At 44.4% G+C, this 143,070-nt stretch overlaps 2 protein-coding genes across 5 annotated transcripts, besides 15 other annotated features; one reads left to right on the top strand and one right to left on the bottom strand.

Moving 5' to 3' along the window:
• Window positions 47,814-126,961, bottom strand: TSHZ1 (teashirt zinc finger homeobox 1). Of its 2 annotated transcripts, none has more exons than NM_001308210.2 (2): window positions 125,842-126,961; window positions 47,814-52,310 (listed from the first exon to the last, which is right to left on the bottom strand). In NM_001308210.2, the coding sequence occupies exons 1-2, from the start codon at window positions 125,879-125,881 to the stop codon at window positions 49,117-49,119; spliced, it is 3,234 nt and encodes a 1,077-aa protein (NP_001295139.1). In that variant the 5' UTR covers window positions 125,882-126,961; the 3' UTR covers window positions 47,814-49,116. The 2 variants fall into 2 exon arrangements, with proteins under 2 accessions (NP_001295139.1, NP_005777.3); NM_005786.6 differs by having other exon boundaries at window positions 126,515-126,961.
• Window positions 50,770-51,064: a silencer, noted in NCBI's record as "tiled region #9768; HepG2 Repressive non-DNase unmatched - State 15:Elon". NCBI's record gives its function as "represses a minimal TATA promoter and a strong SV40 promoter by Sharpr-MPRA in HepG2 cells {active_cell/tissue: HepG2}" and the evidence as "EXISTENCE:reporter gene assay evidence [ECO:0000049][PMID:27701403]".
• Window positions 58,227-58,728: an enhancer, noted in NCBI's record as "H3K4me1 hESC enhancer chr18:72990985-72991486 (GRCh37/hg19 assembly coordinates)". NCBI's record gives its function as "activates a minimal SCP1, AML or CMV promoter by ChIP-STARR-seq in primed H9 embryonic stem cells {active_cell/tissue: H9 hESC(primed)}" and the evidence as "EXISTENCE:reporter gene assay evidence [ECO:0000049][PMID:30033119]".
• Window positions 63,209-63,708: an enhancer, noted in NCBI's record as "H3K4me1 hESC enhancer chr18:72986005-72986504 (GRCh37/hg19 assembly coordinates)". NCBI's record gives its function as "activates a minimal SCP1, AML or CMV promoter by ChIP-STARR-seq in primed H9 embryonic stem cells {active_cell/tissue: H9 hESC(primed)}" and the evidence as "EXISTENCE:reporter gene assay evidence [ECO:0000049][PMID:30033119]".
• Window positions 63,709-64,210: an enhancer, noted in NCBI's record as "H3K4me1 hESC enhancer chr18:72985503-72986004 (GRCh37/hg19 assembly coordinates)". NCBI's record gives its function as "activates a minimal SCP1, AML or CMV promoter by ChIP-STARR-seq in primed H9 embryonic stem cells {active_cell/tissue: H9 hESC(primed)}" and the evidence as "EXISTENCE:reporter gene assay evidence [ECO:0000049][PMID:30033119]".
• Window positions 75,608-75,657: an enhancer, noted in NCBI's record as "active region_13506". NCBI's record gives its function as "activates an Ori minimal core promoter by ATAC-STARR-seq in GM12878 lymphoblastoid cells {active_cell/tissue: GM12878}" and the evidence as "EXISTENCE:reporter gene assay evidence [ECO:0000049][PMID:35858748]".
• Window positions 101,223-102,422: an enhancer, noted in NCBI's record as "BRD4-independent group 4 enhancer chr18:72947291-72948490 (GRCh37/hg19 assembly coordinates)". NCBI's record gives its function as "activates an origin of replication core promoter dependent on BRD2, P300/CBP, MED14 and CDK7 cofactors, and independent of BRD4, by STARR-seq in HCT116 cells {active_cell/tissue: HCT116}" and the evidence as "EXISTENCE:reporter gene assay evidence [ECO:0000049][PMID:35650434]".
• Window positions 125,648-125,967: a silencer, noted in NCBI's record as "silent region_9549". NCBI's record gives its function as "represses an Ori minimal core promoter by ATAC-STARR-seq in GM12878 lymphoblastoid cells {active_cell/tissue: GM12878}" and the evidence as "EXISTENCE:reporter gene assay evidence [ECO:0000049][PMID:35858748]".
• Window positions 126,850-127,144: an enhancer, noted in NCBI's record as "tiled region #3936; K562 Activating DNase matched - State 1:Tss". NCBI's record gives its function as "activates a minimal TATA promoter and a strong SV40 promoter by Sharpr-MPRA in K562 cells {active_cell/tissue: K562}" and the evidence as "EXISTENCE:reporter gene assay evidence [ECO:0000049][PMID:27701403]".
• Window positions 127,905-128,944: a silencer, noted in NCBI's record as "silent region_9548". NCBI's record gives its function as "represses an Ori minimal core promoter by ATAC-STARR-seq in GM12878 lymphoblastoid cells {active_cell/tissue: GM12878}" and the evidence as "EXISTENCE:reporter gene assay evidence [ECO:0000049][PMID:35858748]".
• Window positions 127,905-129,145: a biological region, named in NCBI's record as "H3K27ac-H3K4me1 hESC enhancer GRCh37_chr18:72920599-72921529".
• Window positions 128,184-129,114: an enhancer, noted in NCBI's record as "H3K27ac-H3K4me1 hESC enhancer chr18:72920599-72921529 (GRCh37/hg19 assembly coordinates)". NCBI's record gives its function as "activates a minimal SCP1, AML or CMV promoter by ChIP-STARR-seq in naive H9 embryonic stem cells {active_cell/tissue: H9 hESC(naive)}" and the evidence as "EXISTENCE:reporter gene assay evidence [ECO:0000049][PMID:30033119]".
• On the top strand, window positions 128,619-142,650 carry PTGR3 (prostaglandin reductase 3). 3 transcript variants are annotated; one of them, NM_175907.6, is made up of 2 exons: window positions 128,619-128,908; window positions 135,418-142,645. In NM_175907.6, the coding sequence occupies exons 1-2, from the start codon at window positions 128,700-128,702 to the stop codon at window positions 136,340-136,342; spliced, it is 1,134 nt and encodes a 377-aa protein (NP_787103.1). In that variant the 5' UTR covers window positions 128,619-128,699; the 3' UTR covers window positions 136,343-142,645. The 3 variants fall into 3 exon arrangements, with proteins under 3 accessions (NP_787103.1, XP_024306934.1, NP_001293022.1); XM_024451166.2 differs by lacking the exon at window positions 128,619-128,908 and adding an exon at window positions 129,241-129,338 and having other exon boundaries at window positions 135,418-142,650; NM_001306093.1 differs by lacking the exon at window positions 128,619-128,908 and adding an exon at window positions 132,245-132,565 and having other exon boundaries at window positions 135,418-142,650.
• Window positions 128,970-129,145: a silencer, noted in NCBI's record as "fragment chr18:72920568-72920743 (GRCh37/hg19 assembly coordinates)". NCBI's record gives its function as "represses an EF-1alpha promoter that drives an FKBP-Casp9 reporter gene in an ReSE screen in K562 erythroleukemia cells {active_cell/tissue: K562}" and the evidence as "EXISTENCE:reporter gene assay evidence [ECO:0000049][PMID:32094911]".
• Window positions 132,137-133,130: an enhancer, noted in NCBI's record as "H3K27ac-H3K4me1 hESC enhancer chr18:72916583-72917576 (GRCh37/hg19 assembly coordinates)". NCBI's record gives its function as "activates a minimal SCP1, AML or CMV promoter by ChIP-STARR-seq in primed H9 embryonic stem cells {active_cell/tissue: H9 hESC(primed)}" and the evidence as "EXISTENCE:reporter gene assay evidence [ECO:0000049][PMID:30033119]".
• Window positions 132,723-132,822: a silencer, noted in NCBI's record as "silent region_9547". NCBI's record gives its function as "represses an Ori minimal core promoter by ATAC-STARR-seq in GM12878 lymphoblastoid cells {active_cell/tissue: GM12878}" and the evidence as "EXISTENCE:reporter gene assay evidence [ECO:0000049][PMID:35858748]".
• Window positions 132,903-133,072: a silencer, noted in NCBI's record as "silent region_9546". NCBI's record gives its function as "represses an Ori minimal core promoter by ATAC-STARR-seq in GM12878 lymphoblastoid cells {active_cell/tissue: GM12878}" and the evidence as "EXISTENCE:reporter gene assay evidence [ECO:0000049][PMID:35858748]".
• Window positions 142,651-143,070: the final 420 nt, after the last annotated feature.

Genomic DNA, 143,070 nt, shown 5'->3' with positions numbered 1-143,070 from the left:
CCTCACAGGACAACGTGGATCCCACAGCTTTATGATCTTGTTAAAGTAAGTGACCAACAAAACAGTCTTGAGACTGAAACTGGAAGACAGCCTCTTGCACTTTATGAGCACTCTTTGTCGCCTTAATTCCATCGTCCTCTTCCCGCCTGCCTTGGCCCCACCTGCAGCCCCATGTTGGGTTAACCTGGCTCTGACCTCCACCGTTCTCTCATCTTCCCAGCAGCAGGCTGGACCCTGGTTGGTTTTCTTTTAGACATCATGACAGACGCTTTAGGTCACCCACTCATTAGCCATCCCTGTGCCCCTCGGCCCCCACCCTTTTTCCTTCCTAACAGAAGAATTTTGTCCTCTCTCCTGCCAGTGGCCCCATCCTTCAGGGGTGAGTAACATTCCCCATCCCAAAGGGGGATTGTAATTATCCAAAGCTGAGTGACTGGCGTAGGTCTGGACCTGCAGCATAATTCTGGCCAATAAGACCTGGAGGAGAAAGGAGAGTTCGGGGAAAGTTTTTCTCATTCTGAAAAAGGACACAAGACCCTTACTGGGATGTGCAATGGCTAGACGTCTGGCTGGCAGGATTCAGGGCAAAAAGAATCTGCCTCCAAGCTTGGAGTCAGGCTGCATCCAGATGTCCTGTGACTTGCACCTGAATGAAGCAGACACTCAACCCTCCAGCTGTCTGGGGCCTCCAGCCCTCACTGTTTATGCACCAGCAACCCTGCTGGGGACTGTCCCATCAGAGAGGGCAACTAGAGCACCCTCAGCCCCCAAGCCATTCCCAGGCCTGGCCCGGCCCCAGGGCACGGCCAGAGGAGTTCAGTCTGGAGAGCACATATTCCCTCTAGTTCAATGTCCTGATGCCCGTCCGTGCTGGCAAGTGACCCTCTAAAATCACCCGAATCGATGATCAGGGGTAAAGGGGAATAGCTCTAAACACAACTGGGGAAAGACATTGGTTCAGTTATGTGACCTCAAAAGGAATATTCAATAATAAAGTTTTGAATTCCATTACTGAGTCACTGAATAATATGGTTACCATTAAACAAAATTTTATTGTCTGCATGTTTGTTCCGTAAAATACATATATATTTTATCTAATCCAAATTGCATCCGACAGCTATAATTTGTGAGAGGTGTTGAAGTGCTTTTCTCGCCATTATTTTTAATGTGCTTTCCTAGATAATGAACTCAGGCTTAGAATCACAGAAAGTAGAGATTGAAGGGTGCTCCCGGGTCAGCGGACACCAGGCTGCCAGACTCCGGATGGGCAGGCACCCCCCAGGGGACAGGCCGCAGAAGCAGGACGCCAGGAAGGGGGCAGGGAGAAGACTTTAATTGGCCATTTCTGGTTTGATAGCTCCAAGTTGCGGGTGCATCTCCTAGAGAAAGCTGTATTTTGCAACCCCTTCTCCACAAAATGAAGATCTTTATTGTTATTCTCAGATACAGTCTTCTTTTTATTTGGGGGTGAAGGACAGGAAGGATAAAACCCAAGTGCTCTAGCTCAGTCATCTGTGCGCGGGTAAGTCACTACAAATTACAGTAAAATGACGAAAAGGCATCCCTCTCCCCTGTGTAACAAGTCACACCCATGCTTCAAAACCCATTGTTCTTTTTTTTTTTTTTTTGAGAAAATAGAGCCTTTTATTTCATTTCTTAATTAAATAAATATTTATAATACAAAACATAACCTTACATGGGTGCAAATAGTAGGTAACACGTATTTTCTCGGAAGGTCTTGAGAAAAGAGCATGAGCTCAGAGGAGGATAAATAGCACAAAAGGATAAAGCTGTGCACGCTCCACACACTTCACAACTGGATGGAGCAACACGTCCGGAACGTGTAGACCCACAGCCCACTTAATGCCACCTCTGTGGCCATCCATGAAGACTCCGGTGCCTTCAGAGCAAGGCCCTCCCTGCCATCAGTGCAGTGAGTGGGCAGTGGGAGAGGACACGGGGTCACAGGGAAAGGTGCACATGAGTGCTCATACACACACTCGAGCACATAACAATGAGTGCATGCAAGGACATTACACACGTGAGTACACGTGCAAGACTGCACACACGACAACACACACACAAGTGCATATATACAAGTGCACACACAATTACACAACACATACACACACACAAGTAAACAACATACATGCACAGAAATGAGTGCACACATATGGGTACACACATGAGCACACAGCACACACAGATACACATGTGCAAGTGCATACATGAACACACAACACACATGCACACACAAGTATACGTGAGTACACATGTGTGAGTGCACACACAATTACACAATGCACACAGTCGACATTCCAGTGGTGGGTCCGCTTTTGTCTCACCTCCTCACCTGGGAGTCACACATCTCAGGAGCTGGCGGGAATCCCAGGGCAGAATCCATCGCCTGGAGATGTGGCAGAGCCTCCTGGAACCACGGGAGAGGGAAATGTGGGAATGTGGCCTGAGGTCGATGGCATCAGGGAGGCGAGTGGGAGGAGGAGAAGCTCCAAGGAGATTGTTGTGACAGGGACGTCCCTCACAGGAGCCCCTGCCCAGCACCTGCACCATTGGCATGACTGCAGGAGCCTGGGGCTGCTGGGCCCGTGGTCATGAAGGGCGCCAGCTGTGGGCAGACCCTCTGCAGGGTGCTGGCAGGGTGAGAGGCCATGTTAGCAGCTACTCCTTGAAGAGGCTGAAACAGGATGTCACCCTGGCCACACTGTACACCCCGTAACCTCCAGGACATGGGAGGGTGAGGCTCCTGGGGCCTGAAAGGCAGGGTGGTCTCTGCTCCCCTGGCCTGGGGCTGTGGTAATTTTGGCGTCAGGAGCATCTGTGGTGAATAATGACACAAATGTCACCTCAGCAGGAGGGAGTGAGAGAGGCAATGACTGTGAGTATCAGGTGGCCCCCAAGAAATTTTTCTGGAATCTTCTACCACAGTGGGTCTCAAGCATTTGGGTCTCAGCAGTCTTTTACATCTAACTATGGAGCTTCAGTTTGTCTGGTTATAACTACTGATAGGCCAGGCGCAGTGACTCACGCCTGTAATTCCAGCACTTTGGGAGGCTGAGGTGAGCAGATCACAAGGTCAGAAGTTCAAGACCAGCCTGGCCAATATGGTGAAATGCCATCTCTACTAAAAATACAAAAAAATTAGTCAGGCGTGGTGGCACATGCCTGTAATCCCAGCTACTCAGGAGGCTGAGGCAGCAGAATTGCTTGAAGCCAGGAGGTGGAGGTTGCAGTGAGCCAAGATAGCACCACTGCACTCCAGCCTGGGAGAGACAGCAAGACTCCATCTCAAAAAAATAAATAAATAAAACTGAGAAATGTATTAATTCATTGAAAATTAACAATAGAAAACTCATTACACATTACCTTGTTTTTAATTCAAAATAACTGTTTTTCCAAAATAAAAACAAACAGTGAGAAGAGTGGCATTGCTTCAGCTTTGTGCAGGTCTTTTTAAAGCCTGGCTTCAGAGAAGACAGCGGATCATCAGTCTCTCCTTCCACATTTGGCCTGTTGTCATAGCACACATCATGTTACCTCTAGAATTCATTTGTGAGAGAAAGGGAGAAGAACATCTCAATTTTATTATTAAAACAATTTAATAATAATATTGTTATTAAAGCAATTTAATAACAACAATATTATTATTAAAACAAAGTGCCTGTAATCTCAGCACTTTGGTAGGCCCAGGAGGGCAGATCACCTGAGGTCAGGAGTTCGAGACCAGCCTGACCAACATGGTGAAACCCTGTCTCTAGTAAAAATACAAAAATTAGCCAGGTATGGTGGCGCATGACTGTAATCCCAGCTACTTGGGAGGCTGAGGCAGGAGAATCACTTGAACCCAGGAGGCAGAGGCTGTAGTGAGCCAAGATCGCGCCACTGCACTCCAGCCTGGGTGACAGAGCGAGACTCCATCTCAAAAAACAAAATAAATAAAATAAAAAATAAAACAATTTTGATCTTACAGATCCCCTAAATATCCCCTGGGGACCCCCAGAGACCCTGGTCTACCCTGTCCAGTAGAATCGGGTTATTGCTAATCGGTTAACCTGTGTGATCAGGAAAATGTTACATGGGTGACATTTGCACAAGTTCTGTGTTGACCTTTGAGCTGGGTTTGGAACAGTTAATGAAGAGGGATCTTGGAGGTAGTGGTGTAGAGATCCTGTTTTCCTGATCCCAAGAGGTGAGATCCCAAATGCCCTCCAACAGCCATGGCGAAGAGCTGTCACTGTCTCCTTGAGGCACAGCAGCGTCCCCCGCGGCACCCACTTGCACAGTCTCAGGTGGGGTGGGAACTAGTATTTACTGAGCACTTGCTAACCATCAATTGTTTCAAATATGTATGTAATCCCTCAAACAGCTCTAAGGTAGAATCTAAATAAAGGAACTAAGAGTTAGAAAGACCAAGTGCATAAGAAGAGTGCTGGCAGCCATGTTTTCAGGGTGGCAAAGGATTGCGCCCATTCTCTCCAATACCTGCCGCATGTCAGCTCTCTGCCAGAAGCTCCTCTGGGCTGGGATTCAGCAGAGACGTGGTCCTCGCCCTGTGTCTTGAGAGAGGTCACGTTCAGATGACGGCCGTGGAACCAGGGAAGAGAATTGGTTAAATGAGGTCACTAGAGAGTGTGTGGGGCAGACGGCACTGGATGCTGGGAGGAGACTGCCGCGGTCCTGTCTTCAAGGAGCCCTGGGAGGTGGACATCCAACCCCATCCCAGACAGGGTTACACAGCCAAGAGGAACAGAAGTGCCTCCCCCAGCTGGCTGGCCCACTCCCAGGCCCCCACATAGCACATCAGGAAGGCACGCTAGGGTCCGAGTGGCTCCCCAACCCCTGTTACTACATTTCATCTCCAAGGAAAAGTCAGCACCATTCCCTAGGATGTGAAGCTTGATAAAAATAAATGCCCACACCAGCTTTCCTGGGAGACAGGAAGAACACTGAGCCCCTTCTTTGCAGAGCACCCTCTGGCATTCCACCCTACAAGAAGTCCTGAGCTTGTGCAAACCACGGGAGAAAAGCGTGGCCCAACGTTGAACAGAGAAGTGCCCTTGGGGATCCCTGCTGCCTTTTTGCATGTCTCATCTAAGGGCAGATAACCAGGGTGGGGAGGTTCCTGAACACAAGGCCACGCCATTGTCATGGTGAGGAGGGGCCTGCACTGTCTCCCAGCACCTGATCAACAGAAGCAAACCACAGAGCTGGCCCAGCCATTGGATGGAGCCATTCAGATGCAAGCATCATGAAGGTAGAGGACCCGTCTCTAGAATCAGACACACCCAGCGCTTCCTCCAGCCTCTGCACCTTCTTAGAATTTCAACCTCTCAGCATCTCAGGTTCATCTACCATGAAGCAGGAAAAATAAAGCTACTCCCCAGTTGTTGGGAAGAGCCAAAGAAATGATTTTCATGAAACACTACCTAAATACTGTGATGGTAACCAGCTGTTGGCTTCAACCGACAGCTCATTCTGTCAGACTCTCTGGTGACTTCCACCTGGACAGCCCAAGTAGTCCATGTGTTGGTAAAAAGACACAGATGACACCAAAATACATTTTCTGCCACACTTTAAAAAATACCCTTTGAGTTTGGGTCTAGTACATAATTGTGCAAAATTTCTTCATTCCTGTAACTTGGGCTTGATTTAGAAACACACACTTGCCTTCTCTTTGTCCTGTAAGTACATGGCCCGGCACACACATGTGCCAATATTCTAAAATAAAGAAAGCTTTCATGGCCCAGGGCCGTCAGATATTAAGGAAACTATATAACTTCCCTCTGATTTCTTTTTTTCTTCTTTCCTTTCCTTTTTTTTTTTTTTTTTTTTTGACGTCACAAGAGTGATATTTGTCAGGTGCTAGGTAGAGAATAATGACACTGTATAAAAGAAATAGCCTGGGTGACCTGTTCCTTCCTCGAGATGTGGATGGGTGCTTTTGAATTACAGAAAAACCTCTGCTTTTTGAACTACTGAGTAAAAAGGGAAAAAATAACCACAACCCAGAGCTTTTACATTTCACATATGCTCTCTGGGTATGCAGTGCAGGGTGCCATGAATGAGCGCAGGATTTGGTATAAATCTTTTCCTATTTTGTGTTTCAGAAGGTATGCAATAGAAAACCCATTCTAACAATAAATGCTAGTCACCTGAGGTCTATAGCTTGTTTTGTAGCTAAGAAAATAAAGCCTCTGCTCACCCTTGGCCAACTAAGTTACATTTTACGCTATTATTAATGCATTGCAAGGCTTTTTTCCATATCAATTTGAAATTATACATCTGGGAAATCCCAGTACAACAGCAGTCAACGCTTTGTTTCTCTGTGTGGCCCCCTGCAATTACTAGAATGTGCAGCTATAATTTAGCTCAGGTAAAATTCAATCAGTCACCCCAAGCACAATGAATTCTCCATCTACAGAAAAAAGAAAGAGGAGGAGGAGGAAGAGAAGGGAAGGGAAAGAGGGGGAGAAGGAGAGAAAGAAGAAGATGAAGAAGTAGAAGGGGAAAAACCAGGAGGCAGAGGAGAAATAAAAGGAAAAACTGATGAGGTTTTTCCTGCAAATGGCCCAGGGAGCCATAGGAGTTTCTACAACAAATTGATTAGAATATTTAAATTCTGATTGTAATAGGAAATATAGCTGAAGAGAAGCAGTGCTAAGCATTGGAATTAACATGAAACAGATTTTAATCTGTTTTACAGCCTTCTTGGGTTCATTATAAAATATAATATTCTTTGCATTAAAAATAGAAAGAGGAGAAGAAAGAAGGGAGATTTTGTTGGTGTGCTGAATTTCACAGGGAGACGCCTGGAGATGGTGAGTAGGCCAACCTGAAAATCACTGTCCAGTAGAAAAAATACTTATTGAGACAAGTCAGCATGTCATTTGCCTAACTGGAAAGTGGAATCCCACCATTAAAGAGCCTAGGTTCTTTAAAGAAAAAGTCTCAGATGGCTCAACTCATTTTTTTATTTCATTCTTTTATCTCACAACTTTTATAAGTTATATAGGAAAGACTGTGATTGTTAATCAAATATTTCTAGACTTTTGTTCCATAATTGTTTCATAGATGTCACTTAGCCAACAGCAGATAATTTAGCAATAATTCACTTAGAGGTCAAGCATCTTCCTTCTACCACTGATAGGCTGGTCCTCGTGTTATACACATTTTCAAGGCAATAATTTGATTTACTATAATATTTTACCAATATGTTTGTTTGCTTCTAGTCACGTGACCTTGTAAACTCACACCTTGATCTCTTCATTCTGCTCTAAATCCCCCAGTATAAATAAAATGTCTTTAAACTTTTCATTTTGAGATTCCCTTGCAGTTGTAAGAAATAATAGAAAGGGATCCCATCTACCCTTTACCGGTTCCTCTGTGGCAACATCTTTCAAAACTACAGTACAACAACACCCCAGGATGTTGACCCAGAGACAGGCAAGATACCGAACAATACAGCCACACAGGATCGCCCCTCTCTCCTTCTCATCATTCCTCCTGCTGCCACTCCATCTTTAGCCTCTGCAAACCACTAATCTGTTCTCTATTTCAATAGTTTGTCATTTCAATGATGTTATACAAATGCGCTCTTTTCCACACAGCATAAATCCCTGAAGATCTATCCAAGGTATTACACACATTGATAATCCACTCCTTCCTATTAGCAGAGTAGAGTTCCACAGCATGAGTGTACCAGAATTTGCCTAACCATTCACTGATGAAGGACATCTAGGTTGTTTCTAGCTTAGGCCTATTACAAATGAAACTGCTGTCTGGGCATGGTGACTCACACCTGTAATCCCAGCACTTTAGGAGGGCAAGGCAGGTGAATCACTTGAGGTCAGGAGTTTGAGGCCAGCCTGGCCAACATGGTGAAACCCCATCTCTACTAAAAAAAATACAAAAATACAAAAATTAGCCAGGCATAGTGGCGTGCACCTGTAATCCCTGCTGCTGGAGAGGCTGAGGCATGAGTATTGCTTGAACCTGAGAAGCAGAGGTTGCAGTCAGCTGAGATCACACCACTGTACTCCAGCCTGGGTGACAGTGGGAAACTCTGTCTCAAAAAAATAAATAAATAAAAATAAATAAACAACAAAACTTTTGTATATAGTCATACATAGGTTTTTTTGTGGGCATATGATTTTATTTATCTGGAAAAAATGCCTGGGAGTGAAATTATTGGGTCATATGGTAGTTGCAGGGTTAGTTTTTTAAGAAACCGTCAAACTGTTTTACAAAATGGCTATACCATTTTACATTTCACAAGAGAGGTTTGAGTGACCCAGTTTCTCCTCATTCTCACCAGGCCTTGGTGTTGTCATTATTTTTTATTTTAGCCATTCTGATAGATGTATAATATCTCATTGCAATTTTAATTTGCATTCCCCTAATGGCTAATGATATTGAGCATATTTTTATGTGCTTATTTGCCATCTGTATGTCCTCTTAGATGAAATGTCTCTCTACGTCTTATGTGAATTCTCTAATTGGATTGTTTGCTCTTTTACTGTTAGATTTTGAAAACTTCTTATATATTCTAGATACTAATCATTTTCAGATATGTAGTTTGCAAATACATTCTCAATTTCTGTAAATTATCTTGTCATCCTCCTGACAAGGTCTATCATGGAGCAGAAGTTTTTTATTTATTTTTATTTTATTTTATTTTATTTTTTGAGATGGAGTCTCGCTCTGTCGCTCTGGAGTGCAGTGGCGCGACCTCGGCTCACTGCAAGCTCTGCCTCCCGGGTTCACGCCATTCTCCTGCCTAAGCCTCCCAAGTAGCTGGGACTACAGGCGCCCACCACCACACCTGGCTAATTTTTTGTATTTTTAGTAGAGATGGGGTTTCACCGTGTTAGCCACGATGGTCTCGATCTCCTGACCTTGTGATCTGCCCACCTCGGCCTCCCAAAGTGCTGGGATTACAGGCGTGAGCCACCGCATCCAGCCAGAAGTTTTTTATTTTTATGAAATCCAATTTATCAAATTTTTCTTTTGTGGCTCATACTTTTGGTCTAGAATCTAAGAACTCTTTAGATGGCCCTAGGTTAGAAAATGTTCTCTATGTTTTCTCTAAAACTTTAACAGTTTTACATTTTACCATCTTGTATCCATTTTGTATTAATTTTTGTATAGGATATGAGGTTCAGGTTGCAGGATTTGTTTTTGTTTTGTTTTGGACATAGGAATGTCAAATTACTCCAGCACCATTAGATATAAAAAAAAAAAAAGGCTGTCTTTCTTCCATTAAATTGCTTTCGCACCTTTTTCAAAAGTAAGTTGTCTGTATTTGTGTGAGGTATATATCTGGGTTATCTATTCTTTTGCACTGATCTACACAGCTAGCCTTCTACCAATGCCATGCAGCCTTGATTACTGCAGTTACATAATAAGTCTGAAATTCAATAGACTGCTCCCATTTTAACCTCCTTTTTGAAAATTATTTTAGCTAATTTAGTTCCCTTGCATTTCAATATAATTTTACAATAATCTTGTATATGTCTACAAAAAACCTTGCTGGAATTTTGAAAGGAATTGTGTTAAACCTTTATGTCTATTAATATTTAGGGAGAAACAATATATTCAAAATGCTGAATCTGCCAATTCATGATCTTAGTATAACCCTTCATTTATTTAAATATTCTTTGATTCTTTCATCAATATTTTGGGTATGCATCCTATATATGTTTTGTTAGATTTACACTTAAGTATTTCATTTTTGGGGGTGGTTGGAAATGGTAGTTGTATTTTTAATGTCAGTTTCAATGTGTTCATTGCCAGTATATAGAAGTTTTTATATGTTTATCTTGCATATTGCCACCTTGCTTAACTCATTTATTAGTTCTAGGAGTTTTTTGAAAGATTCCTTGGGATTGTCTGTACAGACCACCATGTTATCTAATAGGGAGAATTGTACGTTCTCATTCTGATCTATATGCCTTGTATTTTATTTTCTTGCCTTATTACACTGGCTCAAATTTCCAGCACAATGTCGAATAAGAGTAATGAGAACAGACATCTTTGCTTTTTTTCCAATCTTAGGGAAAAAGCATTCAGTGTTTCACTACTAAATACAATGTTAGCTGGAGGATTTGTGCAGATGCCCTTTGTCAAGTTGAAAAGTTGCCATCTATTTCTGTTTCTCTGAGGTTTTTTTTTTTTTAACTTGAATGGATGTTGAATTTTGTTAAGTGATTTTTCTGTATTGATTGATATGAGTATGTGATTTCTTTAGCCTGTTAAAATAATTAATTATGTTAATTGATTTTTGAATATTGAGCCAGTTTATATCCCTGAAACAAACCCTATTTGGTCAGGGTGTATAATTTTCCATACATTGATGAATTTTATTTGCTAATTTTTTTGTAAAGAATTCTCACATCTATATTCATGAAGGACACTGGCTTATAGTTTTCTTTTTTTGTACTGTCTAGTGTTGGCATCAAAGTAATAATCACTTCATAAAATATTAGAAAATGTTCCCCTTCTCTTTCATTTTCTATAATAGATTGTGTAAATGTGAAAATAATTCTTTAAGCATTTGGTGGAAATCTCCAGTGAAACCATCTGGGCTTGGAGATTTAATTTATGACAAATTTTAAACTATGAATTAAATTTCCTTAATAGATATAGAGCTATTCCTTGTATTCATTTTTATATTAGATGTGTTGTGACAGTTTCTGTTTTTCAAAGAATTAGTTCATTTCATCTAAGTTGCCATTTTTATGGATGTATAATTGTTCCCAGAATTCCCTTATCATTTTGAAATGCCTGTGAGGTTTGTAAGACCCTATTTTCATTCCTAGTATCAGTAACTTTTGTTTTTTCTTTTTTTTTTCTTTGCCAGCCTTGCTAGAGGTTTGTCAATTTGATTGGTCTATTCAAAAAAACAGCTTTTTGTTTCATTGATATTTCTGTATTGTTTTTCTGTTTTCAATTTTATTGACTTCTGCTCTTATTTCCTTCCTGCTGCTTGCTTTGCATTTATTTTACCTTTTTTCTAGATTCTTGAGGTGGGAGCTTATATTATTGATTTGATACTTTTCTTATCATAATCATACTCATGTACCCACTACTGCTTTCCTTTGATTAGTGTTTGCATGATGTATCTTTTTCTATCCTTTCAATTTTGCTGTATTGTTATATTTAAAGTAAGTTTCTTGTTGAACGTTTATAGTTATGTCGTGCTTTCTAATTTATTCTGCCAATCTCTGTCTTTTAATTGATGTATTTAGACAATTTACATTTAATGTAATCATTGATATGTTAGGTCTCATGAATGACTTTTTTTTTCCTGCTTGTTCTTGCTGTTTTTTTGTTCCTCTCTGTTCTTTTTCATGCCTTCCTGTGGATTACTTGAACATTTTTTAGAATTTGATTTTATCTGTAATCCTTCTTAGTGTAACACTGTCTATTGGTTTCATCATTTTACCAGTTCAAATCAAATATAAAAACCTTACCTCCTTTTACATTCCTTACTTCCCCTCATAATTATCTTTAATATATCCTGTTCATATATTTAGAACTTTATCAGAAAGTGATTTAATTCTTGTTTCAACCATTAAACATGATTTAGAAAAGTCAAGAGGAGAAAAAATTCTATTATATTTACCAATATTTTTGCTTACCTTGTTCTTCTTTGTTTTATGATGGTCCAAGATTCCCTTTTATTATTTCCTTCCTCTTAAGAGAACTCCTTTAGCCATTCTTTTTGAGTAGGTCTGCTGGAGACAAATTATTTTAGTTTTCATTCATCTGACACTGTTTAGATTTCCTTTTTATTTCTAAAGAATATTTTCACTGAATATATGATTCTGGGTTGACAGTTCTTTCCTTTCAGCACTTGAAAAACATTCTATGGGTTCTCATAAAAAAAAAAATCCAAAGTCATCAAAATTGTTTCTTTCCTCTAGGTAAGGTCCACTTCTTTTTTGTTGCTTTCAATATTTTTTTATCTTTAGTTTTTAGAAATTTGATGATGCTATGTCTTGGTGTAAATTTACTTGGGTTTATTCTGCTTGAGGTTCATGCAGCTTCTGGAATTTGTAGGTTTATGTCTTTTCTTTCTTTTTTGTCATCTTTTGCTAGAGAAGAGAAGTTATTGTAAAGTTTTCTGTTTTGTTAGGTTGCTCTTCTCCTGGTCCTATAGCGAGAGGGCTTTCTGTCTGTGCCAACTGGCATTTCTGGGTTGTCAGCTTTTTCAGCTCCATGTCTAGTATATATGAGGCAAAAAGAAAACCCATAGAATGTACCATTGTGTCATTCCTTGGTTCCCAACATCTCTGGGCATCTACTTTCTTCTCTCTGTTATTCAGAGTCTCCTTATATTTGTTTCCTACATAATGACTAGGGACCTTAGTTTACTTAGTGGGAGGAAAAGGGTGTCTACTCTGCCTCGAAATGAAAACAGCCACCAAAACAGATATAAATCTATGATTGAAAAGTCTAGCCAAGCTCAAGTATAATGTGCACATCTATGTCCCCCCTTCCTTAAACAGGAAGGAAAAAAGCCACATGGAAATGAGTGTATCTAGAGAAGGTTTACCATCCAGAAACACTCAGAAGCAATTAAGAGTCCAGGTTCCCATGCAGCAACAGGTCCGAAGCACCCACCAGTACAAGGAGTGGAAGCCATTCTCATTTCAGGAGCTGAGATTGAGCTCTCCCAGCCACAAATAGGGGCTGCTGAAAACTCATTTATGTAGAGAGCATCATATGTGCTAGGGTGGGAACAAGTAGGGAAAGCACCTGGACCAAACATCAAGAATAAAGAGAAAATCTTACACATTACTAGAAAGAAAGATTACATGCAATTAGAGTGATGGCAGATTTCAAATCAGATATAAAAGATGCCAGCACACGATGAAGTAATATCATTGGAATGTTGAAGAAAATACACTATCAATTTACAATTCTGTATCCAGACACAGGATCACTTGATAATAAAGATAGAATAAAGAAATTTCCAGGCTTATGAAAACTGAGAATTTACTAACTAAGAACCCTCCCTTGGAGGGAAGAAAAAACTACCAAAAATATGTGCTTAGCAAGAAGGAAAGTAAACCCAGAAGGAAAGGGGAGAGTATAGTATAACAGCAAGCCAAGAAATCAGTAAAAGAAAAAAAAAGTTGATAAATCTAACTGCTAATTTTTAAATAAATTTTTAAAAAGAAGAAACTAATGAAAAGACTAAAGTTTGTGGACTTTTAAAATGCTGAAGCAGAAGTTCTAAATCAGTGCTATTCCCAATCCGATTGGGACATGTGTAAAAAGTAATGAGGTCGATCCTCCCCCTTGGAGAGTTTGGGAAGTACTGCTCTCCAAGCAGCAAGAGGGGGAGGCTGAGCGGGAGGGGTTCACGGCAAAGTCAAAGTGCACTAAGATCCTTGTCTTTTACTGAAGGAAGTTAGAGATCAAGAATAAATTTAGATTTAATTAGAAATTTGTCCATCTGCTTCGAGGTATTAGACAAGTGTTTGCCAGGTTTTTTAAGCCATTTAAGGCTGTTTGAACAATTAACATTACTAACAAAATAAACTCATGCCCAATGGATGATAGTACATTTTGCCATTAAAAGTCATCAAAGCAAGTTTCTCAAATCCTGAATGTCTTGCAATTACCTTCTAATGTATTTTGCATATTTTTAGACAGAACTAACTTCCCATTTACAAAATGAATAGCTCTAGAAAGAGTCTGCTGATGTTTCTGGCAGATTTGAATAGTGATCCCATCCAGGGAGAGTCGATTAGGCCAGTATGAGGTATCTGGAAGCCTTTTTATGAACAGAAATGTCTTCTTGCCAAACTTCTTTCTAACGCAGCGTGGCCACTTAAGTATTGTAAACATTCTGTTTAATTTTCAATCTAATATTTTGCAGCTTACAAATGTGCCTAACTTAATCATTTTTTAGGTTGGAAAAAAAAGTAAATTCCTACATACCTCACCACTTTATCACTGCATTAATAATAAGCAAAGGTTTTAGAGGAAAGGGAGGGCTCAGGTAAGCTTTGTGGGATGGATGTGCAGGCACGGCTGGTTGCTGTTGTTATTTTATAACATTTTTCCTTGTGTTTCAAAGTAATGTTTTATATATACATACATATATTCATTTATTCATTATATAAAATTTGGGAAAAATTTTATTCACATCTTTTTTTAATTGAAAAATAGAGTTTGTATACATTTATGGTGAGCATCATTGTTAAAGCAATTAAGTGAAACTTGCCATAACACCACCACAGTATCTGGAATTTTCCTTCCGGCCTTTCTTCCATGTGTAAATATGACCACACTGGTACCACCAGCATTTACGTGTGTCACACACAGTGCAAAGTGTTTCATGGACGTGATGTTGTCTCAAATATTTTGCTCTTGAGGAAATGAAAACGCACTGGGTGAGTGTCTTGTCAAAGTCACACAGCCAAAAGGAGGAAGCTCCAGGATTCAAAGGAGAGTCGGCCTCCAAAGCCACAGCTTTCCTGACTAACGCTGCTGTTGTCCTCTCTCCCGCCCTGAAAGGTGAATTATTATCACACCAATGTTTCTGATAATTCCCTGAGGCTCAGAAGTGCTGGGGAGATTGCCATGTAACAGACATGGCTGGCATGGGAACCCAGGTCCACTGATGCCACGGCGGCTCTCTTCACCTTTTCCCGCTGTCACCTCCATCCTGCTGAGACAGCCTCAGGACCAACGCCCAGAGCTCAGAACAGTGGGAGGAGGAGAGGGGGATTTCAGGTCAGGAAGGCAGACGAGGCCACATGGCGGGGGTCTCCTGGCCCGCGGCCCTAAGGGGAAGAAAGTACAGAAGAGCAGAATAAAAAGGAAGATGGGGTGGGAAGAGGTGACAAGTGGGATTCTTCCAGATTTAATAATTTTGTCAGCTGTTTTCTCACACCTAGTTTGGCAGCAATACAGTTTTTAGCAACCTGCTATTGTCAGTCTTTCAAAGGAGTAAACCTAAATTTAGTGGAAGCAATGCTTATTTTCCACACTTATATATAACGCATTTACAACATATTTCATTGAATCAGTATAACATAAAAGGAGAAACCAGACTAAATACAGCTGGGAGCAAACGCCAGCCAGTCCGGGTCAGGCTGGACTAGCCGTGGGTGCAGGGCAGGCCCCAGGCACATGCCCTGTCCTCCTCTCAAAGAAGCCACAGTGAATGTGTGTGCCCGTCTCACTGTAGGCCAGGCTCACTGTACGCCTGGCTCACATGTCCTTGGTGGTAGCATGTCGAGGTGAGTGACCCGACTGTGCCTTCATGCATGGAGAAGGGAGTCTGGGAGTTGGACTGAGGACGAGCCCGGCACCGACAGCCTTGAAGCGCTTCCTGGGGACTCCAGGCCACTCCCACGGGGTACGCTCAGGGGACCCTTGCCAGTGCCCCCCAGGCAGCCACCCTCCTCACACTGCCAGACTAGGCCCCTCCCAGTTCCCAGCAGTCACCTCAAGGCCCTGCCCCAAATTCCCACCCCAGGAAGCTTGGCAGGCCACCCGTCCCCCACAGTGGCCACCAGGACCCTCTCTCAGGAACCAGCAGACCTGGTCTTCTCCGCCTCACTCCTAGCCTTGTCTCTGTCCACCTGTCCGGAAGCCTCCTCCCCTCTGGCTCAGCTGGGTTTTTCCGGCTGCCCTCAGGCTTGACAGGGGATGATGTCCTTTCTGTCCCCTCCATTCCTAACCAGCACTGAGCTCTGAACCACGCCCTGGGTGGGTCAGCTCCGCAGGCAGCCACTGTGCCCCCAGCTGCAACCCTCCCTCTGCAGCGAGGAGAGAGCCGTGACCTTGCAGGTGACCTTCCAGCACCCACTCTGCAGCTCTGAGACCCCAGTCCTCGCTGGGCTCCGTGGGGGGGACACTTCGGCCTACCATTGTCCCCGGACTCATTGGCCCTCTCTGTGCAATGCTCCTCCCCAGAGTGTTGCAGCTTGGGTTCTCTTGTCTCCTTCTGGCCTTTACTCCAATATCATCCTCTCAGCGAGGTTCTTCTGCAACCCTGTCTGGCCTTGACACCCACACACAGCCTGCCTGCCGCCTTGCTGGCTTCCCTGGTCCCCTGTATGCCCTGTGCACCTCGGTTAATTCCTGTCTCTCCAGGATGGACTAGAAACTCCACCAGGGCAAGGATCTGGGACTGATTTGTTCACGTTTGTGTATGCAGGCCCTAGAAAGTGCAGGTCCACCACAGGCACTTCACACATCAGGTGAGGGGTGAATGAACTTGGTTTTCGGGTACTGCCACCACAGAAGAATCCGGGACTCACCTTAGTTTCAATGGGCTTAGAGCAAGAAGCCGTCTACCTACTTGACTTGGCCCTCGCTGAGCGCTATTTATACAGCACATAAACACAGCCTTTTCGTTTTAAACTTTGGGAATGCACCTGAACAAATTTGTTTGTGGTTGTAGGACATAATGTAAATGTTAACAACCTTGTAAAACTGCAGCTGACAGAAAGCAGGATGTGGAAGAAAAGGTTGGAGTGTTAATATCCTCATCTTATAAATGAGGGAGTCGAGCTGAGGGAGCAAGAAATCGAAGTTTAAGGGCGTTTTCTTTAAAGTCACAAAGGCAACCATAAGAAAAACTAAAAATAATAATAGCAGGCCAAGCGCAGTGGCTCACACCTGTAATCTCAGCACTTTGGGAGGCAGAGGAAGGTGGATCACCTGAGGTCAGGAGTTTGAGACCAGCCTGACCAATATGGTAAAACCCCATCTCTACTAAAAATACAAAAATTAGCCAGGCATGGTGGCGGACACATGGAATCCCAACTGCTAGGGAGGCTGGGGCATGAGAATTGCTTGAACATGGGAGGTGGAGGTTGCAGTGAGCCAAGATTGTGCCACTGCACTCCAGCGTGGGTGACAGAGCGAGACTCCCTCTCCAAATAAATAAATAAATAATAGCAATGCCAGGCACTGTGAATTGGCCAAGAGGAGGAAGTTGGTGGGGCACATTCAGTCCTCACATTTCACACGGGAATGCACACCCACCTGGGCGCCATCCACGCGGCTGTATTAAGGAGACGTGCAATGGTGATGGCTGGAGCGAGAGAACTGCTCTTTCCTCCCTTCTAAGGTTGGTGGGTAACTCAGGGCAGGAAGGGCTGTTTCTCCAAGAGGTCCTCCTGGAGCCAGGACCCTTCCCCGCCCTGCCCAGTCATTCCCACCCTGCTGCCCTCTGTTGGGTGCCACCTGGCTGCCCCTCCAGCCCATCTGATGCGGGGGAAGGGGAAGGACAAGCAGTTTCTTTTCAAGGATATGACCCAGAAATTTCACATTTTTGCTTCTCACATCCTGGTGGCCAGATCCAATCACAGGGCCACATCGAGCTGCGCCTGAAACGTGCTGGGGGAGGAACAGAATTCATGCAGTGAGTGAATAGATATTCTACAAAGCTATAAACAACAACACAAATACAAAAGTGGAGTATTAAGATTTACATTGGTCTGTCAGTCAGGACAGGCTAAGTTTTCTTGTTAATAAATAATCAAAAAACCTCACTGGCTTAAAAGTTTTTTTTAAGATTTTGTCCTTGTTCAGGCTGCATGCTCAACTTGGGGCTCTGCTCACATTGTCCTGAGTCGGGGCCGCAGGCCGGCAGACCTGGTCATTGTAGCAAGGGAAAATAAATAACAGGAAATAATGGTTAGAGGTCAAATTGTGTCCTTCAGAAGATATCTTGAAGAACTAACTCCCAGTGCAGCAGAGCGCGACCTTATTTGGAAATGGGGTTGTCGCAGATACCTAATTAAGATGAGGTCGTACTGGACGAGGGTGGGTCCTACATCTAATACGACCAGTGCCCTTATTAGTAGAGAAGCCACAGAGACACGGACACACAGGGAGAACATGCAAAGACAGAGTCGGGGTGGAGTGATATGTCCACCAACCGAAGGGCCGAGGACTGCTGGAAGCCACAGCAGCTGCAAGAGGTGGAAGGGATCCTCCCCTAGAGGCTTTAGAGGGAGCATGGGCCAGCTGACACCTTGACTCCAGAGTTAAAGCCTCCAGAACTGTGAGACAATACGTGTCTGCTGTGTTAAGACACCTAGTTTGTGGTACTTCATTATGGCAGCCACCGGAAACTAATCAAATCATGCAGTCACTCTCAAAGGCTTTTACCTGGGAGTAACTCACAATAATTCCTCACACATTCTATTGGCCAAAGCAAGTCACAGCCATGCCTAATGCAGGGAGGAAATTAGCAAGGTAGCAGATCTCCAAAAGCTGGTTTTGTGTTTTTGCTTCGTTATTCTGTGTCTCTTTGTCTGTGAACCTCCATCACCAAACAACTCAGCCATTAGCCCTGCCAAGTGCCCAAGATGAGTTTTGGGGCCTTCTATGTTAATATTATTAGGAGAGCTTCTTTAAGAGAAATATAATATTGTTCAAAACAAATCAGACAGCCACATGAAGACAGTGCTCCCAGGGCCTCTGAAGGGACCATGCAAATGAGACACAGAAACCTTCTCTGGCCATGCCAGGCTCCCGGCTGTCTCCCGCGTTGGGGTCCCCGGACCGTCTCTACCTGAATGCTCAGCCCCTGCAGCCCAAGAATAAAGCCCTGCCACCCTCCGAATTATGACCAGTGTTCTTATAGTAGAGAAGACACAGAGACAGGGACACACAGGGAGAACGCCATGCAAAGACAGAGGCGGGGTGGAGTGATATGTCCACCAACCAAAGGGCCGAGGACTGCCGGAAGCCACAGCAGCTGCAAGAGGTGGGAGGAATCCTCCCCTAGAGGCTTCAGAGGGAGCATGGACCAGCATGTTCCCTATGCCAAACTCATATCATGCATTCATGGTGGAATAAATGTTCACAGTGCACCTGAAGCAGGCTCCAGCCCACACAGCACTGGAGAGCCACCATGCCTTCTCCTAAGGAGACCTGGACAGGTGCACGGGATCTGCTAGACGTCCAGGCTGTGTCTCTCACCATGCTTGCAAGTCTTCTAGAGGCATTTGGTGCCTAAACTCAGGCTTAAAGCGTGAGAAGGAATTAACTAAGTGAAGTAATGGGAAAGAATTCCATGAAAACAGAAAGAATAGGAAGTAAATTAAATAAATGGTAGCCACTGTCATAAGAATGAAGGCACATGGAGCAAATCAACATTGCACTCCACAGGCACACATGCACTCACACAGGCTCACAGACACACCACTCCTGTCCCCGGTGTGATAGAGGGCTCTCCTGGAGTTCACATCTCTCCTCTCCTGAACCTGGAGCAGAGCTGTGTGCAGCCCTTCTGGTGAGCCAGAAGGATCCCAGCGCCCCAGAACGTGGCCTTTGCTGTTAGTAGGAGCCATTGAGGGTTGGGGACAGTGCCTCAGACAATGGCCACCCTTCGATTGCATTCAGACAAGTGTGGAGTCAGGGAAGAAAAGTAAACATATTGGAAGAGGTTTGTTATCTACCTCTCAACCTAAAAATCTCAGCTAAATTGTCACTTCTTCAGGGAAACCTCACAGAGTTCCCTATTGTTGGTTCCCATGACAGCAATGCTTGCCTCTCTCCTTGGTAAATTTGTCACTCAGATTGTTACCCATATATCCATGCAATTATTTAATTATAATGAATGGAAGGATGGCTAAATGGATGGATGAGTGGATGGATGGATGAATACCTTTATAACGCACTAGTCCAACACCCAACTCAAAAATGAAATACTCCAGCAGAATTAGAGGAGACGTGATGCCTCTATCAATCACTAAAGGGCTCCGATGCAGCACCTACCGGCTCTTTGAAAAATGACTCGCAGTTCCTCATACTGAACTAACTTGGTGCACTTCAGAAAAGTCCCTAAAAGACCCCGTTCCACTTATAGAACATCACATCGAAGAACACAGCGTAGTCTGTAGCTGATTTGTGGAGCTGATACCACTTGGACTTGTTTGTAGAGAGTTCTGGCAGGGAGTGGGACTTAAATTATCCATAAAAACCTGCTATCTTCACACCAAGCCAGTAAGTCTCCACACTCACGGAGAGTCATATAGCCAAATCGGTCTCGGTTCCAATAATAGATATGAGCATTTTGTTTGAACTTAAGCCAAATAATGAGAAATTCTCCCATTCTCATTACACAGGCATGGGACAGGTCAGAGGGCAACCGGAGTGTATCAATAACGGCATTACAGGCACAGAAGTGGCACATCTGTGCCCCGCGCCATCGTCACCCCACGCCCCGAGTGAAATGCACGCCGAACGCGGCAGACCACGTTTTCACTGCACTTCAGCTGCCGTCCGCTGGAACTATCACTTCCCTATAATTGGGCTCACACTCTGCGATTGGCGATTTCTTCAGAGACCTCCAATTCAATTAAGTCTTAAAGCTCAATGCGGAGCTAGACCATGAATATAAGATGTCACATTAATATGAAATTTTTTTCCAGTCAAAATAGAAGGATTACTTCAAAGCCACAGTCCACACAGGCGCTGGTGATACCAGCTGGCATTTGCCATACAATTTGCTCTGTGGCTCCTACAGTCTTCATGGTGGAAGCACTTGGGGCCAGGGCTGGGTAGAGGTCATTAATTCTCTCCCCAGCACGGCTAAGGGCCCCACTCCAGAGACCATGGCACCCTGTGTCACAGGGGTGAGACCATTCTTCCTGCCACTTCCGTGCCCTCAATTCTAGTTTCAACCTGATTGCCCCACATCTACGCAGGGCTTTGAGATGGGCCATCGCTAGTCTGTCCTCTGGCGTGGCTTTCAAGGCCTTCCCTGGAGAGGGCTCTCAGACCGACCAATGTGGCTCATGAACTTGCCATGGCTAGCCACATTCTGCCCCATCTACAAATTCGTCACTGGCTCCTGAGACACTGTACCCAACTCTGGGACCTATACTCCAGGCCAGGAGGCTCCCTCGTGTGTGGAAGAGAGAGTCACACTTAGTGCATAATTCCTTCCTTAGGCGCGTCACATGACACGCAGGGCGGCTAGGAAGGAATCACTCTCAGTCCAGGATCGGCAAAGACACGTGGGAGCAGGTGACATCAGACATTCAGCCTGCTGGGGAACACTTTTTTCCAGAAGTTTTGGATATGAACCTAGAATGTGCAGCTGGAAAACCAAAGAGGTCAAGGCTTCTAGTCAAGGACATCACGTGCTCAGGGGTCAGGAGCGTGGGTCTGGAATCAGCATCAGAAGTGACCTGACCATGCCACATCCTGGCTGTGAGACCCCAGAGAAGTCACTTTCCCCGGCTAGAATAACCGAGGGCCTCTGCTTTGTCCTCATCTGTAGTGAGCTGTACAGTATTAGTTGGCTCCCAAGGCTCTTTAGGGAATTAAATGAGTTCATGCCTCTCGGTGGCTGAGCACAGCGTGGGGCATGCAGGAGGCTGTCTGTAGACGTGGTGATGTATGACTTGCTTATCAGCCCATTCATGAGAAACCAGGACTGCTGAGGACCAGCCTCCTACTCCAAAACTGTTCTCAGCCGGGCGCAGGAAGGTGTCCGTGTGAGTAGGTAGAAGGCATCTCTGGCCTGCTAAGGAAATAAGGAAGTCACAAGAATCGCTAGGAGCCTATTTTAGGTGATTCTAAGGGGCTGCCTCCTCAGGGTAACCAAATAGCTGGAAGATGCGAGCTGGAAGATTTATTTCCCTCCATAAACCCTACAGAGTCTTCTATTCTCTACTAATATTAATCAAATTATTGCAAAAACATATTTCAGAAAATGAAGTCTGCTTGCGGGCCTACCAGAGGCTGATAAAATCGGGTATCAGGTGCTTCAACATACACGGAGAGGGTTGATCTCATGTGAAGTGTTCTTACCACCAGAAAAAAAGAGAGAGCGAGAAAGAGGAAGGAAAGTTCCAGGGAACCCGGGGCTGTGGGTGTGTCAGTTACCGAGACTGGTGATGGTGTCATGGAGGTCCGAATCTGTCCAGACTTACCAAGCACACATTAAATACGTGCAGTTGTTTTCCTGTTTCATTTATGCCTCAATACAGCTTTTAAAAAGGAATACGTAAATAAAATCCTGCCTTAAAAAGTTTGTAAACTTGTTGGATATGCCCAGTGTCCCCCTGGCCCCGGCTTGGAGGCTTCCTCTGGCCTTGCTGGGCAGACATAAGAGAGGTGAGAAGGGGAAGGAAGGGGAGGAGGCCCTTTTTCCCACTGAATATAGGTAAGGCCTGACCCCTAAAAGTGAGGAGAAACAGCCTCTTGTCTTCCATCTTAAATTTGTTTGTTTGTTTTATTTCAAGAACTCCAAGGACAAGACCTTCTGTTTCTAGGCCACAGAGCAGGGTGGGAAGAAATGTTATCATCAGAAAGTAAGACATCTGCTAGTGTGCAGGGACATGCTGGAGGTCTTGGTCTCCAAGCACCACCCTCTGTGGGTCTGGGTGGCATGGTGGCATGTCCACCTTCACCCCCAGATCTCACTTCCTCACATCTATGACAAATACAACAAAAATATCATATCAGACCGAAACAAAAATCAGAAGCTAAGGGCATCAATTTGCAAAAGTCGATTACTTTTCTTTCTTTCCTTCTTTTTTTAAAGATAGAATCTAAAAATTGAATTAAACCAAGCAAATAATATAAAAGACCTTAAACTGGAATTAAGCCAAACTCAGTTTGAAGCCCTGAAGTCTTTATGTAAAGTTAAGTGAAGGTACAAAAGCCAACAGCCTTTCTCTCTCTCTACAGAGGCTGTAGGGGAGAGTGATGGAGGAATCGTTCTATTTAAGGTGAAGATCCCAAGCCCAAGCACATGTTGGACACTCACTTATTGCTTGAAGACTTGCAGGCACAGGGACAGGCAAATGAACAACACTCCATTTATGTGTGAAAACTCATGTCACCAAGAAATCAGTTGAAATGGGAGGTAGGGCCAATATCAACTTGCCCTTTGGTCCTGGGCTTTCAGAACACAGTGATATGGGTGACAGTGGCCATGCCTGCATCACTCAAAAACACATACACAGGACCTACCATGGGCCAGACACATGGTGTGTGAATAATCATGGCCCCTGCCTGCATGGACGTCACAAACTGTGGGGTGGGAGACACTGATTACACATACTTACAAAAACAGAAGAAATACCAAAACACTAATAATTAATACTAGTATCTGTGGATTACTAATCATCTGCTGAATGAGTCTTCACAGCCAAAGTGAAGCGCTACGTGTGGGTGACCTCCGCTTTGGGTTGAATCACCCTGAATTGTGTAGATGTCTTATTCCATTTGGTGCTGCTATATAACAGAGTACCAAAGAGTAGATAATTTGAAATCAACTGAAATTTATTTCTCGCCCCTCTGGCAGCTGGGGGGGTCCAAGATCAAGGTGCTGGCAGGTTTGGTTGGCTGATGAGGGCTGCCCCCCACTTCCAAGATGGTGCCTTGAATGCTGTATCCTCCAGAGGGGAGGGACACTGTGCCCTCCTGTGGCAGGAGAGCAAAAGAGAGGAAACCTACTCCTGCATGCCCTCTTTACAGTGGCGTTTATCCATTCGTCCAACCTAAACACCTCTCATTAGGCCCTACCTCGTAACACTGTTTCATTAGGGATTAAGTTTCCAACACATGAACTTTGGAAGACACATTTAAACCCGAGCAGTAGGTAATCTGGGGCATTGTGAATGTGATGCTTTAGTGAGCTGGCAAACAGTCAGACTGCTGCCTATTTGTGATACTTTCATTTTTAGATATTTTTGTCTTTTTTAAATTTTGCTTTTATTAACACATAATTGTTCGTATATTTATGGGGTACAGTGTGGTGTTTCAATATATGTATACACTGTGTAAAACTCAAATACGTCTATTTAATATATCCATCACTTGTACATTTATCATTTCTTTGTGGTGAGAACGTTCAAAATCCTTTCCCTTAGCTATTTTGAAATATATAATACAATATTATTAACCATAGTCATCCTACTGTACAATAGAGTGACAGAACTTATTCCTGCCATCCTACTGTAGCTTTGTACTCTTTGACCAATCTCTCCCCAACCCTCTCTTCCTCCTCACCTCCCCAGACCCTGATGACCATTATTCTACTCTCTACTTCTTTATTATTATTCTTATTATTTGGAGATGGAATCTCACTCTGTCACCCAGGCTGGAGTGCATTGGCACGATCTTAGCTCACTCCAACCTCTGCCTCCCGGGTTCAAGCAATTCTCGTGTCTCAGCCTCCCAAGTAGCTAGGACTACTGGCATAAGCCACCACACCCGGCTAATTTTTTTTAATTTTTAGTAGAGACGGAGTTTCACCATGTTCGAAATCTACTCTCTACTTCTATGAAACTGACTTCTTTAGATTCCACATATGAGTGAGATCATGTAGTGTTTGTCTTTCTGTACCTGACCAATTTCAATGACCTCCAGGCTCATCCATGTTAGAAATGAGAGGATTCATTCTTTTTATGAGTGAATAGTATTCCATTGTGTATATATATTTCAGAAACTATATGGTATAGTGTTCCGTGTTTACATAACTCAAAGAAAGGACAAAATTCCATATGATTAACACTCTACCCAGCAGTTGTCCAGCGTGTGTGTCTGTGTGTGTGTTTGTGTCTGTGTGTGTGTCTGTGTGTGTGTTTGTGTGTATTTGTGTTTGTGTGTGTATGTTTCTGTGTGTGTGTTTGTGTGTTTGTGTTGGGGTTGAGTGTGGGTAGAAAAGAACCTGTTTGTGGTGAGAGGCTTCATTTTCAAATACTATCCTACAAATACTGCCTGAAGTACAGAAATAAAGAAATAGAGCTCACTGATCTACATTAGCTTGAAGATTTCTAATCAAAACACCGGAAAGGAGGAATTATAGGCCACTGTCTGATTTCACAACAAAAGATGCAGCTGTTCCATGATCACTGCAGGGAGATGGAGAAGTATAGGATTGCCTATATCTTACCAGCAAGGTGTATACTATATTTGGATTCCAGGAAGAAAAATGGAAGAATTATGCAGACATATACTGGTAGGTGGCCAGGTTTAGGAAAACATGCAGCTGCTTCTGAGTGCCCTTATTGCCCATAAAATAACATTTCACATGGTCAACAGCTCAAATTTATGTGGACCGTAAGGGGTAAATTTCCAGAGGCATGAATGGAGACTCACTTACACAATTATCATTATTGTTAATAGAAATTGTGCGTTAACGGCTCACTCTGTGCCCCTTGTTGAGAATAAATCATGTGTGTGTATGTGTGTGTGTGTGTGTGTGTGTGTGTGTACCCTAATATCTCTAACTGCCCCATCTCTGACAATAGAAAAAAATTGATACATGCAAACCTACTTCTATTTCTCAAGTCGTATTTCTATAAGTTTTTTCCCCACTGATACTTTTTAAATCAATCTTTTAAAAGAAAAGGAGGAAAAGTACTGAAAAGCTAAGGTCAAGCTATAACCTTATTCATATTATAATTATTATATAACACTACAGTGTAGAGAAGAGGACTCCATAGCTGTCTTTTTCAAATGAGAGTGTGAGGTTTTCTGACACCAGCTGACAGTGTGTTTACTTTCTAAATCTTGGAAGAACATGCAGCAGAAGAATCTTATAGAAATGTTACAATGACAAATGCTTGAGTAGTCTTGCTAAGATTGCATAATTGAGGTAGAAGGAAATACAAATTACCAGCAAGGTAAATAATACATTCTATAAGTGCTTTGAGAGTATGAATTCTAAAGGAAATTAACAGTATATGAAATGAGAACTTCAGATTGGTTGGAGCACCTATTACCAGACCTCCAAACTCTGCACCTGAAAAGCATGAAACAATTGCTTTGATGAGACACGTTGAGATCATAAAATATTTCACAGTCCTCAAAATCAACATCAATATAATGATTAAGCACAAAGGCTACTAGAGACTTCTAGAGTAGAGAATGGCAGATGAATAAATGAATGAAATGCTCAAGAGAACTGTAAATGGGAGGACCACAGCAGGTGCCCTGCTTAGGTCAGATTTAAAATTAGGGTCATGATTAGATAGGGGGAAAAAAAATCTATGGATTTGCCAGGAAAAGGTCCATAAACTTTAAATGACTGGCTGGAAGAAAAAAAGGAACTAGAGACTTGGGCAAAGGGACCTGAGATAAGACAGTAGCCACGAAAGAGAAAATGGAATTCTCCTTCAACAGAGCAGGCAGCATTGAAGGCAGCTTCTCCCAGGTGCCTGCATGAGTTTCTGGAAGGAACGGAGGGAACCGCGGCCTGAGCAGCAGGCGGTGGGGCTGGCCTTGTGTGCACAGGTATGAGAGGTGCTCTTGGTGGCTTCCAGGAGGTGCTGAGTACCATTTGCTCACCGAAAGCTGATGGGGAAAGAAGGAGGGAGCAGCTTCCTGCTAAAGATGGTGGATTAAGCCCACATGTTCACGTTGGCTCCCTGCTGAAACCACTCTAATGTGAGAGGAGAGCAATGAAAAAACAAGAGGGGGGACCATAAACCCATGAGGACAAAGAGAAGGGGAGAGATGTCAGCAGCAAAATGTGGGAAGCTGTAAAGCAGATGGAACAACAGCAATCGTCTTAGCAGACCCAAAAGCGCTGAAGTGAGCCAGGAGCATGGAACAGCCCAGAGGAGGCTGATGTGTGGCCAGAGCCTCCCACCAAAGCTCAGGAGCTGGCAGCTCCTGCAACCCCTGGAGGTGGGGGTGAAAAGAGATCTGAAATAAGGACAATTACTTGAAAGTCTGTTGAAGAAGCAAGTACATATTTTTATGTGCAAAGGGAAAAAGAAAGACTAAATACTCACTTCCATAGGCATAAAAAAAGGCTTCCATCTTACCCAGATGCTAAATATAACTACCCAACAACAGGAAATACAGGGGACAATGTCACATGTCAGAGGACACCAGGGGGCTGCCATCAGCAAAGCCCAGACAGCACTGAACTCTAGGACAGACTACCCAGCTTCCTCATCAAACACATCACAAAGAAAACAAAGAGGTGCAGGGGGAGAAGACAATTTAGAGATTAAAAGATATTTAAGGGACATATTAATCAACTGCAGTGTATGGATTTTATTTGAATGCAGATTACAGAATCAATCAGATCAACAGTAAAAATTACTTATGAAGCAATAAAGGTAATTGGACTTCCAGGGGTGGGGTTTGGAGGCAGCATGTGGGAGCTGGCATCTCAGGCAGAACTGTCGGGTAGGGCAGCTGGTGGGGCAGGTGCCTGGAGAAGGCTGGTGCAGACAGCAGGAACTGCCAGGGCAGAGGCCATGAGGCTGGACCACACCAGGCAAACCCGAGAAACAGAAGGAGGCTGACATTGCTGAGAAGACAGAGTGGGAGGTGGAGGAGCAAGAGAAAAGGCAAAGGTCCGAGTCACACGGGCCTGGAAGGCCTTTGTGAGGGCTTTGGACTGGCAGCCGATGTGGTCTGATTTAGGTTTGTAAAGAACTAATCTAACTGCTGTGTTGGGAGTGGACCAGATGAAGGGGGGAGTGGAACAGGGAGAAGAGAGGGAAGGAGAAGACCTCTAGGCTATTCTGCCAGTGGAAACTACCAGCTTTCTTTATTGACTGGACATGGTCGAGAGATAAAGAGAGGTTCCAAGGACACCACCAAGGTTTTCACTGTGGGTGTAGCATGTGTGGTGGTGGTGGGGTGGCGGCAATCAGATGTTCGGTTTTAGACAAATTACGGTTGAAACGCTCAGTAGGTAGCTATTATGAGTTGAATTATATTCCCCAAAAGATATGATGAAGTCCTAACCCACATGCCTGTGCGTATGACCACATTTGGAAATAGGGGGTCTTGGCAGATGTAATCATGTTGAGAATAGGTCTTCAGGGTGGGTCCAAATTCAATATGGCCTGCCGTAGATATCAAAGGAGAAAATGTGTGGCAGGGACACACAGGGAGAAAGCCACAGGGAGACCGGCAGAGGCCGGAGGACACAGCTGCAGACCAAGGAATGCCAAGTGTTGCCAGGAGCCACCAGAAGCTGGAAAGGCAGAAGTATCCCCCCTAGATCCTGCAGAGGGAGCACGGGCCTACCGACACCTTGACCTTGGACTGTTGGCCTCCAGCGCTGTGTGAGAGTCCATTGCTGTTGTTTAAGCCACCAGCTCGTGGTACTCTTTTGGGGCAGCTCTGGGAAACCAGACACCATCTGCGTGGGTGTGCTACTTAGGAAGTGGGGCATAAGAGGCTGGAGTCAGGAGCAAGGTCTGCACTGAGACATAAACCTGGGAATTTTTAGCACAAGGACGATATATAAAGCCAAACACAGAATGAGAGCGCCAAGGGAATGGGGTGTAGGACAAGATGGAAAAGGGCCCAGCACCAAGCCTTAGAACACCTTGGGGCTGAGTGGCAGGGAGAAAGGAGGAACCAGCAAGGACACCAAGAAAAGCAAAGGAAGGCAAGAGGTGGGTGTCTTGGAAGCCAAGTGCAGAAAATGTATCAAGGAAATGGAAATAATTAAGTTTGCCAAATCCTTTCAAGTTGAATCAGTAACAGGAATATAGAAATATAAACCAAACCACACACACATCAGGAAAATAAAAAATTGCACAAGAAGGGAAATTCAATCCTAGTACACTATATGGTTCAGCTCTAAATGATATATTTTCAAAGTCTTGGTAGTGTAAAAGTGGACTATTGATCAAACCAAAAAGGTACCATGTAGGTCAATTGGGAGAATACTGGCAAGAGATATACAAATGAGGTGGAGAGAGGAGAGAGAGGCAGGTGTAAGGTGGCAATGTTTCTCTCCATAGTAGAAAGTCATGTAATATCTAGACCTTGAAATAAAATAATTGTCATTAGGATGAGGAAACTGGAGGGGTAATTGAGGGACAGCCTTTTTCCCCCATAATAAGCCTTATGGAACTATTTACCTTTTAAAATTATGTATATGGATATGGTTTGGCTGTGTTCCCTCCCAAATCTCATCTTGAATTCCCACATGTTGTGAGAGGGACCTGGTGGGAGGTAACTGAATCATGGGGGCAGGTCTATCCCATTCTGTTTTTGTGATTGTGAATAATTCTCATGAGACCTGATGGTTTTATAAGGAGGAGTTTTCTTGCACAAGCTCTCTTTGCCCACTGCCATCCATGTATGACGTGACTTGCTCCTCCTTGACTTCTGCCAAAATTGTGAGGTCTCCCCAGCCATGTGGAACTGTGAGTCCATTAAGCCTTTTTCTGGTATAAATTACCCAGTCTCAGGTATGTCTTATTAGCAGTGTGAAAACAGACTAATACAGTATTAAGAAGACAGCTGGGTATCCAAGTGGACTTAAAAACTGGCAAATACTCCTCCATACTTTAGCACAGCAGCCTGAAATTGTCCTGGAATGTTCAATGTCTAAATTGCAGTGGAAGTAATTCATGTTTGATTTGCTTTAAACAGTATTTTTTCATAACAAAATTTCATAATGTAACTTACAGTGCTTGCCCTAGATTTCAGATAATCTCAGGATTTCCAGAAAAGGGAACGTGCCACCTGTAATATTCCATAACATGATCTGGGAACATTTCTGTTTGCACTGATTCAGGAGTTGTGCTAGTTCTTTTCCTTGAATGTGCATGACACTTTTCTTTCAAAGTATTCAAAGCACTTTGCAGATTCCATTTCATTAATTGTCACAACATCCTGAGCTGCCATCCAGGCTTACAAATGGGGAAGAGAGAAAGTGAGGCAAGGAGAATTGACATCACTGGACCCAAAAGATGGCAAGAAGGCTCAGCTTCTTTTATAGCAGTGAGGTTTCAGGGACAAGAATAAAATTCAACTTATCTACTTTTTTTTTTTACCAGTCTGGACCATCACTTTCTTATGTCAATCTTGAACAAAAACAGGTGAACAGCTTTCATAAGAATGTTGGAAAGACTAATTTTACCTAAGCTGACAAAAATATACTTTTGAAGTAAGTTGCTCGAACTGCGGTTCTATGAATTATTTATCTAAGAAATGTTAACAAGTCCAGGAAAAAAAAGGAAGTGCTTGATAATAAAAAAAATTGGGAGATAGCCAAAACCATCTTGAAAGAAGAAGAACAAAGTTGGGGGAACTCTCACTTCTGGATTTCAAAGCTTATGACAGAGCTACAGTCATCAAAACAGTGTAGTACTGGCATAAGGACACATCTGTGGGCCAATGGAATTTAGTAGAGCCCAAAAATAAACTCTCATATATGTGGCCAAATCATTTTTTTTTTTTGAGATGGAGTCTTGCTCTGTCACCTAGGTGGACTGCAGTGGCATGATCTTGGCTCTCTGCAACCTCCGCCTCCTGGGTTCAAGCCATTTTCCTGCCTCAGCCTCCCGAGTAGCTGGGATTACAGGTGCACCACCACACCCAGCTAATTCTTGCATTGTTAGTAGAGACGGAGTTTTGCCATGTTGGCCAGGCTGATCTCAAGCTCATGACCTCAGTGATCCACCTGCCTCAGCCTCCCAAAGTGCTGAATTACAGGTGTGAGCCACCATGCCCAGCCACCAAATCATTTTTGACAAAGGTGCCAGGACCATCCAATGAGGAAAGGACAGTCTCTTCAACTAATGGCACTGGGACCAGTAGATATCCACATGCAAATTAATAAATTGAACCCTTATCTCACACCATATATAAAAATTTACTCAAAATGAATCACAAAACTAAACATAAGAACTTAACGAAAAACTCTTAGGATAACGCATACAGGAAAAGTTTTATGGCATTGGGTTTAGCAATGATTGTTTTGATATTATGCCAAATGCACAGGTAACAAAAGAAAAACTAGATAAATTTGACTTCATCAAAATTAAGAACTTTTGTGCATCAGTGAACACTATCAAGCGAGTAAAAAGGCAATCCACAGAATGGGAGAAAATATTTGCAAATTATATCTGATAAGGAATTAATATACAGAGTATATTAGGAACTCCTACAGTGCAACAACAAAAAACAACTCAATTCAAAAATGGGCAAAGAACATGAATAGACTTTCTTTAAAGAAGATATACAAATGGGCAATAAACATGAAAAGACTCTCAACATCACCAGTCATCAGGGAAATGCAAATCAAAACCACAATAAGACACCACTTCACACCCATTAGGATGGCTATTATCAAAAGTAGTGGAAAATAACAAGTATTTATGAGGATGTGAAGACACTGGGATCTTTGCTTATGGGAATACAAAATGGTACAACCACTGTGGAAAACAGTTTGATGGGTCCTCAGAAAGTTAAACATAGAATGGCCATATAATCTAGCAATTCCACTTCTAGGTATATTCCAAAAAGAGTTGAAAGAAAGGATCACACAGACACTTGGACATCAATGTTCACAGCTGCATGAATTATTCAAAATAACCAAAAGGTGGAAACAATCCATCAGTGGCTTAATGGATAAACAAAGGTGGTGTGTGCACACAATGGAATATCATTCAGCCTTAAAAAGGAAGGGAATTCTGACACACACAACAGCACAGATGAACCCTGAGGGCATTACGCTAAGTGAAATAGGCCAGTCACAAAAAGACAAATACTGTAGGATTCCATTACATTAGTCCCTAGGGTCATCACATTCATAGAGATAGAAGGAAGAATGAGTGGTTGCCGGGGCTAGGGGGCGGGACAAATGAGGAAGTGTTGTTTAATGAGCAGAGAGTTTCTGTTTGGGAAGATGAAAAATTCTGTGTGGTAGCAATAGTGTGAATGTGCTTAACACTACCGAACTGCATACTTAAAAATTGTTCAATGATACATTTTATGTTATGTGTATTTTATCTCAAAATGAACAAATATGTTGTGCAATGCTATAGACCATGTCAATCTTGGAAAGTCACAATGTGTATTGAATCTTGTCATAAAGAACTCCATTTAGCCGTATTTAGCCCAGTGTTTCTCAAAGACACTTGAGCAGGGAACCATTATTGGTCTGTTTATTTCTGCACGTGGGCAGTGGTCAGAGGGATTCCAGTTTCAGAAGAGGATCTCAGGAGATTTTACAGCACAGAGGGTTGAAGTCACTGCTAACCTGATGCACGCAGTCAAATTAAAGAGTTTATTAGGGCAGTATTTTTGAAGCAGAACAAAACATTTGCATGTAAAGATGGTTCTGAAGATCCCAAGAGAAGAAAGAAAGGGGGATTGGTTTTGGAGGAAAAACAGAGAAGTCCCTCCTCTCCTAAAGAAGTCACCATTCCTGTATTTTTTTTTTTCCTGGCTGACAAAACATGGAGGAAAATCTATGCCATGAAGTATAAAGCAGAAGTCATGCCCAGCACTTCTTACAGTAGCAAAGGAGAAGTGGCAATGCAAAAGCGTGTTTGGGGTGGCTGGAGATGGCAATCGGTGTGACTTACAGCCAGATGATCTCGGGAGGGGCAGCACGCACAAGCCCCTAACACACTCAGGAGTTCAGATTCCCGAGGGTTCCATCATCTCAAAGTGGCTTCCCCGCCGATTCGGAACCCGTAGTTGCTCTGTTTCTGGGAAGGGTGTGAACTCGGGGCCTCAAACCTCCTGCCCCCCAGGCTTTGGAGTGATCACTCCTTCCTCACTGTGAGCCCCATTCTGGCGAAATGCACAAATGATCCTAATGCAATCGCAATGCCGTATGTTGTTTTCAGTCAGTGGTGGGAATTCCTGAAAAAGCAAAATTAAAAATGGGGGAAGGGACCCTTTCGGTTGTGCAGCACAACTCTACAGCTGTGGCTGCAAGCTGAGACAACAACCGGATACCGCACCCCAGGCCGGGCCAGGCAGCAGCTTGGAGCCCTTCTCGGAAGGCTGAGGAATGAATGGCACACATCGGCACGCAGGTCTCTGTTCCACAGAGAAGGCCCCTGGGATTTGCAGTCTCAGTAAAGCCTGCAGGCCGATGGGCCCTCTGCACTTCCTGTTTTGTTACTTTGCATCTTTCATCTCTAATGGACCCCAACACGTTGACCTTCCCTACCTGCCCCACGTGTGTCTACCCTGGACCCTCACGACACCTGGCAGGACATGGCGATTGGCGCTTATAAGCAGCTCTTCAATAGCTGTCCAATTAATGAGCACTGAGGGCACATACTTGGCGGCCACTTCTGAGTTATACCTAATTGTGCTTACAGCTGGGGAGGAAAACAAACAAACCAACAAACAAACAAAAAATCACCTGCTCTTCCCTCTCTTCCCCTCCCTCTCTCCTCCCTTCCTGGGTGCATTGCCTTGCAAGGGCCCATCTTTGTCATCAAACATGGGGTGCACCCAGCTTACCCCACTCACAGCACTCTCCAAATAGGTGCCTTTTCAATGGCAAAATCCAATGGAAACAAATTCAGTCCAAGGGTCAATTATGGGCTTATTTTCATATTTATGGATGGAATACTTTTCCTCAAAAGACGCTAATGATAGCCTAACGTACAGGCTAATCAAAACACCAGCCACTGAATGGGAAGAAGCCAAAGGAAGCTCCTGCTCTGCTATTCTTCCCACGCGGAATGGTTACATCTTGCACAGTTTCCCACCTCAATCTCTTTCCAAATGAACACTTTCTAAAATGTCTTGACAAAAGTCATCATCTCCACAAAGAAAACAAAAACAAAAACAAAAACGTATTATTTCCCATTCTCCACCGGCAGAAATGACAACCTTGACCAAATAACGTCTTTTGGTGTGGGCCTGTTAGCCATCTGTCTTGGGGAACTCCGGCGGCGCAGTCCCTACAGGTCACCTCTGCCGTACTCTTTCAGGGGTATTTAACACCATCTAGGCTTTGCTCACCTTCGCTCAGGTGCACTCTTTGTGCCAGGTGAATCTGGGGTGATGAGCTCGAAGGTGGCGTTTGCATCTAAGCCGCAGGTTCCATTTAGCCCCGCCTACACTGTCAAGGCCACCACGGAAACGTGCATGTGGTACAACTTCGTCATGTCGCTCACCAAATTTGTTTTAACTGATCTCAGATTTCACGATCGTCTTACATTTATTTATCTAAAATGTACTTACGTTGTAATTATAAATGCTCCATGAAACAATTACCAGTACGAAAGATGTATGTGTAACTTTGATATTATCGGGTGGGCGTGGTGGCTCATGCCTGTAATCCCAGAGGAGGCCGAGGTGGGTGGATCACGCAAGGTCGGTAGTTTGAGACCAGCCTGTCCAACATGAGGAAACCCCGTCTCTACTAAAAATACAAAAATTAGCCAGATGCGGTGGTGCGTGCCTGTAACCCCAGCTACTTGGAAGGCAGGAGAATCGCTTGAACCCAGGAGGCGGAGGTTGCAGTGAGCCAAGATCGTGCCACTGCACTCCAGCCTGGGTGACAGAGATTCTGTCTCAAAAAAAAAAAAAAAAAAAAAAAAAAAAAAGATATGATCAAGCCATATACTAAAAGAATTGCATAATATTTTTGGACAAATATGAACTGATTAACTGCATTGCTGGGGCCTATTTTAAAAACGCGCTACCCTCCCCTCATCTTCAAATCACCGTGGCGCACGGATCCTTTATCATGCGGAGGTTCTGTCCTCTCAGCCGCGGAGGTGACACTGTTAAGTGACTTTTTTCCTAATTCTGATTTTTAAGCCTTAAATACTGCCCACGCGCAGCTCTCTTTTTTGCTCCCTGACCTGACCTGTGCCCCGTCTCACCATTTAATAACTAAAATTTTAGATGGAATATGTTTATCTACAAATTATCAGTGATGTCAACACAGGTCAGCTTAATTTTTGCAAATAAGTACAGCTCCCATTTATTGAGCACATACCCCAGGCCAGAGTCTGCACTAAGCACTTTATGTAGATTATCTCATTTAATCCTCACATCAGCTCCTTGAGGAAGGACGTGCTATTGTCAGCCTCAAATGTCAGATGAGGAAACTGAGTCTCAAAGAGGTTACAGAATGGCCAGGTCACGTGTCTAATCACACAGGTAAGTCAGATTCAGCACAGGATTGACCTGGCTCCAAGGTTAGCACTCTTAAGTGTCACCAAAGCTGCCTTCCATCCTGATGCACGCACAGACGTGTGCTCAGCACATTTGGGCCGAGCCCTCCACATGGCCCAGGGATGGAGAAGCATCTCCCCTCCACCAGGACCTCTCAGTCAACTGAGGAGGAGAGACACAGCCTGCTGGGAGAGATGCTCAAGGTATTTATAAGATTCCAAAACAGACGACCAGGTGGGTGTGCTTGTGATGTCGCCCCGCCTGGCCAAGGGTCAGCTCACGTGTGAAGAGCCTATCATGGGCAGACAGAGCAAAGTGGGTGTGCAGGCTCACCAAGGGCCCCCACTGTCCAGGGTTCCCCCTGAAACCATCATCTATGAAACAATCAACATTGAACAAGTTCATTTCGTTTTTTGCTTTGTGCTAACTGCCAGAGAATCAGCAGTATAGTAGTGATCTGGTTACCTTACTTGGCCAAGGTGAAGGGATGCTACAAGTGTGATCAAGGCCCTCCAACAACAGGCTTTGAGTTCATCAAAGGAAACCATCATTCGTAGGCCCCATGTAATCAGGTGAGCCCTTAAAAGAGACTGGAAGCCACAGAGATGTTCTGCTGGCCTTGAAGAAGCAAATGGTCGTGTGGTGGAGGGGCCCCAAGGCAGGCAGCAAAAACAACAGGGGCAGCCTCTTGTTTTTGAGGGTGTCAGTTCCACCACACAAACAATCGGATTCAGCCAACCTCAGAGCTTGAGCCCCTGGAATGATCACAGCAAGGACCACCGCCTTGATTTCAGCCCTGCGAGCCCCTGAACAGAGAACCCTAGACTTCCTAACCACAGAACCTGAGATTAACAGGTCACCATTTACTGGAGTAAATTTGGGATTAATTTGTTACGTAGCAATGGAAAAGAAATACGTAAGGTCATCAAGAAAAATAAAGAAGCAATAGAAAAGGGTGAGGGGGTCTGTGAACAAAGAAACGCTGTGCAGTTCAAGCTCACACCGATGCCACTGAGGTGGCACTACCCAGCCTGCAGCAACTCGCAGCACCCCTCCCCGGAAGTGAGAGGAGTGTCATTTGGGGTATGAAGCTCATTTCATGAAATATTGATATTAAAGCTGATTTTGCAATGAATTCAATCTAGACTCATTTTAATGAAAAGAATTGTAACCAAAATATGTGACAATCATCTCCCTTAGGAAACCTTTCCTAGAGCTTGAAAGCTCCTGGTGTCCTGGCCTCTCGTGTGATCCCCACTACAGCCCCCATGACTCTATGTTTAGTCAATTTGCAGAATTTAACCTGTAACTGTAGTCTTCATGTTGTTTTATAATATTTACGAAAATACCAAACATCTAGCAGCAAATGTTGGTTCAATGAATGAATGTATGCATGGATGAGATTTCAGGAGGAAAACTATGTCTTTGCTTCTAGGTACCTGGAAATTGAACACAAACAATGAGTTCACTGGAAGCTGCAGGAGGCCAGAGAACATGTCTGTCATCATCACTGTAAATGATATTGGGCTCCTAGCCCACCACCTGCCACATGCGGGACCCTCATTTTGTGAGCCTGTGTTCACCAACCAACCTCATTGACTGAGGCTGGTGGAGCTAAAAGAAAGAAGGGTGAACTAAGTCAAGATTTAAGTTAAGACAAGCAAAGACTCAAACAGCTGAAAACATGGAAGTGCACATAGCTGGTGATGATGAAGGCAGGGTGAAGTAGATGTTTAGTCCTAAAGTAGATACCAAATTGAATAAGTAAAGGATACACAGTCTGGAACATGAACTGAACATCACCAATACACCAAACACAAAACAATCACAACAGTCCCAGAATATGACCTGATGTCTCCTTGATTATCCAGATTAGGGGGCCTACTGAAATCCTTTTGATTTCAACATGGCAGAATGAAGACTGAAGCCTGCTGGATCTGCCACCTGTTGGATCTGCCTTCTAAACTCAAGAGGTAGTCATGGACTTGCTCTCCACATCCTCATTCCAACCCAAAGAGAGGAGCTAGGATTCGGGTCAGGGCCACACATAATAACGTGGTTTCAGTGAGACTTTTGATGAATGGAGGAAACAGCCCCTAGCTTCTGGTTCTCTGAGGAGTACCTGTCCCAGGGAGCCTAAGAAGGAATCTGTTTGGGTTCCTGGTGAAAGATATAGGGTTTCCACCTGCTTCCTCAAGGCCAAAGGAATCCTCTTGACCCTCGTACACTCTAATCTAGCTGCCCTGGCCAGCCCAGTGAGGCCCGTGATTAGAACAGTATGGTAAGAAAAACTGTTCATTGGCCAAGTAACCTCTCTGCACATCTTTTTCAGAAATCTGTGCTGTGAGCGGGTGAAGGACATAGCAATTCTGGATTCCAGCCAGATATCTATTTGTTTCTACCTTGGACAGTCAATCCAAACCTTTCATGACTTACTTTCCTCTTGTCTAGACCCTTACATTCTCTTGCCATGGAGCTGAAAATTGGTGGTAATGGAAGACACCCCAATATAATTGAACCCCGTGAGGCAACTAATATGTTATTATTCCAACTCAAACGTATGATTGATCTCAGGTATCCACCAGTGCATTTGCTGACGTATCAACTTAAAAGAGACATTTGAAAATGCCTTTCTTCATATTTTTGTGAGCAAGAGATGAGAGAGGAGAGCTGTCTAATAAGGTGTGTTTGTACTTGATCGAGCAAGTCTAATGACAATGCAGTTTATTAGGCCCCTTCCACATATTGAGCATGGAGGGAGGAACATCCCATGTGCTTTTATAATTTTGATGCACAAAGAAACTGAGGTTCACGCAATAGTCCAGCCTTCAGCCTCTGAATCTCAGGTTGTCTCCACAACAGCGTGATGCCAAAACAGTACAGATTAACGATGGATCACCGTCCACTGCGGGGCAGCTATCTAGTGCCTGGTGCAAGCTCACCATGTCCTTTAACGATGGATCACCGTCCACTGCGGGGCAGCTATCTAGTGCCTGGTGCAAGCTCACCATGTCCTTTAACGATGGATCACCGTCCACTGCGGGGCAGCTATCTAGTGCCTGGTGCAAGCTCACCATGTCCTTTAACGATGGATCACCGTCCACTGCGGGGCAGCTATCTAGTGCCTGGTGCAAGCTCACCATGTCCTTTAACGATGGATCACCGTCCACTGCGGGGCAGCTATCTAGTGCCTGGTGCAAGCTCACCATGTCCTTTAACGATGGATCACCGTCCACTGCGGGGCAGCTATCTAGTGCCTGGTGCAAGCTCACCATGTCCTTTAACGATGGATCACCGTCCACTGGGGGGCAGCTATCTAGTGACTGGTGCAAGCTCACCATGCCCTTTTCCATACTTCTGTGCAAAACTTAGGTAAGGATATTGGTGTCATTACAAATGATACCAAGCTGGGACCCATCTCCAGCATTTTCAAATAAAACAAACCGAATCTAAATGTAAAGCTTGAGAACTGAGGTGCCAAAACTCAGCAACACAAGTGTGTGATTCTCCCGATGGGGTTCAACACCAGCACACGCATCCGAAACTTAAACACCTCTAGTGGAGAACCCGCCATGTGTCAACAGTGTGACGCGGATGCCCATTAGCTGATTTGAAGGGCAGGATGGTCATTTCTTACCCTCTCTTTCTGTCCTGTTAGGACCATCATCTGGAAGTCAAGGTTGACCCCAAAGTGGGAGGAGACCAGACCCAGCTGCTCACTGCAATTCAAAGTATTGCCCCTCTCCCAAACCCTGTCACTGAACAGAAATGAACGTGGGCAAAGGGTTTACCAGTGCATACAGAAATGACTGCCACAGCAGTGTTTTAAGGAACAAGACAGGATATCTCCCTTTAGCAGTACAGGCATCAAATATCAAGCTTGAAACTGCATTTGTGTGATAAGACTTGAGAGAAGGTGGAATGGCACGGTGTGAAATGATCTGATAGCACGAAAAATTGTTGTTAGGAGGTGTTGGCACTTGAAAAACAACACATCTTGTTCCTGTTGGCTTCAGCCCACGCTTACTCCAAGGATATTCTGCCGTGGTCCTATTTGGAAATCTTCAGTATTGAGCGGATAGTGAGAGAAAATGCACCCTAACAGCTGCCCTTTCCTTACAGACAGACACAGCATTCTGTTAAGCGGCTTGAGCAGACACAGAAACTATTTGCTATACATTTTCCTTTCTTAAATTTCATTTTATTTTTAGCTGACAGATAATTGTGTATATTTTCTGGGTACGATGTGATGTTTCATTATGTGTATATATTGTGGAATGATCAAATCAGGCTAATCAACCTCTCCATCACCTATTTTTTAATGTGGTATATGTACACAATGAAATACTATTCAGCCTTCAAGAAGCAGGATATCCTGCCATTTGTAACAACAGGGATGAACCTAGAGGACATTATGCTAAGTAAATTAAGCCAGTCACAGAGGGATAAGTGTTGCATGATCTCACTGATACGTGGAATTTTTAAAAAGTTAGACTCATAGAAGCAGACAGTAGAATGATGGTTACCAGGAGCTGGGCAAGGAAAGGGGGTAGACAGGTAAAGGGGAGAGACTGTATGTTTTTGGATTTATTTTCTACTCTAATATTTGAATACAGCACTGTTCCTGTGCATACACACACACACACACACACACACACACACACACACACACACACCCCAAGAAGGAACTCGGAGTCTGTGCTCAATTGTCCTGATGAGTGAGAATTTCTAACATGCAAATTCTGTTTGGGTAAAGTTTACCAAAAGCAAATGGCAACGGACGCAGCTCAAAGTTTAATATCTATTGAATCATTTCCCCTCATTCCTGGCTTCTCTTCTGGAATATTCTGTGGGGATTTTTTGTTGTCGTAATTGTTTTAAAGCTCCGAGGGCTGGGAAGAGTAACGTTTCTCTCAGGCAGATTGGCTGTGACATGTGTTCATATGTTCTTGATCATCACTTTCAGCTTCCCGCCTGTGACTGGTGGATCTTTTCTTGTTACATCAATTCCTCCCCTTCTCCTGCCTCCCACCCTTCGTTCCTCAGTGCTGAACCTTTCCACCTCTGTTCCCATCCAAGGCAACTAAAACTATGACACTCAGCGGCCTTCCTCTTCTATCTTCTCTGTAAGTACAAGCTTTGAAGAGCGCACTACTTCCTTGTCTAGGAATAACTTACGATTCTTCCTAAGTTGGGAGCTTTTAGCACGCTCATAGGAGACAGTGAGGAAGTGTGGTGTGTGTGTGTGTGTGTGTGCATGCTCAAAGGAGAGGGGTGGGAGAGAGAAGTACAGAGTACCAGGAATTATCTATGCATAAAGAAATTAAAAGAGAATATTTTCCAGAGCAATTGAAGCCCATCTCCTGAACAATGACGACAGCTCCTCATTTTCGACAACAAAAGAGGGCACGTAGGAGTCAGCTCATTAGAATATCTGTGGCTCTTTTCTGTTCTCTCTGCATTAAGCCCCCATAATGTCAGTTGTCACTTATTAATGACAATTAACTAGTAATCAGCAGTGAGACTCTTCGAGGTGGTCTTTGCCTGACAGGTGAAGAAAGAGAACATTGCGCAGTGCCACACGGTGACATGGAGCCTTCAAAGGGAGCACGGCATTTCCATAAATTATTTCAGAGAGAAAATTCCTTTTATACATTCTCTCTACAGCTTAAGGATCTTTAACCCTAGAAAGGCCACACTCCCATGCTCTTTCTGTGATTTTTTTATTCCTTACTGAACGAAATCTTCGATCTACGATTGTGGTCACTGGGCTTCCCACCCTCCTGTCACCTTCATTCCTGCGCATTTACTGATTCCACCTGCTTGGTTTTAGTTGGGTCCACGTGCGAGGCATGGTCTGTGATGTCCACTGCTAGTGCACAGCCCTAAAGAGCTCCAGCCCTGAGGCAGAGGCTGTGCTTGGAGCATTTCTCCTGCAGGTGGATCTATCTGCTCTTCCCTCATTCCTAATACAGGTGACAGAAGGGCCACAATCTTTGAGAATCACAATGGAAACCACAAACCCAGTGCCACCCAAAATGGTTCTCCAGCCTGTCACAGGGCCTGCCCCTCTCCTTCCAAGTCTCAGCTCTCCTCCCGCTGTTCTTCATCCTGAGACATAAGGAGACAGTGTCCCCGTCCCCCTGCTCTGCACACACAGGTGAGGCCATACGGACAGAGACAGACTGCAGAGGCTCTTACCTGCTCTCCCATGGTTCTGTTCTCCTGCCTTCTCTACAATGCTAAAGCGCTTGGCTAACATGAAGCGTTCTGTAAAGTGGGGAGTTTCAAGAAGAAAACATTTGGAGAGTGAATAAGAACACTAAATATTATTGCTACAGGATAAATGTGTTTATCTTGTTTTTGAGGAGTTCAGGCTTAAGAAATGACAAATCCAGCCTTGGGAAGAGACGTGATGATACCTCACTGTGGAGAGAGTGAAAGCAGTCAGGGTGCTACCTGCCAGGAGTGCATGGAGCAAGTGCATCACCAATTTCACTTAAAAAAAAAAAAAAGGCCGTTATTCATGTCAAAGCAATGCAATTAGCATGGAAACCATTGGCACAAGGAATGATATCCAAACCAGTCTCTGAAACCCCAGACTTTCTATTTCTGATGTGGGATTCCAGTCTTAAAAAGGTAAGCCACCAGAAGCAGGAATGTAGGAATACACTAGTTGGAGCATTTCCAAAAGAAGCACCAAATTCATCTTTAACGCTGTGATCAAAACTGAAATTTTAAGAAAAGCGAGAGGTCATCCAGACATAGAAACTTTGTGACTCCTTTTTCATAAATCTGTTGTTTTTCTCTGCAAAGTTTTAGTGACAAGAACTGGTGTTGCCTCTCTGCAGCTTTCCTGGCTTCCTTAGGAGAATTTTGTGATATTACAAAGCTTCCATGACAACAAATAAGATATTACATAGTGTGAGGCTCCAACTATCTAACCAGAACTTAAAGACAAATATTCACGTTACATTTAAGAAAACAGTCACCATGCAAAAGATTGTTTTAAATTCCCTATTTAAAAAAATATTTTTCATCATAATCTGAAGTTTGGACAAAGCCCTTTCCATCAGATTTCTGCTTGCAGATTATTTTAGAGTTTAATGCTATTAGTTTCCACTAATTGATGAAAAAAATTATGGAAAATGGAATGTGTCCTAATCAATATGTCCAGAGTCCAATTTTGAGATGTGGTCATTTATTACCCATTCAACAATGCAAAAACCCATGGTTCCACTAAATAGGACCAATAATTGAGCTCCCCATCCTGGAATCTTGTGTATCCAAGTGAATGATGTGTGAATTTCACAACTCTAAAACAATAAGGATGGGGATATCTGGGAGGAAAATTAATTGCTTTAAAAATGGAAATTAGATTTTTCTAATTTGTAAATAAACATATTACAAACGAAACGCAAGTATTTAGGGCATTACTGTCTCTTAAACTTAACAAATCAAAACAGAACTAAATACTGCTTTCTAAAATTTTAATGACATAAAAGAGTCAAAAGTTGAAATGGGTATGTTTAATCAATCATTAATTAATATTAATCAATTAATGCCCAATCATTAATCAATTGGTCATAATGACATGAAAGCTATGGCTTAGAAATACGATTGAATATATAATTTTAAACTACATGATAATAAATTATTCCCAAATGCCCATCCTTTTTGGTTTTGTTATCACACCGTGCTTACCACACATCCACATACTCTGCTGTTCTACAATGAGAAAAGGAAAATTTTAGTTTAGTTTGTTGGAGAAAATTGGAAAAATTACTCGAAAACATGCATAAATACATTAAAATGTATATAAAGAAGAAACATTTACTGAAAGGAGAAAAATGTATTAGTCTTAGGACCAGTTGGGGTTTTGTAACAGCCCATAGGAAACCCAGTTGTGTATGAATTGATTGGATGAATTTGGCAAACGGTTACAGTTACACAAAATGGGCTTTTCCTTATTATTTACATACTTTAGAAACTGGTGTTCCCAATGTATCTGTCCCCAGTTCCTTGCCGCTAATGTACTTTTGGTCAAAAAAGCTTTCAAGGAAAAATATCCCTGCAAGTTCAGCTTTGTTCAGAATGCTTCAGTCTTAAAGACCTCCTTTTAAATTCATCTTTAAGCACTGCATTCTAACCAGAAAACTACATTTTTAGCTACTATTTAAATATGATGTGTGCCATATCTGAAGTATTTCAACAAAATATGATCAAATATGTGGGCCCACTGTTTCTACTCTCTGTTCAAAGTAAAATACACTCTACACATCATAAGACAGACTTTATACCAGTCAGATCAAATTGTAAATATTTTTGGGTGATGTAAGAAAAATAATGACTGACTAGTTACAGGTCATCTAAACACTTTTGGTGAAACACTATTGATGTTTAAGAAAGAAAATGAATCCCACGTACTCTTCAGCGCATCCTGGTCTTATTCAAGGTAACATGCTTCCTCATCGTCCTCACCCTTTGCTTGTTGGCCTCTGCGTGTGGCTATCAAGAATCTGGGTCAAAGATATCAAGGGCTTAGCAGGACCCTTGAATTTCAGCTCTGGAACAAACTCACCTGTGGGAGATATTCTGATACAGATTTAAAAGTAGTCCCAGTCTCTTGACTTCTAGGTCTAATCCAAGTGTTTTTTTTTTTATGGAGTTACTCTAAGTGATCAAATCTCATCCTACTAGGGTGGTGACCACTCTATTTTGAGATTATTTTTGTTTTGCTAATCAATACTAATTGCAGATCAGCAACAGAACTCATAAAATTGGAAACTCCTCTCCCTGTGAGCAAGTTGGGAAATCTGAAGAGAGTACAAAAGTACATTATGCACTTGAAGTCACTGGGGACCCTTTAATGAGACATAGCTTTGTGGACGAACAAGGGGGAACAGACCTGGAAAATAACTACCCTGTTCTAGTCCCGCATCCACAGAGGAGCCACAGGGTCTCAGTTCAGCTCTTTCTCTCCTCTTTGCTGTTGTTGTCTGTGACCACTTGAGTTTAAATGAATCATGAAGTCTGGGCAGGCTGACTCACGCCTGTACTCCCAACAATTCGGGAGGCCGTGGCGGACGGATCACTTGAGCTCAGGAGTTTGAGACCAGCCCGGGCAACACGGTGAAACCTTATCTCTAAAAAAAAATTACAAAAATTAGCCAGGCATGGTGGTGTGTAACTGTGGTCCCAGATACTTGGGAGGCTGAGGTGGGAGGATTGCTTGAGTCAGTGAGGTCAAGGCTGCAGTGAGCCCAGATCATGTCACTGCACTCCAGCCTGGGCAACAGAGTAAGACCCTGATTTAAAATAAATAAATAAATAAAATCATAATTAATGTAAAAGTACTCCGAAAATCATACATGTCCTTGAATGATTCTTTTTTAAATAACGTAAGTGAACAACCAGCGTTAAAAAATATTATACATGAAAACATCAAGATTAAATTGGTTAATTAGTGAAAATGGCCAAAAACTTAAAAACATCAAACCCTTGTATTCACACGGCAAAGGTGTGTAGAAAGTCATTCTCATGCAAATAAGTGTGTAAACCAGTACAAGTCTTCCTGTGGGTGATTTGGCCATGTGCATCAAATCACATTACGATGCAGCGACTTCAATTCTAGGTATTTGTTGTAAGGAAATAATCAAAAATATTCACAATAATATTGAGTAGAATTTTTTGTACTCAATATTTCTAACTGAGAAAACTTGAAAAATCTAAATGTTGCTTTTAAAATTGTAATAAGGAATTGATTAAATAAATTACAGTACAGCTCAATAAGATTTAAAAATCCTCCATATGTAATGAAATGAGAAAACAGACATTATCTACTGTCAGGTAAAGAAGAAGCAAGGTACAAAAAGTATGTTGAACATGATCTCTAGTTTGTAGAAATATGGAAAAAAGATGTTAGCACTAAAATAGTAACAGTGATTTTTCTCTAGATGAAAACAATACTTTTTATTAACTTCATGGTTATTTTCCAAGTTTTCTACAATGACTATGTATCACTTTTGTCATAAGAATAAAAGTTATGTAAAAAGCACAAATTGTCACCAAAAGAGATTTTACTTTTTGGTATCTTTTAAGCTAACAATTCAATAATTAGCTTTCAATGGTATCCGCTATCTTCAGATAAATTATAATAAAATAATAAGAAATTTTCCCTCAGAAAAAAGTAGAAACCTTTATTTGCATGTACAGGTTTCTGAACATTTGGAAATAGATTAGACATGCTTTAAAGTTAACAGTTTTTCAAAGGCTGTCAACTATAGAAATGTCGAATCAGAAACCTTAGAATTTTTAATCACCTTTTTGCATACACTGCCTAAAAAAGTTTGTTTCACTTACATAAACCATTGTCTGTCATTATTTCACAGGTTTTCTCTCTCTTTAAAAACTGACTACCTATAAAGCAACATCCTCACCCAACACACATTTTGGGGAATACCATAAACTTTAAAAAATTCTACATTTGAAGGAAAAAAATACATGATTAGTTATTAACTCCAAGTCTCAAACTGCAAACATGAGTGCAAATCAGGGTGACGCCTGCAGGTGCACGACGACCAAGCCAAACCAGACTGCTGGACTGAGAAGCCACTTGCCCTCTCCCTGGCCTCCTTGCCAGCGTCCCACAGGCTGGGACAGGTGGCCGACTCTCTCCAAGTGCCTAGGGCCATCTTGTCCCCACACCACAGAAGATGAAGATCTGTTCCCTGGGACCGACTTAGGAGGCCGAGGGGCCCCAATGCCATGTGTGGAGTTCATTTGCTGGGACACACAAAACTACACGAAGTGAAGGGTGGACACGTTTCCTCGGACATCAATGAAGGAAGGGGAAACGTGTCAAGCAAATCTTCAGATTGTAGGTATCCCAATCCTTCCCCGGATTAGTCAATCCATTTGTATCCTTACAAATTGAGTTTCTGTGTTACTAAGTATACCCGTATTCAATTGAAGTTGCTACAGAATCATAAAAACATCTTTCAACTTATTTTCTCAAATCCAGCAGACCATGGGGTGGTTACATTTTGCCATCCACAAGGGCTGCAGTGGGAGGTGATGAGCAGCCCTGGCCGCGCAGCACCATCCTGAAGCCTTGCCTCTAGCTCCCCACCCCGTAGGAGACACCCTGCCTCTGAGTGACAGCAGAGATCCCCACCTGGGGCAGATCCCAAGGCCTGTAAGGAGGTGTTCAGAGTGTGGTTCTGCAGCAACAGCTTTTTGGGCTCGAAGCCCATGTTTAGTCACTTAGTCGTTCGTAAGCCATGTGGCCTTGGGTCCATTCCTCAACCCTGCTGTGCCTGGCTCCTCACCTGTAAACCGAGCATGAAACTAACAGAACCCACCGCATACAGTTGTGAGGAATGAATGAGTTCATAGGTGGGAAGTACTTCGAATTAGTCCTGGGCACAGAGGAAGCACTCGACAAATACTAGTCGGGGTCGCCACGTTCATTATCACTATCAGTGGTATGATTAAGATAACCTAGTCTCCTATGCATTGGTTGGGAAATTAGGGTCAATGACAACGTAGCAATACAGTTGGTGAGTTAGGAAGAAAAAAATTTAAAGGAAAACCCCAATTCTATGTCTATCCCCAGTGATCGGAACTCAAGTTGCAAGCTGCTTTAAAATGACTCAGTGCTTAGCTGCACACTGGGACTGGGCCCAGCGACCCCGTTCTGGGGAGCGCTCACCTCCCTTTGTACCACTTCACCTGCTGCTGCTAACACTCTTGCTATAAGGGTGAAATCACATAATCGTATGTTTGCAGTTTTGTGGTAAAATAAACATAACTTCAAAGGATTATTATGCAAAGCCCCCACACCACTGCCATAAGCCTAATTGTTATTCTTCTCTGTCACCCCTTGAGCCCAAAGTACATAATCACCCAGTAATTGAACTGAAATGTCTAAATGGCTGAGGCTCCTAAAGGACATAGCTATTTACCAATGAAAAAAGTCAGAAAAATTTAGCAAACCTCCCTGGCGCTCTGCTGCGTTAGTACAAAAGACTGTGTAAATATGACCCACCTGGACCTGCTCCTCCTCCTCAAATCATTAATGGAAACAGAACAATCCTTGCTGTCACGGGGCAATGTGAGAGAAATAATTAAAATATCACAATTGCTTAGCTGTTTCTGAACAGAGCGGTGTAAGCTCTAACCTTTCTCAGGATATAATTTTATGAAAATTTAAGCAAAAGGCAGAAAAGTAAATTTTCCTGGTCGTATCATTAAGTGCTTCTGGGGCTGGGGGGAGAAGCCAGGGGGCCTCAATGTCAATGCTTCCCTCAATACAGACTGGGCAGTGAGTCCTGGGCTTTCAGGGATGGGGGTCACCCTGGAGGATGGGCGTTTTCATGGCAAGGGTCCTGACATTCTCAGTAGAGCCCGCCGTGCTCTAATCTGCAGAAAGAAGCCTCATCTCAAACACTGAATACAACAGCAGCCAGTTTTCTTTTTAAAATTGTAGATTTTTAAAAGCTCAGAAATCAGGTTTTCCTCTTTGGAGTAACACAGAACTAATTCCAGGGTCCTTGGGGTCTTTGCTGGTGGAGTAAGCCCTACCCCTCTACTCCCATCATTAAATATCTGGATAGACACACAGGTTAATTATACATATTTTTAAATTTTGCAAAGGATTCTCTGAAGGACGCATCTCAGCCCATCTAAGTACAAAACAGCCATCACTCAATGGCTAAACTCGGCAATCCTTGGCACCCAGTGGAGTTAAAAATTTTAATTATCATTTTTTAAAACGCAATACTTATCATTTGAATGAAACATGTCAGCACACAAATCATGAAATGATGATTCTGAATAGAATTTTTGTTGGTTGATTGCATAAGCAATACCTCTTGTTGCTGAAATAACATCTCAAAGGCAAAATAATGACGACATGACAATCCGTGTAAATCAAGAACTGCATGTGGGTTTATTTTACATCTGAGAAAACAGTGGATTTAATTGTGTGAACCAAAATGTACTGTACAATATTAATGATAGAACATCAAAATGTATAATTAATAGTGCATTGCTTGCTTTGTTTTTATGTATTTATTTTTGTCTGACAGTCCCTCTGAGTACATGCATCTGGAGAGATGCAGGTGCCAGTAAAAGTCCTCTATTTAAATCAAGCTGCAGGAACTAAATTTTATTCAAAAATTGTGGTTTTACATTATATACACAGAAATTTAATATAAAATGACAATATAAAAAGTTAAAAGAGAAAGCATACAGCCAGAAGGTACAAAGAAAGTTGAAGAGATTAAAATGGTACGATATGTAACATACAGGAGTTTTTAAGCTGATGCTGGCAATTTACAAGGAAAGGACTCCAACGTTTGCCCCATTTTTTTTCATTTACCAATGCAGCACGCTATAGAAAGGTCAGCTTGTACCAAAGCTTACATTTGTAAATAACTATAAACTGCAATATTTTACAGGAAAAAAGAAATAGCATTTTTACACATTTTTAAATAATAGCTTGCATACTTTTTTTTTTGCCGAAAGTGGCATTTTTCAGCATCCAGAGGGTTTGGGCATAGTGGCGAGTGGGGTATCTGTTGTTGTTGTTTTTTGTTTTAGACATGTAGAGGTGTGGCTTCCGAACCCCGTGAGTCCTAGACAGCTTTCTATCTTCCCACAGCTGCATGCATGTTTCCTCACAAACCAGTTCTGCATATAAAAGCTCATTTTTTAATTATTAAATAAGTTTTGTGTCTGACACAGCTTTTGATCTGAATGAAATGCCTTTAAGCCTTTTTTTCTTCTTTTTTTTTTTTCAAGTGAAAGGCACAGAAATGCAATTACAGTCCTCAAAGGGTTAAATTTGACACTACCAGGTTCTATGACCTTTATTGTCATGGCAACTTCACCATTTTAGGATGTCTTTTTATCATTGTTATTTGTGTCTTTCTTTACTGCTAAATAATGTCTCTGAGTAGTGTGCCCCACTATTTCCTACAAAAGATAGCTTAACACCAAGAACAGATGTTGAAAATAAAGGTCAGACTTTGACTCACGGAAAAAGAAAAATAACATGCACAGATCGGACAGAGAGCATATAAATATACAAAATATGTGTAAGAAAACCAAGGTCCAGAGAGGCGGGCCAGCAACAAAGGAAAGACTGATTTCAGAGGCTCAGGCCAGGCCTAGTGCAGCTCGACGACGTTTAGTGCAATGTTCCGCGGTCTCTTGCATACCTGGACGCTACTGTTTCTCCAACTCAGTCACATAGATCAGGTGGTCCTCGGGAGACTTGCCGTGGGTCTTACTAAGGTGCAGTTTGACTGCGTGCTTGCTCGCAAAAGTCCGGTTGCAGAGCTTACATTGGAATGTGGAGCCCAAGTCTTCCTCGGTGGCCCCCAGTGGGCCCAGAGTTTTGTTGGTGAGGACTTTCGAAACATTCTGCTGTTCTTGAATCTGATTGAGTGGCAGCTTGGAGAGATCCTTCAGGCTGAAGCCCAAGTGTGTCTCCAAATGACTTATGTATGTAGAAGCAGTTCTGAACTGAGAGGCACAATCGTTGCAAAAGAAAACAGGATGCCCTGTGTCCAGGTTCTTTAGGAATTTCGTTCCCCCTGTCCTCCTCAACTGGTACTTCACATTGGCCAGCCAGTGGCTGATGGTGGTCATGGAGAGCCCAGTAAACTTCGAGATGTGCACCCTCTCCTGCGGGCCCAAGTCCGACATGATGTACTTGCCCTCTGTGGTCTCCCGCAAGCTCGAGGCGAACTGGGCCTGCAGGATGAGAAGGTGCTGCGGGTTCCAGTTGGACTGCCGGCCCTTCCTCTTGTGGACCGGTGACAGCTCGTCCAACGCCTCCTCAAAGCTGCTGCCATCAGCATCGGACTTCTCTGAAACTGTGGAGGGCGTGGAGGACTTGGGCGTCAGGCGGCCTGTGAGGTTTTTCACCATGTCGGAGATGTCCATGAGTGCGCTCTCCCGCAGAGGTGATGCCACCGAATCAGCCACGCTGGACACCAGCGGCTTGTTCTTGGACTTGGTTAAGTCAATGGGCTGGTCGCTGTTTTCATAATAGTAGCGGTCGATGGCATCGGCCTGCTTCACAGGGGTGGCGGGGTACACCGGCTTGTCCAGCATGCTGTTGCTGATCTTGTACAGCATCGCCAGCGGGTCCAGCGAGGGACTCACGGGCTTGGACACCTTGCCCAGGTGGGTGTTCATGATGGACTGCAAAGCGCTCAGCGGGTTGATGAAGGAAGGCTCCGGTGAGTGGTCCATGATGATCCCCAGGTTGTTACAGCCGTTGGTGACCTTTGCTTTGAGAGGCTCTGTGCCATTTGGGGTGTGAACGTCCAGCGGTCCCTCCTTTTTGGCCTTCCCAGTCTCGGCCTCAGGGCCCTTCTTCTGTGGTTTGCCGCTGACTTCCTCCGTTTTCGGGAAATCTTTATTCTCTTTTGCTATGGGGGACGCAGCCTTGGCCAGGGAGCTCTTCTCCTTCTCAGGGGGTCTCTCCTCCTTCTTGATGTTGACCTTGCCCGTGACCTTCTCCACCAGCTCCTCCATGGCAGACACGTTGCTCTTGTGCGGTGGGGGCGTGAGGCTCCCTGGGGAGTGCAGGAGGGCGTTGTGCTCGGCGGAAGACAGCGACTTCACGCCGCCAGCATAGGACGGCTGCACCTGCACGCTCTGCACGGCCGCCGGCAGTGGCTTCACGGTGCCCGGGAGCTGGTAGGCTGCATGGATGCTGGGGTAGCCACCCCATGAGGGCGCACCATTCTGAGCTTTGCTAATGGCCGTGGAGACGGTATTCTCCAGGGACTTGAGAATGTCCAGCCCTCCCTTGGGGCTGTCGTCCAGGTCCTCCTCACGCAGGTACGGGTACAGGGTGCTGGGCTCAAATTTCTCCAAGCTGTCCTCACTCTCCTCCTTGATCTTCTCCGCGTCGCCAGCCACAGGCGGCTTCTCCTTCTCTGGCTCTTTCTTTTCTTCAGAAGTCGTGGACCCCGCGGGAGAGTCGGGCTGCTTTTTGATGCTGGAGGCCGGCAGCCGCGTGTGGGTGGTGGGCGGTAGTGGGATGGACTGGATCTTCTCTTCCACCACAGGGTCCAGCACCAACTGCTTGCCCTTCTTAGAAGCCGAGGTGGTCACTTTCAGGAAGTGCCCGGTGACCATCATGTGGGCGGTGAGCTGCTGCAGCGTGTCGTGGGAGCTGCCACACTCCATGCACTTGAGGATCTGCGCCTTGCGGGCCTCAAACTGCCAGGTGTAGCTGGCGCCATTCTGGTAGCCATAGCGGTTATTGGGCGTGACGTACGGGTTCGCTGCTTTCTGATCCTTGGCTGACTCACTCAGGGCCACCTCTGCGGCCATTCCTGCTGGCTCAGGGGAGCAGGGGGGCGCCAGGTCCTGAAGCGCCCGCTTTTTGGTGGAGGGGACCAGTTTGGTGATGGCTGGCACTGGCTCCTTCAGAGGCACTTTCTGGTAATGCTTGGTTTTGATCATGTGGACGCTGAGGTCCTGCAAGGACTCAAAGGAGTGTCCACAGTACATGCACTTCAGCACCTTCTGGGCATCCTCCTTCCCCTCCATCTCCATCAGGGAGCGCTTCCTGGGCTTGGACCACCTCTTGGTCTTCTCGGAGTCCTTGTCCCTGTTGTCGTCACGGTAGTGGCCTGTCTCGTTCATGTGCACCGTCAGTTCCACCAGCGTGTCGTACGCGGCACTGCAGTCTTTGCACCGGAACTTGCTGGCGCCCGTGAAGACGGAGCCGTAGAGCTTGTTGTTCTGGCGGTAGAGCTGCACGGTGCTGAACAGGCTGGGCTCAGGAAGCAGCCCATACGAGGACGTCTGCTGCAGCGTCTTGGCCAGTGCAGCCTGGTGCCAGTCGTACCCGGAGCTGCTGCTGGTACTGGTGGTACTGCTGTGGCTGGTGCTGGAGCTGCAGCTGGTGCTGGGCGTGCTCGTGGTGGGGCCAGTGGTGCTGACGGGGCAGGTGGGGGGTGTGGGGGTGGGGGCGGAGCTCTCCTTCTGGCTGGCATCGTTGGTGCTGGTGGTGGAACCCGACTTCTTTAAATCCAGAGCTAAGCTGGACCAGCAGGACTCGGAGAACAAGTTTGCATACACAGCTTTGATCTGTGCCAGGCTGTCCTGGGGGTACGAGACGCTGTCGGGACACTGCGGATCCTCCTTCTCTTCTCGAGAGGAAGAGCCTTTGAAATGGGCTAGCTGGTCGCTGCTCTCACTGAAGGGCGACCCGTAGCCGGCGTCCTGGTTAGTCGCAGAGCTGACTGGGGAGTTCTGGTAGCTCTGCGCCTCTTTGATCTCCGTCTCTTCATTGCACATGTACTCACTTTCCTGAATGTCCAAAGACAGCCCGTCATCCTCCACGTGCTCTTCATCTATTTCTGCTGCCTTCAATTCTTCCTCAGGAACATAAGCTAGGAGAGAAAAATGAAACCCAGTTAGAAGAAGTAAATCATCTTCAAAGAGACAGCCTCCCCAGCAGTTAGATGATCTTTAAAAAGATATTTGTCAGCCTAGCCCCCAGGACACAAGGCTACCCCAAGTTTACATATCTACCCCTTTGCAGGAGTTAGGTTTCAAAAGGTGCTGTCCCCTCCTGAGTGTGTCTTTAGCAAAGGGGACTGAGCTGGAGGATGATGTCCTGTGCTCGTCCCAAAGATGTCAGTTTGACCCTTGCAGCCTGGTGGGAAGGGCAGGAACTTGGGACTCCAGCCACCACCTGCCAAGTACCCCTCCTATAGGCTGTTCCCTCTGTAAGTGACCCAGGAGTCCCCTCATGACTTCCATATGGCAAATATTTGTAAACACCCATCGGGCAGGACCTGGTTATCAATTTTTAGAGCAGGATATTCACAGACAGTATATCGTTTCCATAAGTAAAAACACTCCTCAATGGCAAGCAATGAAAACACTCTGGTCTTCACCAAAAGCACCAACATGGCACCGCCAATCTCCTGCCTGGCAGAGCAAAGCGCCACCCGCATGGGGCTGCCAGACGGCAAAAGCCACGGTTGTTCACCAAGGCCCAGAGCAGCCTCATTGACTGCAGCCAAAAGCTGGAAGGCACCAAAAGGTCCAGTGACAGTTGGAGGGATGAACGCGGTGTGGCCCGTCCACACTCAGGCTTGGAAAGGGAGTTCTGACACGCACTGCAGCGCGGACGCACCTCGAGGGCATAGTGCTCGGTGAAGGCAGCCAGACACAAGAGGACATGTACTGCATGGCTCACCTCACGTGAGGGCCCTAGAGTTGCCACATTCATAGAAAAAGAAAGCAGAGTGGTGGCGTGTGCCAGGAGAAGGAGGGGATGGGGACAGAGTTTCCATCTGGGAAGACGAGAAAGTTCTGGAGATGGAGGGTGGTGATGGCTGCACATCAATATGAACGTTCTTAACGCCATGAAACTGTGCACTTAAAATGGTTAAAATGGTCACTTATACATTATAAATATTTTATCACAATAAAAGCTGTTTAATTACAAAAGCCCAACGGTCCACGCTCCAGCTGCCTACTACAGGCCCACGACTGCACAGCGGAGCGACTTCATGGGCTGAAGGCAGCGTTTCCCAGAGGGGCCTCCAGGATATGGAAGTTGTCCCATGGATGAGGCTGGAAGGCAGAGAAACCGAGATGAAACCTGGACTTGTGACTGCAGGACATGTCAGATCCTTCACTATGCAACACACCTTCCTAACTCCCAAGGGGAGACTACTGCAAGGAACACTGCCTCAGCTTCTTTGACCAAGGCACTTTTACTTACTTTTCCCGTCTCGAGGCAACAACTAGCTGGACTACAGTTCCATCAACAACTTGGGGTATTTGGGGTTCAGATATTTTGCAGAAAATCCCTATTAAAATGCATTCATCTGACCTGAGAGGGGTGTCTCATTAAATATCATCATTCATGATGACATCATCAGAGCCAGGGCCTGAGGGAACACGACAAGGAGCACAGACGTTTTCAGGGAGGACTGCTGGGAGGGACAGAAAACATCTTGGCCGCCCAAAGGGAGGATGCCAGGGGCAGCAGGGAGCAGTGTGAGAGCCTCAAAACCCGCAAATGCAGGGCTTCAGATTCTAGCAGCAGCCAGCACTCACAGGCACACGCATAATCACATGTGTACACACAAGCACACGCACACACACACACACAATGAGAGACGACTGAATCGGTCATGTGGAGAATCTTCTAGTTCAGGCCATCCCGAGTGCTTGCACACACTGCCCTTTTCTGCACACGACAATCTGCGCACCTGTGTTCACGCATTTCATGGAGGTATGTGGAAAAGCAGCAAAGCCAGGAATCACAATCCTGTTCACACTGTACTGTGAGTGTGGAAAATAACCAATCATGTAAGACCCCAGGCCTCAACTACGGGCATCAACATGTGGGGAATGTTCTAGATGATTCTATGACTCTCCCGTAAAATATAACGCTCATAAAATTAAAAGATAATTGCCAAGTTCAGGCACATTGTCATTAGCCTGTAATTATTAAAGGTTTAGGATGGCCCAGTTCTGAGGGTTCACTGCTAGGACCCAGGGACCCCACTTTAAGAACCACTGGTCAGACTCATCACCTTTGAACCAGCCTGGCCTGGGCCATGTTGGCTTGGGCTACAAGGTGCAGCTCCTCTGTGGATTCAGAGGGTGACTCTGAAGGCTGCAGGATGTGCTGGGCAGGGCAACGCCCAGGGGAGGCAGAAGGCCCAGGTTTAAGATGTCGGCAGGCCTGAGCATGTGCTGGCCTTGGCCCCAGGCCCCTCCCACTGTGTGCGGGAGGCCCTTCTATCAGGATCGACTATAGGAAACGGCCTCACGGCTTTCGTCAACCCATCTTTGTGAAAGGGAGTTTCATGGCCACTAATGCAAAGGAAACGTTTAGCTTGACTTGGATCTGCTCAGTTCGGGGAGCCCGTCACTGCTGGCGCACTGCTCTGTGTGCCTCTGCTCCCGGCCACAGGTGCCTGAAGGCTGCTGCACAGGCTAAACCAGCCCTCCCATGGCCCACCCCACAGCAGGCGGCCAACCTGTGTGTGCTAATAAGTGACTTTGTGTTCGTCAGCTTGGGCTACCATATCCACATACCGTATGCGGATATGGCTTGACCAACAGAACTTCCTTTCTCCCAGTCCTGGAGACTGGAAGTCCCAGGTTAAGGTCTGGCAGGGTTTGGTTTCTGGTGAGGGCTCTCCCTGGCTTGAGGATGGCAGCTCTCTCCCTGAATGGCTCTTCCTTCCAGCAGGTGGAAAGAGAGAGCTCTTCCACTTCTTTTAAGGCCACCTCTGTTGGACGACGGCCCTGTGACCGCATTTAATGTTAATTACTTCCTAAAGGCCCCTTCTCCAAATACAGCCACAATGGGAGTCAGGTCTTCCACATATGAATGACGGGGACACAATTCTGTCCTTGGCAGGCTTTCCTCTCAACACTGAAAACACAGAAATGGGAAACTTACTCTCATGCCTCTAGGTGTGTTCAACACTGACCAATCCTCATCCCCTTGCTTGGAGCAGGTGCCCACAAAGGATGAGGGTCCGGAGTCAGGGCTGCGTCTCAGGGCCTGGCCCGGCATCTCACATGGTGATGGCCTCTTCCCACACCATGCTGCACCCTCATGCTCCCAGCAGGCACAGAGCGTTGTCCAGACCACGCTCCAAGACAGTCCATTCTGCACCCGGGAAGTTCCTAGGCTGAGCTACAATGTATCTCATCGCCAATGTGTGTCAGAACAGATTGGACCTCACAGATCCACAGAACGAGAAGGCCCTCCTAAGAAGTCATCTTCCCAGCAAGCCATTTCCTTGCGCAGATGTCCACGGCCCTGTGTGGACTCCAGGGAGTGCGGACGTCGAAGGAGGGGGTCCATAAAGTCCCTGCCCTAGGGACGGGGACTCATGTCCCAGGGAAGAAGCAAAGCAGGGTGATCAGGCAGCCTCTGACCGGGTAGGTGAGGGACACTTTTGGAAGGCAGGGAGCCCCGTGTGGACCAGGGTGAAGGCTGGGCCCCCACAGGTTCGGGCTCTCCCTGCCCGCACCTAGCATGCCCCCCTTCCAGATGCCATCTGGAGGCAACTTCTCACTCCCCACCCGGTTGCACCCATGAGCAGCATGTGGCCCTCTCCCTCGTCTCCAGACCCTCGGTGACCGCTACCCGCTCCCCGTTCTGAGCTGCCGCATCCCCAGGTCTGCCTCCTGCTCTTGCCCGTTCTTACTGCAGCCTCTCTCTGGCCAATCTCACCTTCTCCACAACCCCAGGGCCTGTGCCGACCACAGCCATGAGCACCCCTGCACACCTGCCAGACACAGGCCCATCAGGGAGGACGCCTGTCATGCCACCCCCATGGTGCTTTCAGGGCCTGGCCCCATGTAGGGCCCGTGGAAGGAGCCCCACTGTTCTGCCACAGATCTAATGTGACACGGGTGCTCCACATCACACCTACGTTGTGTGCAAACAAAATGACACCCCACCGCCCTCTCCAGCACCCTCCTCCTCAAAACAACAGCACACTTTCTCCTCCTTCTGAATCTCCAGATTCAGACGTTACCGAATAACCCCAAACGAGAGTATCCGAGGCAGAAAAGCAGCGCCATCCTCAAAGCCTCCTGGTCCTCAGGCCCCGCATCCAAACTGGCCCCCCGCACTGATGACCAGCTGTGGCCAGAGCCTTCCAACGTCCCCAGATGACCTCGCTCCACTCCTGGTCCGTGACATTCTCCCTTCCAGCAGACGCTGTGCTCCCGACAACCCTGAGTGCAAGCCTTTGCTGAAGCTGCGTGTCCCAGGCAGGGCGTCTGGACCCTCACCGCTGCCCCGCCTGTGCCCAGCCCTCTGTGCCCAGCCCGCTCTATCTATCTGGTCCCAGGCAGCCCTTCCCCTGCAGGGGAGTGCCCAGTCTGGATGCCAGCCCTCCCCGACTCTCTGCCTGGTGTGAGCTACTGGGCCCTCCCTCATCCCTCCAGGGAGGCTCAAAGGTCATCTCCTTATGCCACCCTCTCAATCCCCTCACGGAATTCACCACTCCTGGAAGAATCTGGAGCTGTTACCTGTCTGTCCTCCTCATAGAGCTGTGACTTCTTTCACTCAGCTCACACGGCACAGGCTCCTGCGCCTCTGGGTTGAGTATTTTCATCCCATTGCTTCATTTAATCTCACAACCCTTTAAGCTAAGTTATCACTGAAACACCTTTTCCACAGGAAAGAAAACAGAGTCTTGGGGAAGTTGACCGACTTCCCCAAAGTAACACAGGAAACAAATGATGGAAACATGATTTGAAAGCGAGTCACTGACTCCCAGCCCTGGTCTTTCCCCTTTGCCACTATCGGGATCAAGTTATTTTCTTTTGTCTCATTAACATCTAAATGCCAGAGAAGATATGGAGTAAATGTTTTTGAATGAATGAATGACCAAAAGTAACTCTGTATTAAGTATTTAGAACAGCCATTATGTGCCAGACACAGTGTTATAAATGAGAGAATCTCAAAGAAAAAGAGTAAAGGGAGAGAAATGTTAAAACATTGATGCTCTTTAGCCCAATCATTTTATTTTTTGAAGTTAGCCTAAGAAGTTAATATGAAATGCAGAAAAAGCTTCATGCACAAAGATGTCCCTTATACAAGATGTCCTTTTACACACATAAAACTTGCCACGGTCTAAATCTTCAACAATAAGGAGTAGTTACATGAACTAGTGTTTATTCCCAGGATGCAGTATCCTTCAAACATGAGAAAGTATGTTTTAATGACATGGAGAAAATCATTAAATGAAAAAAGCAGAAGACAAAATTATATACACAGTACAAAGAGAAAATCCTTTTCAAAGAATGTTACAGTGTTTTTCTATCTAGATAATAAATACACAAGTTATTTATCATTGAATGAAGTGGTTCTTCACGAATATCTGTATTTTTGAAATCTTCAATATTTTCAGTTCAGCCAACATGGACTAGCCATTGAACACCATTACTGGAATAAATTCGCTAGAAGCAAACTTTCACGGAACGTCTACCAGCCACAGCCACAGCCAGCAGTCAGATCCCGAGAACTGGGGAGCACGGAGAATGGCAGGGCCCAGCCCGGGGCAGGAATGTTGTGAAAGGCTTTATTAATTGTTACTGTGTTTTAATGTTAAAAATGAAAGGGGATTTGGAACCATCAGGGATGCAGATGGTGTCTGGGTTGAGAACATGAGTGAGCTCCTGCCCCGCACTGCCAGAGAGGCTGTCCTGGGCTGCTCTGCCCCAGGTCCCCCAGGTCCCCAACCACAGTGGCCGCCTCCCACCGTCCTCCTGCTCCAGCTCCTCAATTCCACAGCCACTGCAGGGGGTTCTCCATCCAGCCTTCCCATGGGAGGGGCTGCAGTGTCTGACAAACAGGAGGGCCGGCGGCTCACCCACACACAGTTGTCACCATGCTAGGCCTTAGCTGATGGGGTTTGCTCACTGCTGTCCTTGCCCTCTGAACCTTCTGGCATTTATACTTTTATCATATACTCTTCCAGTTTATTGAATCCTGATCATCTTCTATTTTTCAGCTATTTTACTATTCTACTATGTTCTTTTAGCTCATCATATCTATTTTTTTAACTAGCTAAACTTTTCCCCTCTAACTTACAAGAGATGCGAGGAAGCATAAACCTTCAAGACAGCTGGGAGGACGGCCTCCCTTCCACCCCACATCACTGGGCACCATTTCTCACTAGCCCGAACCCGCCCTCCTGACCCCAAGCAGCTCTCCTGTCCCCCTCGAATAAAGCACATCCTCACCATTCTCCCACCACCCCAGGCCAGGGGCCCTGAGGCTGAAGTGCTGGTCAGAGTGGCCTCTTGTCTGAAGCTCTTGTGACCATGGAAGGGAACGGTCTTTGGGACAGCCACAGACTTAGTGGGTGCAAGGGACTCAACGACCCCACAGACGGAGGTGGGCAGGAGGGCGCCCCATGAAAGACTCCATATTAAACCTGTGACTGACTGCCGGCCTCACCTTACCCTCTTCCTCGCATCATTCCAAGACCCTTCGAGGCCTGGCTTAGTTCCAAGGACTCAATAATAATACAAATAATAATAGTAACTGGAGCCACAGCACCACCTCCGGACGACCACCTCCAGCAGCCAGCACTGGAGGACCTGCGCTTCTGATCTCCCCTGTCACAGCTGAGTGGCCAAGGACCCTCCCAAGGCTCAACCAGGCAGCAGCAGGCCAGGCTCCAAGCAGCCTCTGCCTCCCTCCACCCCCGGTCTTTCACGGTGCGCTGAGTCTTCTGGTTCTTCTGCCCCCACAGGCCCCCAACAAGGGCCCGTACCCTTCCAAAACTGGGGAGCAGGCAGAGAGCACCAGATCCCAGGGCCAGAATCACTCAGAAGGACTGAAAATCAACAGAGTTTCATTTAGAGTTTAGGACCTGGGGAGAAGGCGGCCAGGAGTCACGGGACAAAGCCTGAGATAGGAGAAATTCCAACCCAGAACCCAGGTGCCTCCAAACAGGAGCAACCCAGCACCTTGGCCTCCGTACTAGGCAAGGAAGGAGTGCTTGGATTTTGCTACGTCTGTATCAGGGAGGAATGTGCCAAATCACTTTGGGAAGCCAGCCCCCCTCCAACCCACCCCCAGGCTATACCTGTCACACACAGCAAGGTCCACTAATCCACCCTGGATGTGTGCAGGGGTGATCCAAAGGGGTGCTCCCCAGGAGCCTGGGCCTGAAAAGACAGAGTAAACTGGGGTGGGACTGACACCCCAGTGGTTCGCCTCTATGGGGCTTACACTAACGTGGCCATTGCTGTGGTTTCTTTAGTAGAACAGATCCCCCCACCCACCCCCTTAGCGTGGCAGAAGGAGAGAGAGATGGAAGGTACGGATTTGATGTCTGGAGAGCATGGTAGGAGCCCAGGCTCAGATACATACACACAGTGTGACCCGATACACTCACTCGCTCCTTGGGACCTCGGTTTCCCCACTGGAACAACCACTGTCCCCATTGGAACAATGTCTTTTGGGGTTATAGGAAGTATTTATGGCAATGACAGAATCATCACCATCAGTATGTGGCCCAACTGTGTGCTTGTCAGCTGCTGCGGTCTGAATGTTTGTATCCCCGCCCTCGAATTCCTCTGTTGAAATCTAACCCCCCACAGTAATGGCAGAAGGAGGTAGGGCCTTTAGGAGGTCACCAGGAAAGAGCCCTCAAGAACAGCATGAGTGCCCTTATTTTTTAAAAGGCTCCAGAGAGCTGGCTTGCCCCTTCTACCACATGACGACACAGTGAGATGACACCATCTACGTACACACAGGAGGCAGGCCCTCCTCACCAGCTCCCAGATCTGCTGCTGCCTTGATCTCCCACCTCCCAAGCCCAGAACTGTGAGTAATACAAGTCTGTTGCTCACAGTCCACACACAGCCACACAGTCTACGGTGCTCTGCTACAACAGCCTGAAGGAACGAGGACGCCTGCTCCTCCTCCTCCTCCTCCTCACACCCCACAGACTCACAGAATGAATCAGAAAACATCCTGCACACAGATGTGCCATCGTCCTGTGGCTATGGGAACCTGCTTAGCTTCATGCCACTCAAATAAATGGGAACAATGGGAACAAAATGATGATATGCCCATCCCAGCCCAAGCCCATCCCTTCAGTTAAGACTGAAGCTGAGCCAGCATCCGTCTTAATTGTTGTGTAGATGGTGCTCCGACAGTCAGATGTGAAATTCGGGCCATGGACCGGCTGGGCCCTTCTTGTTCTTCTTTTCCCCGTGCCTGCCTTTCAGAGGCTTTGCTGATGATTAGAGCGTCTGCCAAAGAACAGAGGAAGGAAGAGAGAGGTGGGGAAACCCACACCAGGCAGAAATGCTGTTCCTTGTGAAGAGCTCTTTGGAGGCCTGACGGAGGAGGTGGTGGACACAAATGACAGCCATGAGGTCAGGAAACTGTCTACCCAAGCTCTCTTTTCCTCATTAGCACACGTAAGTGAGAGCTGGCTGTGAAAGACGAATGGATGTTCAAAAGTGACAAACACAAACGCAGGTCTTCAGTCCCTGCTTGGTGACTGCCTTACAGTAAATACCAAATTTCACTATTGTATTGCCACCTGGTGAAACTATATAATCTTACCAAATTACATGTTTATCTAAATCAAACTATTTTGCAGACTGGCAAATGTGATACCCATGAACAGATGGCCATTATATCAAAATACATTTACTCCAAGGGGCCAATTCACAAAAGGGGCCTCCCCACACCTAAGTGATGAATGTACAGCTTCGATTCATTGTAGAATCTTACGAAACAGACTTTCTTCCAAAGTTATAATTGATCACTCATAAAGTAACGTCACCTTCGTTATGGAGAGAGCAGGTGGTTTTGATGAAAGTTAGAATACGCTGGGAAACAAAAAAATGCACAGAGAGCAGACCCAGGCAGAGTGTGGCCCTTCCTCATCAGGAAAGAAGGTAAAAATACAATATACGCACTAATTTACTAACATCGTTCTGATTCCTTGCAGGAAGACTGACACCCTGCCAAGCAAAGCTGAAAGGCTACTTTTGCTCTGACATGATAGAAAAAAAAAAACAATAGAAACAATTTTTAAGAATTTCAGAGTCTGCAAATAAAATGACCTAATGGCTTTTCCCAATTCTAATTTTAATTAGGAATCCACAGGTAACTGTTTTAAAACAAACATAATTTCTTCTTTCTCTCACTGCCCCTGAATTCAATTTCAAGTTAAGTGGGGAATAAGAAAACTAATTTAAGACCCTCTTGCTGTTCCCAATAAGCACTTTAGGTGTTAATCTTTTGTCTAGAGTTTGTCAACAATGTACTTAACAAGTAGCACAAATCAGAGCTTAAACCGTATGTAAAAGATGAAAAACTTTGATTTTCAGTGGTGTCAGGAAGAAAAAGAGGACATTATATGAGAATCTTAAAAAATTAAAAGAAGTTAAAATAAAGTGAGAACAGCAAAAAGCAAGTGACACTTCTATGCACCTGAGAGAGCACGTGGCTGTTTGCTGACTACTGGAGTGCATGTTAACACATGGTGGAAATGTTCTCTTACTCCAGAAACCAAGCTAGTCATCCCCAAGACCTGCATACCCAATGACCTGCACTCAAAACATCAGCCGATTTCAGTTTTTACCCCCACGTCTGGGGAAAGATAAATCCTACCCTGAAGCAGTCTGATGACTCCGGGTCTACAAACCCAATATTAGCCAACACCAGGTTCCAACTTGGTACTATCTGACCCCCTGAAACGAAAAAAGGACTTTCATCAGCCAGGGTAGGGCTCGCCCCAATGAGAAACATTTAGAAATCCAGAGAGGAGACTTATGCATGGCATACCTCTTCAAATGGCTGAAATGAGTGTAAAGAAACGTAACGCAGATTAAGTACTGGCTCGTTCTCTGACTACATGCTGCCAGCCATCACCAAGAACTACAAACAAACGTCGCCAAATCTACTGCTGCCTGATAACCCAGTTACCTTCACAGCACTGCACGCTGTACTCTTGCAATACTTTAACACAAAGTTTATTCCAAAAAGGTGAACTTCTACAGGCCTTTCCAAGGGTCTCAGAGGATGGGAGTGAGAAATCAAGGAGTGAAGGGGTCTTCCACAGTCTCCAAAACCCACAAAGGGCTTATGTCTCAGAATATGTCTCCATTTTAAAAGCCAGTAGCTTATTCCCATAAACACACAGGAACAGAAGAGAAATGGGAATGCCAGCCTCTAGGCCGTCGCGGCATGGATGTAGGCAAGTGGCAAGGACGTGTACCAGGCACCTGTGCTGCTACTGATGGGAGACTAGCACTAACATCCAGCACAGGGTTAGGAGAACTTTTATCTTTAAAAGTGGCTACGGACAGAAATTATTTATCAGTGTGATGAACCATGAGCTAACACATCCTGCATAATTGTCTCTATACTTGACTGGAAACCAAACAGAGGGTAACATGACACCTGACTTTACTTAAATCCTATTAGTAACAATATTTGGTGTCTGAATCAAAAGTTATATCAACACTATCATGACAGAAAATAAAATTCTTTATCTTAATAATTAGGTTTATTTTTACTATTATCAGTGAATTCTCATAATTGCTTTACAAGATGCCGTTTTTAAAAAAAATTACTTTGGCAGAGAGAGAGACAGACAGACAAAGATATAGAGAGACATAACAACTTACAAGTTTAGCTAATTATTTGTGACAATCCTTTGTTTTCATTATAAGCTACAATTTTCCAAAAATCTTTTGTTTTCACTATAAGCTACAGTTTTCTAACAATCTTTAGTTCTTATGGGTACAAATGTACTGGAATATATTATGATATTTGTAGAAATGCTTATTTCTAGTGATTAACCTATCAGAATATCCTTTACCAGGGGAATGAATACAATCTTTTAGACTAAAAGATTTTTATAAGAGAGGCCACTGAATCACAGAAAATAGTCACCACCTCTGCATTTTCTCCACTACACCCTCACCGTTGGCGTCACCAGCCCCCCACCATCACCCCACCTCCACCTCATGAAAATCTGATGAATGAGTAAGCTTGAAAATGGTAACTGCAGTATGAAATTCTTCTTTTACAATTACGTATAGAAATAAATGACATTTTTCCCCATCAAATAAAACAAAGACTCCAGATCATCATTTTTGCTATTTCTTTTTGTGTCAAAACAGCTTTGCCATCACTCCCCCACCCTTCCTGAGCCTAGCACGATGGTGCAGAATGTGACAGTGTGAGCGTGTACAGTGTGTCCTGCCATCGGGGGGACACGCACAGCACCCTACAGACCGCAAGGAACCGTATGAACCAGCAAGCACCAGCAGCCCAGGAGGAGGCGCCGCCGGCCTTCACGCGCATGCATGTGTGGGTGGGTGTGGGTGTGCGAGAGTGCACGCGTGTGCGCACACAGGTGTGAGTGTGTGCAGGTGAGTGTGTATGTGCATGGGTGTGAATAAAACATTTAAAATTATAGAGGCCCTACCATTCCCAAAATGGAAATGGGACAACTGGATCTGATGGTTAGACTTCATTCTTTAATTAAATCTTGTTAATATTTGTTGTCATAAAATGTGCCTTCTGGATGCCAATGTGTGCCTGAAGATATGCTGTCATCCTGAGCAACATGAAATTCTGTGTGTTCTAATGTGAGTGGACATAAGGCAATGTATACGGTCCCTGTTAGAGCCTCATATGACACCAACAATGTGTGAGCTGACGGTTTACAACGTAAACACACATACACCGTCTGAAAAACATTTTCATCTCAAATTGTAATTATATGAGGCACAAACATCATACCTTTAGCAAATCAGATAAAAATTATGTTTCTCAATTTGTAGCCCAACATTGTTTAAAACATCTTTGTTTCTTTAAAGAAAACAAGACTCACTCTAGTCAACAGTCATTTTTAGGGATGGGTGAGAAGTGACAGCTGTATTTGTTTTTTAATGGCTAAATGTGGTGAAGTTGCAAATTCCCTCGAGTCTTAATAACACTGGCTCTGAGCAATTAGGTTTGTTTTCTCCTCGAACTTGCATCTTAATCTGTACCCCAATTATGCACAAAATAAAGGTGTTTTCTTAAACCATCCTGTTTTATATTCCATAAGAGGCGAACACTCCCAGAACGCTGCCTCACTGTTATCGCTGCTCTGTGGATAGATGAACAAGTGTGGGTGCTTTGCTAAAGAGCTGAAGCAACAATAGAAGAAAGGCTTCCCTGAACATGCTCTGCTTTCTAAAAGTCAGCTTCAAATCTATGCTGAAAAATCTAGCAGACACCCCAAATACCCACACGCACTATGGAACATCCCTGTACCCCATCTCTTCCTCCTCGGTGGCAAAATATCCTGATGAAAAGCAGAAGGTGTGTCCCCTTCATAAAAGGTGCTCAGCTTTTGCAATGTTCCCAAATTTGGATGTTTGGAATCATTGGGATATTAGCATTTAATATGACAGGCCAGCTGACTAGGTGTTTCCATTTCTAACTCATCTGGATAGTAAATAACACTGTCTACATAGGAGAAAGGTAGAAATACTGGAAAATACAATGTTCAATTGCAGCATTTTAGAATGAAAATATGTTGAACAACCCACATTAACATACTTGGATTGACAACGACGCTATGGGACACGTATTCCCCTTGCTAGATGACCTGATATTCTCTCTAGAAGGAGAGTACAAGTATAGGGATACAGTGACAAGGAATTGAGTTCCAACTTAAATTCTTTTTAAATAGCACTAGCAAGCCAAGTGAAATGGCTCTTCTTCACATTAACAACTTAAAGAAGTAAAGTGACTCTCTAGGCAAAGAGAAGGCCACTCTGAAAGAGGATTATTTCCAATTACAAAGAAATGAGGAAAATACCAGTTCTCCTTCCTCCCTTTAAGTTTTAGCAGAGTCCTAAGAAATCTAGTAGAATCGCCCTGTGGTTTTGCCCAGCTGAAGATGAGCCTGGCAGGCAGCCCATCAGAGGGGTGCACACAGATCCCTGGCCCTCCTCCCCTCTTTCCCTCTCATCCTCCCTTAGAATGAAAAGAGCACGTTATTAGCTAAAGGTCTGCAAAGGAGACCAAGGCGCCTCGCGTGCCGGCGCAGTTCTGCAGGATTCTCATCTCTCAGACCTGCGTGCTCTTCCTCTTCTATCTGATAAACTATACATCCGAGCATTCTCATTAGGGCTCCCATCACCAAAGGGAGTGGAGATGAATCGGTCTATGCCCCCTCCCCTCTCTGCTCTGTCGAGATGATTTCATTGAAATGTTCATTTTCATCCCTGCTGGCAACATTGGAATGGAAGTATTTAACCTGTTTCCATTACTTATACAAATTACCATTATGGGGTAGGACAGATGTTAGAATCACGCCACATAACTGACTTCCATACATTCTTTACAGGAAGCGAGCGGAGAAGGAAGGCAGCTAGATCATATTATCCGGGCTCAATAATGTTCTCTCTGTTACCAGATTCATTAACTTCGCACATCAGCATTTCACTTTCTTTCTTCGTGGAAATTCCCAGGCTAGTTGGACTCATTTAATTTGGAGAGAGAAACCTTTGTCAGTGATAATGTTTTGATCAGGTGCGTTAAGGGGGTGGGGAGGGGACCAGGAAGCGGGGAGGGGGGAGCGGCAAGAAAAAAGAAGAGGGGGAAGAGGAAACAACCTTGTCGAAAATGCTACCTTCCCAACATGAATGATAAAAGAGAAGTCAGTTAGAGACGCGGGGGCTCAAAGATGGCTGTCACTTCAGATAGGCACGGGCACAACTCACCTAGACAGGTGACACTTTGGTGGAGCAAAATCCTGCTGCATTATTGAGCACACCAGGGATGGGGCTCAGGAAGACACAGGCCCAGGGTGCCTGGGGCACCCAGAGAAGTGAATTCTGCAGGTGAGTGGATTTCACTCTTCATTTGCATCCTTGAGTGAAGCGAGAGATAAAGTTTCCCAGCTAAAAAGATGGAAGAAGGTGCTTCAGTCCTAGTCTGGGTTCAAGCCTCAAGCATTCTTCACAGTATTCCTCCTTGATCTATCCGAAGGAGAGGCTGGAGGGATGCCCACTTAACGAGGTGATACGCAGGGCCCTTATGCTAGTCATTACTTGCATTTTCAAAAATTTAGTATAAACAATTCCTAGTCTAAGGATATTTTCTCCTATTTCTTCTGATCGGCTGCCTGTGAGGTCCCTGAGTCCACGCTGCAACCACGTCTCTAGACACAGACTATAAGTGGGATTCCTGGAGAATGCACAAGGTTTGGGTAACACAATTTCTAAAATAAATGATGCATTCATGGGGCATAAGAAACAAAACAAATTCTATCCCATTTGTTTCTGCAGGAAAGTCTCTTACTGAGACCAGCTGAAGCAAGCACAGGTCCTCAACTCCCAACTTTTAACTTCATTTCCGTGGTTCTCTCTTTCCCTTCGGCCTCCTTTGGTTCTGCTCATGAAAATGCTTGGAGAACAATGTTGAGTGTGCTTCACTTAATGAAAACAGACGGGGAAAGAAAAGATTCAGAAAAAAAGAAAATACATTAAAAAAATCTAAACTACACCATGGGAGTGGGCTAAACAGTGGAAGTTATTAAAGTCAAGTCAGAGTAGGAAAAAAGGATATTTGATGCTAACAGTTCCTAAATACTCACGACAGTAGCCTGAAAGAAAACAGTATACACATGCAAATATACTCTCTGTAGAAAGGGTAAGAAGCCCACTCCAATCATCAGAAGCAATTTTTTTCCAGTGGCAATATTGAAATCTAATCTCAAATAGGAAGCAAATATATTCTTGGATAATGATCCACCTGGATAGAGAAGGGTATTTTCCCAGCACACTTGTAATTTATTTGGGAGGACTATATTTGAGAGAAAAAAATTATTTGTTCTTGGATAAACATTTCATACCCACAGAATATCTGCTCAACCAGCGTTATGCTTTGCATTAAAATGTCATTGAATAATAACAAGTTAATATCTGTTGAACCCTTCCTCTGGACCAGCCACCATCGTAAGTACTCTACATGTATTAACTGTGTTAGCTCCTCACTGACACTACAAGGGGAAATCCTATTTCACTCTCTATTCCCATATGAGGAAACTGAGGCACAGAGGTTAAGTGAGGTGCCCCAGGCCATGCCATCAGTAAGACAAGGAGCAGGGGCTTTACCTAGATGGTCCACCCCACAGCCGGGGGTGGACACACAACCTGACACACAATCATAATGCCGCAATGGGCCATCTCTATCAGCAACTGTAAGTGGCATGAGTTTAAAACTGATTCCAATTTCGGAATAGGCTGTTTGCAAAATCAGGTTCTTGTCTACATGAAAGTCAACAAAACTGGTCTTGGGTAGTTCTCCCTAAAAGTTCTGGTCACATGTATCCGCTATGACAGGCTACAGAGGACACTATTTTCAGGACTGCCATTTATGGGATGGCTACAAAGCCCTGTCGGAATCTGTTTCCAGCCACGTCGACTCAGGCTTCATCACAGAGACAGAAGGTAGAACGGTGGCTGCTGGGAGCCAGGGGGGCTGGGAACGAGGGGTACTGTTCAATGGGTACCGAGTTTCAGTTTAGTTTGAGAAGATGAAAAAGTTCTGGGAATGGATGGGGTGGTGATGGCTACACAGCAATGCAAATGTATTTAATGCCACTGAACTGTACGCTTAATAAGAGTTAATATAATTTTATATATCGTATCAATTTTGTACATTTTACTACAATAGAAAAATAAGAGGATCAAAAACGTCTGTTTCCAACCACACCAGCCAGGCTCCCTCTGTGGAGTCAGCTCTGCTCCACCCGACAGCTGCCCCTCGACAAACAGGCTCCAGCATTGCCACCTGCCAGCCTTCAGGGCCCTCCCCCAACTTCCCCCAGCTCATGATTCCCCCACACCCTGCAGCCACTTAATCATAGCACAGGGGAGGTAACCACGGGTCTAGTGATCTGTCTTCCTGCTGGGCCAGGTCTCCTTGAGCACAGAACCACATCGTAGTGGACCTTGGATCCTGGCAGCTAACATGGTGCCTGGAACAAAGTAGCTGTTCCATAACTACAGGCTGGATAGTGAATTACAGAATGAGCAGACGCTGCATGTAATCCAAAGCAAACTGATGCAGATAAATGCACTGAGGCTGTGGCTTTTTTCCATACATGTGATGTCAATTTCCATGTGGCCCAATCACCTGGGAAGGTGAACCCTGCTGTATTAGAGCAGAAATACTTCTTTTATCAATCTCTAGCATAAAATACGTGTTTCAGGAGACTTTTTTAAAAATCGTATTTCCAGTATGCTGGCCACCTAGCCCATGTGGCAGTCAACATGAAGCCTCACTGTCGTCAATCAAACACAGTTCTTCCCAAGTTCTGAAGGCTCTAATGATTTGACTGTGAATAGGAACAACACATCAACTGGAATCATAAAGAGAGGAAAATGGGGTGGAAAAGGGAAAAACAGCCACTCTGAAATCCTGTCTCAGAAGATCCATCTTTCCTGAGTTGTGCCTCCCTTTAAATCAGTAAGAATATCTGTCAGAGACATCGCGCTACACCATTTGGCTGATGTCAAACCTAAATAAACCAGATCAGAAAACCAGCAAATGGCAGGAGGGAAATGAATGGGCACAGAGCAGTCTCACTGTAACTCGCATGGTTTGCTCGCTGATTTTTTGGGGAGGGGGAGGAGGGAAGTCGTGGCAATCACCGCAGTCATTTGCAGTACTAATGTCCAATTCAGCCTCCTTTCATTCCCCTGATTTAGGTGGTCAGAGTGGTTTTGTAGCCGACACGGGGAAGCTGCGCTGTTTAGCAGGCAGTTTAATGGGAAACTGGCAGTCTTATTTCTTTTCTAGATTTGGTTTGTCACTAGGTCTCCATTACATGCCACTCAGCTTTGATGTCTTTGGACAGGACTGATCAAAAGATGTCATTTGACCTACACAGCATGGCAGAAACTTGGAGAAGTCTCATAAAGCGACACTCTGGCTGTAAATAAAATGACATTATTATTTCCTCTCTCCTATCATGTAGAAAAGCCAATTATGGTAATGCACGGCATGTCAATGAAAATACAGCAATCTTTCTGGAGCAGCGACTGCAGGCATCAGTGCTGCAACTCTCCTTCCTGGGAAAATCTGCCCATTGGAAAATGAAGAGGAAGGAGGTGATAGATGTCTTAAAGACGGTTAATAAAACCCTGGACAGCCAAGAAAAGTGCAAGTCAGCAAAACAATTGGAAGTGCAAAATGCAAACTGTTAAGTTTCCAAATTATCTAATAATTTAATCTTTGGTGATTTATATTCTGTCACCAAAACGGCCAGTATCATGTCCTGCATTTCTGAGCATTTGACTGACAGGAAGGGCGATTTATATTGTTAATAACCCCCTTCGAACCCACTTCTTCTTAAGGAAGCTGACTCAGAGGGGAGGGGAAATTCTGACCTTGTCCCTGAGATTCATTTAGAAGTTGCAGTCATGAGGTGTAGTGCTGTCTGCCCTGTGTCGAGGAGACGATGTAAAATGTCATACAGGATACTGTGCTGCTATTGTTTCAGAATGCCCGATTTTATGCATCTCCACTTGTGCAAAACATTCACCATCTTTCTCATACTCAAGCATGTGTCAGAACTGAATATGCATACGAAAGGTCTCTCTTCCTCTTTTCAGAAGCATTTCTTATACCCAGCATCATTTCTGTGAGAAACGGCTATCATTTAACAGTACCTGCTTATTCACTCCATTTAGGAAAGAACTGAACTCCTTCCCTCTCCTTTATCCTCTCTCCTCCTAATGTCTCCTCCTAATTCGAGACACTCGAAGCCTATTGCCCGTGATGTGTTTCAGGACCCACTGGCGCAGCCCCACCACTGTTTACGCTCTGGAAGCAATGAGCAGCGTTCCATCTCCTTGAATCCCATCTCTGGTTCTTATTCCATATGCCAAACCTCTGAAGAAACCCTTACCACTAAGCCCACACACAGTGTGGCTGCCTGACTCCACGGTCTATGGGTGAGATGGGGTCTGTCTGTTCTGTGACTATCCTATGTGTCCAAGATGCAGCATCAACCTGTTTTTGGTTGGCATCATTTCTTCAACTCGGAAAAAGACGGCTTCACACCAGCTTTCGCAGGATTATGAGCAGAGCTGCAATGTAAAATGAGGTTTTCCCCCAGAGGACACATTTTAGTATTTCTGTAATCATGGTGTATATTCATTTTAAGAAAAAATAGAGCCATGCAATTTGTGTCCATTGAAATCAAGGAAATAAAGCAATTTTCAGAGCTACTAAGTCTATAACAGAAATAAAAACTTTTTGGCTATGTCAGAAAATTTTGAAAATGCTCTTAATTGTTTGGGTAAAAGAAATTTCATTATGACAAGTCATTTCTAAGCACACACTGCAACCACATCTTTTTTCCCTGCAATTTAATTTTGGTGCATAATACAGTGCAGATTAAATTTAGAAGCTTCATCACATTTTAGAAACTTTAAATAATATTCTTTATGTCAATACTGCCAGGGGCGTAACAAGATCTGACATTTGTAAGGCTACAAATTGCACTGAACACAGTCCCAGGGAGTCCCCGCCAGGACTCAGCGCCCAGCTCCTGCAGGTGATCTATAGGAGCCCACAACTACAGTTCTTGACTCAGGCACCATCAATTGCAGTCTGCAGGTGGTAGGTGAAAGAAAATTTAAGCTGTTCAATTTTAGTGCCACTTTTTGGCTTTCAAAAGACATCCTTATGTTTCAAGAGAATATAAGACTGTGACCTGTTTTCCTATCCTCTGTTGTGCTTCCTGAGGACTGCATTAATTACTATTACTTCTACATACAAGTTGGATTTCTGTTCATGAATATTCTAGCCAAGGTCTGTAAGGAGCTCACACCCACCCCTCCTCGAATCTCCTGCCTCATTACATGGGGACCTATGTTATCTGCACACGAACTCAATGAAAGGGTACTCTGTGAATTCTTGTTTTTACTTGGAGGCCTAGTATTATCTACAACCTATGATCAATCCACTGCATTGAAGTCAGAGGCTTTCCTCAAAGAGCTACTGTTTGATCTATTCCTAACTTGGAAAGAGAACTCTAGAACAGATGAGTTGACTTCGACAGCTAAGTGTGAGGACAGGGTGAGGCCCTAGCACCGGGCTGCAAGTCTCCTCCCACACCACATGTGTATCATGGGCTGTGGTCTGTCACCCTTCTAGTAAACCTTGTCCAACGGGACAGCATCGATCACTCACCCGGGGATGGGGACCTCTGCGGTCTAGGCTCAGGACACCAAAAAAGGTGAGCAGTGCAGGTCTCTGTGCAGTAATACAATGTTGATACCATTTGCTTTAATTAAGAGTTTCCTCAGGCTAGAAGGCTCGGTTCTTTCCAAAGAACACTTTTGTAAACTGATTCCCAAATCCGACAAGAAAAAAGACGGTGTATTGTTAAGCAATCCTAGAAAAGTGTATTTCAGTAAATATAAGTACTTTATTGCCTTTTAGGTGGGAATTCATGAGATTCGAGTAAGGGGGGGAAATAGTAAATTCATCATCGGACAAGAAAATGACAAAGCATTTCTGCATTTCTGAGCTTGGAAGGGGTCTCGTCTAGAAAGTGAGAGGGAATGAGATGGGGGAGAAGCAGATTTATCCACTGGATGTTTCATTCTCTACCCCAATATTAAATTTTATGTGGGGAATCTAGGAGTTTAAAAGCTTCACATTTTTGCGTAATAAAAAAGAAATACAATATCCTGTTGCTATGCACAGTGACACTTTATGCAGCAAAGAAAACCATTCTCCTTAGCTATTCTTTGAAATACGACCTACGACGTCATTTAATTTTTGAAAACCCTAAGGTCATGTAACACACTTTCTCTGTCATTTGTAAGTACATTAACTCAGCGGCCATACGACAGTGAAATTATGATAATGGGTTGCTAAAATGGGTCAGGCAGGCATCGCATTTCATGTTAGCTTCAAACAACCATCAGGACGCAGCCCAAATCAAATATGACAGTAGAAAAGCACAGTTTACTTTTCTTAAAGTGTTTCTACTTACTCAAGCACACATACATGACGAGCCAAAGGAATCCCACCTCAGTGAACTACAAGAAAACATTCCACTCAAAGACAAATTTCTCTTAAAAGTCTTTTTTCTTTTTTTGCTTTAAAACTCACAGATGTCGAGATAAAAGGGAAAGAAGAGGTCAAAGTGGGCTGCTTTCCAAAACATTTCTCTACCACGGTCCAAGATTTGAACAAGTGGGATCACATTCTGCATGTAAAATTGCTCTATGAAATTAAAATATTTTAAAACAGAAGCATATTTAACGTACCAATTTAAGCCAAAAAATCTCTCTTAATAACACTTGTTTTGTGCTGAACTCTTGTGAGAAGTGAGAAGAAACAGAAAGTAGAAATTTATTTTAGCTGTGGATAGTACATCTTTGCCTAAAGCGTAATTGAGTAAAAAATGCCTAGAATTCATAACTAGAAATGTTTGTCTCCTCAATGTCAAAAAATTCCTTCTAAAATAACAGATTTGACACTAAAGTTTAAGAATAAACTTTTAAAAAGACATTTAAGTATGCATACCCTGATAAGCTTATCCTGACTCGCTTCCATAATCCCGTATCTACACAGTTCCTTCCCTTGAACGCAGTAGCTGGCCTTCAGTTGGCCCAGGTATCATGCTTCTGATTCAGGAGACCCTGCCAAAGAACTCCACCTCACAGCACAATCACCTCGGGCTCAGAATTAAGTTGCTAACTACCTATGTATCAGAGTGCAATTCCTTTTAAATAGCCCTTTCCCTTTCTTCTCCTTCTCCTACACTTAAAAAAAAAAAAAAAAAAATCTGTCAGTGTAATAGTTCCTGGGAGAACGCTAAGCATGAGGTTGATGAACAGAAAGGCACAGAAACACCACCCGCATGCAAAAGTTATCTGAACGGCAGAGATAATTGCTAAAGTAATTATTTTGATAGAAGCCAGCTGAAAGCTTCTGTAGTGTATTTTACTATTCCCGTTAAGGGTAAACTATCCATTTCAGATATATGCTATCCACGAACATATTTACTGGATGACATATTGTTTTCAATTTCTTTTTGGAAAAATAATCATATCAAAAAGCAGGGACTTAAAGAGGACAGCCAGCTAAATATATTTTTAACACATACTTCTGATTATTGTACTATCATCTTATAAATGAGTGGCACTATGTGATCTTATGAAGCAGTATCTCCAGTCTATAAAATAACGCTGCATTTATAGCAAAGAGAAAAAACATAAAGGATATTCTGGACTATTCTATGGTTAGCATCAGCTTCAGCTCCTTGAAATGGGTGGAATTGATGGACAATGGAATAGAATGTAGTATAACTACAGTAGCCTTGAGCAAAGACACAATTATAGCTGAAAAGCATCTTAGATGCCTGACTGTTGCTAGCATCATGGTATAAATCAACAGTTGCTTCTTTCCTTTTCCTCTGCAGCTTCCTCCCCTCCAAACTCAAAACACAGAATCTTCCAGTATCAAAAACTTAGTAAAAGGTCATTTTGTTTTCCTCAATACTATAAAAATAGCATAACTGGATCTGACATCCATATGTAAATCAGCTCAAGAAAACACTGATTTTCCTTCACACTGAATTATTGTATCTGTATGAAATGTTGATACAAACAACATAACAAACAAAAAATACCATCTCTGTGGTTTAATCCCAAGATGAAATAAGAAACATAGACATATTGAACATGGTTACTGTCTCTTGGCACCATCACTAAAGCAAACCAGTTCCTTAACTGATAAGTACATAATTTAATTATGTTAAGAGTTAGGAATGCTAACATTCACTTGCAAGAAAAGGGATTTATAAAATATACAACAAGGTGTCAGAGAATATATTGATTATTGATAACTTATTTATACCGATATTTAACACAAAACAAATGGGAGTATGTCTCTACGAGACTGAGAAAGAACAAAGGAGACATTATTTAAATGGTAGTGATGTAAATGGAAGTGCAGGTAGACCTAGCACTTCACGGTCCTCAAAAAGGTGTCATAAGTCAAAGCGATAAAAGTTGAATTTGGTTTCACCCTAGAAATAATCTTAGCTTGCTAGATTACATTCCAGATGATTTCATGCCCTGAATTTTTTTAAAAAAAGATATGACCACAAGTAACATGTTTAATCAAATATTTAACGAACCTGCATACTGAATAGTATGAAGCTTCCTGACGCACAACACATTGACTGTGGAGGCAGCATGGCTTAAGAGAAAGAGCTCTGGACTGTTACCCAGAAAACCGGCCTCTTGTCTTAATCATACGACACTGCTGGGAAACTTGAAGAGGGTCCATAATCTAGCCTAAGTCTCTGTGTCCTCATCAATGAAAATGGCAGGGTTGGAGCAGATGATCTCTAAAAACCACTGTGACCTGAAAATGTTCTCTGAGCCCCTCGAAGGTCAGAAGCACAATGCCATGTACAGGGCACAGATGGAAGAGAGGGTGGTAATGCTTCTCAAGGAGAAGAATGGAGCCTCCCTGAATCTAAACAGATTTCAAAAGGCACAGGAAGAGGAAAGACGCTGAGAAGAGGAACTACATAAGGGGAGGCATGGCCACCAGAGACTGTGTGGCACTTGGAAACAGAGAAGTGCCCTGCTGCCATCCCAGAGTGAACGTTGCATTTGCTTTTGTTATAACAGGACCACTCTTGAGGCCAGATATATGCTTAATGCAAGCGTATTTTATAGAGAATAAATACTATTTTCTCAGGTTTAAAAGAACAAACCTGATGGTCCTAGCCAAGAGGCCAATTGACGATTTACATTCATATCATAAGCCTGTAAGCCACACTCTCCGTGTCTATATAGGCTATAGTCTGGGTAGCACCTGTAACAATGCTTGGCACACACTTGGTGAATATTTGTTGAATAAATAAAAGAAAAAATATAGAAAAGCATATACAATTATCTTTAATATGACTCAGTGTCATGTAGTACAACACAGTACCTTACTTCATCATTCCTGCCATGGTCTTTTGTTTGTTTGTTTTGTATTTTTTATAGTATCACTAAAGGGGAAGGCAGCTCCTTAAGGTCTATAGTGATCACAATCTTCTGGTAACCTATTGGAGCAAAATAAATGCTTTCTGAGAAATCAGGAGTTTTGCTTCACCAAGCTCTTATTTCAGTGTAAATTTCTTCCTAAAAAGGAAAGCCTCAGAGACCAGTTTTGCATCTCTCAACTGGCTCTGAGAGTCTGTCAGCTTTTTCAGGCCACCATCTCATCGAAACCAGCAGCTTCCCCCTGCACTCTGAAGTCACACCAGGCACAACCCCTGTCTCCTGGAGAGAATACAGGTCACTCCTCCAACTCTTCCTTCTCAACACCAAAAGCCTCAAGGGTTTGGCTTGAATCATGGCCAAACGCCATATGAGTTGTAGCTACTTATTTGCTTGTTCATTACACTTTAAGTTGATTTGTAAGGTTATCCTATATGGAAATTAACACGCACCCCCGACGTCAAAACTCTCATTTGATTTCAAATACCCAATAGCAAGTCTTTTCATTTCAGCCAAAGGTCCTACAGCATTCAAATGATGACAGCAGCTCTTAGAAGTGCACTGTGACTTCCTCTTATCAGTCATTTAAGAACTGAATACACTATGTAACTATGAAATGAGAAATTACGTTGTAAACAAGATAGAACCAGAAGCCTTGAAGAAAGCCACACCGAACTCACAGGCTGTGCACATGTCAATCTGGGCAGCAGCCCCTGCTGGAAGCAATGGCCACCCTCTTGCTCTGTGGCTGTGCTGAGGGACTGAGGCTTTCTCACCTCTGGTCGTCTCATCCAAGGTTGAGCTGATGGTCGTAGTGCATGGGTCAGGCCATGTATCAAAGGTGCCAGTATGAGCTGACAAGACTCCTGACATTCTTTAGAGAATGTCTTTCTGTAAAGAGGTGACTGTTGTCCTTCAAAAGAATCACCCTGGGAAGGCCATAAATGTGTTACAATGATGTTGTCATGAGTCAAAGCATTTTTGGAAGGTCTCTATGGCAGAGTTAGACAGCAAGTCTCTTAAGAGATACAGTTCTCTTACCTACTGTCCCAAATCCTCCACCCTTTCCCATCTCTCCTTTCCTTTTCCTACTTGGCGGGGTAGTAGTCCTTAGAGTTGTTTGTCAACACTCAGGTCCTGCTCCTCCGGGTACATCGCGGAACTGGACTTCTCTGTCTCCGTGGGAGGAGATGTGGCCAATGAAACGTGAGCGGAAGTGATACAGTTTCACTCCCGGGGGAAGCCCATACACCCCACCATGCTCCTCCTGGCCGAGATCCACAGCCAGGAAAAAGGGACGCGCGTCCCATGGATTGAGAAATGTCCATCCATTTTCCTTTGACATTAGAGCTCCTGTAAAGAGAGTAGGTATAAAACTAAGAGAGCACCTGAAGTCAAGCCACCTGTGGGTGCCTCGAACTTGGAGAGGTAAGGCTTCCCTGGTATATCACCACCACGGCCATAAGCTTGGGTCTGATGCCTGGGCATTCAACCAGGGCGTGTTTCACATCAATGTTGACTGAAGGAGTCACAAAGGCAAAACTGAGGAGCATCCAGGAAACTCCCAGTGAAAAGGCCGGGGCAGTGGTCCTCCCCTCACCTCCCCAACTCTGCCCTCTGCACACCTTTTTGAAGATCAGCCAGCAGCTGCCTGTGTCTCTCTAGTGCAGGACAGACAGCCTGAACTTTATGCACAATACTGGGCTATAACAAAATAGAAGGAAAAGATGACTTCGTTCACAGACACAGACAGAGATTCTGCTGGTGCTCTTCTGCATATTCCAAAACCATTTACTGAGCTTCTGCTACTTGGCACCAGACTACTTCTGCGGGGAATACAAGATGAAGACTGTCTTTGTCTTCATAGAACTTAAAGGTAGGATGTGAAAAAAGGAAACCTTCAACCCATTTTAATACACAACAAAATGCCGTAAGCAATATCCTAGAGTATAGGCTGAATGCTGGGGAAAATGCAAAAGCGGGAGATATTTTTCTTTTGTCCAGGAAGATAAAAATAAATATTTGCTATTGAAATGAATTCACACGTTAGTGACTGAAGGCCAGGGAAACACGAGAAGCCGCAGGCTAAGAGGCTGGCCTGGGGCACAGAAAGAACCCCTCCGGGGCCAGGCCTGCCCTCATTCGTGCATTCGTTCATTTATTCATTTACTAATTCACAAGGTTAGGAAAAGAACGGCTGAATCATGGGCCGATAGCTGCTATGAAGCACAGAGCTGACTTGAGACCTGAAAGGCATCAGTACAAAGGGCTGCATGGAGCTGGGACATCACACACACTCAAGAAGTGGAAGTTGCCGTTATCTATCCAGAGGGGTTCCCTTCCAGAAGCAATCTGGCAATTAAAAGTACGCATACTCTTTGACGCCAGGATATCCTACTTTTATATCCTTGGAAATAAAAGCACCCATAGGTAAATACCCAGCAGCATTGTTTAGGGTGATCCACAGCCTGAACATTTGCCAATAAGGTAATGTATCCCCTTAGTTGCAGGGGATACATTATACATACTGTTTTTTCTTCTATACGTACATACCCATTATAAAATTTAATTTATAAATTTGCCACAGTAAGAGATTAACAATTATAATAAAATAGGACAATCATAACTATGTACTGTAATAAAAGTTTTGTGAATGGGGTCTCTTTCTCAAACTATCACACTGTACTCACCCTTCTTCTTCTGTGATCTGTTGATTTGATAACCAAGACAGTTACTAAGTGACTAACCGGGGCAAGTGGCATCTACAGTCTGGATATGCCGGGCAAAGGGGTGATTTGTGTCCTAGGAGGGACCGTGTAGGACTGTACAAGATTTCATCACACTACTCAGAATGGCACACAACTTAAAACTTATGCATTTATTTCTGTAATTTTCTGTTTAATATTTTTGGACAATGGTTGACTGCCTGTGGGTGAGTAAAATCGTAGAAAGCAAAACTGAGGATAAGCGGGGCAGCTACTGCAATGGCCACTCACATGGGCCGGCCACACCTTGGAGAGTCTGCAGCATGAAAGAGACTGAGTGAAATCTCTCTCTGGAGCAATGATCGCGACTTATTTTTAAGTGCAAAAATCAAAACTGTGCTGCAATGAATTCCATTTTTTAGAAAATAAAGAAAACCCCACACACATTCATACGTTTTCATAGACCTATGTGGGCACATAGAAAGGTGAGGAAAACAGAAACAGGCGGCTCCTATTGGTTACCTTGAGGGGAGGAGGAAAGTGAAATGGACAAAGGGCAAAAGATGAGTGACCTTCTTTGACCTTTTCTTATAAAATGTCAATGCTTTATAACTTTGTATTACTATTTTTAAGTATCTGTTTTTATAATTTTTTTAATAGCAAGTTAAGAACATGTGAGTAAATGGCAGCTGGCAATAACATCACCACTGCCATCATCGTCATCCATCAGTGGATGGCACAGTCACCTGCCCTGATCTTCACTGTGAGCTCGAGTGAGGAGGGCAGTCCTGGATGGCTACTCTAGGATGGCATTTTTCTCACTGAGGGCCATAAGTCACTAGTGGATCATGAAATCAGTTCTGTAGCATCCTTTTAATAAAATAGAATAGAAAAGTTGACAACCTCACCTTAGTAAAGTCTAGTATGTTTCTGACACACTGACACACACATTTATATACTGTATCACCATGGAAAATATATTTATTACAGAAAGTCATTCTCTAGGAGAAAAAAATTTCCCTTTTTCCCAAATAAAGAAATCTTTATTTTTCTTAAATGAGGCCTGTAAAGCTTAGTTTCTTGCATTTATAAAGTACACAAATACTTGCAACTTTACAAAGAAGCTATCTAACCTTTACAGGAAATCATGCCCATGTGTACTTATTGAAAGCAACCGTTACTACATGTGAGATTTTAAGTGTGAAACAAGTATATATGGGAGCATATGAGATACAAGCTCATATAGTAGACACTAGAGATGTTATTTCAGTACAAAATAAATGTCGCTTGGGGGTGCGGCACTTGCAGAGAGCACCCTGACAGTGGGTACCACGTGCACTCCATCAACACATCCAACAAAACCCGCATGGTGGCTGTGGAGGAGCACAGAGGAAGGGTCCCTGTACTGGCCTTCACACACTGCAGTGACGCTGCAGACACCGAGTCACGCTCAGGTGAGAGAGTCTCCCAGACAGAGGAGCAGCAGCCGGCAGATGGGTCCTAGGAGCAGGTCGAGGCCGCCTCCAGGAGCACTGCTCCACAGGCCGGGAATTCCTCTCTTCCCGCTCTGCTAGGAGTCCAGATGCCCCCTCTGATGACGAGGCTGTGACGTCCACAGCCCCGTGTGCAGCCCCGGTTCTAAGCGTGCAGCCCTCCTATCATGTACTTCACACAACAGCTCTATCATTTTACAAAGAAACTGAGGCAGATGAGGCACCCAAGCTCACAGAGCTAGGGGATGGCAGAGCTTCTGTTACCACGGGAACATGTGCAACATGACTAACGTGACGACTGGCGTTTGAATCCATGAGGAGGAGGAAGGGCGCGTACAAACATTCTGGCCTGATGCTTCCTCATCAGGAATACCAAATCAGAGAGATCCCAGAGGCAAAAGCAAAGCCGTTCCTTAGTTCATCTGCAGACACCAGCCTTTTTTTTTTTCTGTCTACGAACACTAAGTTTCCTAAAGTAACTGAAGACTAAATTTTTAAAAAATGAAAAATTTCCTAAATTAGTAACTTACAAAATATCCTCAGATAATCAATAATCCTTAAAAACATTTTCTCACAGAAAGTTGTATTAGTTCAAGCACTTGCTCTTATTAATTGGTTAAACTCTCACTTTCTCTGCCTTGTCCTAGCCAAGATTCTGAAACATGGGCAGAATTATGTGTGGGTTTTTTGTTTTTTGTTTTGGCACACGATGAGAAGAGGCATGGCTTACAACAGCAATAAAAAGGACCCAGCCCTTTAAAAAAGTTTAGCATCTTCTGTATACATTAAGGTTTTTGGTAAATGTTTCAAATGAATTACCGCAAAACAAGGGAAATCACATGCTACTCGGGGCCTTGAATAATCTCTCAATGAAGGAGGTTAGTTCATTAATGATCCCCCAATTGAAGGTCAATTTGATAAAGCTCTTCAACTGTCTTCTTTAAAACTGCAACCAATAGAAGTATGGGCCCCTTTCATCAGCGATGCAGATAGAGTAGGGTGTTTCACATACATCTTTGAAGCAACAAATGCACATCACCACTCTTTTTTGATAAACAGGCAATACAATCAAGTTATCTGAATATTTTAAAAAGAGCAGCATTTCCCCATAAGTGTATCATAAGTAAAAATACTTCATCTGAAATACCAAAACTTAAAGATTAAAACATAATCTTAATTCCAAGCATCAAACCTCCAGCTACCTAACTATCCGAGGTTGTATTCGGGTGTGGAACAGGTAAAATGCACATCATCGAGATGTTTTGGTATCTACATAACACATGTTGCTTCAGGAATTACCCAAAAACTTCATATTGCATATACTCATGAAAATTACTAAAATCACTAAAAATTTCAAACAGAAACAACAATTTAAAGAAGAAATGAGATTTTTCCCCACATTTCTTTCATCTAATTCATGAATCACTATAATGATGTTTATATGAAGATATTTATAGAAAATTCCAGGGAATTGCCAGTTCTGGCTTTCACTATGATCACTAACACATAGATATTAAGAAATCTCTTCCCTCTCCATTTTGTGGCATTTTTAATAGGAGAAGGTGGAACTATCCAGTAAAGGCAATGATATCATATCTTATTTAGGCCAGGGGAAGTAGACTCAGTTTAGGCTTCAGAATAACTATACACACCCCTCTACCATGGGTCATGTGGTTCAGAAACCTCTGTGACCCAGCTGATCTGCTATGACCAGACCTAGAACACTTTGATCTGTCTGATTTCTGGGCTTCAATGACTGAAAATTAACAATGAACAGCTCCCCTGCTACCAAAAACTGCTTTGCAATTATTTTAGAAATGGAACCTAATTTATAAAGTAATGATACAATGCCTGTCAATGATAAGCAATACTACCGTTGAAAATTAATTCATCTTAAAGAAGTCATACTCCTTATGATTGCATAGTTACATTGATAATAGATCTTCTTTGAAAAATTGTTATTTAAAGCACAGAAATATCTGTTTCCACTGAAATAGTTTTAGTTGCCTATTTAAAGTCATTTGAGTGTCTTTATGCATTAAAGTGTTATCATTCTTGCCTTGGCCAATATCCCTATGAAAATAGCTCCGAAATTAAATTCCTAATAAATTAAGTTAATAATTCACCTTCATTAAGTAATTTAATTTCTTTAGTGAGCAATAAATAGTTCTGATGACATTCTTCTAGGACATAAGTACAAATGTTAATTTCTTCATTAGCTCAGTCTCTTCCTGAGTACAAGAAGTAAAATACACATGCAGAAACGTGGTCTATTTGTTATCTTTTGTTTTTGTAACTGCAGCATCACTGGAACAATTCCATTGTGTTTAACAGAAATCAAACAATTTGGGCAGCTGTGTTCAATGAAAAGTAATTTCCTAGAAATCTTCAAACCCGGACTTCAATTTTTTCATTTATGTTCAATCTACATACGTATATTTTAGCAATCAAGAAAATCACACAGGTACTAAAAAATACAACTGGCATTTTCCTGGGAGTATTATTAGATATTGTATCACATATAAAATCAAAGAGTTACAGTTTTTAATGCGACAATTGGCTTGTAAAATATCCCCAGCTATGTTAGGGGGAAAATGATTGGTTAGAAGATATAAGTTATTACCTGTAAGTATAAATAGCATGTTACCTGTATTTAGCATATTTGTTTCCTATTGAGATAAATGTACCCTGGTGGTCACATTCACACATTTAAGTAACATTTCCTACAGCTCTACCAGGCATGGAAGAGCAGCATACCACCTCCATGGAGGTGTGAAAATGAAAAACTAGAGGTGAACAGGCAGACGTGAATTCAACCAGACCCACATATGCTGAAACAACACAGTGAGCGTCATCCTCTTCCAAATGCGATATTAGAGAAAGCATCCCAGATGGTAGAGGAGGAAGAAAGGAAATATACATGTCAGAGGAACAGAACCAAATTTTTTCCAGCAAATTCAATTCAAAGGATACATACATTAAAACAGATACAGAAGGTGTGTTTCATCATCGAGAGACTATATGCAAAAAATGTGTCCATAAAATACTTAAAGAATTTATACTATCAATTATTGAAAGTATATCATGAAGTAAAATCACAACTATTCTGGGGAGTCATTTTTGGAGGCTGGGTTTTCTGGATAATTGGGAGTTTACCCTTTTAAACAGAATTTTATAAAAATGTTTAAGCACTGGAAAAATCTACATAAAATCTACATGCTTTTGCCACACTATTTAAAGCATGCTGAATAAAATTAAAGTTCTCTAACAACTAGAAATAAAACCTGTGAGCGATCAGTGATAACCAGAAAGGGCAAAGAGCTATTCCATTTCTAAGAAAAGGCCCACAGTGCTGTGCTTTTCATATTATTTATTATTTTGCTATAGTTTTTTTCCTTCTCTTCTTGCTTACTATTAGGTCATCTGCTATCATTTCTCCCTGTTATCTGTGTGTCTTTTCCCACTCCCAATTTACTACTTTTAATTTGCTGTAGCCTAGAAGATACTCGTGAATATCAGAACTGTGTGTAACAGAACAATAAAATTTAAATAATGATTGACAACCTGGAGATATTGTCTATGAGTAAATAATGAATTCAGTACATGGACTTTTCATGCTCAGTGTCTTTTTATCCCTTCTGATTCTTAGTTCTGATCTAGAAAAATAAAGATGGTAATTAATAGGTTTCTGCATAGACGAGGTTTTACTATGTTTCAAAAAGATATTTTCTGTTAATGTCTCAAATCCTTATTTATGTATTATCATATTAAAGCATCCTGTAGTCCCATAAAGCAGTAGTATTCCCTTTTAACAGAGAAGAAATGGGTGGCTCTAAGAGACACATTTATTAAAACTGAGCAAAAACATGACTGTCAATTCCTTGCTTTAACTTCTAAATCACAGTGTACTCGAATAGCAAGCCAAGATTTAATTTTCATTTTTAAAACCAAACAGAAGCATGAAAAAGGGGAAAATATTTTACATTAGCTTAAAGACGACCATGAAAAACTACCCCAAACACAGGAATACTGCAGTCAATGCTACGCCAGGCCCAGGCCAGGGGCTAAAGGATCTGGAGATTACGCAACAGGAATTAGGCCTGTGCAGTGGCAAATACAAACCCATATGATTTTATATGTTTTTAAAGATTCTCTCACCACTACCAGATAACACTGATCTGAAAAACTGGTGGGTATTTTATAAAGCAGCACATCTGAACAATATCTGCAAAAGGCCTTCCCTAAAACTGAAGACTGTGAGAAAATTAGGAAGATTTCATTATTAACACACCTTTTAAAAAATCAGGTCCTTTCCCTCATGCCTAAGCCATCTATCCAGTGGGCAATTTTTACTTGCACATATAGTTGCTTTCACTATTTCATTGTGTTTAAGCCCCTTTTCCTGCCAATTCACTCTGAAAAGATTTCACTTTTTAAACAGTCAGCCTTCACAGACCTGAAGATGGTTTCCTTTTCCAGGGTAAATAATCCCAGTATCTCACTGATTCTACACTACCCAAGTAAAATTTCTGCTTCCCAAACCTCCGCTGAAGAGCGGGAGTTCCCATGCTGCTGCAGCCTGGGCTGATTTTAACCATTGATTATTTATTTGCAGAAGATGCGTTAAGGCATCATTGTCAACTGATATTTGATTTTTTAAAAATCCAAACACTCCCCATTGATTCAGCAATGTTGAAGAGTTATAGTATTTTCTCAAAATAGAAAAGCCACAAGAGAAGGTCATGATAAAAAAGTACTAAAATCTAGTACTGAAATCTAGCTACCACATACAAAGGCAAACAACAGCATCTGCTAATACAAACAGCTAATCAGAAAGATTCCCAAAATCAACAGCATCTCAATACACAACCAGTTAAAATATAACAGAAAAGTCCATTCACAAAGGAGAAAATCACAAAAACAGATAAATAAATAACCTAGGCGATTACCTCTGAAAAAACTCACAAAACTTAATAGTAGCAAATAAGATTTGAATAAACTTGAAAATATACCAAAGTTGTTTTTAGAATGGAAAATTTACCACTATAAAGATGCTGAGTATTCCAGAATTAACTTATTAAATACCATTTCAGTCAAATTACCCAAGGTGTGACAAAAATGATTCTAAAGTTTCTTTAGGAGAACAGAAAAAAGTATTCATTGAAAAAAGGAAAGTAATGGGCACAGGGGGTGGGTAGAAAGCTATATTATTTAAATTGTATTTTATAGATATAGTACTTAAAACAAGGGGACACAGGGCAGGAACAGAGGCAGATTGTTCATTGAAATCAAAATGGAATTTGAAAGACAATCGCAAATATATACATATATACATATATCTATATTCTTGGTGTACAATGAAGTTAGCATTTAGAATTCCAATTAGGAAAAACAGATTTTTAAATAAATGGCATTTAGAAAAATAATAAGGTGAGATGCCCTTCCCACACCATATACCAAAATTAATTTTAGATGTATCAAATACTTAAACATAAAACAATCAATTCATAAAAATAAAACTGAATATTTACATAATCTTGAGAATTGGAAGGCACCTTTAAACATCACTTTAAAAGCAGAAACTATGCAAGAAAGGACCAACTAAACTACATAAAAACAACTCAATATATCAAAAAATGCCATAACCCAGAGAAATGCATGTCACTGGTGGGACTGAAAATGTGCACGACCTTCCCAGAAGGCCAGTTGGCAGTACACGCAACAAAATAATTTAAAACATCCAAAACCTTTGACCTGGTAATTTTACTTGTGGGAATTTATCAAGGAAATGATGAGACTATGGCCAAGATATACATACAAAGATATTAATTACACAGCTGTTTATAATATGAAAGTGGGAGAAAACCACACTTCCAACAATGGTTGATTTCTCCAGTAATTTGTGCATAACAACAAAATGGGATACTATACATGCACTGAAAATGACAAAGATAGATAAATAGATACAGAGACAGAGATAAATATAGATAGACAGACAGACATTAATAGATCTGCATAGGAAGTGATCCAGAAGAATATATACCCAAATATCAATTTTGGTAATTTCTGGATGATGGGATTTCAAATAAGTTTCATTAATTTTTAAATTTTTTTCTTTGTTCAAGTTTTTCTAAAATAAGCCTGTATCACTTGCATAATCTTAAAAGACAACAGAAGGTGGGGACTGCAAGTATAGAGATGCTAAAGCGATGAGTTAACACCTTTATTCCAGCTTTTCCAAATGAGTAAGATGATGGAACAAAGCAACAGAAAAATTAGCAAATAACATGACCGAAAATAATTCAAAAAGGAAAAAATACCTTTGTCTCATAAAACATATGGAAAAATTGCTCCCCCCTCACGTGTAATCCAAGAAATGCAAGCTGAAACAACACTACTTCACAGTTACTAAACTGGCAAAGATTGTCAAATTAAAAAATACCCATGCTGGCAACGGCCCAGGAATATGATCGTTTTCATGCACTAGAAATGGAAAGATAGATGGATATATTTTGAAAACAGGTTTGCAGTAGGTGCCAAAGCTTGACCAAGCAATGTCAAAAAAAAAAAAAAACCCTAAAGAAAGAATAATGAAAATGTATAAAGAATTGTGTAAAAAGCTGTTCACCATTTAGTGAGTGAAAAAGCAAGCCAATAAATACTACCATCCTCCCATCTTTGTTTGAAAAATATCTGTAGAGCAAAAAAAAAACAAGAAAGAAAAAGACCCTGAAAGAATTCAGATAAGAATGTTCACAGTAAGCTACATTGGGGTAGGAGGATCTTGAATAATGCTTTTTTTGGTTTGTTTATTTTTCTGTGTTTTTCCAATTTTTCCATATAATATTAACACTTTTGCAAAGAGGAAAAAATATTAGATAATTTAGAAGCTCCTTGCACATAATTTTATTTCAAACTAAAAAGATAATTTCTAGTTCGAAATTATTTTTCTTCAGTAATTGACTTTACCAGTAAAAAGAAATAGAAGAACACACTGACAAAAGCAAAGTAATTTTTTAAAAGATCCTACAAAAATAGGAGAGTGTGGTCTAAATAACTCCTGTGCATGGGGTTAACTACTACACTCATTGCAAAGAGGCATGTCCCCGCAAACACGCCCGGGGCTGGTACATCTTGAGGGCACAGGCACTGAAATAGGTGTCGGGGGTCTTCAGACCACCCTTCGTCGGCTGCAGAACTGCGGCCAGGCCTCCGCCCTCCCACAGGCACCGAAGGAATCGAATCCATCCTGGACCCTCGTCTGTGCCAGGACATCAAGCCACTGTTGACCCAGTCCCGCTCTGGGTGACCTGTGGCCTTCATCCCAGACCCATCCGGACGGTAAAGGCCCGGCCCACGAGCTCTGCTAGCACCTCATGCTCTCAGAGGGGAGATGCACTCAGCCCTGCTTTCCCCGGGCCAAGGCCGTTCCCGGGCTCAGTTTCCAGGAAGCGGGGACCTCATGCAGGTGCTGCCATGGGCACTGGCTGAGCCGACCCTCTACCGCCTGGCTGGCCCAGCACGCTGCAGGCACCCCGGACCCTGGGCCAGCCCGCACCGCCCCGTCCACGTCCACGCGGGGAGGGCAGGAGGGCTTGCGCCCACCCTGGCCCCTTGCTGCAGGGAGGACAGGCCGCCTGCCAGCTACAGAGCGGGACGGAAGGGAGAGCCCACAGGGGGAGGCAAAGCTTCTAGAAAACACTGGGGACTCTGCGGGGAGAAGCTCCTGCCGGGGCTGGGCAAGTGGGGCGAGGGTGTGGGCGTGGAGCGTGGAGGCTGGGAGAGTACCCTTGCGACTGGGGACAGGGAAGAGCCTGGCAGGGCCAGCCAGGAGGTCACCCCACTCACCTACAGCAGGGGTGAGATGGGGAGGTCACCCCCCCACCTACTGGAGGGGTGAGAGGGGGAGGAGGAAGTCACCCCCCACCTACTGCAGGGGTCAGACGGGGAGGTCATGCGTCCCCCACCAACTGCAGGGATGAGGCAAGAAGGAGGAAGTCACCCCCACCCCCCACCTACTGCAGGAGGAAGGCAGGAAGTCATGCGTCCTCCACCTACTGCAGGGGTGAGATGAGGAGGTCATGCGCCCCCCACCAACTGGAGGGGTGAGACGAGGAAGAGGAAGTCAACCCTCCCACCTACTGCAGGGGTGAGATGGGGAGGTCATGCACCTCCCACCAACTGCAGGGGTGAGGCAGGGAGGAGGAAGTCACCCCCGCCCCGCCTACTACAGGGGTGAGGTGAGGAGGAGGAAGTCATACCCCCACCTACTGCAGGTGTGAGGCAGGGAGGAGGAAGTAACCTCCCCCCACCTACTGCAGGGGTGAGGTGAGGAGGAGGAAGTCATACCCTCACCCCTACCTACTGCAGGAGTGAGGCAGGGAGGAGGTCATACGTCCCCCACCTACTGCATGGGTGAGTTGAGGAGGAGGAAGTCACCCCCACACAACACACCTACTGCAGGGGTGAGGTAGGGAGGAGGTCATGCATCCCCCACCTACTATAGGGGTGAGATGGCGAGGAGGTCACCTGCCCCTACCTACTTCAGGGGTGAGATGAGAAGGAAGTTACCTACCCTTCCCCCCTACCAAAGCCACCCCCATCCACTGCAGGAGTTAGATGAGGAGGAAGTCATCTGTTCCCCCCACCCACCCGCCTGCACCCTGCGCCACCTACTGCAGGGGTAGGGCAGGGAGAAGGCCAGCTGCCCCCACCCGCCACAGGGGTGAGAGCGATGCAGAGCCACAGGGCATGATCCTCTCCCCAGGACCCCGTGGGGGCAGGCGAGGCACCCAGGGCTCTCAACCCGTGTGGCTCCGGGGTCTCCACCAGAGGAGTTGCAGGAAGACCACTAGGAAGGATGTGTGTCTGAGCAGCCTGCCCGGGTAGCAGGTGGGGCCTGGGTGGCCGCAGGGACAAGGGACAGAGAGCAGCCACGGCCTGGAGCCCAGAGCCCCGGGTAGGCAGGAGGGCGGTGAAGGACCTGGCTTTCCCCCAGTAGCCCAGGGACCACAGTGGCCCAGATCTGGGGCTCCCATCCAAGCCTCTCCACCCCAGGGTGCCCGGCTCAGGCCCCGCGTTAGGAAGCAGACACCTGGGCCTCCTCCCACGCGGAGGTGGCTCGCCTGGTACTGCTGCTGGTGGGTGACCCTATGGCTTCACGGCACACCAGCTTCTAAATCCTTGCCTCTGCGGCTATTTCTAACCGTTCCCCCACACAAGACTTAGCAGAGCGTGCAGACACCACAGAGGGTAATTAAACCATCACACTCGCAAAGCTGGACGCACAGGCAAACACATGATGTATTGTTAACAGCAAGTATAATTAGGCAAGTAAACGTATATCTATATGTCATAGTTAACTGAAACATTAGCTTCCAATAAACGTATAAAATGGATTCCAAATGAGGGGAAAAATTTCTTTTAGAAATTTGTGGTTTTCTATTTTCTTTCACTTCAACTCTCCATTAATGTGGGCCAATTAACTGTCAATTGGATTTACAAAAATGTGTTTACATTTTCAGCCCCATATTTGTGAGTTCAGCATTACTCAGTCTATCTTACGATAAATAACCCTTGGATTATGTATAATGATAAGAGTATCTAAACAATCACAAGGTAATGCCTGAAATACACACGAAGGTGAGCGTGAAGGAAACATGTGGGCCACAGTCTAGGACTTTCCAGATGAACCTGAGGGTGAATACACTTCGATCACCTTCCACAGGCAACTTCATCATATGATATTTCTGAAGGGAAAAAGTCTTCAGTAAAAACAGAATTATTAACTTGCGCCAGAATCAGAACCTTATACTTGAAGTAGAATACAATTACTGAGGCCACTGATATTATGACAGAGCTACATTGCTATCACTGTCTATAAACATGATGAAAGTCTTGTCTGCCTGATGGATACAGTTTCCAGTATGAGAAACATTTTTGTAAGCTCACATATATTTTTCATATATAGCCTCAAATAATAGTTCTAGATGGCTTCTATTGTTCCAACCTCCTCAAAAAAATTATTTGGCTAGTGCGCTTATCTTTATATTTGAGAAAACAGTGCTTTCTTACTGTGGTTTCTGAATGCACCGGAAGCCTAGGATTTACTTTCACTTTGCCTGCACTGTGGCTCTGAATAAATAAAATCTTTTGCTATCACCCTTTCCCACTAAAATGAACAGGAAGTAAAAAAAAAAAAAAAGTAAGGTCTGAACATTTCAAATAAATACAGCAACAAGTATATTTAATGATAAGGTCACTGATATTTTTCACACTTCAAAAGAAGGACAAAGCTGTGCTTCTCTGCTGTGGGTGAGTGTGTGTGTGCTCACATATGAGTGTGTGACTGCTCCTCCGTCTCTCCCTTCTAATTATACCAAATACGGAGAACACTGGAAAAATTACAAAAATGGCTTCACCTCTATCTATATCAGAAAATCGCTTTACTGCAATAGCATTAAAAATGTAGGCACCAGTTCTCATAAGCAGAATGAGGGAAACAGTGTTTTCCAAAGTGAAATTTCAGGGAATCGTTCTTTTCAAAGTAAGATAACTTAAGGGGCAAGGCAATTCACGCAACTGAATCTAGCATCTGTTTTAAGTCATAAAGGCCATTACATTTTGTGGGTTGTGCAATTTGCTGTTTAACCAACTTTCTACAAAAGCATGGTGAAATGGCATATTTAAAACCAAGGGCAAAGGGACTCCACTCACTGAGAGAAGAGGCACAGCCCCCCCTGGCAGGAGCAGTGTGGCCCTCTGGGGTACCTCTCCCAGCAGCAGGCCCACCGCCTCAGCCCTGACCGCATGGCCTGCTCCTGGCCATTCCACCTCCTGTTTTATCTGTCAGAAAACACTGGCATTTGGTGAAGGTGTACGGTCGGTGGTGGGTCGATGCGGCAACTGAAAAGAAACTACAGCCTAGGGCACTTCCAGTTCAGCAACCCTGGGTAGCAATGCCTACCAAATGCTCTTCCTGAACAGAAAATTATATCTGGGTGCCTCCATTTGCTCGAGCAAAAAGATTATTCAGAAATCATATATACCACCAAAACACTGCAGGCTCAAACTTGGAATAAATCCTCCACTCCCGCTCCCTCTACAGCATTTTCAAGCAGGGCTTTAGTACTCCATTATTGTGAATGTTCTTTGGCCCACAGCAAAAAATATTGACAAAATTCTGCTTTTAAGACAGTTATTGTCTCTGTCTACTTGATAGCAGCCTTCAGAAGTTCACCTGCTAGCATTAAATTCTTGAGTTTGGGTGAAAGGAGAGAAAATTTGCCACATCTCAAGCTCTTCTGCTGTAGCAGCAGCAAATCAAATTATTCTTTCAATTAAACTAGCTTTGTGCCTAAAAACAAAAAAAGGCCACAGGCTTTCTTCCCCCACACAGAGAACTGAAGCCATCACCCCTTTAAACCCCATGACTTGAGCATGATCTCCACGGCTTAGTATTCTTGGATAATACAGCTCATAAAATTAAATCTACTCTCAGAGATTTCACTTATCACTGTGTGCTGTGAGCTTGCAGGCAATCAAGGGATCAAGAGTTCTGCACTGGGGTGTGTTTTGATGGACCTGATACAGGGATATGACCTACCTCTCTCTTTCTCTCTGACACACACACACACACACACACACACACACACACACACACACCAGAAACCAAAAACACCCCATCAGAGGTTGAACAGAGAACCAAGGCCCCCATCGTCATCCCCACTGCCCTGAGATGAGAAGAGACGCTTCCCACTATGAAGCTCACAGGACTTCCTCACCTTTGCCACACACGTTAGCTACATTTTAGCACTAAGACAAGCCCTGAACAGTGCATGCATCTGGCCAATTTCCTTCCAAAGAACTGGAGCTGGTCTTTCGTAGGAAATGCCCAACTAACAAATGCTCTGTTTGACTTTCTTTTCAAAATGTTGGCTTTCAAGAAGCAAAACGTGAAGCGCAGGTCTTGGTTGAATCCACGCTGATAAGGTAAAGGCGCTTCGGTGCTGGTGACGTGCCTGGAAGGGCGGTGAGGTGGTGTTTGCTGGGGGAGAGGGGAAGCCCGCTCCCCTGGCACTTATTTGATTCAGAGCATTGTATTTGTGGAAGTCAAAGCCAAGTGCTAACCAAGATTTAACACTAAGACTAATCAGAACAACACTTAGTACAAGAAAACACAACTTTTTTTCTGTTATGGTACATAGAGTGGGCATCCATTGAGAACTTGGCATCTTTTGTTAAGCACCATGATTATGAATAATTTATGATAGAAACTGACAGTGACTTTATCACAAAGCTGTGGATGGAGAAATAGAAGAACACTCCAGGACCTGCCTGGATAAGACAACGACTTCCCGGATGTGAAACACAAAATCTGTCATTTGACTAAGCAAATTTTACAGGGACAAAGGGGTAAATTTGCTAAAATAAAATCAATCAGAACAAAACAAGAAACTAAAAATCTGGCAGTTTTAAAAATTCTCCATTCTTGCGGTGATTGCAAGGAGACAGCCCACGTCTGGTGCAGCGGGCACCTGGAAAGCCTGACCTTTTCCTTTTAAGAGAGCTCCACAGGTTTAAAAATGGGACACGCACAGCAGCATCGTACAAACTAAAAAGATATTTAAAATACCAATTACATAGTTAAAAATTAACACTGACATACCCTTAAAAATCCAGGGGTTCCTGAAAATGTCTTCACTTTAAAAAGAGGTATGCCTGCAAAGTCCAAGCTCCTGTTTGTTTCCACAGCTTCAGGTGGCACTGGCTATTTCCCGCATCCAACTTCTAAAAATACCAATGTGGAGTTCAACTCCTCCATGCATTTTTCTTTTTTACCTGAAGGCAAAAAGTCAATCCGGTTTCTCTTCATAGATTGTGGGCCTGGTTTTAATTTGTGCAATAGTCCTTTTGATAACAATGCCTAGTTAAAACATCCACTAGAAGTCTGTAGCAGGCATTTAATGGAAGGAAAATCTAATAGGGTTCCACTGCAACTCGTTCATTAACTTTTAAAAGAGTTCTCTCCTTCAGTGTTGACAGAGAAAGATGGTGCATGTGGGCAGAAAGAGGGAGGGAGAGACAGACAAGAGAGAGAGATGGGGGAAGGTGGAGAGAAAGAGAGGAGAGAGAGAAGAGACAAACGTTCACATATTTAGGGCTGGATTATAAATCTTTGAAAGGAATTCGGTCAAACGGTCGTGTTTTTCAGCCACCTGAACCAGCTCTCACTAAACCAAGGCCTCCTTTTGTAACTATTATCCACTGTCTCAAGTCATAACAGGGAGACTCACCGGGAACCTCATCCCCCAGGAAACACGGGGCACTGAAGCTCAACGCTGCACTGAGCCTGCAGAACACAGCATACCCAAAGCGCTTTATGCCAGCAAAAAGCAAGGACGGACTCAAGATTGGCAGAGCAACGACCACAAAGAAAGGCTCACCATCCCGGGGTTCCGGCCCAACCGCACTGGAGAAAGCCGGCCTGGTCTACCTGCCAGAAGGCAGGCTCTGTAACCAGGCCAGCGCCTCCTCCACCAGCCAACAGGGGCCACTGTCATATCAGTCTAGGTGACAGCCCATGGGTTCACACATGCTTTTTCCAGCACAGGAATGCGCCACATCACTGAGAAATCATTGCATTTAAGAAATTATTGCATTTCTCAAAATGTTCAGTAGAATGCCTTGGAGAGGACAGACACTCAAAAATGGTTGTTGCAAGAATGAACCGGAAACCATCGGAGCTACACCACTTTACGGTGTGAATAACAACCTTACCCGGTTGTGATATAAAAGTCCAGGAAGAGTTAAAAGGGGCACAACCGTGGGTGGAAGGGCCACCGACAGCAAAGGTCACCAGCCTCAGAATTTTCTGGGGTGCAAGGGAACCCGGAACTCCGAGCACGATGCCTATTCCCCCGACAGTGCAGCTCCACCACGCTGTCTTCAACCTGCTTTCCACTTGCTCCTTCCTGCTCCGATCTAGCTAGTCAAGCAACCTCATCCCCTTCCAACAAGCTTTTTCCTAATATAAAACCCCATACTTACCATAATATTGCTTTATGTATTAGAAATGTATCATGTATTTTTTTATACTGTTTCCAAGCTACATGGAGTTTGAGCGGCCTGGCCCCAGCTCTATTTTTTCCATAAGCCCTGTTCCTTCAGGACGTACATGTTGTGTTATAACTGAAAAGTCTGTACCAAGACCCTATTAATAATGTTGAGGAAAGGCAAAACTATCCAAGTTCAACTCAAAGGAGGACTATGCACACATAGTACATAAAAAAATGTTGGACTCTCAGGCTAATTTAGGGTTGCTAAGTCAAAAGATTGATGTTACAGGTGAAAATACATGGTGCCTGTCATTCTCCTAAATCTGAACATTCCTCAGCTAGTCCTACTGAATCCACAAACAAACGCCACAAGGAGGAGACCCTTTTCCAACTGCTGCTTACAATGACAAACCCACATTGATTCATCCTTCAAACCACACACAAGCTGCTGCTCCACAAAGCCCCTGATCTCCTCATCTTCCCCACCCCTCAGCCCACCCAGACAAGCAGTATCTTTCTGGGTTTTGACTCCCCATAACAAGTTATCTGGAATGCCCCCGTAACATCTATCACTTTCCACTTCATTAAGAGAGGTATACACACGCGTCTTTTTCCCCAACAAGACTTGCAAGCTCACTGAGGGCAAGATCCGTCCCGCTCATCATTGCATTTCTCAAAATGTCCAGTAGAATGCCTCAGATACGACAGACACTCAACAATGGCTGTTGGAAGAATGAACTGGAAACCATCGGAGCTACACCACTTTACGGTGTGAATGACAACCTTACCCAGGGGTGATACAAAAGTCCACGAAGAGTTAAAATGGGCCAGCCCGGGTAAGCCTGCAGTACCCCTCTTGTCCCTGACTGGCCTCAGAACCCCACAGAAAGGTGCCAGCCATGCCCCAGCTGCATCCTAGGCTGTGCTCCAGGTATCTGCACCCAGGACCTCTCTGATCTGCCTCCAGACCTCACCGGCCCCATCCCCCGGGCTGTTCTCCTGCATGACCACAGCACCCCCAGTGTGTGCACCTCAGGGACAGCAGAGTGACATGCAGGATAGAGCAACACATGTTCACTAGGAGGCCCCTCTAGGGGTGGAGGAAGACAGAATTGGAAAGCAAAGAATTTCAAGACTCAGGACCCACGGATATTAGGAACAGATCTGCTTCAAACGAATAAGTATAAGCTATGGAAACACCATGCATTATGGCCATAAAATCCAAGCAACAATCAGCTAGTACCCTTCACCCAACCCTCTCTCACTTTAAGTCACCACTGCTCACTGCTGAACTGCCCACATCTCTGTCATTACCAAATCTAATAACGACAGCTCTGCTGATATTTATTCTACAAAAGCTGGACCCTATGTAGCAGACATCAGCTACCATTTTGTTTGAAGATGATATCCAAATCAATATGCCCAAACCAAATAAAAGAAATATTTTGCTAATGAGCTGCCGAATTTCATGGAAATGTATTCAGAATGACAAATGGTCCACCTATTTACTGACCTCAGTTTGCTTCAACATGTACCATGGAATCAAAACAGTGCAAGTTTCTTGAGGATAAGCAATTGGGGACCTTTCTTTTGTGCCACCCTCCCCACCTGGTAAAGTGATAGGTTCCTTGCAGCTGCTGAGTAAGTGCCTGTAGATGCGATGACTCCCTGCTGGGACCAGCCAGCTCGTGTGTCACTGTGGGGCCAGCAATGGCCAAAGTCAAAACACCACATGGTCAAGAGGACACTCTGTGAGTTGCTTATTATCAATGATAACTATGGGTTATCCACAACTATTGGTTATCAAACCAAATTAATGGCTGTTTTCTTGACAAAGTATCCTGAGCACATCTGTGATTCAGAGTGGGTTACTTCTCTACCTCCAGTCCTCAATAAAGGCTGCTGCACAAATGACAGGACATAATGTAATTTTGTCCTTTGGTATCTCTCATGGGTTGAATAGTGTCCTCTAAAATTCATATCCTCCCAGAACCTCACAATGTGACTTTGTTTGGAAATAGGGTGTTTGCAGATATAATTAGTTAAGCTGGGGTGAGGTCATACTAGATCAGGATGGGTCCTAAGTCCAAAGACTGGTGACCTTACAACAGAGGAGAGGACACACGGAGAAGGCAGAGACTGGTGTGATGCACCACAAGCCAAGGACACCCAGGACTGCCAGGAGCTACCAGGAGCTGGAAGAGGGGAGGAAGGATTCTCCTCTGGAGCCTTCAGAGGGAGGCTGGCCTTGCCAACACCTTGATCTCAGGGTTCTGGCCTCCAGCACTGGGAGAGAATAAATGTATGTTGTTTTAACTATTGGTTTGTTTATGGTTTTAATTTGTATTGATTTGTTATGAATGTCACTAAATAAGGAAGAAGTTGGCTAAAAGAACCATAAACAAGATGGAATAAACATTAGTAGCCCAGGTATAGAATGAAATGGCCAGCGTGGCCCTTCCCATCCGCGGACATCAACTCTCTCCCCAGGCTTCCTTGCCCACCTGCAGGCACAGACGCACATCCCGCCAACCCCCGGCCCGTGACTCCTTATGCGGAGGGGGAGACTCACCTGCCCCCATCAGCGATGCAGCAAGTAGCCACCCAGATGGCACAGGAGAGCCAGGCCCCAGCTAGCCAGTCCTATGGTGCCATCTGAACTGCAAGCTCACAACAAGGCTACCAATCGCTTTTACAGGGGAGAGATAGCATAGCTCTTCTAATCCCAGAAACATGCCGGGACTGCAGGAGCAGACCCCCAGCCCACTCCGGACTCTGGATCCCACAAGCTGCAGAGCCCTTGGGTGCATACTAGAGACACGACCCACTTCCATGGGAACGTGTTTTGTTTGAAACTGTGTTCCCAGCATCCAAAACAACACGTGCTCAATAAATACCTGTGACTGATGATAGAAAACAAAATTGTCGTGGAGCAGCCAACAGGCAAATGACTGTCCCATGGCCAGAAAATGTAATGAGGGCTCTGCCCATGGTGCAGGTACCCCAGCAGGAGCCCCTAGAGCCCAGCAGGTGGATTCCATCTTCCTACACCAAACCACGTACTTACAAATGACAAACACCCCCAAATGAGCCACTGTTCTGAATGCATTTAACTAAATAGCAGGTTTTTAAACCTGTTAAAAATTACTGATTCTTAAGATCAAAATTGAGTAGGTTTGTGTCTTGTAATGGTTGCAACATTGTGCAATGGGATCCTTTTGTTGAAGTACCTTATGGTACAGGAGAAGAGGAAACCCTCGTGCAGGGAGTGTCCACGCAGTCACAGGCACATAACTAAGTGGGGGACCAACCAGAAGCATCAGAGGAGCTCACGGGCGCCCCCGCTGGGGAGGAGGACCAGCTGACACAATGTCAAAACAGGAACTTGTGCTGCTGCTACGTGGAGAGAAACAGTGTGCTCCAGCTGAGAGAAACCCATGGACTGAGATCATAAAATCTCACTGTTCACAGCAAGGAAAGGCTCGCGGTGCACCTGGGGGCAGGACCCACTGCAGGACGCGGCACACAAGCAACCCAACCCTCTTTGGGTACTCACAGGCCCCTAGCCAGAAATTCTACACTTCACAATTATCTATATAACTCACTAAAATTTCAAGCTTGACCAAAGGTCAAAAAAAAAAAAAGGAGCAATGCCTTTTTTTCTTTAAAAGCTGATTCACTATCCTTAAAATCTGTAAGATTCACTATCCTTAAAATTTTTAAGAAATATCACTTTCAGGCAGAAATTGAGATCCTAAAACCATGTGTAAGAGAGAGAGAGGGCAGCCTTTAAAACTAAATCCATACTTAGGCAACGGTAAGCAAATTTTAGCTTTGCTTATTAAAACCATAATTGACTTCTTAAAACGTTAAACTCTCCAAGGATATTTATATTCCCTAAGGTCAAAAGTTCATAATTTATCTTTGAAGGATAAATTCTATCACTGGGCTCAAGGAGGGGACATCAAACACTTTAATCCTATTTTTACCATATTCATCACATTCAACAAAGAAAAGCAGGGAAACAAATGACCACAACCCTGCCACACATGTTAGAAACATCAAGAAATAGAGTTTTCTCGAAATGGTGGAAGCATGCTGGGCTGCCCCCAACACCCATCGCGTACCTCCTCGTATTCAATGCTTTGAGTTCTCTGCTTCCAACATAAATGTACATGTCCTATCAGAGAAGAAGAAACCTAAAATCTACCAGGCATGGTGGGTCATGCCTAGAATCCCAACATTTTGGGAGGCCAAGAAAGGAGAATGGCTTGAGGCCAGGAGTTTGAGACCAACCTGGGCAATACAGCAAGACTCTGCCTCTACAAAACAAAATTTAAAAATTAGCTGAGTGTGGTAGGACACATCTGCGGTCCCAGCTACATGGGAGGCTGATGTGGGAGGATTCCTTGAGCACAGGAGTTCAAGGCTGCAGTGAGCGATGATTGTGCCGCTGCATTCCAGCCTGGACGACAGAGCCAGATCCAGTCTCTTAAAAAAACAAAGGACTGGGACTTTAATCTCACTCAAGGAGATATGTTCAAGAGGGTGGATGTTTTCATAACCAAAAGTTTAAAACAAAAATTTAATTTTGCAAATTAAACCAAGCACATGGTCAAGGTGTCCGTATTCTTCCATAATGAAATCATTATATAATTTCTTAAGAAATGCATTTGAGGCTCCCCTGAGATTTTAATCAAAATAAAATAAAATAAAACCATTAATACAGAAGCATCAATTACTCACATAACAAGGACAATTATCATAGTTGGCAGGGCCCTAAACAGAGGTGGATTGCTACATGCAGGTGAAGCCTCAGGGCCCCTGGCCTGCGCTGGCCCTTCCAGAGCCCTGGGGACCCTGTGTCCATGTGGGCTTCCAAAATGGCAGAACTACGGCACTCTTGCTCTTCCTGGCCAGGGGAAGTTTACACCGCGGCCACCTCCCATCTTGCGTGGCCGCATCCCAGCCCCAAGCCTCTTTGCCTGGGCAGCGTCGTGGGCCTGCAGCCTTGTGCAGACTGCAGAGGGGAAGCTGGACAGTGCGTGAGGCCAGGTATTTCCTGGACCCAGCCATCAGGAATAAACAACCACTTCCCACGACCCAGGCTAAAGGAATGACTGAATTACCTTCCTGTGCAGCCAAAGATGCAGGAAAACAGATGTGTCAGGCAACAAATTAAAAATCAAGTTATTTTTTGAGATTCTGCCACATTTTCAGTTTTTTAAGATTTGTTCTGTTGTGATTTCTTTCTCATACTAAACAAGCAGTCACCCTCATACTTAATTTTGCATTCATGATTTTGCATTCATGATTTTGTACTTTTTTCTTAAGAAGACACTCCCCTCCCCCCAAATCCTAGCTCCTCCCCCAGCACTAAACCCTGCAGAAACGCACAGACTTTTCTAGTCTTCATCCTGATGCCTTTACTGAGGGGCTCTTCGGGGAGGCAGAGCCTGGTCCCTGCCTTGGATAAGATCTTCTCAGTTAGTCTCACTCCAAGAACACACTCCCCCTGTACAGAAAACAAACCAGATATCATCCATGTCGACGCTTTTCCCAGATCACTGTGATTTCATGTCCCAGTTTGCCAATTCTTAGTCATCTTAGAGCTTCCAACGTACCCCGCACAGGTGGCTACAGGAGCTGCCTACGACGACTCTACTACACGTCTACACCTCGCTGGTGGGAGTTCCATCATGAGTCACAGTTGCCCGTGGCAGTTAGAGGGTGTCCAGAGAAATGAGTCTTAGTCTACGTGGCATGTCTGCACCCAGTAGCATCCTGAGTGCCCACGGGGAAACTTCTGCTTCCATCTGTCACGTGCAAGGCTGCAAATACAGCAGTAACCGGTGGGTAGCTGAGGAGAGTTCCAAGCAAAGCATAAGCCTGTTTAAGAAGGCTTCAGTCAGCCTGGCGTGGTGGCTCACGCTTGTAATCCCAGCACTTTGGGAGGCCAAGGTGGGCGGATCACCTGAGGTGCCCAGCCTGACCAACATGGAGAAACCCCGTCTCTACTAAAAATACAAAATTAGCCGGGCATGGTGGCACAGGCCTGTAATCCCAGCTACTCGGGAGGCTGAGGCAGGAGAATCGCTTGAACCCAGGAGGCGGAGGTTGCAGAGAGGCGAGATCACGCCACTGCACTCCAGCCTGGGCAACAAGAGTGAAACCCCGTCTCAAAAATAAATAAATAAATAAATAAATAAATAAATAAATGAAAGAAAGAAGGCTTCAGTCTAATTCATAAATGAGACGCATGGTGAGTTATTCAGAATGAGGACTGTTTCCAAAAACATCTCTCACCCTTGAGCTTGATGTGAGCAAGGACACTCAGCCTCTCCTACAAATACTTGCAGTCACTGGCAAGAGAAAAACAGAAACAAACAGAAAAAAGGTGTGTACATATATGTTTGCCTGTGTGTATATATGTATACACACATATATATGCATGCATGTAAGATATATGACTGTTCTTATTTTATTTTGAAGACAAGGCCTTTCTCGGTTGCCCAGGCTAGAGTGCAGTGGCACAATCATGGCTCACTGCAGCCTCAACTTTATGGGCTCAAGTGATCCTCCCACCTCAGCCTCCTGAGTAGCTGGGACTACAGGCATGCACCACCACATCCGGCTAATTTTTGCATTTTTTGTAGATATGGGGTTTCGCCATGTTGCCCAGGCTGGTTGCGAACTCCTGACCTCAAGTGACCCACCCACCTCTGCCTCCCAAAATGCTAGGATTATAGGCATGAGCTACCGCACCTGGCCTGACTGTTCTTATTTCATACATGGAACATGACAGCAACAGAAAGATTCACACCAAGGTGCAGGAACCGCCCTGACACGCAACTCTCAGTCAAGAACAGATCTCAGGATCCTTTGGCTGAACTCACTGTTGACACGTCTGAAGAAACTGAGGCACTAACGGCCACCCAGAAGCCGCCTAGTGGAAAGGCCAGGGCTCACGCTGCTACCCTGAATCCCAGCCCACTGCTATTCCCCGCCACAACAATCCGAGAAAAAGTCTAGGGAAACAGATGACAAAAACTAAAGCTTTAACAACTTACGGATGGTTTGAGAGGTCAAGGAGTCAGACCTTCCTGGGCTTAACTTACATGACCCTATCTGTCTTACCCTGTAACCTTATGACATCAACCTGTGTGCACTATCTATAGGACCTTAAATTCCGTAAGCCTCACTCTATAAATGAAGAGAATAATAAGATAACTATAAAACTGAAATTATATAATGCAAGTGGAGTGTGTCAGGAATATAGTCAATTCAGCAACTCTAAAATACTTAGTGAGCGCCTATCATTTGCCAGGCAGTACTGCTAGTGTTCCAGACACTACCTGTACAGGCAATGAACAAAACGGACAAAACCCCTGTCCCCATGGAGTTTAAACTCCAAACCTTCTGCTGTTATTATTGTTATAGCTATTGTTATTATTATCAGATATCGGCACTTTGCAAGGGTACACTGAAAACAGAAGAATGCTACAATTAGTATTTATAAAGAATAATGAACGCCATCCCTTAAACGTGTTTTATAATCTAAAAGGTGCCAATGTGACTTTGGGATATGGATAGAAAAGGTGCACCTGACAGCTGTCCATCTTCTTGTCCAGCCCCTTCCCTCCCAGTGAGAGGCACGGGGAAGACGCAGCTACAATGTGGTGTGATTTAAAGAAAGGGGAACCTGTTAGAATTGGGTCTGCCCAAAGAACGCCATCTCCCTCCTGTGATGGCTCGTGGGAAGGTCAGGGGGAAGAACAGCTGAGACACACACCCCTGGTCAGGTGGGGAAAGATTTGGGAGGCCCCAGCACCCTTAGGCACCTGCAGGGCTGCAGGGTGGTGGCCAGCACCCCACAAATGTTACACACGCACACTTCCTATCACGCACACTTCCTATCATGCACGCTTCCTATCACGCAAGCTTCCTGTCACGCATGCTTCCTATCACGCAAGCTTCCTATCACGCACGCTTCCTATCATGCAAGCTTGCTTGTTCAATGTGGGTGTGGAGGCAAGGTCTGAAACGCAGAACCTGAAGACAGTGAAGACAGTGTCAACGCCGCAGCACAGGAGTGGCCTCCCCATCTCAGAATGGAAGAGCTGGCTGGAGAGCAGGAAGGAGCCAGACAGACGCTGGAGGAGGCAGAGGCAAGAGGCAGGTCGCTGCCAAACCACGGGGAGGCATGGAGGAGGAGACGGCTGAGATGAATTGGAAAATGGAATTTTTGTTTCCCATATTCAATCCTGATAACATTTATTTCATTGCTCAATGAAATTTTTACATCCACAGGATGCATAATAAAATATTTCATATGAAGTTAATATTGATAACCACTTCAGTCTTCAAAATACTCCTGCTACACCGTGAGCTCCATTACCTTAAGGACCTTCTTAGCTGCTTTTACTTTGTCCTTGAACTGTCAAGAAATAAGCAAGTACTCAAAATGAGTATGTATTGGATAGATAAACAAATGAATGGGCCAGCAGTTGGAGAAATGAGCACATGAACTCCACAAGGTAGGAATCGGTCCCAGGTATTATCATCCCAATTTATAGTTGAGAAATCTAACAGCAAAAGAAAAGACACACCCTCTCTGCAGGTATAGAGCTGGGAAGTTTTGATGTTGAGGTCAAAGCCACTGTGGGGTTCTTTACCCAATGGCATCAACGTACGACCGGCAGTCCCCCTGGAAGGTTCCAGAAAGGCAAGAATGAGCATAAGGGACCCAACGCCACATGTCAGGAAACCAAGGGGATTAAACGTTTAATGTCAATATTTATTTCTTATTTACATCCCCGCCTTGGTTCCTCCGAGAAGGATTTAAGGCAGCGTGATTTATGCTCAGGAAGGCTGTGCTGATTAAACCCTCACATTCACGCGCAGGAGGTAATGCATGGAAACCTCTCACAACACGGGTGTGACACGCTGACGGCTCACAAGCACCAGGAACCCTGGGGGCTGGGGTCTACACCTTTACTACTGGAAGAAAAAAAGAAAAACTAATGATTATTACTCATCAAAAGCAGTTTTTCAATACACAAAATCTTTCGATGCGCTGGGTCTACTGAGAAAATGAAATAAAAGGCACTGTGGTGCACCACAATATCTACAATTTATTGTAAAACCCATCTAAAATATCACAGAAACAATTCCTCCCTCGAGTGTTTTATGAACAGCAAATGGGAGGAGGAAAAATATTTTTACTGATACCCTTGAACTAAGTTTATAGAAATATGTATGGGTGAACGTGTCATATTTAACAGGAAAGTTAATAGAAATATCCACAACCTCACAGCATTTTTTTTAATTTGAGTTGGTATCCAACCAAATACCATAAAAACACAATAATGAAGACCATCTCATATACAAAAGATGCAAAATTTAATGGGGGGAAAAAAAAACCCCTTCAAATAACCATGCAGAAGCCCTAGCAAAGCAGTTATTATTCCCAGAGCATCGCCACTATCCCATCCTCCAGAACTATGTTTATTATGACTTATTAGATTTTGGAGCAATTGTCCTCTGAAGAGCACAAAATGCTGCAAAATATTATAACTTTTAAAACTGTGCAAAAACTTTACGAGGAACACTTCTAAAGCTAAAGTATCGCTGAAAATTGCCAGAGAAGATGGCAGCAAGAGATAAGGAAGTGGATGGAAAGAAAGACAGCAGGGAAAGGAAAAGAAGGAGTTAAGGAGAGGGCCCAGGGCGGCCGCAGGGAGTAGGTGCGCAGGGAACCCACAATCCCAGTTCTGAATAAAGGGCTCCCAGGCTGCCCCGTTTCTCTCTGGCCCACAGGCTCCGGCTCCAGTCATCATGTATTCACTGGCCGTGTGGCTGTTGCCGTGCAAGATTCCCCCACACTTGCAGAATAGATTTCAGCTTCTCTCTCTGTGTGTAGAGGGGAGCCCATCTAAAATTAGTATCTTCTAAATGATGGTAAATGGAATATAAAGAACAAAGCCTCCAGTGTGGCCCTCCATTTCAAAGAGCTCTGAAGACGGCAAAAAGGGACATCAGTATGTGTGCAAATACGAGTCACCAAAAGGGTTTGTAAAAGCATCTAAAAATCAATTAATTAATCCTCCCAAACCACTGCATAAAGACAGTCTTCCCACCCAGTGAACCGCATCCTCCACAGTGTGCAAGCCGGGCGTGCGGATGCTCGCTAGAAAAAAGGTGCTGCAAGGTAGACTTCGACAATTCAGAGTATGCAATAGTCCTTCCAAGTGAAAAGTGTGAGGAAGCCCCACGTCACTCCTCAAAAAGGAAGGCCACTAGGAAAGGGATTATCAGACCAGCAAACAGGTAGTTTCTCTTTCAGGGTTCTGTAAACGCAGAAGCTATGAGCACTTGCAGATTTCCAACATTAATCCACCAGGCTGACTCATACTATGTCCCCCTACTCCAAAAAATAAAATAAAACAAGAAACCATCCCAACACATCTGTGCTTCTCAGACGTTAACAACTGGTGATCCACACCCAACACACATAACATCGGCATCCATCTTCTTATATTTCTTAAAGAGCTGACATGATTGGCAGGGTGCTCTTTTTAGTATTGTCACTATATTTATACATTCACCATGAAAATCAGCAGAAACATCCTGGAACGTTGTTAGGGGAAGTTTTCAGGTTTTTCCTAAGTAAAGTGTGCCATAATACTAATTCCAAATTCCCCCAAAAGTGAGAAAAGTTTGTACTTTATAAGACTCATGAGAATATACTGGGATGTAAAATATGTTTCCACAGTTCAATGATTTAAAGAGATAACGGAGCAGACTGCAGATATAACTGATATCACTTTTATATGTGAACATGGGAGAAAACTCCAAAGAGAACTCCTACGACACAGAAAACTATGACAGCAGCCGGGAGTTCCAGAGCTGCTGAGGCTGTGGCCCAGCTCATAACTGCTCCCAGGCTGCTGGACACAGGCAGGCTACCAGCCCTACAGAAATAGGGACAGGCATCCTGTGAAATGGGCTGTGCACCAATACAGACCCCCAGTCCCTTCACCACAGGCAGCCCTGAGAATTGGAAGAGTCTTCCTAACTGTGCGTGGCAAACTTAACCTGACCAGAACAGACATGAGGTTACTGCCAGTCTTTCCTCACCCAAGTATTGTGACTATTAATCCATTTATCTGTAGAAAATCTCATGTTTAAGCTGAGGATGTTGCAAAATATACAGTATATGCACTAAATTTCTTTTCAAAAATCTGAAAAGCTCTGAATTCCAAAACATATCTGGCCCCAAGGATTTCAAGTAAAAGATGTGGGACCATCTTTAAAATGTGAATGAACTGGGGGCACACTCCACTTCCTTCAGGGTTTACCTGGAGTCCAGAAATAGAACTGGCGCCTGAAAAGCCTAGATCAGAAAACTCTCTTTTCCAATGTGCAGAACTATCTGTCAAAAGGACGTGTTTCAGACCCTCAGAAATACCTACTAAATAAATAAGATATATATATCTCTCTCAATGCAAAGTTGAGAAAGACAAACCTAACTCCAAATTAAACTTATTTTAGACTTTCCAAAATACATGCAAAACATCTTACAGCTACATGGTCTAAAAGGCCATCAGCAAAATCAAGTCCATTGAAACTATCAAATGTAAAAAGATACTAGTATACAACACATAGTCCCCTAAAATTTGGCTTTATTGGTGTAAATTATCTGTGTAGACGCATTAAAACTCAACTGAGAGGCAAAGTAAAATTCCTGCTTGAAAGATTCAAAATGAGGGAAATCTAGCCTCAATTACTAAAAAAAAGTCCGGGCGCAGTGGCTCACGCCTGTAATCCCAGCACTTTGGGAGGCTGAGGCAGGTGGATCGCCCAAGGTCAGGAGTTCGAGACCAGCCTGACAAACATGGAGAAACCCTGTCACTACTAAAAATACAAAACTTAGCCAGACATTGTGGCCTGTAATCCTAGCTACTCGGGAGGCTGAGGCATGAAAATCGCTTGTAATCCTAGCTACCCAGGAGGCAGAGGTTGCAGTGAGCTGAGTTCACACCACTGAACCCCAGCCTGGGTGACAAAGCGAGATTCTGTCTCAAAAATAAATAAATAAGGCATCACATGCACTTATTTTCCTTCCTAGGGATAATTTTTGAAGCCCTGTGAAGATCTAAAATCGCAGAGTGGGCCAGGCATAGTGGAACACACCTATCATCAATCCCAGCACTTTGGGAGGCCAAAGCGGGAGGATCACCCAAGTCAGGAGTTAGAGACCAGCCTGGCCAACATGGTGAAACCCTGTCTCTACTAAAAATACAAAAATTAGCCGGGTGTGGTGGTGGGTGCCTGTAATCCCAGCTACTCAGGTGGCTGAGGCAGGAGAATCGCTTGAACCCAGGAGGCAGAGGTTGCAGTGAGCCAAGATCATACCACTGCACTCCAGCCTGGGGACAGAGCGAGACTCTGTATCAATAAATAAATAAATAAAATTGCAGAGTGCAGGCAGGAAACACTGTTTACACATGAGCCAGCAAGGAACAGCTATCTAGAAATGTCTTCTTGGGGTCAACAATGCTAATGAGACTCACAGTGTTCTGGTGTAGTGGACAAAAATACAAAGATCTGGGGAGAAGCCCCAGGCCAGAGAAGGACTCACACCAAGCAACTGTGGAAATGACCTCCGAAGGACCATGCCCCAGGCAGGATCACAGTGTTGTGGTAATGGGCAAAGGCAGCCTGGCTCCAGGGCCACACCCGCCTGAGCTGCCCCTGCCAGCACAGCAGCCTGAGATCTCAGCAGAGGGAGCAAGTGGGCACCACCTGGGCACCCACTCTGTGCCAGGCTTGGGGCCAGGCACCTACAGCGCCTCGTGTGCCCAGAGCCTGTCAGGCCCACGCACAGTTCCCACCCTCCACCACTGGAGAGAAACTGCATCTCCTCACATGCCACCCACAGCCAACCCAAAAACACCATCAGGCTGGCCTCCAGCCTGGGATGCACATTGAGAAATGCTGATATTTGGTTTTTCCCCACAAGGGAACTGACAGGTTTTTTTTAACTGGCTTATTTAAATATTATAAATCAAGTGGTTCACCTCCCATCCACTGATGGCACTTACTTCTATAATCCATCCCATGCAGCTTGCATAGGGAACTTGGGTAAAATACAGCGTTGGAAGAGTATCTGTGAGTTTCCAGTCAAGTAATTTTCCACACCCTCCTTTGTTCTTATTTGTCTTGTAATAGCCAGGAAGGGTTCGCACCACTTCCACAAATCACGGGGAAGTCAGGGGAATCGGGGAAGAAGACGACGTCTCTTTAATTTCGCACGCATGATGTTTGCAACCACTAAGGTCATACCTGCGTGTGGTGACTGACAACTTTTCAGCTTGATTCAAAGCAAACAGCTGCTGGGTTGATTGCCTAGCAACTAAAAATTGATGGATGACCCTTAAGATGAATAACTACCATAAATCACCTCATTCAAACTCTCCAAGAAAAAAATTAAAAAACAATGGTTTTCATGACATTTGCTGAGCTCCATAATGTGCCGTGATAAATTTGGCCTCCTTATGGATGCACAGTTGTGGCTGCGAAAGTTGAGTCACTTCTGTTTTTGTTTCCTGTTTCCTGTATTTCCTGGCACTCAGGACCCTCCGTAAGGTGCGCTCCTAGGAACACGCTGCTCCAGCAGGGACGGCAGCTCTGGGTGCCTGTCAGTCACTCCAGGACGGACAGGAGCTGCTGAATTTCTCATCACCAAACAGCTTTTAATCAGGAAACGGCAGTCCTACATCACAAAGATGGCAGGAGACCCTGTGCATTAATAATGGTTACAATACATTTAGTGTAATGATTTGACCTCGGCCAACACTATAGATGCCATGATTCATATGAATTTGATAAACTACTTCCTGTTTGTAGACATGTCATATGTTCCTAAAAGGCCAAGAATGTGCTTTTAACTTGCAAATAAACACAGACCTATAAACCATAATAGGATTGAGAGGATGTCTTGGTATTTGTCCTCTAAAATACCCAGTATCACCACCATTATGAGCATTTCCACAAGTAGATGTATAATGATGAACAGATTACTTTTCCAGATGGTATTTTCCTGTTTTTACTTAACATTCAAAAGGAGGCATGGGCAATTCCTTTCACCATCTTTCTTTGCCCCCTTTTCTTGTTACACTGGGTTTTGTTTGTTTCTTTTAGGTTAGATTGATGTTACATGGAAGGTAGCTTCCAAAAAAACCAGTCCACTGCCTGACTTGGGTTAGCACTTTGAAACCAAAAACAGCTTCCTGCTTTCTTCTTTCACCTACTATCGCCAGCACCCAGGGTCGGCACGTCATAGACCGCATGTCACAGACTGTCACACTCACCTGTCCTCGCAAGAGCCAGGGCTTCCCCAAGGAGGGGCTTCAGTCCCTCAACAAGCACCGGGAGCTCTGACTATGAGCCAGGAACCGTGCTGGACTCTTGACAGTGGAAGGAGAACAAGATGGCCCTGCCCTTATGGAGCAGAGTGCCTACAAGGACGTGAACAAGTCAGTGAGCAATCACATAGACAGAGACAGGTGCTCCGATGGGTCCCCCTGCATGGTGCATACAGTGTGGGCCATTATACTAGAAAGCAGTTCACACCATCGGACCGGAAGCTCCCAGAGATGAGACGCATCAATCCTGGAAAGAAAGTTACTTTCGTTTAACAGACTGTACAATTCCAAGAAACCTTCCCTATTTAAAAAGCCAAAGAGGGCTTTTAGGCTCTGCAGTGCAAGCCACACTCTCTGAGCATCAAAGCTGAGGTGGGCTTTGAGGAGGGCCGGCAGGTCGGGTGGCACCCACCCCCAGATTGCCCTGGGATGGCATGTCACATGGCTGCACGCAGGCCAGGGCAGCACGCCCAACACCTGCCCCGCCCAGGGCTGACTGTGGCCAACCCCTCACTCACTTTGAGAGCTCCTCTATCCACCATATGCAACAAAACCCCTGAAATGGAAAGATGAAATAAAACAACATTAGCAACAAATAAAACGCCTTAGGGGCCAAAGGGCCATGACCTAAGCCACTAATAGCTACCAGCAGCCCCAGGTTTCTGGTACATGAAGCATCTCGTTAGAAATAAAGTGGGATGCCCCTTGTTCCCTGGTGTCTGAGTGAATGCCTAGATGCTGGGATCCGTGCTCCTGGAAGAAAGGACAAATGCACTAGACCATCTCCACCATTTTCAAGGACTAGAGATGTGAGGACCAACCGTTGAGAGGTTCAACTTTGGATACACCATCCTGTATACCCAGCTCCCTTAGAACCAACTCCCTACTGAGCAAATGTCAATAGCGCTGCCATCCTGAAGCAAAATGAAAAAGACTGATATTAATTAGGTCAACAAGACTGCTTGTATTGCATATGCTACTACCTTTAGGCACACAAGGATAACTGTGCGTTCTCCCCACAGCATCATGCTCCTGACACGGGAGAGCCTGGGCTTCATTTGTCTTCCTAAATATAAATGGCCGCTATCTGTAGCACTTAGGAGAGGTTAGCTGGCTTCAAATAAATAGCATCTTAACTGCTGCCCTGATAATGGTGAGCTCTGGGGTACATCTCCATTTCTAACCCTATCAGGGTCCTATAAGGATGGCGAGGAGGAGATCCATCTGGAAAGCCATCTTTAATGTACATGTCTATGGCCAGAGTCTGTTGCACCATTCACGCCTTCTCAGCATTTTTGCCTGGGCTCTGACTGCCCTTGGTAATGCCTTCCCGGGTGGAACCCACAGAACAGGACCACTGGCATGCTGTCTCTTTAAGACTGAAATGCTTGTTTCCTTGCAGTAAGAAAAGTAAATCACGCTATAGTGAGTTGAGCTTTGAAAAAAGCATCCATCCATTAAAATTCATGGATCCGCGTTTTCAGGTTGTCCCTCCCCTGGCTGTGTCTCAAGTTACAGCCTTGTACAACCCAAGTCTAAATAATATTCACCATGATAAATGACACCATAACTCCGATATCCACAATCAATCTTTGCTTTAAAGATACATCCATCTTCAATAATGTTGATGGGGATTCTGCAAAATGGGGAACGTGACTGTCTTCCAGACCTCCTAACGGCGGGGGAAGGAAGCCCTGAGTGATGGCTGTCAGCCCACATCTGGCTGCAAAAATAAATTAGCCTTATGCAGAAAAATGAAAGGGCTAGCTCCGCCTAGGAAACAGCCACTCCTGAGCAATGGCTAATTTATAGGACTTCTTTCTGGAAAGTTCCTGGCGAAGGCAACAGTCTCCTTCACTATCTCTTTAAATGGTATCTGATGCTGTAAATAACTTCAGTGTGGTAGGGACTGTACGAAGTACAAAGGGGTGGGGATGAGAGAAACAATAACTTTTCTCACATTCTCACACATGATTACAATGCAAAACTCTACTCTTCAAGAGAAAAAAACATTTATTTTAGCCAAATGCTTTTATATTTTCACAGCATGCTCTCCTCTGGCTGACTTTTTTTTTCCTTTGCACTTTCTGGTGGTTTTCTAGTGGTTTGGGAACTTATATAAAAAGTAAACAATCTGGGGGCAAAAATGGCCCTTTCTCTTCCTCCTCCAAAATATCCTTTTTTAGCAACTTTTAGACTCGAACCTCATCACTGTCTTTATGCAGGCGGGAATGGGGTTACAAATTCTAGGCAACAGAGAAAAAGAAGAAACATCTATCGGGTTTAGTAGGTGGTTTCAAAAATAGCCTGGAGTAAAACACTTATTAGGCAGACTCTAAAAAAAAAAAAAATAGAAGACCAAACTTCTGCCGCAGGAGTGGGGGACCTATGAATTTGGATACCAGGGAAATGCTTTGCTGCTGGTTCTTTATGCCTCTGACCTTGTCTCACTGAGTATTACTCAGGGCTTGAATCCTTAAAGCCTGCTAGAAAGTGGGGAGATGCAGGGGCACCTGGGTCATGCTTTCTGCACGGAAAGCCGGGACTCCATGGGGTGTCCCTACAGAGCCGGGGGCTTGTGTGTTCCTGGGCTTGGAACAATCACTCCTTTGGGTCTCAGAACCTTCCCAGGCAGGACCTCGGAGCTGTTGCAGCGGGCTGAGGTGGGGAGGGTTAATTCTGTGAAGGTTGAAGGACTTACAGTAATGCTCTGAAGACAGAAACATCACAGGCTTTCCTGGCAAGGGGCTCACAGAGGGTAGGAGGGACTGCAAAATGAACTCTCTCAGGCTTTGTCGGCGGCGTTTCCCAAGGCCCGGCCTGGCCCCTTTGATAAATGACACATGTCATTCTGTCAGGGGCTGACACTGCGGCTGGGAGGGCTGGTGATGCATGGCTCCAGGGAAAAGGAAATCAACTTTTTGGCATCGAGTGTGTCTGTGCCCTGTATGAGGATTTTGTTTCTCCAAAAGTGAAAGATAGACTTAGGATTTAAAAAAAAAAAAAAAAAGTTGAAAAACAGATTGAACGACAGCTTACACTTAACATAAATTAACTCAGTAATGGCGAAATGTGCTAGCCTGTGATAAATAAAAGCTACATTAGTCAATTATTAATCACACTCTAACTTGTAGCCAGACCCATGACTTAAATCTGGGGCCTGAGCTGCTTTACAAACAGATAAGACAGTGCCTGATAGGCGTCTTCAGAGAGCAATCAAGAAGGAATCAAAGATTTCATGGGCTCACCAATGGGAATTAATAGAAGGTTCTAGAACCACAGAGTTGGGTGAGTGGGGAGCAAGAAAGGACCAATCCTTTGCAGACACAGACTATCTACTGACTGTGTGAGGAAAATTAAACATAACGGCTACATCCAAATACTTTTTCCTCCCCCATCAGGACTTATTTGCTTTGAATATGCAAGACATTTGTACACTGCAAACATATGTTTATATTTGATATAATGTTTATATTTGTAAGATTTTGCCTTGAAAATATGTTGCAGTTTTGCCCCCACACCTACTGAGTTGCATCGTTTGAATCTGATGCCTGCTAAGGGGATTTTCCTAGAGATAGCACTAATTTCCAAACTAATTGCTTAGCACAGATTTATAAATTCAGCTTCACATTTTACCAAACAAATTGACATTTGACATCCACATACACAAAAACAGGGCAAAGTGCAAACCTGCCTCTCCACCAAGTGGCTCTCTTTTGGCTCCGTTCTAAGCAACCCATCCAAAGAAAAATCAACATGGAGAAGCTACTCTCAAAAAATGTATGGCTTTGAGGTATCGCTATTCTTCATAATAAAGAACATTAAGTAAAACCCGCCACCGAGATATAGTCTTGCATTAACTGCTGTCTGCTGTGCTCAGGATGGCGTGCGAGCCCACCAGCACCTCTCCTTGGGAAAACCTTTCCCCTTCAGGCTCGGAATGTGGAGGATGGTCAGCTGTCTCATTGTCGGCCCTACTTGATGACGAGTTGATTTCCACGACAGTGGGGCTCTAATTCCTAGTTCTCAGAAGACCTGCTGAGGCTGTGGGGGACTTCTGATGTTCCAAAGGGCATGCTGAGGTTGTGGGGCAAGCGTACAGAGATGGGCCAGCTCACAGTCAGAAGAAAGCGGCGTGGACAGGCCATCACGCTGACACACGGACAGAAGCGATCACATCTCCAACTCTCCCGCGAGCTCCACGCCATGCTCACCTACCGCCAGGCCTCACTCACAAACAGTAGGTGTTCAAGAAATTGCTGAATTCAATTCAAAATATTTAATTTTTCTTTAAAAAGCTATAGGCAAGTTTCCAGCCCCATCATCCATGATTGAAGGTGCCCAGAACCGAGGAAGCATTTCCTAGAGGCCTGTGCGCCCACCATGCACGTCCACACCCAAGAACACCCCTTGTGCAGCTTCCACGTCCCACGTGCACTGACATGTCTCCATGTGCCTTGACATGAAAATGGCAGGAGGGCCCAGAAGTTGTTGATTTCAGCTTATTTCCAATTTCATAAGTAGAAATAAACTCAAATTTTACCAAAAGCAAATTCTCTAAGTACAACCAGCTTTTCTAAGAAAGAAAAAAAAAAAGGACAGCTGTTGCTTCATGACGGCGACTTCCTCCAACTCAGGGGTGCTAAAGATGGGTGCAATGGATCACATGGTTGTAGAATAGCACGCGTTAGGAATTCTCTAATAATATAAGCCCTTTGTTTACAGAGAAGGAAACTGAGGCTTGAGAAAGAACAGGGAAAAAGAGATTAATGAAAGAACAAAGACCCAGGCCTCTACCCTACATCCAATGCCCGCCGCACCCCTCCCCACCACCCTGTATCCTATACTGTGTGCAAGCATTGATTCAAAGTCAACCTTCTGAATTTAAACATGGACAATTAACAGGCAGGCTCCAAATCGAGTCCAAATGTTTAAAATAGCCGATAAAGCCAGTGGTTTCTTAGATGGCTATAAATAAGAGTATTGCGGGGAGGGGGGGATCATACATTAAAATCTGGGCTGATGTTTAAACTTCTCCCTTCCTCCAGCTGAAATATAATTTTTCTTTAGTCCATAAAAAATTCAGATAGTGTGCAGAATGTTTATATATTACCAAGGTCTCTCTTTAAAAGGTTTATACTTTTACTTTATGACCTGTCCTTGATTTGACACTTCCGCTCATCAGAAAGGGATTTATAAAATAATCCTGAAGGTGAGGAACAGACATCTGTCAGGGACTAGCTGGGTTTCACGATGCGAAATTTAAGAAGAGAAAGAAATCCTGTTAAGCTCTCTTTAGTCACCAATAGACATCAAAGGTAATAATTAAAGAAGACAGACGTCATAAAACATAAATTTATGTCTCTTTTAATAATGCACAAGCACCGTAGTGTGTAAAACATCTATTAGGTTGAAAGAACATGAAAGCGTTCCAATAAGAAAAATCTATGTTTTGTTTTGGGGTATTTTCCCTTCCTTTAAAAAAAAAAAAAGTGAGGATCTTTTTTTTTTTTTTTTTTTACAAGTTTAAACTGAAGTCTTTCAAAACCTTTGCCATCTGTGGGTACATGAACTATGAATGACCCCGAATGATTTGCACTCTGCTCAGAATCCCTTAGAAAGCACGGGAAAAAGTATCATTAAGAATGACTGATGACTGTCAGTCATGGTTGACCTCATCCAGGCTTTGGTCTCTGCCTCAGTAATAAGCTGGCCTTTATTAGTACCAACACTCCATAAAGGGGGTGTGTTTAGTCACAGGATAGCGGCCTTCTAATGCCCATTGCTTCTCTCTGGAAGATTGATTAGTGCTCATTTTTACTGCTTTCCCAGCACATGCAGGGCCAGGGCTGCAGAGAATCAGGCCTGCAAACTACAAACTCGAGTGAGGAGGTGGGAAAAGGATGCCTAGCAAGAGAGGCGGGGTAGGGAGTGGGGGACAATTTTTTTTTTTTTAAGGAATCTGTCTTTCAAAAAAGCCCCAACCACAAAACCATATGTATATTCGATTCCAGGGCCTGGAGAAGACAGGCCAGGAAAGCAACTGTCTGTTGAAATGGAACTGAAGGAGCCACTTATGTGTTAACTTGTCTGAAAAACAGAAGGGGATCCTGGCCTGCAACTCCCTCTCTCTAAAATCAGCAGTTAGGTGCAAATCAATGAGGAGGCTGCCTGCAGAATTAGGCCTCATAACCAGCCTGACATCAAAATACAAAGATGTAATTATTACCCATTAAAACTGAACATGTGTGAAACTAAAAAAATCTTCCCTATACGAGCACATAAAAACCCATCCACTGCTTTTGTATTAAACTACTAAATTATTTTTAAGAAGCAATTGCTATAGAAACAGACAAACGAATTTATATATATATAATTTCCATGTATCCCTAAATCCCTTGTACCGCCTCCACTCTCGTTGAGATAACTGAGTGCCGTGAATTCCCAAGAGGAAGAACGGAGGAATAAATGTATTATTATCTTCATCATCACCCTCACACCCATCATGAGATATCAAGTACCGCAGTGCTGGGAGGCAGGGAGGTGTACCACAGAATACTCCGAGCAGGTGCTCTACAGAACAAATGAACGGAAGGATCCCATGTGGATCTCCTCCATTCCAAATATGTCTATAAACAAATTTAGCTCACAGGGTGATTAATTTGCAGAGACCCTTTGGGAATAGGCCAGACTCTCAGTAGTCTAATGCCTTTAGCCAGTTACTCCCAGAAATTTAGCCAAACACCACAACAAGATCCTACTTTCAGAAAATTGCTTGAGAACCTTGGGATTAGGTTACCACGTACACGGGCACCTACTGGATTCGAATGTGTCTCCACAAAAAATAGGGGGGTGGAGGGGGCAGTCTTTGAGAACTGGGTTTAAACATAGTCTGCCTGGAGCAAATAGTTAGCATCTCATTTTGCATAATTTAGAATAAGCCAGAGAGGAGGAGGACGAAAACCCCCTCCCATGATCTCAGGACAGGGTGGCTGTCACCAGCATTGAACCTGAGCTCCTGGAGTGCTCAAGCCCCGGACCATCCCTCGACCCCATTCCACCAGCTTCTCGGAGCTCTGCGTAGAGAGAGGAGGAGGAGTTGAGAAAAAAAAGGAGACAACGATCTTTTGTGAACATCGCAGTTTTAAGTTAGTTCTCCTTGAAAGCTTTTGAGACACTAATTTTTCCAGTTATCGAAAAGTAGGGAGAAAAGACAAGTTACAAACTCCCTCTCTGCACCTACTCTCCACCTAGGTATGAGATCCTTTCTGCTTCCTTTTTCTAAAATAAATTCTCATTACTGATTTTAAATTGACAAATAATACCAGTTCAATACCTGCTTAAAAAAAAAAAAAAGTCAGGCAACTTTTCCACTGCAAAAATAAAACGCTGCAAGGTAGCACAACCCCCCTCTAACCCAAGCACACAAGCCACGCCGCTACACAACACAGACCTTTGTGCGCGGCTTCCTTTTAAAACCGCCAGTGCGCTATTTTCATTAAGAATATTAGTGTTTCATATACAGACAATGCACCAAGCACTAACAATCTGAATCACTTCCTGGCTGACTTAGAATATTTATTTCCCATTACTTTCTAGAGTTATAGCAGCTTCCCTCAATTTAAGAATTTTAAAATATATACATATATATTAATCTATATACATATGTATATATTCTCAAAGTTTGGAGGCAGTTCAAGGAGATTTGTGCACAGCACAGTAATGCTGAGGTGTTGTTTATGGTCATATTATTTGCCCGGATTTGGCTTTTCTCGATGCCAGGACCTTCCCAGGTAACAATAAAGCAAGGCAGGAGAAAACAGACATGTTTTACTGTTATTTTCATGTAGCTAAGAACTGAAGCAGGGCAGGCTCTTATAGAGTATTACACAGTTTACTGCATTAATAATAGGATGCCCTACTGCTGTGACACATTCTGTACTTGAAATAAATATTAGTCACAATACTTGTGCTTTAAATCCATATATTTTAAAGCCAGCTATAACAATGACACAGGCACCAGGGATGACTTGCCAATAAGGCATATTAACCACTTTGAAAAGAGCCTTCACTTCAGTTCAGCATTCATTGGTATGTCGTACCATTTCTTGCTATGAATCTTGCAGCTGGCTTTTAAAAATAGTAAAATGTAATAAATACAGGTTTCTGAAAAGTTCACATTCCCAAGTCAGAATGTATACTGACCTTCACTGCTGATTTAATTTATTTCATCATATGATCTTGCTGAAGATGCACTTTACTTTTAACTAAAAACTGAGGATATTTTTTATAACCAAATTTTCTAAAACTCGAGTCAGCCTGTGCCCATCACTCGCTCCTATAGATCCATGCCTTCGTGCCTGCTTTAAACTGGAATTTATAAGCATGTAAGTACTTGACCTATATTTACCATATACTAGAACACACCTTTTAAAATCGCAGCTAGCAAGTTGAGGCAGAAATGCCTACATCTCAAATTTGGAAGTGCACATCCGATTCAGTATGTAGATGGCTAACGCGGGCTCTGCTGGGAGGCAGAGCCTGGGAGCAGCCTGTGCCCAGGAGCTTGGAGGGATTCTACTTGGCTATTTTCCTGCAGAATGCGCCACGATCACAAGAGTGAGGAAATCCTGCCTTATATTTTGCAGAGAAAATAAAAATGGTAAAAATCTACAATAATGTAATTGATTCTTGACTTTTTTCCTTTAAAAACACAAGACAAATCCCTGTTCCTGTTGGCACAGAATTTCAGAAAGACACAATGGACATAGAAAGAAAAAAATGTCTATCATCTAAGAAAACTGCTTACTGCTGCAGCAGTGTGGTGGATGAACAACAAAAGCAAATCCAGAAACGAGAGCCTGGAAAACATGAAAAGGTTAAACAAGCGGCTTAGCGAATAGGCCTTCCTAGGAAATATGAAGTGAAAAGAACATCACAGTTGTGATTTCACCTTAATGTTTTAGTTTTATTTTACTGTAAGACAATGGAATCTATAAACAGTTTAACCCTAATTAAAATACAAATCCAATCCAGATATTCCCAAACCAGAAAATCCAAGCAGGTGATTTAATGAAGGAAGTACCAAAGCATAACTGAGCTCAAAAATCTCTCAAGAAATGATCCTCTTTTCCTTGCCTGACAATAACCATTAAAAATGGTAACAGGAGGCCTGTTTATTCCAATTCTCAGTAAGCCACACTGTTAGGTTTTTCTAAGTACATAAATTTAACAATATATTTCTCCAGTGAAGTTAAAATGTAAAAAAAGAGTCGGTTCAGGATGCTTATCTCTATGCAATTCACTATTTCCTATGTCCCCCAAGAAAATAGGCACACACGCAAAAAAATTAATATTTTGTTTGAGTTGCTGTCAACTAGCACTTTAGCCCTACATGGAGCACAGTGTTTTAAATGCAGAAGGACCTTGCCCGCAAGCCTAAGTCTTTAGGTTTTCATGCTTCCGGAAGGGTTCTCTAGTAGTAAATATTAACACTGGATTTTAAAATGTAACAAAACTCCTCTTTATGCGGTGTTCTGGGGAAAATGTGTGAGGCCTCTTACTCCTGACAGTCCTGAGGTTTTTCTATTTCAGTGTGGGGTGCATAAACAATTGGACACCATGGCATCACAACCCCGGGCTTGGTCACATATGACTGTGCATGTATCACAGGTGCCTCCATATCTACAGGTATGAGAACAAGTCCTGTTCTGCACACCTACGCGTGCCTTCAGCACGTAACCAGCAGGCAGTACAAAGTACACTTACACACATATACAACTCGTGTCACGTGTGCAAAGAATGACCCTCATTTATTTTCTTATTAGAAACATTTCTAGCAATGAGACTGCATCAGATTATCACTGCTATTAAAAAGGCTTTTATATTCCTGAAGAATACTGCGTTGTTGTGGGGTTTTTCCCCCAAAAAGTCTAAAGAAAGAGTTCAAGAATATTTTTCTTTAATCTAAGTCTGTAGCAAAAAGCAAAGACTGCATGGCAAAGACTACAATTATTCTATAGCAAGAAAAAAACCCTGAACTACTTCCGATTTAACCTTTACTTCCACCTAAGTGATGTCATAACAATGGTGCTTAGTGTATCTCAAGGACAAATGATCATGGAGGCTGTCTACAATTCCAGGAGTGTTATCGCTCCTGCAAACTGCTGTCCCAAAAATTATATTCATTGCTTTTCAAAATGTTATCAACTTAATAAATAAATACCTTCCTGGGTGAAAAATACAGTGGTACTTTATTTTGTTTGTAAGGGCATCCTCTATCAACCCTATTGATAAAAACTTAAAAAATTACCTGTTTCTACTCTGCCCAGCTACACCTTTTATTAAATCTATCAAACATGCTGATATTTACATTTTACAACCCTGATCCCTTAGATCAAATTATTTCCTTTAGCATTCTCTTCTGTCAGCAACCTACTGTCACCCTTAATCAATACTAAAATATTATGTCATTAAAAAATTATTTCAACTGTTTCAATCCCTTCACCATGAAGGTATTCACAAGGATTCTCAATGCTTTATCACAAATAAATTTTGTCTTCAGTTATTTTCATTCTTAATATTCTGTGCCATTATCTATTTTTATTGTTGTCATGAATGGTATTCTTGACTCAAAAAAATTTGAGTAAAAAAAAAATATACATGTTCACCATTCTTTCGACCAGGAAACAGCCCTCCCAGCAAAGAGTATTGACTGACTACTCTCTTGTGGTCAGGTAGGGTCTGGGAGGCTCCGCCTCATCCCTAAGAAAGTTCCAATAAAACACTTGCTGTTCTTTGTCCATTGTGAACTTGAGCCTTGTCCCGGAGTAATTTACCATTTACTTTTTATAGGCTTTTCCGAGAGGAACCAAGAAAACAATAAGAACTGACGTGGGTGCAGGCTGCTAGGGTGGAACGGCTCCCCCCAGCCCGGCCCCCACAGTGTACAGGTGCAGGTGTGGCTCCTGCCCTTGGCTAAGTGGGGCTTGTCTAGTTAACGACTTACAATGATGAAAGTGTTTTGAACCATAGTCTCGTAGAAGATTGTTCTAGACCTGGCCTCTCAGGGAACATATATCCACCCTTAGCTGGGCATAGGCACATTTAATCAGCAGCTAATAACTGTACAGGAGGAGCTGTTCCCCTTCATAAATCAATGTGCAAAATTGCTAATACACTAGTTATCGATTAGCACACCAACACTCATTTTGAGGCTATAGCTAAGAACTAACAAAGTGACAAGGGTAAAGTGTTATTTCTTTCACACGCAGACAGCTGGGCTGGAAAAATGACTCCAGCAGGCAGTAATTCTTAATTGACACCTGTCAAGATAATGGCAGCAGTCACAGCTGCTGTAGGAGAATTTGTCCCTCGCCCTGTTCATCTGTCAGCTTTAATACCCTTCCTATGCACATATTTTTTTCCTTTGCTCTAATCTACCTAAATTGTCCTGGCTTTTGTTTGAAACCTGGGTTTTGGTAGCAGTTAATCCCTTCCTAATATCTGCCCCATCTATGATTCAACAATAGTGCACATCTTACACATAAAGTCAAGGCATTAGGGCTTGATTACACAAATGAAAAGGTGGGAGGTGGGGAAGAGAGGAAAACATGTACCTAAAAACAGAAAGAATCCCCCTGGGTAGCACACCTCTTTAAGTTTTCAGAATATTTTTAAATTTTTATGTTCTTTGAGGTTTCTTTTTATAACAATCGACCCAATATCCATTCTCTTCATGAGATATAAATGTCATTATTCTGTCATCACTGTGAGTGCTAGCTACCACTTGAGAATACTCAATCTCCCTAAGTCCCTTCTTTCCACGATCAACATAACAACATGCTCTTCGTGACACGCCATGCAGGTAGAAACCCATATACATAATATTTTGCATGAAACATAAAAGTCTTGCATTATTAAAGTTGCGGTCTAGCAAGAGCGAACGCAGCCCAACAAAGGCACAACCACACAAGGATTCCTTTCTCCAAAAAGAAAACCTGGTTCATTGTTTTCTTAAAAAGGATAAACCAGAAGATATCATTTACAACTTTGTTCTAATGCCTCCAAAGTACAGTCTTTACTTTCCTTTCTGCCTAGTAAAACAAACAAGAAACCAAAACAAAACAAACAAAAACACTACTATGACAAGTGCTCCATTTGGTCTATAAAATAAAAAACAGAAAGTAGAAAAAAAAAACCCTTGGAGGAGGGGAGAGGGGACAAACTAGTTCTATTATTCGATTCAGAATCCCTTACAGGTTGTCAAGTTGTTGTCTTCCTAAAAGAAAATGATTATCGCAAGTGTTCTTTGCAAATGTGAATTCACACAATCAATGATTATCTATTTCTTGGGATGTTCTGTTTATGACACTGTTAATCGTTCATAAGAACCAAGCAGCCCTCTGCAGAGGCCTGCCTAAGGCACTTTGCCCCACACACAGGGAGTAAGGTCTAGGCCCTGCCTTCCCTTCAGCAGCCAAAACTCTTGGCAAACCCCTGCCCAGGCCTCTCCACCACCACAGCTAAAGCATGCCTAGAAAGCAGGCGCCATTGATCAGGAACTTTCTGTTGATAGCATTTACTATACATGATCAGGCGGCACAGGGCACAATTAACCTTTCCCCTGGCCCTCCTCCTCGGTGAGTCTGGCGTTTGGCTGGAGTGAAAATGCACAGGCAGAAACAGGAGTGGGTCCCGGCCCAGTGGACCATGCCTTTCCAGAAGCTCCCCAAGCCAATACCATCCTGACCCCAACACTTCCTCCTTCCCACCCAGGCCCTCCTCCCTGCTCTCTGTTGAAACGTAAGCCTCACTGGTGGGCACCACCCTGGGCGACTGTCTTGGTTCAACTCCATCACCAATATGCTTTCAAAAGCAGCCACAAAAAATAGCTCACACATTCTGCACCCATATGCAGCCATCCAACGACCAGAATAGGGCAAAGTGATTTCTAAAATACTACTTCTGACCTAAGACAACACAAAACCTCTTATAACCAAGGGTATGATAAGTCTTAGGGAGAAAATGGTCTTACAGTGAAACAGTTTTCGTTATCGGCCTGTATAGATACTACAGAAACTTTCTGGAATGTATTCCCCTCCCCAATACATTAACATAAAATCTCTAACTTCCTACCCAGATCCAGTTTCACTTCTATTTGGCCTAGAAGAGCTCATCACAAATTACCCCACCACTGTAAACATCACAAGCACCGCAACAGGAAATACACAATATCACCATTTTTTTAAAGAGTAATTTTGAAGTATACTACACAACTAGATGTTTTTAAATACATTAACATAATATTAACATAATAAGCAATGAAAGAAAATTATCCATTGTTTGCTAACAGTTATGCTAAAGAGATGCAGTGAGTAGGAAATAAGACATGCCTACAATTAAAAAAAAGATATTTCGGTCTTCATTCAAAACTGTTTCTTACTATTTTCATCCCCCTGTATGAATAAATAATAATTAACAAAATTAAACTTAAATATTCAGAAAGCATACGCAGGCGGCGCCTAAATCTCTTAGTGAATGAATGAATGAATAAAACTGACCAGCCCCCCTCCCCTTCCAACCCTCCCCCACCACACACCCACAAACACAAACACACAGACACACATACACAGAGTATAAGCACAGAGACTCCAGCACACACACTCCCAGCAGAACAGGGCAGCCTTAAGTAGCTGACAAAATACTAACAAAGGAACACATGTAAATACATGCTACGGCCCCTCCCCGTGGGATTACAACCTGTGTGTGCAGGGTGGTAGGAGGGCGGCCATTACAGTGGCACCACTAAGACAAATTGTTTATCCAGACACTACATGTTTTCACAGAATATTTCCTGTTCATCTTATTTATAAAAGCAGTTTACCTCTGAAATCTACTTACTCATCCAATCAACATCATTTAATATTTTGCAATGATATTGCAGTTGGAAGTTCATCATTTAGCCTTCCTGGGAGGAAAAGGTGCCATTTTAGGATCAAGCATTTTCCCTCCTCTGTTCAACTGAGAGCTACAACTGGGGTGTTGAATCTAAACATCCATTTCTACAGCTTGACAAAATTTGAGATATCCACCGTTTAAGCTTTTTCTCAATATCAGTTTTCTTTGTGTGTGTGTGCCAGGGTGGAATTTCAGGCCTACCAGGGCCTGAGATGTTCACCATCTTGAGAGAGGCACACTCCTGTGATTTCACAGGTATAATTCTTACCCAGACACAGACTTGCCCTGCCCTAGTCCACATATTTACAGATGGCATGAGAATCACTGGAGACGGCCCGGTGTGCTCCCAGCCAGCGACATTCTCTGGTACAGATCTATTCTGCATACACCTGAAAAGACTGATTTTTAATAACTTTTTATTTCAGGCCTGTCCCTCCCTTTCACTTAAAACAGCATGTCTAAGTCACAGCAACTATAACCATGAGGGTCTTCAGCATTGAAGAAATAAAAATACATAACAGCTGAGTGGTTGGTTTTCTGTCTTGGCTTGATTGCACAGTTCAAAGCCAGGATTACGGAGGTCATTAAGCAGCATTGTCTCGGTGACATGATTAGTCAGGTAGCAAAGTCCATTTGTCACCTGCACCAGCAAATTGAGTTAATACTGCACTACAGGCTATGGGGACTGTATAATATCAACGTGATTACATCAAGCGGGATGCAAACTTGACAGCTCACTGAATTTGTCCGCATTAATCGTTACGCCTGTCACAAATCCATCAGGTTTACAGATAATTAGGGGCCTGTTAATGAAGCTGGCTAAACAACCTTACCTTTTTTGATAATTAAGAAGCCGCTTCATTACGAAGGGACCATTTCCTCTGAGCAGTATTTCTTTATTTTTTTTACATAAGGAGGATTCATTTGGATAATTTTCCCTTCCTCTCTCATCACTGTGAAGTATTGCTATTCTACATCTGTCATCCACCAACTTCCTGGCTACCAAACAATCAATTATTTGACACTAAGATACTCTCAAGAAAAACTCATCAGTTACGGATGGAACAGTGAGGCAGGCCAACATGCAGCTTTAAGAAAAAAACAGTCAGGATGTTATAATAAAAACACTTTGGAAAATCGCTTGACTCACATATGTATATCATTGCCCTCTTTCTTTTCCAGAAAATGAACAAATAATATTTGCTACCAATGCATTGTGGCTACTTTAAGAGGGAATCTGACTGGCTTCTGCAGAGATTATAAACATCGACGGCTCCTTATTAAACGCTTAAGATGAAGGAAATCAGGATTTTCTCACCTAGCCCATTACAAATATAGGAAGGACTTATGCCAATGTAAATATTAGTGAAAATAAGCAAGTGTGAACCAACGTGTGTTAATGGAAGTAATTCCAGATGAAAGCAAACAGCCTTATTTTGCTAGGAATCCACGTTAATGCTTTTTATGAGTGAGGGGGGAAGAGCTAAACAATGGCTCATCTAATGAACACAAGAATCCCACAGGTTTGGAATCAAAGTAGAGATAATAAACCCTGTAATTAAACTTACACAGAACCTTCTAGTATGGAATCTATTTTTGAAATCTCACTTCAAAACACAGGACACTTGGAACATGTGCTGTCTCAATTTCCTCTCAACTAAAATATATTTTGGCTCCATTTTTTAGGGTTTTTTCCCTCTCAAGTTCCTGTACAGCAGATGACTCAGTCATCAACTCTTCATAGCCATCACTTTGCAGCATTTTGATTAAGTATGCCAAATGTCGTGTAGAGGAAAGAATGGAAACACTAAGCCTGCCAACTTTTGATTGACCATTAAAGCCAATGATATATGTGCCTGTCAAAAGACAGACAATTAAATCAATATTGGAAAAAAGTCGCCTTGACGGCTTGTTTTTATGTAAGAGCTGCCAGGATGGATTACCATGCACCATCATGCCCTTGTCAACTTTCAAACCTTTTATTTAAAAAAAAAAAAAATGTGGTATTTAAAGTTGCAGTACCTCATTCCCTCAGCATTTTGTTTGTCCTTGGAAATATTCACCGCAATTTTAACTGCAAAAGTTCTTAAGAGTACAGGAGTAGTTTTCTGAACACAACTTTTTATTGTACATTCTGTCATTTAAAAAAAAATCCCTCTAACTGTGAAAATGTAAAGACCTCTTGTTTCTAGCATGAGCAAGTGGCGAATATCTTGAGACACTGAGCTATATTATTTGGGGGCTACCAGTGGCATAGATACTCTCTTTGAAAGGTTTCTTCCTCCATTACTCAAAGTTATTCCAAAATAAATATTCTCCATTCTGTTCCTTTTATGTTGTGAATACTCAGCATAAGGTAATCTCCTTCAACTCTTTGAGAGCATCTCTATCAGTGATCTAATGGAAATGATGAGGTTATTTTACTGAACCATTCATAAACGTAGATACTATTCCCAAATTTTTTTAGTAGCAGTAATCTCTGCTTTAAGTGCTTCCCCAGAAAAAGCACGTATAAAGACTTGAACACGTGCACATTACTGAATGTGATACTCAAACTTATTCAGATTCTATTCTGTACTGCAACAGCTAAAGAGTCGCTCATGTTTAAACATAAAACACTCCTTCTAATATTTTTACCCTAAGAGCTTGGAGAGAGTTGATTTACTCTATTATTTAGCGATAACTCACTGGCATATGGGTTGCATTCTCAGCCCCACAAACGCAATGTCCAAAACTGAGACAAGACTTGAGCAGGCAGCAGAATCACTGGGCTATTTTCAAACCTGTGCTCAAAAACGCACGGCAGCTGACCCACCCCAGGTTTAGCAATGGATTAGTAGGTGAGCTGAGTTAAGGGATGCTGCAGCTGTAAAACTTCTGAGACAAAATTAAAATGGAGCAGCAAAAGGGGGAGCGAGAGAGAAAAGTTGCCCTGATAGTGGCGGAGCTGTCAGGAGCATGTGTGTTTCCATGGTGAGTGATTTATTGATGTTTATCAGGAATGAATAGATCAAAGGCTGCCAGATGACAGGCGATCAATCACACATCAAATCAAGGATGGCAATCCTCTAATAAAACAGAAAACAAGGAAAACCAGCTCCTGCCAGTTCCTCCTCCAGAGAAAAATAACTTTTCTGTTCAATCAGAGTCTGCACTATCACTGCCTTGTGCTGGCCTGATCAAAAGACATCTTTAGAGGTAATAAAAAAAAAGTGGGGGCGGGGGGCCTCTTGCACAGGACATTAAAGGCTGCTGTTTTCCAGAGAAATCTTCTGAACACATTCTTTGCGTCCCAGCCTGGTGACCTTGTTTTCAAGTGTCAGGTTCAGCCTCCCCGCCTTTGGAGGACTTTTCCAGTGCGCTCCGGCAGCCAAGGAGCAACTACTTCCCCTCAGCGCACGCCCCCTCCTGAGGTAGCCAGAAGCACCCGCCGTCCCGCGGCCCCCGGCCTCCCCCGGCCATCCGGGCTTCCCGCAGCGCAGAGAAGCACCGCGAACTTTCTCTGCTCCACGCGCCGGCCCAGGTTGGGGGTGTGGGGGAGGACGGCGACCGCAGCCTCCAGACGACTGTGGCCAGCGCAGGCTGGGCCTCCCCTCCCCAGCTTGGGGCGGCCCGCGGCCCACGTCCCGCACCTCGGCCCGCGAAGCCCCCTCCTCCTGCTCCTCCCGGCGCCCACTCCCCGCGGCGCGGGCCGCGCGCCCGTTACCTGCCGAGCGCCGGGGGGCCTGCTGCTTCCTCCTCGGCATGCTGCTCGGCCGCCGCAGCCGTCGCCTCAGCCGCCGCCGGAGTTCGCGGGGCGCGGGGACGCGGGGCCCCGGGCGCGGGCGCAACTCCGCGGCGCGCCCAACTTTGGCCTCGTCCCCGCGGGCTCCGGGCTCCGGGCGCGCCGCGGACCGCGGGGAGCCGCTCGCATGGACCGCCGCGCCCGGGGCCGCTCAGGAGGCGGCGGCGGCGGCCGCGCGGCCCGCTTCCCGGCGCCGGGCTGCGGGCGGAGCGCGCGGGGCCTGGGCGCCGAGCCCGGAGTCATCCCCGGCGCGGGCCGCGGGCGCAGCAGCGGGCGCTCGGCGGGCCGGCCCGCGGCCCGCGCTCCATGCTGCCGCCTCCCCGCCGCCGCGCTGCTGCTGGGCGGGCGCTCCTCCCGGCGCGCCGCTCCGGGCGCTCCCCTGCGCCTTCTTCCGCGAGCCGAGAGTCGCCGAGCGCAACTTTCTCTCCCCCTCTCTCCTCGCTGTTTGGGGGTCGCGGCGAGTGTTTTTAGTGCGCGGGTCGCAGCTTTCTCATTGTGCGCCAGCGAGGCCGATGCAGGCTGTCCTTTTCCTCCCCGCACTTAGTCTAAGAGGAAGAAAGCAAACAAGACAGAGGAGTGAAGCCCCCGTACATACATGCGCCGGGGGGAGATGTCAGGCGCTGCTCCACCTTCCAAACAGTCACAGATCAAACAGTGTCACCCCGCCGGAGCGCCACTTGGTGCCCCGCGCTTCCACCCGGGGGGCTTGGCCGCCAGGATCGCCGCTTCTTCCAATGCGAAATCTAATGCAAACACATTTTGATCATGGATTTTTGGCCGGTCTTGATCTTCCAACAGAAAAAAATTTGAAAAATACACAAAAAGCACCCCCCCCTCCAAGAAAAAAAAAAGGCAACAACAACCCGGAGAGTGTGTGCAAAGGGGGTGAAGAGCAGACATTCACTGGGTGGGCGAGATGAGCGTGGACTGTCCCCCCCCCCCTCAAACTCCTGGGAGAGAGGGAGATGCACTCTCGCTCTCTCCTCTTTTCAGTGAAATATAACACACATTCGGATCGCAGAGCTTTCAGACAGTCTCAACTGATAGACAGACACATCGAGCTGCTTTTCCTGCTTCAGTTTTTACTCCTCCTCCTCTCGCCAACGTCACCCTGACAATTACAAATAGGTCTCTCACAAACCATACCTGTCAATCTTTTTAATTGCTTTGTTTTCTTTTTTTCGGAGCTAAACAATATGACAAAAAAAAGAAATCTTAATACAGCATAACATAAAAGATTGTACATTGGAGGAATTCATTCAGTGTTGTTATTGTAACCCACTGGCTGATACCGGGTAAAACCCATATGCTCTAAGTTAAGTAGACATTAGTTCCTGCAGATTTTTAAACCTGTTAGTTCCCCCCCAACACACACACATACACATACACACACTTGCACATTCATACACACGCAACCACGTGCATCCAAACTACCCTTGGGTGAAGCATGTCCTACATTTGGGGGGAAAAATATCTGTGTCGCTTTTGCAATCTCAGGTTGGGGGGTTAGATTTGGCTGGGGAGGAGCCCAGAGTAGCTTTTATATTTTGGTAATTCGTGGGTAACTGAAAAGCAAGATATTTTTAAAATTAAATTTTACAATTTAAATAAAAATGTAAAGATGGACTTAGTTCATCACAGAAAAGTGTGGAAATATTTAATTTGGCCCCTCTATAAAAAGTGAATTGACATTTGGTCCATGCACGCCAGTAGGGAGAAAACGGACACGATGGAACGACAGATCTTTCTAGCTGGGTTCGAAAATGAGGTCCTCACACAGCAGTGCAACGTCTCCAATTCAGTTAAGTCCCTCGGCATCCCCACGTAGAACTTTAAAATGTGTCTGTGCTCTGGGAATTTGGCCTTCTGGTTTTCTATATGTGTGTTCTCTCCCAATGGGAAACCTGTAACAGTCTTGTAGATCTACTTAAAACATTCATGGAAAAACATGAAATCTAGGCCAAAATAAATAAAATGGCTTAGTTCCTGCAACTTGCATGGGACAGACCGTGGACAGAAAGCACGCGCAAGGGGTTCCGGGGACAGGAAGCCACCAGCCTGGGGAGCGGGAGGCACTGGACATTTCCCCGCCCCGCGGTCGGTACGGGTGCGCGTGCGGCAGCGGCGGCAGGGGCTCCCCGCCCTGCCCGGGGTCCCCGGTCGTGCCCCGCCGCCCGGGCCGCGCTCGGGGTTGATTCGTACCACCTTGCAAGGAAGTGAACGCTTCGCACGGGAAGGGGAGGCGCCTGCGCCGGCCGCCGCGCAGCTCCGGGGACGCCCGGGGCTGCCGCCGGCTCGGGGCCGCAGACGACCGCGGGACGCGCGAGTCCCCCGTCCCCCCTTGCCCGCCGTCCCCCCCGCCACCCTTGCCCGAGAGGAGTCAAATCCGGCTTTTAGAGCTCGGGGAGGGTGGGGATATCCGGTGCCTCTCCCGCGCCAGGAGGAAGGGGGAGGGCGGAGAGGATCCTTGGCCAGTCTGCGCCGAGCAGATTCAAACCAAAACAAAAAGATTAAAGGAGCAGCGGCCGGGGCGGCAGCGGTCCCCAGGCCGGGACACCCGGGGTGGTGCGCCCGGGTTCGCGGGGGCTGCGCCGGCGCCGGGGAGGCGGGGGGAGCGGGAGCGGGCGACGCGGGGAAGGGGGGAGCCAGGGGGAGGGCGCCGGCCGGAGGAGGGGCGGACCCGCCCGCCCTAGCCGAGCAGAGCACAGCCGAGCCGAGCGGCCCGGGCGGGGGCCGACCCCGGCCAGCGTCGGCGCAGAGAGCGGGCGGAGGCGCAGGCCATGCTGCGGCTGGTGCCCACCGGGGCCCGGGCCATCGTGGACATGTCGTACGCCCGCCACTTCCTGGACTTCCAGGGCTCCGCCATTCCCCAAGCCATGCAGAAGCTGGTGGTGACCCGGCTGAGCCCCAACTTCCGCGAGGCCGTCACCCTGAGCCGGGACTGCCCGGTGCCGCTCCCCGGGGACGGAGACCTCCTCGTCCGGAACCGGTGAGCCCGGCGCCCCCCAACCCCACGCCCCCGTTCTCGCCCCGGGCTCGCGCCGCGCCGCGCCGCTCCCGCAGTCCCCAGCCCGCCCGCGTGCCCACACTCCGGCGCGCGCTCGGGCGCACAGCCTGAGTTTGCGAGATCCCGGGAAGTTGAACCCGCCGCCATCTGGCGAAGGCGAATGTGATGTGACTGTTGCTGGTGTGAATATCCGATGCCACCGAACGTCCTCATAACTGAGGGTTATTTTAATTTGGGATTCCCCTCCCCTCCTCCAGCCCTCCCTCCTCCCCCTCCCGCTCCCGAAATAAAACCGACGGGACCCAGAAGGGGAGGCTCCCCGCCGGGCCGCCCGCGCGCACCCACAGTTCCTGCGTTGACATAATCTTTAGGGTGGAGCGGGAGCAGCCTGGACGCAAACTGCGACGTTTAGGTAAACGTGCTTCGGAGGAAGGAGGCTGGGACCCGGCTGGCTTTCCCTGTTCCCTCCAGGTTGGCAGCCGCCTCGCAGTGGCGGAGCCTGTCGTTGGATGTGTGGGTGTGCACCTCGCCGGTGTTGTCTGCGTGCTGTCAGTGCAGTGTGACTGTTGTCTGTCCCCTGAGTGTTAACGACCGCCGCGTGGCGCGTGTCCCGGGCAGCTGGGCCAGGGTCGGGGTGGGGGCATGGCTGCCTTTGCCGGCACGTTTTGCAGACATTCAGGTGACACCGGGTTGTTGCGAGACCTTCTGGCTTTTCCATTCCCCGCGCTCCCCACCGTCGTGTTTCCGCCTCACTCATCTTTAGTAACTGGCGAAGCAACAGGGAGGAAACGGACCTCACTCTTTATCGGAGCCATGCCCGCTTAGGTCTTTGCTCCGTGGGTCCCTGGCTGCCCGACTTGACTGGCAAGGCGCTCCTCTATGCCCTCTGCAGAGGCCTGCAAAGTCCCATCGAAATGTTTACGGTGCTGCATGTGTCAAGTTGAATAATAATATCGAAAGGGAGGAGTAAGTTCTGACTGTAACTATGTTGTAAATTGTGTACTAGAAAGTACCGTAAAGTCCCTTGCACGGACTGAAGGACAAAATGTACCTTCCTAAGTAGCTTGATGCAGCATTTAATTTGTCCATTTTCGAGATTCCTATTAGCCTTCCTAACAAGACTGTAGTATGGAAGAATGCTGATCACGATATAAAACTTTTGGAAACCTTTTGGGAAGAATGATTGAACCATGGGTAGGATTGTGTGGAGGCGGGGGTGGGGGGCTGGTCTGGAATGGCTTAAAGGGGAGTGTGTAGGGATCCTTGAAAATGTTTGCATTGGCTGTGGACACAGCAGAGGATTGATTCATTATGGGATGAAATGCCAGTGCTGTTGAGAGTAAGAGCGTGCACCCAGCCCAGCTAAAAAGAAGGGCTTGAGTATGTGTTCACGTGGAGCACACAGAACGCATGAGTGATTTGCTAGAAGTTGAGATGACACCAGACTGAAAAGATTTCCAAACAAACTTTAACGGGCAAGAAGTTCCACACAGGGTTTTTCCCTTTTTCTCCTTCTGATAAAGTGTACTCTTGATTGCAAACACTAGTATAAACACACACAAAAGTTTGTGAATAAAATTCCTTTTGGAAATGGTGTGATATGGGGAGGAGGCGACTGAGCGAGGAAGGGCAGGGGGAAGGTGAGGCGTTAGAGAACTATAAGCCACAGCCTGGTGGGACCACCTGCCTTTGGTGGAGAGGTGGAGAGGGCTCCCGCCGGGCTGCGCTGGGTCTCCTGGGCCTCTCTACCTGCGAGTGTTAATAAACTCTGTGGGGTTTTTTTTCCTCCTGTGATTCCTCTCCCTTCAGGCTTACTGCTGCCCTGGGACCCCTCCCTTTCCCCTTCCCCAAAGGGCAAGTTCTCCCCTGGGGAGAGAGGCACAGCCAGGGTGCCTAGGCACTGCCTGCCCTGGGTCACCAGGGTTGGTCCTGGGGCGGGAGACAGGTGGATCCCTGAATTTTGTGGTCAGAACGCGGGAGTGCAGACTCCCATGTTTGGAGCTCCCCAATGTGCTCCACTTTAAAATCCATGCCTCTTTTTTCCCTGCACACACGCCAAGAATCCTTTTAATATAAATAGTATCTCCATATGAACAACCTAACCCCTAGTTTCTTCCTTGAATCCTTAAGGGAAAAGAATGGGGACAGTTTTCTTTTGAGTTGGGAGGGGACAGAATCTTTGCCTCCCGCTTTCCCTACTCTGTTGGAAAATCTGCTCCCACCACCACGTTGTAGGAAGATCCTGTGTTCTTGCAAACAGTGTCAGTGGATGTGACATTTTACCGAATTTTTTAAGAATAGAGGCTTAATAATTCACTGCAGGTTAGTTCATTTTAATCCTAGACCAAATCTCCCCTAAGCAATGTTAATTGCTTTAAATTTTATGCAAGTGCCTCTCATTTTTATCATCTTAAAATCCGCTCTAGAATGAATTGAGTAAGCCTAAATTCCCTTGTTGGGAAAGATGTTTGGTGGTTTTAATTGTGCTCTGATTTTTTTTCTTTCAGTGAACAATTTGCACATTTCATTGCATCTTAGCACAAAATACAAATTCTTCATTCACAGGGAGGGATGTGCTTGTAAGCTAGACATTGATTTAGGATAATAAAGTTTACTATTTAGAAAAGATGTAAGAAGGGGCATATAAAATCCCTATAGAATGTATAATTGATGGTCCTTTATCCAGTTCTTACCTTACTGTTTTATGTATCCGAGAACAACTTCCCATCTCCCCCTCTATGCTCAGTCCTTAGAAAAGAAAAAGAGAGAGAGAGACATCCCCAGGTTAAATCAGTTTATGCACTATTTTCAGCTTTTTTCGTAAGAAGGTGACAGATTATTTCGTTTCCAAATATTTCTAACGATTTTCTGCTCAAGTGTAAGATAATGGAGCAAAGAGTTTGTAGGAATGGCTAAGGGACGGTGGGGGATGGGGAAGGCGTTTTTGATAAACGGTTTGTTGCTTACGGAAGGGGAACAGTGTTTTCTGCTGACTCTCCAGGCCGAGATTCCCACCCCCTCCCCCCCGCTTTTTTTCTTGTCTTTCTTTCTTGTCTTTCCTTCTTTGTTTCTTTCTTTCTTTTTCTTTTCTTTCTTTCTTTTTTCTTTTTTTTCTTAAGGCAGGTCTGGTTTGGACGACTTTGTTTTGTCTCCCAGTATTGAAGGCTTTTACTCTGGACTTGAATCCTCGCCTTTGGTTTTTGTTCAGAGGAAAGCGTTCCTCTCCCCTGCGCAGGATCGCTCTGTTTCTCAGTAAACATGACGAGGGGGTTTAGCACTTTTTAAGTACATATAAGCTGGTGACTCTAGAAGGGTACAGATTTGGAGAATGCCTGCGCCGGTCCTATTCTTTTTTCCTGGGGTTTCTGGATTTTAGTCTTTTAAGTGGATCCTCCCGTCGGATTACTAGAATCCTGCGCTCACTGCATGCACACAGTTTCAATTAAAGGGGGGGTGGGGGTACAAGGAGGGTCTCCAAATGCGCGAATCCTTCCCAGTGTGTCTTTCTTGTCTTTCTGTGGCTCCCTGGCCCTTCCGCCCCTGCTCCCCATCCCGAGCCCCGCATTCGCTTTGCGCCTGCTGCGCTTGAACTTGTTTCTGGTGGAGCGGAAGGCGCGAGCTGCGGACCCTCACGCAGAGGTAAGGACTCAGGCGGGTCCCGGGCTGTGGAGGGTCCTCACCAGCCGCGGGGGCGAAGCCGCGTCAAAGCAGGGATCCCGGTGGAGGTGGGGGTCCGCGAACCGGAGGCAGGGAGACCAAGGAGACAGCGCGGCGCGAGGAGCCACCCGAGCCGCCGCGGGCTCCTGCCGTCAGCCAGCCTAAGCCTCCTTCACCGACGACGCAGACAATTTAGAAGACGGCGGGGCGGGAGAGCGGGGGTGAGAAATGGGGGTGCCTGCGAGGCCAAGGTCACGGTCAAGCCGCCGGCGGGCCCTGTCTGTCGGCCACTGCGCTCCGGCGCGCCGAGTGCACGGGACTCGGAGAGAACTTGTCCACCCAGGCGGAGCTGCGCGGCCGGCGCTGGGACGAAGGGCGCGGACTGGGCGCGCCTGCCGGGGCCCCCGCCCGACCCGGAGAGGCCGAGGTCACGGTCGCAGGCCTGAGGAATCTCAACTCCACCGCGGCGCCGGGCCTGCGCGGTCCCGGCCCGCCCGGGAGTTGGGGTCAATGAATCCCCTCTCCGTGGTGGCGGTGGGGATGCCGTAGGACTGCACGGCTGGAGCTGAGGGCTGCAGCGGGCACTTCTGAGGGAGAGGGAGTTAGATGGACGGAGCCTGGACGGGCACGCGGGCCCCGCGCGTCTGCTGCCACCGCTCCAGCGCTTGCCCTTGCGAATAACCACGATGTTTGGTGTGGTTTTTCAAGCAAAGGCCCCTGGCAAACTCAAGCAGCCGCTGGCTGGCTGCAGCCGCCCCAGCTCCCAGCAGAGCCCCACTCCCCCCTCCCAAACTTGGCCTCTGCTAACCCGGTCCAGCGCGTGTGCGCGCTCCCCAGGCTGCTCCGGTGTGCGTCCTGCTCCATCTCTCCACCTCTTCCCAGGAAGCGGCAAACCACAGCCTGGGGCGGGGAGAGGGGGGGTTGCATTTTCCCCTTGCAGAGCCCCCCAGGGCGCGCCCATCCCGAGGTGGGGAGGACTGCCGTCGCAGAGGGGCTGGCCGCCCGGGTGTCCCCCCAAGGCGGGGTCTCCCTGCAGAGGAGCGGCTACTGCCTTTGGGACTGTGGAGACACCAGGGGGACAAACTGGGAGGGATGAAGGGCGTGGGAAGGGTTAATCGTGGGCAAAGGATTGCACAGAACACAACTGGCAGTGGGTCGGCTCCTGTCCCCCCACTTCCAGAGCAAACCCTACCGTCACTTCCACCCCCACGGGCACCTTTCCTGGAGTTTGCTTTACAGCCTAAGGCAGAGGCACTGAGACGGGCTCCAGCTGGCTCTGCCCTGGGCTGCTGCTGTGAAGTCCAGAAGCAAGCTCCCAGGGAAGTGGGCCCTTTTTAAAACGCCAGGCCTTGAGAATTATGTAAATTTAAAGGAAAGATGGCAGGTTCTTTCCCTTCTCTAAAAATAGAATGTAGGAAAAAAAAAATAGAACGTAGGCATCTTGATATTAAATTCCAAATAAGAAACCAGCAAAACTCATCTTCCCCCTTCTCATGATTGTGTATCTTCCACGGGTATGGAATTGTGTGGGGTGTTATTGAGGCTGTGTGGTGTGCTGGCGTCTGAATGCAGCTTGACATAACAGAAAGCAGTTGCTCCCTGCGTTCTTATTTCTACAATATACAGAGACTTTTCTGTCCTGTAGATACATGGGGGATGATCATAAGTGAGCTTTTATAAGCGCAGAGTATTACCTATATCACCGTGAAAGTGTATCGCATACAGGACAGTTTTGGCTTATTAAGTTAAATTAAAAGTGAATTCCTTTTAAATGACCTGCTTAACGGCTTTCCTCCTCCACCAGTTACTATTACCTTTTCATTCTATTACAGGTGGAAATGACATTTTTAGGGTCTTCCATTATGTGTCTAAGCCACCTTCTGACATTCTTAGTAGATGGCTTTTTTCCTCCTATGTATCAGGATATTTTTGTTAGGAGGTATACTGAGATGAAAAAAGCTGGGAAAAATACTGGCCTCGCAATTAAATTGACTCCGGATACCAAGATGAAAATAATCATCTGGTATTAATCAAGTTATGTCTCTGCTTCTTGTTGAGGAAAAATATAGTAACGATTTGCTTTCCTTTTCATTTGAAAAGGACTGTGAAATGTTGAATGTTTCATAAAAATCGCTCTACCCAATTTTTGTTCAATTAATCAAAATGCGTATTTTCACACTGGATGTAGTTACATCAGAAAGAAAATTTGCGACAGCCACTCTAACAGTGCTTCAAACAACCCCTGCAGGAACATGTAGCAACCAGTGACCTTGCACATTCCATCAATCTTTAATAATATCATTGTCATTACTCTTATTATCTTAAGTGTTAAATTGTTGCCAGAATCAATACAAGTCTACTTCTTTGAATATATTTTATCCCAGTGTTGTTTTTAACATCTTTGTTAAGAGGCCAATTAATTTCCAACTCACAGCTCCAGTGAAGTTTATATATAATGAGGATTTCCTGACTCTTTTTCTTTTTTCCTTCTTTTCTTTTTTTTTTTTTTGCTTATTTCTACTTTTGAAAGAAGACAAATAAATGGCATGTGAAAATGTGAAACAAACAACTTGCCATTTAAAATGATATGAAATTATTTCTAAACTGATGAAAGGAAAAAATATGCCAAAAACTGAGACAAAGCACATTGAACTAATACTTGTTTAATTTCTTTTTTTATCTGAGCAGCAGGACTAATTTTCTCAAATTCGATCAGATTGTATAGCTTAGCAACCCCTCCAGGGTCGCCAGAACTAGAGGAATTTCTCTAAGCAGAATCTAAATGCCTAACAAAAAACCCATCGTAACATATTTGTTTGTTTGTTTTCTTTTAGATTTGTTGGTGTTAACGCATCTGACATCAACTATTCAGCAGGCCGCTATGACCCCTCAGTTAAGCCTCCCTTTGACATAGGTTTCGAAGGCATTGGGGAGGTGGTGGCCCTAGGCCTCTCTGCTAGTGCCAGATACACAGTTGGCCAAGCTGTGGCTTACATGGCACCTGGTTCTTTTGCTGAGTACACAGTTGTGCCTGCCAGCATTGCAACTCCAGTGCCCTCAGTGAAACCCGAGTATCTTACCCTGCTGGTAAGTGGCACCACCGCATACATCAGCCTGAAAGAGCTCGGAGGACTGTCGGAAGGGAAAAAAGTTTTGGTGACAGCAGCAGCTGGGGGAACGGGCCAGTTTGCCATGCAGCTTTCAAAGAAGGCAAAGTGCCATGTAATTGGAACCTGCTCTTCTGATGAAAAGTCTGCTTTTCTGAAATCTCTTGGCTGTGATCGTCCTATCAACTATAAAACTGAACCCGTAGGTACCGTCCTTAAGCAGGAGTACCCTGAAGGTGTCGATGTGGTCTATGAATCTGTTGGGGGAGCCATGTTTGACTTGGCTGTAGACGCCCTGGCTACGAAAGGGCGCTTGATAGTAATAGGGTTTATCTCTGGCTACCAAACTCCTACTGGCCTTTCGCCTGTGAAAGCAGGAACATTGCCAGCCAAACTGCTCAAGAAATCTGCCAGCGTACAGGGCTTCTTCCTGAACCATTACCTTTCTAAGTATCAAGCAGCCATGAGCCACTTGCTCGAGATGTGTGTGAGCGGAGACCTGGTTTGTGAGGTGGACCTTGGAGATCTGTCTCCAGAGGGCAGGTTTACTGGCCTGGAGTCCATATTCCGTGCTGTCAATTATATGTACATGGGAAAAAACACTGGAAAAATTGTAGTTGAATTACCTCACTCTGTCAACAGTAAGCTGTAAAAACAGAACAATGACATAAATCAAGGGAGAAAGAAAATGGGCACTTTATGTCTCAGAATTACTCAAATCAATTTATTTTTAGTTGGTAATGGATATAATATTTCTTAAAACAAAAGTAAGGTGTTAATGAATAGGTCTCTCCTTCTCCTCCTCCTCCTCCTCTTCCCTTGGGGGAAAAAAAAAAATGTGCTAATAAAACTTCCCTCCATGGCTAAGAGGGAAAACGCTTACATTCAATTCTTTAGTCATGGATGGTCTCGTTCCAGATGTTATTGTTCCAGGGAACTAAATTCATTCCTGATGCCAGATCTGATCGAGTCAGTATGTCTTCAGCTTGATCAGATTTTAAAATCAGTTTTGAAAGTGGTTCCCGACTTCTTTGCTTTGGGAGAATTTGGTCTTATGCTCATAAGCAGTTCATGAGTGACAAGTGTAGCAAAAGCCAGCCATATATTTTCAGAATCTATATCCTCAGGAAATGGTCCTTTTTTTTTCTATAAATCACCAACCAACTATCTAAATGGACATTTGGGGGAATTCCCTCCCAAATTTGATTTTGTTATTAGAAAAATGATTCCGTGAACACAGATGTGTTTTGAAGAAGTAGCACGTAATGGCTTTTATCTACCATCAACCTGATAAGGCACATGTGAAATGGAAATGTTCTCTTTCCTCTGAAGCAGCAAATTAATGTTGAAAACTTACATAGACAGAAAGTAGGTTTTGGAAAGGGAAACCACAGAGATTAGGGGGACTTAAAATTAATATAGGCACAGGAAAGAGAAAAGTGTGCGCTCCATTCTCAGTGGGGGTTCACCACAAAACACGGGCCCCAGGAGGGAAGCGCTGTCTAGGCACACGGCAAGGCCTTAGTAACAGCATGCTACACTGCTCGAGGTACGGTATGTCCCATCGCCCTGTGCACCGTAGAGACCTCAGTCATCTCAAGGAAGAATACATTTGCTTCTCCTTAGAGGCGTTCGAACTAGAAGCTATGCGTTACCTCTGATTCTGGAAACAGAATAGCAGCCACTCATTCTGCATTCCCATTTTTCTCTCCACGTGTTCTGGTGGAATGAGATGCTCCTTGGCACTATAGCCTGATGTCCCACATTGACCCACTGACCACACAGGAAAAGCAGCGAAACCTGCACCCTCTCTTCTGAGTCACGCCTGTGGCTCATCGGCTTCCCTCTTAACCTTTAGTGCCCTGAAGACTGCTGCCGCTGTCACCGTTGCGCTGAAACCCCATGGGCCCGTTCTGATTGAAGGTGAAGCCCACCAGATTATTTTTCAAAGTCTTAGGTTTCGGTGTATCTAACCTGCTCAGTAAATATGGACGCAATTAAAGATGCTCTAGGAAATTTGGGGACTGTATTTAATTTTTCTTTCCTTCCATCTGAGGAGCAAGGAAATCCTACTGCTGAATAGCTGTTAGTATCTATTTTACAAGATTTACTCATTTTCAGGTACCTAATGTAGCTGCTAGCATGCATGCACAACAATACAATTTATATGGTAAATGGAACCAAATAATGGCTTCACTGAATGTTATGGCTGCACTGAAGGGAAATGTCACGGTAAATAGCTGCCAAATTATGGATCATGCCGAAGTGTCACAACTGCACTAAAGACAAATAGCACTAGAGGCTATTGCCACTGTGACGCTTTTGAGTTATGAAGAAGGGTAGCGGCCTGATGCGAGGCTCTTTGTGTCCTCATTATAGCAAAGGGTTACTGGTGCAGGGGACTAGGAAAAACCCGTCCAGTGTGGTGCTTAGTTATTCATCCATCCCTTTCAGACCTAACAGCCACAGCCACACGGAAAGAGACTTTGCCTCACTTTTACATTCACAAACAAACAAAGGAGGGGGGAGCAGGTTTTATGAATGTAACTGTGCACAGGAAATGACTGGTAATGGAAAAAATGTTGTAATAAAATAATCTAATCAAAGAATATTATTAAATTTAACATAGTCTATGTCCAAAAGGCTTAGTTGCTTCTTATGCAGATAGATGTGTGAAATCTAAGCAGTAATGTACTTTCTCCCTTTGTAAAGACTTGGGGAGTAAGGACATTACCAACTAAATTGCTTCTTCGAAACTGAAGTGAGTCCCGGTTTGTTTCATTTTAATGGGAGGGTAATAAAGATGAAAGACCAACATTTTAACTGATGGATCCCTTAAGCTACAGAATAGAAATTTATTGTGTTTTGAGGGAATATACTAAATGCAGCTATGTAAAAATAAAATTCAAACGCCCAGGATTAAAATAAAATATAATCTGAAAACCTCATGTTCTCTCTTTCCCCAAACTAAGAAAGTGCACTGCATGCTGTTTTCACTTATTCTTAGAAAACAAGCATGAAAGATTCCGCCCATTCAGATAATGCCAAAAATATGTTTAAACTTTTTTTTATTCTTTTGAAAAATGATTTGTAAATTGAGGGTCATAGTTCAGCATCAGTTTCATCTTCTGGGATTATTGTTCAAGACCAGCCTCTAATGGGAGGTGAAACGGTACGATGGTCTCAACACCTTTCTTCTGAACTGTAATACATATCACAAAAAGTACATCCATAATTCAGGGCAATTGTCAGTCTTTTTAGAGAAGGGGCCAGGGTGGAACAATCCCAGTGAGTAAATTATTTCTCAGCGTGGACTTCTCTGCATGTCGGGCTTAAGGTCACCAGCCGGGCAGGGTGGAAGGAGCTTGCCTCTTTGAGAAACCAAGGAGTCCCAGTGATCTGTTACCATTTGGTTATGACTTCTAAAGAGCCAAATGCTATTCCTTCAAGCCTGTTTTGCAGGCAGAAAATACCAGCAGTGTCATTTAGGGGTTCCTTTGATGATGACTACTGCTGTTAACTGACCTCAGCATTAAAAAAAAAAAAATTCAGGGAATAGTTTGCAAAGAAATGAAGGAAGTTTTGCATGATATATTCTATAACTTGTCATTATATGATTTCATCTGGATGAAGTTCCTCAGGAGTAGGATAGAGCCTCTGTAAATGGTCATTAGTATTACATTCTGTGTTTATCTAATGAAAGTGCAGTGACAAGTAGCTGCTTCTTATTAAAATGAAAATCCTGCATTATGTACTTGAGGAACATTCCAGCTAATGAGGATGTAATGTCCTCAGTACAACGCAGACCTTCTTTTTGTGTTCACCACCACAAGATGCTGGAAGCTTGACAAATGATATCATTTAAGACACATGCCTGCCTTAGGGACCTGGTTTTTGGCTTCCTGTTTCTGGCTTTTATTTGGGTAACGTTTATAATGGCCACCCGACTTGTACCTGGGTAATGTTTTAACCCCTTCCCCAGAGTTCTCAATTAGCATGAATTTACTACAGTCAGAGTTTCCTTTAAATTGGGGTGGGGGTGCTAAGCACTGAAAATATCTTTCTTGATTACTTTACCATGTGGACATATGGGATAAATACTGTATTTCAGATTTACATAAAAGTAGATTAGTAATGCACAGCTTTCAGAATAAAAACTGATAAAAAAGACCAAGCACTATCAACTTTGGACAGTAATTTCCTAGGTGTTAAACAAGTTTTCTGAATACAATCTGGATGCAAAACGGCCTGATTTGATGAATTCATAATTTTCTTCTGTATACTTTCATTTTATTAAATATTTTATTACTTGGTTAAACACAAGAATTATCTATGTAAACTTCATGGGCTTTTTTGTTGAAAGTTAGATGTTCAGTAACTAATTTCCCAGTTATGGCCCAGAATTAAACATTTATGATCATATTTCAGAAGTCAAAATACAAAACTGGATTATCAAAACGGTTGGTGTGGTCACTTTAAACTGGACTATCAGTATGGTTGCCGTGGTCACTTTAAGCGGGATTATCAGTACGGTTGGTGTGGTCACTTTGGTTTATCATCAATACAGTTGGTGTGGTCACTTTAAACTGGATTACCAATATGGTTGGTGTGGTCGCTTTAAAGTTTGTTTTCATTTTTTTTCTATTTTTAATTCTTACGGGTATATAGAAGGTGTATATATTTATGGGGTACATGAGATGTCTTGAAACAGGCATGCAATGTGAAATAAATAAGCACATCATGGAGAATGGGGTGTCTACCTCCTCAAGCATTTATCCATTGAGTTGCAAACAATCCAGCTACACTCAGTTATTTAAAAATGTACAGTTATTATTGCTTATAGTCACCCTGTTTGCTATCAAATAGTAGGTCTTACTCTATTTTTTTCATTTTAAACTTTGAATTTTATTTTTCCTAGGCTTATAGCATCATGCTATCCCCCTTGTAAAAGGAGGAATGCTTGGCATGAGAACCTTACTGCTGTTACCATGAACAAACTATGGAATGTTGGCAAAAGAAAAAAAAAAGTTACACAAAACACACAAATAACATTTTAATAATATGTATCAGATCAAGTGATTCTTAGTAGTAGTTGATATTCACAGGAAGTCAAAAAAGGACCTATTTCAATTATGTCTGCTTGAATCCTGTTTAATTGTTTCCCTGGCTGAGTAGCTAGTGTGACACAGCAGCAAGACTAAAGGGGCTCTGTGGTCCACATTGTCCTCGAGTCTATTCTTGCCCATTATAGACCTGCCCATTGGTGCTCACTCACTGCATCCCAGGAGGCTTGACTGTCCTCAGGAAGCATGTTGGGGTGCCCTTAAGGGTAAGTATCCCGGGGAGCACAGTTTGGAGAAAACCAATACGTCTTCATGTATGTTGAGAAGCGCTGGGCCAAAGTACAGACTTTTTTTTTTTTTTTTTTTTTTTTTGGGACAAGACCTCGGCTCTGTCACCCAGGCTGGAGTGCAGTGGTGCAATCATGGTTGATTGCAACCTCAACCTCCCTGGTTCAAGCCATCCTCCCACCTCAGTCTCCTGAGTAGCTGGGACTACAGGTGCACATCACCATGCCCGGCTAATTTTTTTGTATTTTTTTACTAGAGATGAGGTTCTACTATGTAGCCCAGGCTGCTCTGGAACTCCTGGGCTCAAGCAATCCTCCCACCTCGGCCTCCCAAAGTGCTGGGATTGCAGGCATGAGCCACCATACTGGCCTAAGTGCAGAAATTTGAACATGTGCCTCCACCCCAAGCCAAAATTTCCCTTGAGGAGCACTATCTATCTGATGATGTCTTTGAAACGGTATGAAATTAAAATAATTAAAACATCCTGCACATAGGTGGTAGCATCTAATATGAAAGATGGATTTATGCTTAGAGCTCAGAAAAATCCTCATAAAATTATTGTGTCTTATCCTCGGCACCTAAAGAACTGAACAGGGTCTTAGAATGATCAAATGGATGGTTTGTTTGGTTGGTGGGAGATGTTGAAACGTGGGTAAGGAATGGTGTCCTTAGAAGAGAGGTTGCCCTAGATGCCGAAACCCTGGAGGTCCATGGTTGCCAGCAGAAACTTACAGCTGGGAGGAGCCTGCACCCATCTCTGGCTCTTGTGAATGAGAAGACTCAATTTGTGTTTTTGTTTTTTTGAGAAAGGGTCTTGCTCTGTCACCCAGACTGAAGTACAGTAGCGTGATCTCAGTTCACTGCAGCCTTGACCTCCTGGGCCCAAGCGATCCTCCCACCTCAGCCTCCTGAGTAGTTAAGACTTCAGGTATGCATTACCATGCCTGGCTAATGTTTTTTTATTTTTTGTAGAGACAAGGTCTCCCTCGTTGCCCAGGCTGGTCTCAAACTCTTGGGCTCAAGTGACTTTCCTGCCTCGGCCATCCAAAGTGCTGGGATTACAGGCATAAGCCACCGCAACATGCCCCAGTTGCTTTTAAACTGTTAAATGTGGGATTTAAAGAATAATCTAGTTCTACCCATTTTATGAATGAAGAAAAGAAACTGGGACCCAGAGAGAAAAGGTGCCCGGTCCAAGGTTACAGAGCCCGTTGGACTCAGAAGTGAAGCTGGAACACTGGCCAATGCCCTCCCATCCGCCAGGTGACTTCTCTGCAGTCCCCTTTACCATCTGCCCGGGTCCTTTGGGATACGGCTGACTAGGGGTTTGAAGAACAGCAATTGGCCTTTGTTATGAATCTTTTTGTGGAGATAAACCCAGTAGAAGTATCACGGTTCTGACCATGAAAGTGTGTTCAACTCTAATCCAGCACAATTAGGATTCCAGATCATTTGATTCTGTGTCGTCTAAATATCACAGAAAGTTAAAAACAAATTAGCCTCAATGGAATTAATGGCTTAATATCCATAATTTAGTTTTAATGCTAGGAGGAAGGGCTCCTGTGAATGTGTTCTTACAAATCAAATAAAGAAAATCAAATAGAGAAAATCATGTGTAGAGCGTTCATTCTCTAGAAGGATTTCACCTACATGTTTTTGCCTATAGAAAGCTGATAATGTTTGACTATCATAATCTTTGCCTTCATAGCAGAATATCTAGAATTTGAATTTGCTCTTCTGCCCAGAATCAAATTCTGAATCCTGTAGACTCAGCTCCTTGGGGGATGAATTCACTCATTGATGGCAGGAAGTATTTTAAGGTGAAGGGGATATGTGTGGGGAAGACATCAGTGGGTCCACGTTTCATGCTCACATGTGGCAAGAACCCTATATTCTGTATAAATGACAGATCATAATTAAGGGTCAGAAACAAGCCCTTCAAAACCACATGACATTGAACATCCATGTCTTTCCACATCGTTTCTGTCTTCCCTTGAACTCATGCATAACAAGCGTAAACTTTCAACTT

Source organism: Homo sapiens, chromosome 18, assembly GCF_000001405.40.
Source record: "Homo sapiens chromosome 18, GRCh38.p14 Primary Assembly".
NCBI classification, from domain to species: Eukaryota; Metazoa; Chordata; class Mammalia; order Primates; family Hominidae; genus Homo; species Homo sapiens.
The sequence above is the reverse complement of the archived record's forward strand: the minus strand, read 5'-3'. Positions and strand labels throughout refer to the sequence as shown.

Excerpts from the sequence above, each read along its gene's own strand:
- TSHZ1 (NM_001308210.2), bottom strand. The coding sequence starts at position 125,881 with ATGCCGAGGAGGAAGCAGCAGGCCCCCCGGCGCTCGGCAG. Across the intron at positions 52,311-125,841 it reads GGCCCCCCGGCGCTCGGCAG|CTTATGTTCCTGAGGAAGAA; the intron begins GTAACGGGCGCG and ends TTTCTCTCCTAG.
- PTGR3 (NM_175907.6), top strand. The coding sequence starts at position 128,700 with ATGCTGCGGCTGGTGCCCACCGGGGCCCGGGCCATCGTGGACATGTCG. Across the intron at positions 128,909-135,417 it reads GACCTCCTCGTCCGGAACCG|ATTTGTTGGTGTTAACGCAT; the intron begins GTGAGCCCGGCG and ends GTTTTCTTTTAG.